General features: G+C 40.6%; 4 protein-coding genes across 15 annotated transcripts in view; all 4 read right to left on the reverse strand.

Annotated features, from left to right (window-relative positions):
• Window positions 1-299: 299 nt before the first annotated feature.
• LOC131701857 (forkhead-associated domain-containing protein 1-like) lies at window positions 300-40,479 on the reverse strand. Of its 5 annotated transcripts, none has more exons than XM_059002369.1 (30): window positions 40,305-40,478; window positions 38,743-38,850; window positions 36,463-36,669; window positions 35,447-35,714; window positions 34,595-34,689; window positions 33,878-34,090; window positions 33,240-33,363; window positions 32,788-32,918; window positions 31,388-31,465; window positions 30,212-30,316; window positions 28,822-28,929; window positions 26,219-26,371; window positions 25,664-25,859; window positions 24,967-25,037; window positions 24,368-24,505; window positions 23,144-23,239; window positions 22,052-22,141; window positions 21,695-21,878; window positions 20,582-20,717; window positions 17,546-17,652; window positions 15,589-15,748; window positions 15,335-15,458; window positions 12,235-12,376; window positions 10,777-10,910; window positions 10,047-10,142; window positions 9,067-9,287; window positions 8,727-8,892; window positions 5,578-5,658; window positions 4,181-4,321; window positions 300-1,571 (listed from the first exon to the last, which is right to left on the reverse strand). In XM_059002369.1, exons 2-30 carry the CDS (start codon window positions 38,836-38,838, stop codon window positions 1,560-1,562), a joined length of 3,873 nt encoding a protein of 1,290 aa, XP_058858352.1. In that variant the 5' UTR covers window positions 38,839-38,850; window positions 40,305-40,478; the 3' UTR covers window positions 300-1,559. The 5 variants fall into 5 exon arrangements, with proteins under 5 accessions (XP_058858352.1, XP_058858354.1, XP_058858353.1 ...); XM_059002371.1 differs by having other exon boundaries at window positions 300-1,714; XM_059002370.1 differs by having other exon boundaries at window positions 300-1,717.
• A 2,449-nt stretch (window positions 40,480-42,928) lies between these two features.
• On the reverse strand, window positions 42,929-47,900 carry LOC131701838 (chymotrypsin-like elastase family member 2A). The gene is made up of 8 exons (XM_059002184.1): window positions 47,852-47,900; window positions 47,271-47,359; window positions 46,377-46,474; window positions 45,566-45,688; window positions 44,424-44,560; window positions 44,028-44,173; window positions 43,359-43,511; window positions 42,929-43,113 (listed from the first exon to the last, which is right to left on the reverse strand). The coding sequence occupies exons 1-8, from the start codon at window positions 47,889-47,891 to the stop codon at window positions 43,096-43,098; spliced, it is 804 nt and encodes a 267-aa protein (XP_058858167.1). The 5' UTR covers window positions 47,892-47,900; the 3' UTR covers window positions 42,929-43,095.
• A 3,819-nt stretch (window positions 47,901-51,719) lies between these two features.
• On the reverse strand, window positions 51,720-71,695 carry LOC117432445 (transmembrane protein 51-like). The gene is made up of 3 exons (XM_059002185.1): window positions 71,391-71,695; window positions 54,867-55,344; window positions 51,720-54,260 (listed from the first exon to the last, which is right to left on the reverse strand). The coding sequence occupies exons 2-3, from the start codon at window positions 55,208-55,210 to the stop codon at window positions 53,834-53,836; spliced, it is 771 nt and encodes a 256-aa protein (XP_058858168.1). The 5' UTR covers window positions 55,211-55,344; window positions 71,391-71,695; the 3' UTR covers window positions 51,720-53,833.
• Window positions 71,696-73,456: 1,761 nt separating this feature from the next.
• The window catches only part of LOC117425525 (kazrin-like), a 321,926-nt gene continuing 251,203 nt past the window's right edge, over window positions 73,457-144,179 (reverse strand). For 5 of the 8 annotated variants that reach the window (XM_059002565.1, XM_059002563.1, XM_059002567.1 and 2 more), the window contains 14 exons: window positions 133,949-134,140; window positions 113,702-113,838; window positions 111,925-112,095; window positions 109,946-110,029; window positions 107,603-107,795; window positions 103,733-103,863; window positions 99,892-100,015; window positions 85,827-86,032; window positions 84,794-84,912; window positions 83,525-83,756; window positions 82,573-82,674; window positions 81,803-81,969; window positions 79,957-80,089; window positions 73,457-78,513 (listed from right to left, as the gene is read on the reverse strand). In XM_059002565.1, coding sequence (XP_058858548.1) covers window positions 78,367-78,513; window positions 79,957-80,089; window positions 81,803-81,969; window positions 82,573-82,674; window positions 83,525-83,756; window positions 84,794-84,912; window positions 85,827-86,032; window positions 99,892-100,015; window positions 103,733-103,863; window positions 107,603-107,795; window positions 109,946-110,029; window positions 111,925-112,095; window positions 113,702-113,838; window positions 133,949-134,140 — 2,138 coding nt within the window. In that variant the 3' untranslated portion in view covers window positions 73,457-78,366. Of the gene's footprint in view, window positions 78,514-79,956; window positions 80,090-81,802; window positions 81,970-82,572; window positions 82,675-83,524; window positions 83,757-84,793; window positions 84,913-85,826; window positions 86,033-99,791; window positions 100,016-103,732; window positions 103,864-107,602; window positions 107,796-109,945; window positions 110,030-111,924; window positions 112,096-113,701; window positions 113,839-133,948; window positions 134,141-144,179 lie in introns of those variants that run through there. The other 3 variants (XM_059002564.1, XM_059002566.1, XM_059002570.1) reach the window with 3 other exon arrangements.

The following is a 144,179-nucleotide window of genomic DNA, read 5'->3' on the forward strand; positions in this document are numbered from 1 at the left end:
TTTCACATTATACAGATATCACATTATTTTTACATACAATTACCCATTTATACAGTTGGGTTTTTACTGGAGCAATCTAGGTAAAGTACCTTGCTCAAGGGTACAACAGCAGTGTCCCCCACTGGGGATTGAACCCACAACCCTCCGGTCAAGAGTCCGGAGCCCTAACCACTACTCCACACTGCTGCCCCAAGTCAAATTGAATGTGTTTTCTTCACAGCGTTTGGAATTTAAACACAATACACAAGCACAGCATGAGAAAGTATACACACCGATTACTTTAAGCCACACGCATAAAATGCAAAAAATGAACTTTTATTGACTTTTTATCATGCCAAACAAAGACAATGTGTGGTTCTGTTTAGGCTCTGCTGCCAATGGAAAATAATGGGATCCCTTTCAAATTACTTTAAACAAATGGACACAAGGCTTTTGAAAATCTAGTAGTCAAATAACATACCATATCTATCTATCTATCTATCTATCTATCTATCTATATATATATAACTCATTCAATTATGTCTATGCATTGAAGCAATTGCCCATAGATACACAATTAAACGATTAGGAACAGCTTTATGAATGAGATCAGGAAGGTTACAGCACAACATATATCAATGGATACCCAACACTGTCATGATCAATATTGCAATTCGATTATTTTCAGATTTTTTTGTGTGCTATATATATATACCACTGTAGATTGTGGAACTACAGTAGAAACCCAGAGTTACGAACACCAAACTTTCATACTGACCAGTGAAGTATGCAATCCCTCAACCAATGCGTGATAGGCACTCCTATAAGCTGTGTGCTGGTCATGAAGGCGGCAAAATTACTGGACCAACAAATGTATCCAGACAAAGGTGAGGCAGATTTCAAAGCAAGTGCGGGCAATTTTACTTGAAACATTTTAGTTTTAAACAAAGCACAGTTTTTCAAGCCAAAGGAGTCTGAATGACTGAACAATATTTAAAATAAAATACAGACAAGAACTAAGGTAACCCAGGTTTTCCTGGACATTTAAATCTGTGTTTCCGCGACAGTTAAAATTTAAATGGTAAGTTGAATTTGTACAGTCCCATGCATAGTACAGTTTTAAAGCCTATCAAACCATAACAATGAGTACTGCATTACTGTGCTATATCCTTGTATTATTTGCCAGATTGAGAGTGTAGATAACAGGTGTACACATTTATTAAAACCATTGAAAACTCATTTTCAGAGTTACGGTTTGTAACTCTGAGATTCTACTGTACCAGCATGGTGGCCTCACAGTTTGTGCATCAGGTCTGATGTTTGCAGCATGCTGTTTCAGGATGGGTGTCACAGCACAGTTTGTGCATCAGGTCTGATGTTTGCAGCATGCTGTTTCAGGATGGGTGTCACAGCACAGTTTGTGCATCAGGTCTGATGTTTGCAGTATGCTGTTTCAGGATGGGTGTGTCACAGCACAGTTTGTGCATCAGGTCTGATGTTTGCAGTGTGCCGTTTCAGGTGTCACAGTCTCAGAGCCCAGCTGTCCGAAGTTCAATAGGTCTTTCCTCCAGCTATCTTCTCTACTTTACACCCTGCAGGCAGGGAAATTACAGGAGGTAATCGTTTGATACTGCCTGCCAAAAAAACTAGCTGTGAAAGACATGCATCACCTCCTCACGGCCCCTGTTGAGAGTCCTCCTTTTCACTGTGCCCATCATGAGAAACCTGCCTTTTACTGCTAAAGAGAAAGGTCAAAGCAGGATGTAAGGAACAAATAATCCATTCTGAGGCACACTCGAGCATCACTGAGTTTCCTGGGTTTGATCTCATTGGCGACTGTAATCTTATGGGTTATCATAATTTTTACAATAAGCATTTAGAAGTCAGGCATGGAATAACCTTTTCATATTCGGTGGTCCTGAGTGAATATTTTTTTCTTACTGGATCTCATTTTGGAATCTATCTTGTATGCATTCAAATCCAGCGACAGAATGAGCGGGCGAATCACACTGCTCTGACACCATGCTAACGACAGAATGAGCAAGCGAATCACACTGCTCAGACACAATGCTCTGCTAAGCAGATGCAGAGCTTGATCTAAGGAAAGTCATTCTCCGATATCAGCTCTTAAATATAGGTTTGAACATTTCCAAATCTTTCCCAGGCATTGTACTTGTTATATATATATAAACCGAATACTCCATGAAGGTTCGTAGAGTCCTGTGGTTATTTCACTCATGAGAACAGCTGTACAACCCACTCAGCCGCTGTCAGGCTAGTGGTTATTCAGCTATCCTCATGGGCTGAAAACCTACAGTACTGCTTGAATGTTCAAGGAGTATGCATAGGGCTTCTGTTTTTTGGTTTTTATTAATTGTATTTTTCGGTGCTTATTTTTAGCTATTTTCGAGTTTTATGTAAATCGTTTTTTTTTCGGGGCTTTCATTTTTGATATACTGTATGAAATTAGTGTTTTCGGTTACTTTCCAAAATGCTTGAGCGGTTTTTTTTTCTGTCAAAATATGTATAGTAGTAACTCGACAGTACTTGCACACTTAAGTTGTACCTTCTTTCCTTTGCTGTCTTCCACAATGAAATCCCTATGGTCACGGGCACTGTTCTTCTGGGGTTTTTGTGTGGAGGCATTTTTGTACATTTCGCCACAATTTTGTTTTAAATCCTCCGTATCTTAACTGTAATACAGCTTTAAATCCCGCTAACAAGCCTCCATTCCTGATTGCAATCTCGTTTTTAATCTTGCAAGCAGAGTCCCCAATAGAAATGTAGGAATGTGCTGTCACTCAGTAGTTGGGGTGGGTTTAAAGTATTCATAATGAATCAATGATAGATACAAGTCAGGAAGGCGGGACATTGCCCAGCAGCACTGGGAAATGTATTTATTATTATTTTTGTAGTAGGTTTTATTTTTTAATGGGAAATGGGTAACATCAACGTGAATTGATTAACCATTTCCACAGTTTTCCCGGTGTTTTCTGGTGTTTATTGGCTATCCACAATGATTTTTCTTTTTGTATCGGGGGTGTTTATTGGGTTTTATCGGTTAAAACTGAAAATCAGAAGCCCCAAGTATGCTCTATTCATGCAGATACACCAACAAAAAGCTGGTTTAAAATGGGCATCCCTTTTATTTATTTTTATTTTGCACAGTATCCAGGATACAACCCATTCTGAACAAATCCCTAACTCCACCTTCACCTGTGTCCAGGGTAGAATTAGTTAAAGAGAATGCTGTTGGTTTCCACAAATCTCTTAATAGAAAATCATCTCTCCACAGTGTTGCTTCAGCTTCTAATGAACTCCCCCCTTTTCTATACTCATGATCCTTCTGTAGAGTACAGCCTCCAGCTGTACATCCTCCACAGTGACTAAAGATCTAATGAAGCAAGATTCTCATGTCCTGCAGGTTCACCTTCATACGTGAATACTGGTGCTGCACTAGCTCCTTCATCCATGCTGTACTCTCTATGCATAACAGGGCAATCGTGCTCTTTTATCATCACATTCAAGATCTTTTTCATTAATCAAATTGGGGGTTTGTAACTGGTAACATCTAAGCTAATTCTATGATGAAAAATACTTTTTCTAAAGGATGTTTTAAAAAATAATTTAAATTGAGCAGGTCATTGAGCTAATGGTTCAAGTGCAGAGAACATTTTAAAAGGACATTTTAAAATATTCCCTGAATTTGGTATGTTGAAAATTGAGTGGTTAATTTTCAGTCTATTGACTGGAGCCTGGGATCGAACACATCAGATACATTTTACCTTTGTTTTTCTAATCAATTTTAAATGCCCAATTGGAATGCCACCTCATCGCTGCAGATCTTCAGGATGGATGGTTCCAAGCTTCTGAACCCTGGAGACTTCCTGGACTTGTCAGACCAGCAGAGGTCACTGAAGCCTGATTAGGTGAACCATGCTGAGACAATTTCCTTCCCTAACCCTGCTTGAGCCAATTCAGTGCTCCCTGTGGCCCCCAGCCAAGATCTGCAACTCACCCTGCACTCAAAGCGGCAGTGCTTTGACTAGGTGATGAACCCAGTCAAACACATCAGATTTAACTGCTTTACACAAGTGCTGTAGATTATCCAGGACTATTAATAGACGTAACTGATTCAGATCTCAGAGTATAACGCTTATGAGTCCTCTACGTGTGTATATGAGTGAGCAGGTTGGGTTACCAGTGCGTTCTGCAGGTTGATCAGCTTAGTGGTGGTGCTGCACAGTTCCTGGTCTTGTTTGCAAAGCTGCTTCTTCAGGGTTTCAATCTCGTAGCCCTTCTTCTTCAGCTTTCCCTGCAGGGCTGCCTTCTTTGCTTCTGCCTGCAGAGGAGAAGGATAATGTTGCGAGAACAGGGCCACAGATCACAGTCCTGGGGGTTTGATTTTTGCTCCTAGCTTGCACTGTGATTCTCATCTGTGCTGTTACTCAAATACTTTTGGGCAATACCTGAAAGAACCACTCAATTCAATTGAAGAGTTGGAATTTTCAACATGTTGCAACCTTAAAATCATGAAAACGATTCAACTGTATCAAGGCAGAGCACCTTCAAAATAAAGTGTTGTCCGAATAGCAATCTTGAATGAATAGTCCAAACAGCCTGACATCGTTGCTGGGTCTGCAATTATAGGACAACTGCATGCAGTCAAGTAGAGAACTGGTTGAGGACAGCAAATGACATTTAAAAGCAGTACAGAAACCCACTGTAATCAAAGACCCCTTGTCTCCTTTCATTTAAACTCATTCTTTACTTAGCTCTGACAAGCAGTGACAAAACCTGGGCTTGGGTGATGTGAAATATTACCTTCATATCTCTCATTTATCCTCCAATAACCTCTGCTTTCTAGTGGGGCTGTCCCAGTCAATCTCATCACCCTTGAACAGGGATATCGAGCCAGAATGGGGGTGACAGCAAAGCCTCGTTCAGGCTTATTAATGTCAGCTCTGGGGACATTTACTTAGAAAGGTCAGAGAAGGGGGTGAACCTAAATATAGTGACTCTGTGGTATGAGCGATGGGAATTTATATATGTATACTGTGAAATCTTGCTATTAAGTCCAGGTTGACCAGGGGTGGCCTTAGTGCTGAAGGTTCACAGCATTCCTTGTAACAAATTAATACCAGGATTAGTTTACCATATTATTCCCCAGCATGTTGTTTTTCTGATTCTTTTGTAAACGATGGGCAGATTCCTCAATTTTCCTAAATTCAGCCTGAAGTAATATTGTTATGAGAAACCCTGATTAAGTATGTAAATTGGTTGCAGAGCAAATGAAGAGATCGCTGTCTATGTCAGAAGTGGAAGCTGGGTCTACTATGTTTAGCATTACCATATAAATGTGCAAATTGTGGATGAGCTTATGTAATGCTTATAAAACTATCCAAAATCCATTTAATGTGGTATTTATCAGTATCACAATTTGCCATGCTGGTGCACAGTGTATAAAAGTTTCATATATGTGAAACCAAAGGATTAACTGCATTCTCTCAAGCGTGTACCCCAGTGTAAGCCCCTGTTCTTATTTGCATGATTATACAGTAAAGTGGCGATACTGAGTCCCTCTGGTAGCTGCCTCACCTTTCCACGCATGTCCTCCTGCACACAGCTGTGAGAAGGAGTCTTCACACTCCTCTTCTCAAGCTGCTCCAAGTGGAAAGTCTACAAGAGAATCAACAAAACCAGATTGAACAGCTACTTTGCAGTTTTATTCTCCTTCTAAACTGTTGCTTGTGAATGTAGTGCTCATGAAAAGTTGAGGGACAATGGCACTGGCTACAGACATCATGAGAGCTTCTCTTCACAGCTCTGCAAGCGAGAGAGCACCTCAATCCAGACAAGAACACCCCCTGCTTGCCAATCAGTCCTGGGGCTCTCTCAAGCAGCCATGCTGAATTGTGTGGTGGTTTTGTGATGTGGCTGCATGGATGTATGAATTTAAAAGGTTTTCTTCACAGTGAAAGGGGGGATAATAAGGTTGCTTATGCTATGAAGAGAAGGGTCTTTCTCTCTCTCAAACTTGACAATGATGAAGCCTTGAATGCGCATCATTCTTTTACCAACTTGCAGAGCAGCGCTGATGAAAGAAAACAGGCACCGGGAGCAGTGTAGATGTTAGGCACAGTTAATCAATCTCAAGTGATCATTCAATTCATTTGCCTAATAACATGAGCATAGCGGTAATTGCAACGCTTGCCAGTCCGTCTCAGCAGTGCACCTCTTCCTTGGCAGCACTTGCAAGATTTTAGCTGAGAACAGCACTGACAGATCTTCCATTGCTAGTGTTGTGCTGGGACAGCAAAGTGTCCCTTTTAAATATTTAATTGACCACAAGGAAAAAAATAGACAGAGTCCCACAAACCGGCACTCTGCTTTAATTACACTGATGAATACAGATTTAGTTTCAGTAACCTAATGAGGCCTGGAAGAATGTACGTGGTAACAGCAATTCTAATTAAGACAAACAGTAGACGACTGGAGGCCTGAACAAAGGCTGCAAACATATAAAAAAAGGTAAGGGCACAGTAAAGCAGGGAAGCTACATTCTATTTTAATGTCTGCTAAAAAAAAAAAAAAAGAATATTTACTTCCATATAGCAACTACTGGACCAGCTGGACCAAATTGTTTGAAGGCGTTTCCTCCATTTATGGTTGATGATACATGAACCACATGTGATGGAGAAAATGGTGCTTTGTGAGACGGTTTTCCCATTAAAATCCTTTGCATGTATTCATGTACTATTCAGAGATACTGAGATAATTAGTGAACAAACCAGAAACGATCAGGGTGGTCCAGGACAGACCGCAGTGTACACCTGACCCCCCCAACCCCCTTCTCACACCCCATTAATCTGAATTTGACACTGATTAAATAGTTGTCTTTACATTTCAAACATATTGATTGTCTTAAGTTGCCTCTGATGCTCTGTGCTTGTTTATAATGAGAAACTGTTCATGCTCCAGTTGCTGAATATTGGAGTCCTGCTGGCACTGCGCATGTGTCAAAGACATTTTCCCAGGCTTTTCTCTTCCAAGGGGAACATTTAGGAAACAAAAGAATAGAAATGCTAATTAAAAATGAGTGTTTGTGTGAACAAAGGTAAAGACTTTGCTGTAAGTAATATGTTTGAACATTTCCAAAACATTCATAGACGAAAAGAAAACTCTTGTCAATATTATTAAAGACACTAACCAGTACACATGCATACATTGGGTCCTCATAATCTGTAATAATCACACAGTACTGGATTATAGCCCAACGCAATCTGAAACGTCTATAAGAGGCTAGGAGTGTATGATACAAGTTCAGTAAAGACTGGTGGAATCAAGGCATTTATCATGTTCACGATGTAGAGAGACACAGATGGACGGACGGACAAGAACAGCGCATAAGGGTCCCCAATTTGTGAAGCAGGACACTGTCGACTTTTGTTTTTGCTCAGGTTTAAAGAGCAACTTGGTATGGATATGAAATACCTTGTTAGGTTCACTTTGCATATGATTTTCACTGGATTCATCCTGTAATGATTTACCCATCCTGGGATTGCCCCTAAAAAAAAGTGGTTGATGCAATCCAGGGGATTCCCTGGTGCTGTAAAACGCTCTAAAACATGCAGGGTACAGGTGGATCAAATCATCCCCAAAGTGGAGTGGAACAACACACAGGCTAGTGCCCTCACAAGACAAGCACACAGGTTAGTGCCCTCACAAGACAAACACACAGGCTAGTGCCCTCACAAGACAAGCACACAGGCCAGTGCCCTCACAAGACAAACACACAGGCTAGTGCCCTCACAAGACAAGCACACAGGCTAGTGCCCTCACAAATGAACCGAATTAAAACTGTATGTGCTGGTACTAATGTATCAACTGGGAAAGGACCTAGGAGAGCTATGTATAATTCATCATTATGATTAATCTGTTAATAGGGAGTAAGTACAGGAGTGGAAAGGTATCAATCAAACACATAGCAATTTTGAGTAATGCACTGATGCACAGTATTACAGAGATGTGCTTGCAGTACACACACACAGACAGTTTTAATGCTACATAGACTTGAAGTACAAAAAGAAGCAATCAAATAAATAATTGAAAATTCTAACAGAAACTGTTTCCCATGTGGGCAGATTGCTATCTCTTTAAAAGAGGTCAACTCAAGCTTACGTAACTGGAATAGCCTTTCAGTTGTACTTTCTTTCATTTTTTTTCACAGCTACAAATCTAAATGTAGCCTCTCCCCCTAGGGCACCTGTGCTTAATTAGCACTCTGTATGGGTTATTCTGTTTATGTAACAGGCAAAATGTATGGAAAATGAAAAGAAAGTATTCAGAGAATTACTGTATTGAGTAATTGCAATAAGCACCACGATTGTAAGGGGACAGTCAAAGAAAAACTGAACTTACTTCTAGAAGATATCAAAATGTAAGTGTGACATCATACAGGGCTTCTCCATACAACCTCAGATTCTGAGTCACTCAATAACTTGTGCCAAAGGACATCCTTAGCAGGTTTCATCATATCTGGATAAGCAGTTCTCTAGACACATGTAAAAATGTAGTGTGACCTGAAGACAGTCAGGAAGCCCCCATGGACCCCCAGATGAAGTTGCGTTCAATTACCTGTGCTAAAAGAGTGTTCTTTCAGGTTTCATCAAAATTGGATAATCGATACTCTAGATACATCCAAGTGTGACTGCAGTATATTAAACTAAAAAAAATTCAACTGAAACCTTGCGCTCCTTGATGGCCTTGTTGAGCCTCTTCTCCTGGTCAAGTCTCTGCTGGGCCCGGTTCAGGGCCTCTCGAAGCAGGGCGCTTTCCTGGCTCTGTTCTTGGAACTCCTCCCTCAGCCGGTCCACCTCTACTTGCTGCCTGTGCACCAAATCCTGGCTCTGCCTGTGAGACCAACAGAGACAGCGAGAGCTCAACAGCTAGCAGGTAAGAAACTCAGAGTGTCTACCAACTCAGGAGGTAAGAAAATGGATTTTAAAAAGCTGGGTGTAGCACTCTTTTAAATCTAAGTTGACCATGTATTTCTGTGAAGCGCTTTGCAGTTGGCTGTTGCTGTACCTGAGCTGCTCCAGGTCTCTCTGGTATCCTCTGAGCAGCTCCTCCTTGCGCTCCAGCTGGCTGTGCAGGAGGCGGAGGCGCGTGTGGAGCAGCTCCAGGTCTGTGTGCCTCTGGGAGATGAGACGCTCCCTCTCGTCAGGCGGAGCGTGCTTCAGAGACGAGGAGCCCGGCAGTTCTCCTACATTCAGAAGGCTGGCCAGGGCTCGCACCAGGTCCAGGTACTGCAACACAACACAACGTGAAGGGATCATCCACCCTGATTAACCTTGCACTACCAAATGATACCTGTCCAAAATGAGTGCTAATGGGGGTCTGTGAACCAAGCCGAATCTCTGTTTTCCTAATACAGTACTCCCTCTATATTTAATCATTCAATAATTGGGTAATCGCGTTTAGTCCTTGTTGACAGTAAATTGTATACAGTAAGTCCGAAAGGCCCCTTCACTAATTCACTGTTTTCAATATGTTTCTTTATGTGTAAGTCAGATGGCCAAATAACAAGGGAGCACTGTATTTCATTTATTTGCAATTTAATATCCTATTCTGTGTTTTCAGTTTGATTTGCTATTATTGTTTTGGTTTAGATCATTATCCTTATTATAATTTTTCTAAACAGGGAAGCATATTAGTGTTGCACAGGCTTCAGTGCACAATGATTCACCTATAGGCTGTAGTGCACAGTGCAACACTAATGACCCGTGGTTAAAGAAAGTTCTATTTACATGCCTTACTTTCAGGCAGACTGGAGAGTGTCCCCACCCCCTTGATGCCTGTCATTAACCAATCAGCTGCTTCCCCTGATGACTGACAGAGCTTTCTTTAAGACAGTATGGAACCAGATATTAAAAAGATTTAAAATACTTGCTGGCTGTAGTGTATGCTTCTTTCAAACATATCGATCTATGGAAGTGCACTGCAGACAACAACTACAGAAACATTTCATTATCTAGACCGCCCCAGTGGATTTTATTTCCCCTTACCGTTCTCTCACTCAGGTCCAAAGCTTCTGACAAGTCCAGCCTGGAGGTTCTCTCCACAGCAGCCTCAGACATTCCTCCAGAGGAATGGCCTTCAGACTGCAGCACACATTGCATTGATGTTAGTCCAATATGTTTTTATGCTATTTCTGGTTCTGTGATGATCAGATTCAGTTAAACAATTTTTTTTTTTTTTTTTTGTAATCAATTTTGAATGCTTTATTATATTCCCTTACAACTCCCCACAACTACTCAAGAGCATTGATAGTTAGTGGACGTCCTCTGATCCTATGACCAAGCCAATCGCCTCTTTACACCCAGGAGCTCAACAGTGGATGCTGGCGAGCTGCCTGCTGGTGTCCTCTCAAGCACACAGGGGCCCTGGCCAATAATGGCTGCTGGAGCATAGGGAGGTGCCACAGTCCCTGCCGGAGCAAGGGTAGGTGATGCAGTACCTGCTGATTTTACCCAGGCCAAAGTGACACTCCCAATCGGATCCCAAGCCAAGATGCAAGCCTGCACACCCGACTGCATGACACCCTGCACACCACACGGCTGCTGATCTTAAGTGCTGTGGATCTAAATACTGCCACCCTTGAAGTCTATATTAAACCTACTGGCATCCTATACTAATTAACAACTCGAAACACAAAAGACCGCCTGTTGGAGTAGGATTAGTAGTTTAAGCACATTTAGCTCATTAAAAAAGACCCTCTATGTTTTCCTAGTTTACCGTTTTTGTCAGCCAGTTGCTCCCGAAAACAGTGTCCTGGTTGTGATTGTCTGAAATGGCCTGCTGTGACCTCAGCTCCGCCAGCTCCCTCCTCATGATCGCCACCTGCTGGACAGCCTGCTCCTGACTGGACACTGTGAAGACAGACAGGATTAGAGATGGGGAGTGGGAGAACACTTGGTAAACATTACAGATCGCTCGTTCCAGATATTTCAATACTGAAAATGCAATGCATCCCTGCATTCGACTTCAATAGGTCGCGTGAAGGAACTCAGAGACTGAAAACACATGAGTCATTAGAAGCTGCTGGTTACAGAGATGTAAAGTCAAAGCGTGAGGCTTCTGGGAGTTTGAGTTCTTGTGAAACTTCCAATGTCGTTCTGTTCCTTCAAGTGACCTCTTGAAGTACTATGCAGGGACCTGGCGGAAGTGCATTGGAATTCCTGGAAGGAATGATCAGTTAACTAAGCTAAAAAAAGCTTTTCGCCCTCTATATCCCCACTCTAAGACTTTTGAAACAACCCCGTCCGTGAGACAGCAAGCAGTGCACTGAAGAAAGTGAAGTTACTGCAACTTTCGATCTGCATTCTGCACAGAGCAAAAGGGCCTTCTCAGCAAGAAACAAGCAGGCCAAGTCTACAGAGGCTGATCTTGCACCAGTAGGGGTCACCGCACTGCCTGGGAAGACTTCCAAAGGTTTGTTTTTCATGTTATATATAGAACAAGGATAAAACAAAAAATGCATTTTCTGCTGTTTCAAAACACCAAAGCCAGCCAGCCAGCCTCCTTCCGTTTACTACTGGCAAAGAGCCTGAGAAATTAAATTGTGTTCAGCGGCGGGGAGAGCCAGTCAGCAAGATAAGACTGTACGTGCTATTCAAGAACCACGCCTAGCAAACCACAACACAGCACAGCTATGCAAGAAGCTTGTGTGTCTGCTTTTACAATGCTGCTGCATCACCGTCTACAAACAGACAACACATTAAACATGACAAAACTTTAAGACTTATGGAACGAAGTTTCTAAATGATGTGTTGTGGCAGCCTCCACAAAAAAGCATGATGTTGTTATGATGGTGCATTGAGGAACATGGTCCAGAAACTCTTTAAAAAATGAAAAAAATGTTCACTTGAGTTGATTTTTCACATTGAGAGCGTTAAGGGAGCATGAACACTCATGTGTTTCTGAATACGGCAATTTGTGTCAGTTTTCTGGTTAGCACGGATGAAAGATAAGCAAGGTTACTGGTTGAGTACTGATTATATGATATAAAGCTAATAGCCATTATTGAATTCAGAGGGTGTTCAGGTCAGGACTGAGGTGCGCTCTCCTGCTTGCAGAGCTGTGAGGAGACATGCAAGACAATGCCGCTGTCCCTCTTTTTTCAGTACAAATCCCCAACATTTCAAATGAAAAAAGAACTCCACCACCCAAGAGCAAGGGATTTCAGTTCCTTACACAGGGGTCTCGTCTGCTCCAATGCCTTGATCCTCACTCTCAGTTCTGCCAAAGCTGCCCTCTGCCGCTGGATCACTTCCTCGTGCCGGTGACCTCTGCACTTTGCCCCTTGGTCTGCAAGATCAGTCGTAACCATCCTCTCCTTTAACAACAGACATGTCAGAAATACTGAATAAATACATACAGAAATAAATATAACAGACAATCACTATCAACAGTGGATCCTGTAGGGGATATCCAATGGCCCTGTTGCAAATATTGGATTTATTTTAAGTTAGTCGAATCCTTATGAACCCATCATCAAAAACAACATAATTACAATACAAAATAATATAGTAGTGCAGTGGAGGCATCAAGGTTATAGCCCATAATATCTCCAGTTCTGATTCCAATAGGTGAAGCTTATGGTGAAGCTTCCCCCTCTCCATAAGCAGCCCTTAAGAGTCTTTCAGAAGCAATGCTTAATGGAATAGTTAGTAAGCATGGCAACTAATGACCTAAACAGAAACAGCAGTAGAAAATAATACTGAATGCATGATATTTTACATGTAAGATATTAAATATTAGAAAGTGGGGAGATGGTGATGTTTAAAGATTTCTACTGCTATAGTTATAGTGACACGGTCCCTGGTATTGAATCAGTCCCTCCCGCTGCTTCAGTCCAGGACACAGCCGTTCAGAGTGCAGTGTGACAGAGGTAATTAGTGGGATCTGAGGGCTGATCGAAGCAGGCTAGAAGAAGGGATTAATGCCCCAGACAAGCATGTCACAGCAGGGAGGCTGCCGCTCTGCCTGTGAATGAAGAGCTGGTCCCGGAGGAGAGCCTGATCGACAGTGTATGCCTAGAATGCCTCTTTACACAAGGGCGCTGGCTGCTAACTCCTGAGACCCGGGGGAGGCAGCAGCAGATGTTATCTGATGTGCTGGAATGGCAGGCTGCTGACTGCTTGAAAGCATGCTTTGTTTTACATTACAATACATTCAAATAGAATAGTTAACAACACATCCTGCCCCTTGAAACACATGTGACTAAAAAGATATAAATAAATATGCTGTGCCTCGGCTTCAAGTTTGCTTAGTTGTTTCATGAACCATTTTCTTGTGGTTAGTTGAATCAATCTCGAGCAAGCGGTTTACGAGATATAGCCCTCGATAAGTTCAGGTAGCCTACATTATATTAATATTGACAGAAATTACCCATTAGTGTCTCCATTTAAGTTTAAAATAGTATGCTTATATGTAGTTTTGATTTTAGTTTTTAAAATGAAACCGCTTTATATATAACAAACTACAGATGTGGTGTTTCTGCATATCTGTAAAATGGCAACATCCGAAATTAAAACGTGGCGACATTTTTTTAATTGTTATTCAAAATGCAAGGTTCACTGAAATAAGGTACAGCTAGAGGCCAGGAAATGACTGCATGTGTCCTATATATCAGAATAGAGGGGGGTTATCCTCCAGGGGCCAGTCTTGAGCCTGCACGTCGAGCCCCTGGGTGTAAAGCTTCACGAAATTGCTCTCCATCATGCTTAGAGCAACCCCACTGGCTTAAAGGTTCATTGCAAAATTCAGATTGAAAATCTTGGTTGTGTTTGCCTTGGGGTTGTCAGCCTAATTCCTTCATCACAATGCACAACAAAATATCACTTTTCAGATGCTGATTTATTACAGAAAAATGACCTAATCAGTTCGGTTTTCGTATGAAATGCTAAAAAATAAATTCCTGCTTGGCAAGAAGTGTATTGACATTGATGTTTATAGCACTGAAAACGCAAACACACACACAGGCACAGGCACACGCTCACGCACACACAGGAACACGCGCACACGCACACAGGCACAGGCACAGGACTGAATCAGGTCAGGACTGAGGTGCACTACAGCTACTGACATTCTCACCCATCACTAAAATTCAGGAACATACATGTATAGAAAAGTGAAGTGACAATGCCAAGGCACCAGTATCTGCTGCCTGACATACTGTGCTACAATAAGGCTGTCTGTATTGTTGTACATGCTCCAGGGATGTGCCAAGTACAATGGGGTTTTCATAGGCTGTTTCTAGGTCAATAGAAAAGAATACCCCCCACTGTCATTTGATCTTGTACTATATTTAGTGCACATCCAGTTATGTAGCTGGACTGGTGCTTGAAAAGGGAGAGGGGGAAGGTCCTAAGAAACGCCATATAAAATGCATGGAAGTCACTCAAGAGTTTTGTGAAAATGAATTCTTATGTATGACTGGCCAACAAAATATACATCATTGAGCAACTATGGCAAAATGGCCTTTGCACACTGCATTGAAATATAAAGGTAGTTTAAAAAAAGGTGACAGGCAGAAATGTATGAGCTAGTGTCTTTATCGTTGTTAACAGTCTACTTGACCTCTGGCTCTTGACCCTATCACAAATGGATTTTATTAGACAGCACAGGAGAATCTCATCAACCACCTATTTGCACTCCTGGTGCATTTCAGGGTGATTCCCTGATGCTGTAAAATGCACTAATAAAATCCAGCTGTGGGTGATCAAATCAAACCCCTGATTTCCTTCAAGTCTGTGATAGGATTGAGCGATGGAAAACGTGTGATGGATGTGCTTCTGCTTTTCATGCTTCATATTTTATAATGCTTAAGTATACAAATTCTAATATGTCAAAGTCAAGTGAAAAATATTTCATGCATTCATCTGTTAATGCTGTCTTGACTCCTGGTCTCATCATATGGTAACACGTGACAAATGAAGATGGATTGGCTGTAGAGTGCTCTGCTTGATGGATAGTGCACCGACTCTGTAATTTAAACCTGAAATGTAAAGTGCTGAACATCCTGTCTGTGTTTCATTTTGTATATGTAATCTGGGAAGCCTCCTGGGGACTGGTTTAAAAGGGTCTGTAAATATAGAAATATGATTTCAATCAACTCCTGTGCTTGTGAAAGCGGAGGGAGATGGTGGAAGATGGAGAGCAGAAACAAAGGGAAAATCGGAAAACTTCTGAGGTTTGCCACATTTGGAAAAAGCACTGACACGAGTTTTTCTTGGCCAGGGCCAGCCCCGCACTGGAAATGAGGTATTAGTTTGTCACTTGTGGCTGTTACCTCTGTGTGTTCGGGTGTCTGGCTGTCTCTCCCCTCTCCTTTGGGTTCCTCCTCAAGCTTCTCGCACTGAGATTCCTTCTCATTCAATATGCTCCGCTGCCTCTCCAGATCAGCCTTACACTGCCTGTCAGGAAGCGGAGAGCACTCTGAATCAGGAGGGAGGAGGCAACTGCAAACTTACAACTGGCTGAGTCACCCACTTGTGATTCCCACACTCTCATCACAGACACCGGTAATGGTGTGCAATGTCCTACCGGAGTTCCTCCACTGCGCTCTGCAGCTCTGCTTTCTTCTTCTCCACCAGCTCAGACATCCCTGCCAGCTGCTTTCTGAGCGTGCTCAGCTCAGTCCTCTGGTCCCTCACGATGGCTCGGTTCTGCTCCAGTTCCATCTTCTGTTTCTCACTCAGCTCTCCTAAAACCACAGAGGGAGAGAGCAATGGATTGGGAGACCTCATTTGTGCATATGCAGTCAACATTAATCACGTCAGGGAAAGCAGCAAATGGTTACTGACAGTGCAAAAAGAATCAGAATGCGTTGTAAAAGACTTACTGTAACTATTCCCAACTCCTTTGCGATTTCACTCACCTTCCTAGTAACCAGTCGTTACTTTTCCTATGACAGCTGTGTTTTCAATGCTGACTATGTTACTTCATGGACTACTTGAAGTTCAAGTGACACATTGAAATATATGCAAAGTGCGAGCGATATACTTGACTAATAGCATTGAAAATATAAAAACATGTTTTCTATAATTCTTTCATCTAGGAGACGTACAGAGTGTTGGTATTATTCTACATACATGAAATGTTTATAGGATAAGTCTCCAGATTGCCTATCTGTATTACCTGTCTGCCATGTACTCAGTTTATGCAATCAAATAAACAACGGGTTCACTTTGAGCGGTCTTAACCAATTTAATAAAACAAAGCGAAAACACACATTGCCGAAATGGTTTTGTTTCAACCTCAGCTACTGCAATGCAAATCTAATGATGTTTTCCTACGGATTTTGAAATAGTAAAGCTGGTCTCTGCCTGGCTGTAAGTTTGTTCAATCGTCTCCAGTCAATATCACTGCACACAAGTCGGATGAACTCATCAGCGACCCCTTGACATTAGAGAGGCGTTGTGAATAAGTTAACATTCTGAAAAGGTTATTTTGTGCTGATTTATCTCTCCAACAGCGAAGGCAATAACCGAGGGACACTAATATGCTGTAAATCTTCACAGTGCAGTAAGGGTCCTTGTTTCTTGTGCCCTATACTTGCATGACATTAACAAACAACTTACTGGTGCTGAATCCTGAGCAAAAAATTCACTTTGACAATATTATTTGGAAAATAATAATTTCATGCTAATTGTCTCTTTTGTGTAACATTTTACTTAAAACATGGCAAAGCAACCTGTTATTAATAGTATCATTTTAAGTTGAGATATATCCTCCACAGATTGGCTTGTTCTAACAGACAGACACAAACAATCATCTGTGTGATCTATTCAATTGATCTAAATGATGTTTAGAGCATTATAATAGGGCCTGGCTGTCAAAATCCCATTCAGTATGGGGGTTTTCTTAGAGGGAAGCCCTCTCAAACACATAATGGAACTTTGTTATTTGAAAATTAAAGACATTGATAAAGACTTCTGTTCTAAAAGTTTGCCTAGTTTAATTGATTTTTGGATCACTTTCTAATTCAACTGTCACCTCACTGCTGCCACCTACAGGAGGACTGAAGCTCAACGGTAGACCTTGGTGCACGCTAACAAGCCAATTGCCACTTTACTCCTGCTGACCCTGAGCAATGGATGTTACCAAGCTTCTGAATCCTGGAGGGAAGGACCGGTCTGGGAAGTCTCTGGGAACTATCCACAGACAACTTTCCTACCTAACTTTGAGCGCACCCTTTAAGACACCCAGCCAACATCAGCAACTTGGCAGGACCAGGGTTCAAACCCTGCTCATATGACTCACCCTGCACTCCAAGCGGCAGCTTCATTTTATAACTCAAGTATAACTGCATTCTCACTACGAGTTTAAGACAGGGCAATGCACTCTGTACTGTACATTGTTCTACTTCTTTTAAACTGAAAGGCATTTGATTTGAAAGCACAGATCTCTGGCTATTTGGGGATCATTTATTAGGAGATTTTGCACTAGCTGAGTAACATTGGTGTTTAATAGAAATACTGAATATGAATGTATGTTAAACCTGTCATGTCTGACATCCTGGCATTCGCCCCCGCCAGGTCGTTGCTGAGTCCCACGATGACGTCTCTCTGCGACAGGATCTCTCGCTGGGCCTCCACTAACCCTGCCCTGGAGAGAAGCACACACAGGGAGGCAGCTCTGAGTCCATGTGGATGGGAGCAGGGGCTGTACCTGCTGAGCTCATTCTCAAAGCTGGTTCGCTAGTCTGGAAAATGTTCTTATTTGTTAAACAGAATCTAAAAGTGTTACTACTTAACTGCAACAGAATAGGTAACAGCAGGGTAGTGGAATTGAGTAGCTTAGTGCTGGGCTGCAGTGTGGAAGACTGCGAGTCTGAACACCTTAGTTTTTGGTAACTTGTACATCAGTTAGGAGTGTTATGGTAAAGAGCCATTGAAAGAATCTCAAATGACAACATGTTTTAAAATGAGAAATTCCAATACAAATACTTCTTTCCTGCCATTAAATATGTCCCAGTAACAAGAAAGGTCATTTAAAATGAAAAATGTAAGTGAAACCCGAACTGTGGAAGGCAGAGGGCTTCAGTAGCTTAGTGGTTAAAGTGTTGGGGCTGCATTGTGAAAGGTGGGTTTCAGTAGCTCAGTGGTTAGAGAAAGTGCTGGGCTGCTGTGTGGAAGACAGTGTGTTTGAGTAGCTCAATGGTTAGAGAAAGTGCTGGGCTGCACTGTAGAAGGTGGTAGATTTTAGTATCTCAGTAGCCAGTATCATGTACATCAACAAAGAGTGCTAGAGTAATGAGCCATTAAAATCTGCTTTATAATGAGAAAATCTTTCTAGCCATTAGATACGTTCCAATAAGGGAAAATACTATTTTATGAAATGTATTAAATATTAAGAGTATAAGGCCACATGGCACAGTGTACTACTAACTACCCAGCCTGCCTCTCAGTCGCTCACTTGCAATGAAATTATTGCTCTTGATTAATGAGACAAAGTATTGTGTTGTAAAAATACATTTCAGCAGATGCAGACAGCATGAGACAGTACTGCTTTCCCTGTTAAGTAAGTATAAATTACTAAGTAATAACTGGGAGCTGCATTATGCATGTCTTCATGAATGGAGGATTTTTTGGTATACATTATTTATCAGGAAATCTCCTTCAAAGACACCTGCATGTGCAGTCTTAGTGGTAATGGGCTGCATCAATCTACAAGGAATACAGCTGCAAGTCTGAATACAAGGGCATCAGTGTGTCAGTCTACAAGTCTGGGATCTAATGGAGATCACCTCCTCATTACAACAAAGGCTCCGACAGCAGTCTCACAGCTCTGAGCTCTAATGCTCTCTGCAGTATCTTCTTTGACAAGTTGATATGAATGTAAAGCACCACTGTGGTCTCAATACAGCTCTTAGAATCACGTCTAACCTCTTACTTACAAATGGTACACCACAGTGTAACGTACACGTTGTACTGCATGATTCTGAGAACTCTGCTGATGCCCCAGGGGTGCTAGAAACATGTTCACCATGTGAAAACTGACACAAATAATACAGTGAATCAAAGCAACAAGAATACATTAGTTAAGGAAACTGTGATATTTCATACCTGTACAAAGTTGTACTTTGAAATAGTCCTTTTCAGATTTTATATGCACTGAAAAAACATCTTACAGTCAACCCTTTTGATATCACTTCCAAGGGTCTGAACACCAGTAAAGATGAGTTGACTTCAATCAGGAGTTCACCAATAAACTGGCAAATTAAAGCATTAAACCACAAAGTTTTGATGCAACAAACATGCCTGTTTTTATGTGGACTTTAAAATATACTGAAGACATTGCACTGATTACAATCATGTTCATTAATAATGGCCAAAGCTTGTTTCAGTATCCCAGTGCGTGCAGCTGTACATCTATTATAGTGGCCATGAATTGTGTAACTGTGCAGCGCTCTCATCACACATGCAATAGGCCATTACTTCATCTCGTTAGCGCATGACAGTGCTGGCAGGGGTCGATGCAGAAATCAAAGCAAAAAAGTAGACATCATATATCAAGGGGGCCCTTACAGTCAATGGCCTTCAAAGAACGAACGCAGGGCTGTTCAACAATGGCTCCTCAGCCATATGTGTCTCATTGAGCTCCACACAGTATCTCATTTAAGGTGTTTAATTTGGAAAGATCAATCTACAGTCTATAGCAGGGGTCTCCAACCCTGGTCCTGAAGAGCCCCAAATCCTCAGGTTTTATAGGTGTGTCTAGTCACCAATGGCTATAGATAGAAATACAGTCAAAATGCAGCTAGTGCCTACTTCAGTCTCTGACAGTACGTTTCTTTTATAAGGATCTATAAGAACTCCTTGGTAATTGGTATGGCAAAAAGGTTGGAGAGCTCTGGTTCAGACTCAATTATACTTCAAATTACAATTACAGCCCCATTGTTTGCTGAAATTACAATTACAATTACATTTTGTTCAATTACAGTTCCAGTTACAACTATGCCTGCAGTAAATTTAATTATACAAAAAAATAACATAAACCTCTACGCACATTAACATGTTACGCACTTTTTGTAATCAATCATATACTACATTATATTTTTGAAAAAATGTAATAAAAATATTTAAAAAACAAACATGCTATATAACTAAAAGTCACTAAACGTGTTTGAAAGTATGAAAACAATGACTGCTCAATGTAAAACACAACCTGGATTAAGCTTGGTAAGGGGTGTCCTTGTATAGAACTCATAACTCACTGATATATTTGAATTTAAGTATATTTAATGTGGACTGGTGGTCCCTCATCAAGCTACTGTATCGTTCTTTGTTTGCTAAACGCAATTAGATTTGATTTGCTTAAGCTGCTTCAAGCTAACAATATCAAGCTAACAATGCTGCTGTAATTGTAATTGAGGATAATTATAGGGCGTAATTACAATTGCAATTACGCAGGTGTGCCAAAGTCCAGGTTCAATACAATGATATTGTCATTGCAATTAATTACAAATTACAGTGTTACACTGTAATCGACCTCAGGTGTGCTCTGGTCTGATGCAGATCGTGTTGTTACTGACCTGAGGGCAACAAGCTGTGGGCAGACTGCTGGGGCTGAGGGATTCGGGGGGGCTGAGGGAGTCGGGGGGGCTGAGGGAGTCGGGGGGGCTGGGGGAGCAGGGGCAGGCTGTCTGCTCTCCAGCTTCTTCTCAGCTTCTACAACACATTGAAGAAAAAAAAACACACACACTCAGTGATACTGTAGCAGGCCAGGGACACACAGGAGGATACTTTCAAAAAGCTTGGTAAATCTCGGTTAATAAAGCTCTCAAGTTAAAAATAACTTTTGTTACAAACTAACTAGCAACAAGTAACTACCTTAATAATTTAAGAAACAGGTCTAAGGAACTGTACGTTTTGTAACTTTAGTACATTTGTTTTCCTAAAAAGATTGGTGCAAATTACATTTTGGTGTAGCGACTGTGATAAATATAGCCCATAGTGTTCAGGAAATGCAATGTCTGGAAAACAACCAACAGCAAAATAAGAAGGGATTTATGTTCACTATATATTCTAGAATATATTATTGACTATAATATACAGTATAATAATTTACTCCATTAAGTGCAGTTTACACATGTTGTTGGGTAGTCATTCAGGAGGCCTTGACATGGTTTATCCTCTATAGTGACTTGAAGGGGAGCACAGTGATCCCATTGCTGTTAAGGCAATCCACAGCAAACAACCACTGCTCTGCATGTAGAACTGAAGTGACCTGTACTTTGCAACAACAGAACCATAGTGAAAGAGTAGGATCGCCCCCTTGTGGTTAACATTGAGAATACAAGTTTGTACAATTACTATTGTGCTGTCTATGTATAGATGTTTCATCTGAATGCAGGAGCTGCTCTTTGGTTCTAGTTACCTGACATAAATATATGTAACCTAAACAAGATCAATCAAATTGTCTTTCTAGAAGCAAGAGCCAGCGCCATCTAGTGACCTAACAAGTTTCCTTTGGTTTTGCAGGCAATACACTGCTGATCTAGCCTACATTCCATAAGTCTATGGCAGGCAAACAGAACGGAAAAGCAGATGTGAAACTCCTAGTCAAGGTACTAATAGCATACCTTTAAAACAACAATTAAAATAAAAAATTGCAATAAGAACCACTAAGAATGGTTGAGCCTTACCTCTGAGTCTGGCTCGCAGTGCTGTCCTCTCCTCCTCCAGCACCCCCTGCTTGTGGCTAAGCTTGAGCAGCCTGTCCTCCAGAGCCACGATGGTGCGGGAGTGCTGTCGGACCTGCTCCCTGTACTGGGCCGTCTCCTCTCGCTGCTTCTCCCTCTCCTCCTCCACTTCCGCCCGCATCGCCGCCTGTCCAGACACACAGCTCCCAGTCACACTGCGTTCTCATTGGCAATGCACAGCTGGCAGTTTGAGGACACTGCTCCCTCGTTAGTTCACTGACTTGTACAGGTACTATACGGTGTACGGACCCACTGTCTCCTGCTGAGACACTTAGCAAGCATTCTGTACAGTCCACTCACCTCTGTTTTCCTGGCTGACTCCAGTGCTTGAGTGAGCTCATTCTGTCGTGATTTCAAAGTCTCCTCTTCTTGTGATTTTGCTTCCATCAACTGCGAGCAGAAAAGACTTTTTAAACTGGTTCAAATATGGTGACACACAGTGAATACCTTCAGCATCCATAACGTCCGATTCAACTGTGATGCAAAATCCAGGGAAAACACGTGCTCCTTAACACCAGCAACAGAGTAAGCCCCTCACAACAAGCAACACAGAACTTTAGAACTCCGGCAGGAAAAGAATGCTCACCAGAGATTCTAAAAAATGTGTGTGTAGAATTGAATGCCCATCCTCAGGGGGGGATGCTTGGATGTAGCATTCCACCACTCAGGTGGGCATTACATTCTCATATCACACCCTGCCTCATGCATTATTCTCTATATAATTCCACGTTTATCAGTATAACTGCATTGTTGTAGGATGTATGATTGCATTTCTGCTGTTGCTGCAGCATGACCCACTTCTCGGCTTCACCTTGTACTGAAAAGAGTTAATGAAAGGGTTATAAGTACAAAACCAAGATTGAGGGTGCAGCTGTATGTGGGTAGTGTAATGCTGCCAGAATGTTTTATTGACTGAGAAAGGGGCAATTAACAGTTGTCAGGTCAAGATATTACTGGCACACAGAGATAAGCCAGCAACTAAGCTTTGCACGCAAGGAGTGCAGAGACTGTATAAAACAGCAGCACTTCGAGATGCATTTGAGAAGCATCAAGATCCTCTGTGAACACACACCAGCACTGTGTCCGAAGCTTCTTCCAGAGATTGGTAACTGATATCATTGCTTCATTTCTGTTAATAACTAGTGACCTCATTATTATGTATAATGACAATGATTAAGCTGTAAAAGTGTGACTTGATTATTGAATCAATAAAGGAAACTTGTTAAATTCAAATTAAATCATTATTGCGTGCACTCCTTCAGAGAAATACATAAATAATTAAGTTTCCCTACAGCACCTCACAATGCACCCAAGGCGTGGGGCGGCTACACCACAACGACACACACCCTGTCGTGCAATATTGCTTCAATAGCAGGCAGGTGTGTTCAATACCTCTCTCAGCTCTCTGTACTGACTCTCCATCACCTCCAGTTTCCTGCGCTCCTCTGCCATGTGCTCTCGCTCCACCCTCAGGGACTCTTCAAGACACTGCCAGGGAGACAGAGCACACTGCTCAGTTACCAGAGCTCGGACAGTCTTATTTGCTTTCCATAATTCCTCCTAAGTAGCATTTTGGTGCTTTCTTGTACCCCGATAACCACTACACATGTAATGACACCTGGGACAGGACCCCAGAGAAGCTGCCAGGCAGATGAATTACTAAAACACTGCACTCACTGGCCGATGCCGTCTCCTCTACACAGAGAGGTATTCTTTCCTAGCAGGGCTGTTACTGCACTACAGTGACATACTGCAATATTCTGCACCAGCAAAGAGAATAGCATTTTGGGTGATTCTGCAAGAAATTGCATGAACCAGCCAACATGTTTTATTTTAAATGAGCTTATTATAGAATTTGCACACTAGAGACTTTCCCATATCCCAGTGTCAGCTGTTGGTCACACCACTTCAAAAGGAACTGTATTTGCAGCAGCTGTGTGTTCTGAAGGAAATTCAAAGACTCCCCAGGGAGATTAATTCCCAGCCTCCAACTTGATGCCCCCTCTCGACCTCAATGGCAGTACGATTCGATAATTCACAAACTTAGTTAAAAGGCAAAAACTAAACTTTCAGGGAAAGACTAAACTAAAACAGGTGGGGTCTCCATGTTATTAATCCAACAAAAATTCCAATGCATTCCAATGAGATGAATAACTTTGTTCTATCATTTTCTTCCAAATGAGCATACTGACAGTACATAGAGTAATACTGAAAACACTAAAATTAAAAAGGGGGGATTCACCAGGTACGATTGGCCACTATGCTCCTTCTGTTTCTAGGGTACATAGAAAACCGTGCGTTTTTTAATGGAAAATGGAATAATGTATATGCTTCATTCCTGGTTTTATTAAGAGTTAAATAAGACTCATCCGTGCTTGTTACCTATACACTGTACAGCTCAAATTAAAACCTGGAATAGGTGAAGCTGCTATGCAATAGGAGTCTTATTTCCATCTATGTGCTTTTTGAGTTGAAATTACATTATATCAAAAATGCAGTCCAGACAGGTTAAGAATTCAATAGTCGACAACAAAAATGTGTCTGGGAGCTACTGTATGAACAGGCTCTCTGAGTATGTTAGAGGTTACAACTGATAAGCAGCTCTCTCAAACAGACCTGCTGGCTTTGCTCCTCTGCTGCTTCCTTCAAGCGTTTCAGTTCGTCCTGCTGCTGGTTCTCATGCTCTTTCTTCAGCATCTCCTCCCTTTCCTGCAGCAAAGCATCCTGGGAACCCTGCAGCTCCTCCAGACGGGCCTGGGCAGACAGTGGTTCAGACTCACTCTCATTCAAACATTTTTACTGAGGTTTAAACTCTAGATAGACCAGCAGGCTGGTTCACTAACTTCATTTGATAAGGGAAAGGATTTTGATGGTCTCAACCTAGCCTTCAATCCTAATAGGCATCGGTCTTCATCACAGTCCACACAATTCAGCACAGATGTCTGCTTGAGAGAGGCCCAGGACTGAATGGCAGGCAGGCAGGCAGGGGATATTCAGGTCTGAGCTGAGGTGTACTCTCGCATGCAGAGTTGTGAGGGGAAGCTCTCATGGTGTCTACAGGCAATGTGCCAATAATGTGCCAAGGACTTTACAAAATGGATCACGTCTGTAATTTAGGGCCATGCCAAATCCAATATTGCAGACAGGTCCTAATAAAGAGACCAAGGAGGCAGATAGGTAGATAGATTAATCTGGAAAGCAGACTGTTTGCTCACCTGTAAAGCGCTGCTCTTATCCTCTGCCTCTTGGTGGCGCTGCCACAAGTTCTTGATACAGCCTGGGATTCCTGCAACCCAGTGTATTTAAATCAAGACAGGAGCAAATGCTTAGTGAATCTAGACCACAGAAGCTCCAGTAAATCATACATGCTAGTGACATTCCACTTGGTATGGGTGTGAAATATCACAGTTAACTATTATGGATTTTACTTTTTGTTTAGGTAAAATGTATTAAATCTGTTTCAGTCATCACATCCTGGGGACTTTAAAAAAAGTTTCAAACACCCTGAAAGACCTATCTAACATGTCTTCTCTTTTGATAACAAGCGGTAGAGTGTAAGCATTAAGCTGTCCCCCTGCACGTTGTGGATGTAAGAGACAGACAGAACAAATGTGACATTCCTGACATCCACTGGGGCAGGGTGTTGCAGGGAGGGAGCTCAATGGTTACACTCTGATATACCAGCTGAACTCGGGGTAGTTTATTGTTCTGAAACATATTTTCTGAGAGGAACCACTCAATTGTAAAGAATAAAACCAGGAAGAGCTTCAGAAAGAATCAGATACTGATTGTTCTGGGAATTATTTCTTCTAGTGATTTTATTATTTATTATTATTTTTTGAAAATGTGCCTGTGTACTTTCTTTAAAATATGTTTTGTTTGACAGGCAGACTAAAGTTCTGTCCTACTCACCTTCCGTGTTGCTGGACACATCAATCCCAGCATCCCGCAGGGCCTGCTCCACCTCCTGTTGCAATGATAACTCCCGGAGCAGCATCTCCACAGCCACTCTCTGGACCCAGCTCAGGGACGGGTCGACACACAGCTGCTGCAGAGCTTCCACCTCTCTTTTCAGAGCAGGTGCCGAACGGGCTTCCTTCAGACGGGGCTTGGCAAAAAAGACAGGGACCAAATGTTAGGGGATAGCTTACAAGAGAAAACACCTGGTAGCTATTATGGAGTACACAAATAGCCATGGACTTGCCAAGTGCACAACAATAATTAATTTCCAGTGATAACTGGCAGGAATAATTGCTGGCAAGTTTTGCCGAGTGTAAAACGGCCTCTGGACAAACCAACCATTCTGTTAAATCTGGTTTCGCCAAATGTTGAATCTGAAAAATCATACAGGGCTCTGACAGTGTTTTCTGTGTTAAAAATACCCCAGTTAGAAGGGACTCTGTCCACTACAATTGCACAAACAGGCCGGGACCTGGACAGGTCAGTGTGTGTGTGAATGCTTGTTACCTGGCATTCCTCTAGTGTGTTTTTCAACTTGTCTGCGTTGGCCGCTCTCTCGTCCAGTTCAGAGGTCTTCCCCTCCAGCTGCTTCTGTAGCTCCCCCACCTTCTCTTTAAGCTGTTCTCTCTCCTCAATGATCTCCTTCATCTGTTCAATAACCTGGAGGGGACACAGAGCAGAGACGTCCTGAACAGCAATCTCAACAGGCTTCCTGAGGACTCAGCAACACTTCCTAGATTCTCCTACTTAAGGGTAGAGTAAAACAGCCCTGCCTTGTGGTTGTTCAAGTCACTTCAAGATTACTGTAAAGTTGCAGCTAGTGAACTTTCAAAAAAGCCTCTATCACTCCCCTCCTCAAAAAACCTACCCTCGACCCCACCTCCCTCCAGAGCTACCGTCCTGTCTCCCTCCTACCCTTCCTCTCCAAAACCCTCGAGCGGACTGTACACCGCCAGCTCTCTGCTTTCCTGTCCAACCACTCTCTGCTTGACCCTCTCCAATCTGGCTTCCGCTCTGCTCACTCCACTGAAACCGCCCTCCTGTCTGTCACCAACTCACTTAAGTGTGCCCGAGCTGCCTCTCTCTCCTCTGTCCTAATTCTCCTCGACCTCTCTGCTGCCTTTGACACTGTTGATCACTCTATTCTACTATCATCTCTTGCTGACCTGGGGATCTCTGGCACTGCTCTGGCCTGGTTCTCCTCCTACCTCTCCAACCGCACTTACCAGGTAACCTGGCGTGGAGCAACCTCCACACCTCACCCTCTCTTGACTGGAGTCCCCCAAGGGTCAGTCTTGGGTCCTCTCCTGTTCTCTCTCTACACCCGCTCCCTGGGCCCCCTCATCGCATCCTATGGTTTCTCATACCATTTCTATGCTGATGATGCTCAGATTTTCCTCTCCTTCCCCACCTCTGACTCCACCATCTCCTCCCGTATCTCTACCTGTCTGTCTGCTATTTCCTCCTGGATGCACTCGCATCACCTCAAACTCAACCTCTCTAAATCTGACCTCCTTTTCTTTCCCTCCTCCTCCCCCTCCTCTGATCTCTCTATCTCTGTTCCTCTGGAATCTACCACACTCTCTCCCTCTTCCTCAGCTAAGAACCTTGGAGTCACCCTGGACCCCTGCCTCTCTTATTCCCAGCACATCTCCACTCTGGCACGCACTTGCAGATTCTTCCTGAGCAACATCCGAAGAATCCGACCCTTCCTCACCAACTATGCTACCCAGCTCCTGGTCCAGGCCCTGGTACTCTCCCGCCTAGACTACTGCAACTCCCTCCTGGCTGGCCTCCCTGCGTCCGCCACCCGTCCGCTCCAGCTCATCCAGAACTCTGCTGCTCGCCTGGTGTTCTCTCTACCTCGCTTCGCCCACGCTACTCCACTACTCCGCTCGCTCCACTGGCTCCCGATCACCGCTCGCATCCAGTTCAAGACTCTTGTACTAGCCTACAGATGCCTTGATCAGACTGCACCCAGCTACCTCCAGACCCTCATCTCTCCCTACACCCCCACTCGACCTCTCCGCTCCGCCTGCACTAGAAGACTGGCTCTACCTCCGCTACGCTCCCCTGCCTCCCGAGCCCGCTCCTTCTCCACCCTTGCTCCGCAGTGGTGGAACGACCTTCCTACAGATGTCAGGACTGCCCAGTCCCTGACCACATTCCGGCGCCTCCTTAAGACTCACCTCTTCAAACAGCACCTGTAGAACTCCTCTGTTGTATCCTGGGACACTATCACCCTTCATTTAAATATGCTTTATTTTGCTCTTATCTGCCCCCTATTTTACTGCATTTAATCCTGTACCTCAGAATATTGTAATCTGCCAAGTGTTTAATCTGTAGTATTTTGTACTTAATCATATCCTGATGTAACTATCACTACTTAATCATATCCTGATGTAACTTTCACTATTATCTGCTGTATTATTAAATTGTGGTTTGTCACACTTGAGAATTATTGTATTTCTTGTTCTTATTGTATGACTTATATTGTAACACTTGAATGTATTTGTATTTGCTTGCGATTGTAAGTCGCCCTGGATAAGGGCGTCTGCTAAGAAATAAATAATAATAATAATAAAGTGTAGGTGGTCTGAATGATCCGACTGCGGAACCGCTCCAACTGGAGAGAAACAGGGCTGCTTCATCCATCACACACATATGAACATTGTAAGGGCTACTGGCACTGGCTGCAGTCAGGCACCATGAGTGTTTCCTCTCACAGCTCTGAAAGCCAGACAGACTCAATCCTGACCTGAACACTGGTTCAAACAGAATGCTCCTCAATCTTGACCTGAACACTGGTGCTCAGAATGCTCCTCAATCCTGCCCTGAACACTGGTTCTCAGAATGCTCCTCAATCCTGACCCGAACACTGGTTCTCAGAATGCTTCTCAATCCTGACCCGAACACTGGTTCTCAGAATGCTCCTCAATCCTGACCCGAACACTGGTTCTCAGAATGCTCCTCAATCCTGACCCGAACACTGGTTCTCAGAATGCTCCTCAATCCTGATCTTAACACTGGTTCAAATAGAATGAGAATTGGGGCCCACTAGGTCACCATGATTCCCTGTACCTGTACAATTTACAATGAACAGTTCTCACCCGGGCTTGTGTCTGCTCCAGGTGTACCCTGGCGAGCTGCTCCCGGAGCCCCGTCTCCTGCAGCTGATGCCTGCCTCTCTCCAGCTCCTCCTGCAGCCGGGCCTGGGCCTGTAATGATGACAGGACAGCAGAGCTGATGAATGGGACTTAGTGTTCATGCATACAAGGCATGGCAAAGTGCTCCGAGTGCTGCAGAGGCCTTCCATGGAAAGCAACCTCAAGCAGGTGGGCAGATTTCCAGAGTGGAAAACTGGGACATTTTCTTATCTTCAATTGAACTCCGAAGCAGTTAAACTCAAAGTATATAATAACACATCATTAAAAAATTAAACATTTCTGAAAATGGCTGTGTTAAGCCAAACACAATAAGGACTAACTTAAAAGGCTAACTTGGCTGATGGTAGTTACAAGATTACTGGGAAAGTCTGATTTTTTTGGTGCATTTTGTGGCCACATAGATACAGGGTTTGATACTGTCACCAAAATTGTGAATTCACCAACCCCAAATAAAATAACATTTAGAATTTTTTGTACAGAACCTTCCATTATTCTGCGCTGTGCCTACTGTCCACCTGAGAAGTTAAAACAGGTGATCGTTCGCCAACACATTTGACACGACAAGCTTATATATATATAGGAGCAATACCTTTCCAAATTCAAGGTGTTAACTAAATTACTGGAAAACATGTATTCAGTAATAAGCGCTTGGTATGCCGTAAAACACAGTAAATATAGTACATTTAGGAAACACCATTATTAAGGAATACAAGGAAATAACAAGAAATTCAGACAATAAATAAAATGAAAACAATTATGAAAAAAATGTAACTGAGCTTCAGTCATATGATATTCTTAACTTAACAAAAAAGGGAAGTATAAATGACTGGTATAAAATATATATTGCATGTTAAATGTTTTGTATATATACATGTATATTTAGCGTTCTGGTGCCAAAGTGGCAAGAAATATTGAAAACTAATTTACTACATTTGACTGCCGTAACTGAGATTTGAAGGTAGCAGCAGGCTAGTTTGTTGCCGAGCAACCTAATCCAGTTGTAAGGGCTGAGTATGCCTGGAAAGACTGTCGCCTAGCAACCCCTGCAGGTGTTCAGGTACTGTACATTAATTAGTTAACAGATAATGGGGTAGATTTAGCTTCCCCCCCAGTGTAAAGTTACTCCAAAACTACAAAGAAACAACTGAGGTGTAGGTAAAACCCCAGAAAAAGTGTTTATTTCTACAGACAAAACTCTGAAAAACTGAAGCCTGGCTGTGTCTGACTGTGCTGCTTCATCTCATTAGGCCCAAGTACTGCAGGTAATGTAAAGTAGAGACACAATTGCCTGCTCCACATGAGCTTGTGTTTAAGAAGGTCCCGCGGAGCCTACCTGTCTGTCCTCAGCCAGCCTGCCTTTCATGCCTTCCTGCTCGGAGTGATGCTTCTCAGTGTCAGCCTCCAGCTCCTTCACTTGTTGCTCCATCTGCTTCAAGCGCTGAACGAGAATCAACCACAATCAATCAATCCAGATGACTCAATTGAGAACAGATTCTCATTTACCACGACAACCTGGCGAGTCTGAATGGGTGTATGGTACGTATGGGTGCATGCATGGATGTTTGCACCGGTGTATGTCTGGGTGTATGCACGGATTTTGACGGGGTGAACAATGCGAGAAACGCTAAAAGTTAGACAAGTCAACTTTTAATGTTTGACTTGCTCGTTTAGACTATAATAATAATAATAATAATAATAATAATAATAATAATAATAATAATTCTATTAATAATTAATTATTATTTGCAGTTGTTTTTATTTTTATTTTTTAGACCAGATCCAGTGTACAGCAAGCAACTATTTCTGCTGTTTGTAGCGTACTACTGCTTTCTTACAGGATTCCACTGTGGTGGTCTGGGTAGAGCATAGCAACAAGACCTACAAACAATGCAATAGGTCATTTCTCTAGAAAGTTAGCTGAACCTGTTTTGACAGTACTTTAGTTCAACCTACTTCCATTTTCTTTATTTATTTATTTTTTATATGGAAAACCACAAACTGAAATCCCAGACTGGGCTGCTGGCGGTGTGTCTACTTGACCTGATGACCTGAGAGAAAATAAAAACACAGCAGGGAAGCGTTTTCAGGTAGAGTATCTGTAATAAGAACAGGGCGCTTGCACAACACAACATAGTGGAAATCGTGATGCTGGGTCTTTACTAACAAGTTTCATCACAATTCAATAAGCGGTTTAGAGGCGAGAAGTACACAGTACCACTGCCTCAACTATATCCCAATCGTCAAGGATTTCATCTCCTGCAGGGGATGATACAACATTATTAATGAGATAAAACACACATGAGACTATGACAATGTTCCTAGATCTATTAATAGCTGTGGGTGGGCAATCTGGGTTTTGGGGGAACGCTTGTAACAACCTGCAATTGGCATAGACATATATTCAAATCAAACCAACAAGTCACTCTAAGTTATAAGAGACACAAGCAAACAACCAAGCATCCATCCAAGACAACATACAATAATAATGTTAAGGATGGGAGATACTCACTTTTTTGAGAGCGACCACTTCAGTTTCTCGGGCCACCAGCTCCTCTTCGTGTTTCTTGGTCTCCCTCCTATTTGAAAACTGAGAAATAAACCATAGCTTACCAGCAGTGTCAGGTTGTACACAAGTGTCCCTTCCGATCTCTTTCTCAAATAAGAACACAAACTAAAAACAGTAATGTTTTCAACAGCAGCACAGACTCTATTGGTCAGCTATAATGTGCACTGTGAAATCAATTTATCAGTACAGAATTAGATTAATAAGTAGCTTTAGATGTAATTTGATTTATTTGTTCCACTTTGGAGAACTGTAACTTGCTTGAACAGTTCCTAATAAACCCTGGAACTCACTGCTGTGCAATAGGAGTCAATCCCTGTGACGTCTTCATTCCATTCAAATCATGTGACAATGTGACCTTTCAATTCTGATGACCCCGCCTCTTATACATAGAGTTTATGGGGCCAGCCAAGTTTAAAAGGCCATTTTGTTACATGATTTACAGTAAGCGATTCAGGAGACAAATTCACAGCAACGAAGTTCAAAGACAGTTAAAAAACGATAACTCAATCTCCAGCAACAGAACCCAGAACCACTGAACATAATTGCAAACATCACAAACAGCAACATTCCCTTTAAGACACATTGCCTTTCATTGGATGATTTCAGGTCATCATTTCTTATCTACTGTTCTTCATTATTTTGACTTGGAATATCCTTGACAGTGAGGCACTGTCACAAAGACGGCCGGAGTGGGTGGCGTCAGACCAGAAGCAGGAAATAAACAGACAGAGAGGTGTGGTTTGGTGGAGCTGAGCGAATGCTTTCGCTCAGCATTTAATAAACAGAACAGAAAATAAAAGGTTTGAACACAAAACACGGGACACGGCACTATACGCCAAAATAAAAAGACAAACAAAACGTACTACACTTAAACAGACAGACGAACAAACACGGTGAGTGAAAACACTTCTAATTACTTTACTTTGTTTTATTTTCTCCTTCTCTCTCTCCCGTTCTCCACTCACCGAACACCCAACCCCGAGTGAAAGCTACGTGTCTCTATATATACTGTTGTGCTGGGATTCAATTACTAATTAATTATTCACTTGAATCCCAGCACGTGAATTCATTACGTGCAACCCCGTGCTCACATATTACATTTAACCAGCACGTGAAGTGATCTGTGCCCTCCTCGTGCCTAAATACAAATCTATATTTTAAATCACACGTGAAACACAGACCCGTTTATATCCCGTGTACCAATGACTATACACCGACATTAACACACGCACGCACCATACAACACATAATATGCACACAGGGGCGGGGCACATTGCCACAGGCACACACAGGTGGTGCTGGAAGAATCCCACAGGTGCACGAGAGAGGCACGGTTTCCATACCTTGGCGGTCATGGATGCCAGCTGAATGTCCTTCTCACGGATTTGCTTGTGCAGCTTCTCCACCTCGCCGCCCAGCCGCATGACCTGCTGTTCCCGGGCAGAGACATCCCGCTGCAGACTGGTCACCAGCCCTGAGGGGAGGGGGGCGCAGACTTATTCTACTTTGTGATCGGATGCTCATTTTCCCCAAACAACAGGAATTTTCTGTGTTCAATGACTAGAGATAACCCAAGCCTGAAGTTCGGGTATGTGTGTAAAACATGTCAAATAATCCAACAGCACTATTATTTCATGCTGCCACAGATGAGAGAATTGTACATTGAACAGGTTCTTATTTTGAGTGTAGACCTGGGATTTTCCATTGTAAATATTATCTCACTCACTATTCCAGTGCAACTTGTGCTCATGTTTATACTGGCTTTAACAGTGGGATATCCTCTCATTCCCAGTACCTGCAGACATGGAGCTGTCTCTGCGGAGCCTCTCGTTCTCGGTCTTCAGGCTGCTGATCTCCAGGTCTCTCTCACTGAAGGCGTGCCTCAGGACTTCACTTGAGCCTGTCTTGAGCTTGATCATCTCACAGGGGACAGAAAAATGAATCACTCATTTAAATATGAACACTTGCATAATACTTTCCTTTTTAAATGGAGTTAACATAGAGGACTGTACCTGGTCAATTGGCATTATAAAATACTGCAGATTATATTACTGCTAAACATGGCAGAGAAAACAGGCACAATAACAGCTACTATTCCCAGCCCATGCGGTTTTCTGTCTTTTACTTTCTTGCTCATTTTGGATTTAAAAAAAGCGTGAGGTCCTGCACAAATTCCGGTCCTGGTATTAGCAGATCAAGATTGTATTTTCTGGGACGTCCCCAGGAAACGACAGCATCTTGGAATGTCCTATAGCAGGGTTAGAAACTCACACGGCAACCAGCCCTGGATATAACTACATGAAGAACTCCTAACAGTTTCATGCTGTAATAAATGCAAAGCATATACAGTACATTTAGCTCAAATTCCTGGCACCTACTCAATGTATGAATATACCTGGGTGCAGGACTGTGAGTTTCTGGTCTCTCCAGTACCTGTTCCTTGAGCTCCTGGATCTCCTCTTTCTTGCTCTCCAGTGTCTTCAGTGTGTGGATGATCTCTGTGTCTCCACGGCCCTGTGCCAGCTGCTGCTTCAGAGCAGCGATCTCGTCCCGGAGGCTGGCGATAACCGCGTCCTTGCGCCGCGACTCCCCTTCGAACACCTGCAGCCTGCTCACCTCGTCCCCCTGCCGCAAGAGCCTCTGCTCCTGTGTGCCGCAATCTTAAATGTTATTTCAACTGAAATATTATTTCCCATTGATAGCACAATCAATCGATCTTACAGTATTTCTTCTCTTTGAATATGAAGAGAAACTTGATGTCTACTCTTCACGTGCATCTGGAACACCAGCTTGGAACCATTAACCCAGCCCCCTTCTACACTCCTTGTGGATATAAGAAATACTATGTTCTATGTAGTATTTCTTACTGTGTACTGTGTTGCAGGGGGGCAGGTTCATGGTTACACTGTGGTGTACCAGATGTACTTGGAGGGTAACAAAGGGATAACAAGCAGGGGCAATGTGGGAAAACTCACTTGCCCTAGACTGGAGGGACCACCCTTTCTCTTAGCAGGTCAGTATCAAAGCCTATCCAATCCTTGCTTCTCCTGGTCACTGTAGGTTAAGGTGTCCTGTGGTGATTTTATGAGGTGGTCCTGTGTCTATGTTGTTGTCACCAAACTCACCAAATAAAGTAATAAAAATGATTACCTTCTCCTGAAGCAAGAGCTCGAGGGCCTGAGGTGAGAGAGACCGGGGCCCGTTTGTGAATGAGCGCCCCACTCCAGCACTGCCCGTCCAGTTTCCTAAAACATACTTGTATTAAGATTCTGTAGTACTTGTTCAACTCACAATGTTACACATAAGGAGGTCTATTTTAATGATCTTGGAAGATCTTAAAACTCTTTATTAATCCTGTCATTATTTTCTAAACAGGATTCATGCTAAGAAAATATTTCCGTAAACGTGGCCTGTCATGCACTTCCGTTCACTATGGAGGTCTCAGATGTGCCGTTTTGAAAGAAACACGTGTTTTAGCAAATTTGCATGTGCTGTTTATTAAAACATGCTTTCAACTGCACTTCCGTGTCCAACACCTCCTGTCATTAATCAACCACCTGACTCCCCTATTGACTGATATCCTTATCAGCCAGTAGCAGGCTTCGAGCCTGAGGTGAAATGGGCTGATGTGAAGCAAGTGAGAACTTTCTTTAAACTAGTGTGTGGCCAGTCACTGCAATTCCAATGCTCCTGGTGTGGAGCAGACCCTGCTACACCCTGCACCCCTTGATTACTCTGGAAGACTGAATCAATCCTCTAGCATTGTGACGAATCAACAAGGCTGCACTTGTATTCTGATGGCAAGGGCTACTTTCAAGGCGATAATGCACCCATCCACCGTGCCTGAAAGCCATGTTGTGTCAAGGCTGGATAAAGAGTGGCCAAATCCAATGTAAGGTACGGATCCCAATAAAGTTGCAGTGTATATGGCAAAAGGAAAAGGATTTATGGAATAATTGTGGCTGCTAAAACTGCTTTAAACCAAGCCGAGTCCTGCTGTACCTGTTCTGAGTGAGGGTGCTCCATACTCTACAGAGTTCATGGGGCCCCCACCTCTCCTGTTTCCCGCGCTAGCAGGCCGGGTCCTGATGGGCGGGTGAGGGATGGCCCCGGGGGCCCCCCCCTGGGTCCAGGGAGTCGGAGAGGAGGGCTGGGGCTGCAGGGAGGGCAGCTGAGAGAGGGGTGCTGGGGAAGGGGGCGGTCTGGGGTCCTTAATGATCTGGAGGTGTCCCTGCCAAGCTGTGCGCTGAGACACTGGGGGGCAGGAGAGCTGCAGCAAAGACAGGAATACATACTATTAGTGTGGCAGTAAGGGCATTGCAGTTTCTATGATTTATCACCATCATTAAAAAGCTCAATTCAAGTTAGGATTCAATTTACTTAATTTCCTATACAAACTAAATAAGTTATATACATAACATAGACCCCTGTTAGCACTCATTTTGGACTACCTAAGGTGACGTACTGTAAGGTAGAATAAGATTTGTGCTAATCAGGCTCTGTTAGCTGAAAGTTTTGGATAAACAGACTTCATCTGAGCCAAAGTGAAAATAAATTCTTGAAAACAAAAAGAAAAGCAGCAAAACTATAGGTGCCATGTGAGGATAATGCTATGTGAAAGAGAAGTAAGAAACAAGAGTCCTGTTTTGGGGAAGCTTGATGAAGCAGCAGAACGGAGAAATATGTGCGTCAGAAAGAGGCACAGGAAGACGTATTACCATATTATTTTTCATTTCCATTTTTAGTTGAAAACCTTTGACTTTTCGTCAAATTCCTAAGGTTTCTTAAAAGCTTGGCAGTATAAACCACAAATCATACAGTACGTACCCACACTAATTAACTACAGACAAAAAAAAACACGCTATTTGTAGGAGTATTCACACATGATTTAGTCTGCCATATAAAAGGGTTATTTTACAGTACAACTGTTGATGCTTCTCGGAGGCATGTCAGAACAGCCTCTTCAGAGTGACTGGAATGCTTGCAGTGGTCTGTATCTGATTCAAAGCCAGCAGTACCGAGGGTGTGTTCTCCACCGCCAGCTCGTAGCAGGGCCCCCCGAGGCCGAAGCGGAGCACGTCTCCCGGGGCCAGGCGCACCGCAGCGTTCTGGATCCGGCAGTCATTGACGAAGGAGCCGTGGTAGGAGTTGAAGTCTCGGAGCACAAAGCTGCCCTCCAAATCACTGAACTCGATCAGGGCATGGCGCTCCTCCATTCCCGCTGTCTGGAGAACAGAGGAAACCAAAATCATGAGCGTGGACAACCCACACTGTGATGAAAGAGAGGCAGAAAGAAAGAAAGAAAGACATTAATAAGTTCAATAACAAACATTTCCACCATAAGTCTATCCCAATGTTAATTATTGAATGTATTAAGTTTATTTTAGTATTTCTAAATTGAGCACTGTTGAGTGTTTAATAGTTATGAAAGAAAGAAAGTAATTTAGTTTTTTAAAACATTTACACTGTATATGACTAAGTTCAAAGAAATAGAACAATGGTCATACATTTTATTGCAAATATACACATAGGTCCCCATATCACGTCAACGGTTATTTACTTTCATTATAAAAAAAAAACATAGCTATGTGACAGAGATCGAATGATTCTTGGTGTTAGATCTCCCTCTCGACCTGTGAGGGCACGGTGTAAGAGGAACAGAGTACCCTTAATTAAATGGCACGACAATTTATTCCGTAGGGTAGGTGGAAGTCGGTCATTTAGGAGAGGAATGGAGCTACGGTATCCAAACTCAATGACCCCGATGGTAAACGGTGTGGCATCCGAGGATTGGAGGAGCAGATGCGCTCGTTAACTTAGGGGTCATGAGCGAGGATATAAATAGGGGGGTAGCGTACGTGATCTGTTCCTTTTGTGAATGGTTAGAAAGAACCAAAAGGAAACCCTGCAATTTGTGAGAACCGTGAGTGTTGTATTTGTTAGTCTGTCTTGTAAAATTGTTCTGTTTGTGTCGTTTTAAGACTACTAACAGTATCCGGAACTGCAGCCGCAGGCAAGCAACAAATCCGGACACCAGGACTTCCCTGTTTCACAACGTACTGTCTTTTCACCACAAGCACTTAAATCAGGCACCGTAGGAACTGTGTCTGTGTCTTTGTGTTTTGTGTGGGTGATAAAACTGGACATTTTATGGTTGCAGGTCAAACCCGTGGGAGTTTACAAAAACTGAAGTGATACACGCCGCTGTAATCACTTCCATTATTATTTACAGGTATTTGCATTTAAGGTTCTGGACATTGTAATTTATCAATAAACACCCTTGCACCTGTTAGTAATTGTCTGTGTGATTCGTACCTGCACTGCACTCACCTGTATCCACTCACCACTTTGCCACAAGCCTATATAACTAAATGAATTTAGATGGCTTGTATCACATGACTTGCATCAAATACTTTGCATCAGATAGTGATGATGTCACAGTAAGATTAAGACGCATTCAGTGCTATAACTATTATATACTGATTTATTCTTAATCTTTTAAAAATCCAGTTCTGATTCTTTCTATCAATGACCCATCTTCATATAGTCCATTGTAATTTTCATTGAAAAGACGGAAAAAGTTGCTGAAGAGAATACCGCTAAGTGGCTGAGGTACCCGGCCAATTGTGATGTCACCGTTTTGACTTTGCAGCTGAATGGAATTCCCAGAGGTGAGAATATTGAGGTCATAAATTGATGTCATTGATTGTGTTTCTTTGTGATGTGTTGTTGCATACACCAGGCGAAAGGTGTACTCTGATTGGTTGACAGAGCCTCAACAGTTTTCAATCTATACTGTGACAGTTTAGAAGGTAACCATGACACACTGTAGTAATCTAAGGCAGGTTCCAGAGAGGAGACTTTGTTTTTACACAACTTAACCTAAAGTTTAGCTAACTATCTATATTATATAAAACGTATGGTAATCGACTGAATACATTTTGGTGTCAAATATGAAAACTCTTTAATAATAATAATATATTTATTATATATAGCGCCTTTCATAGTGGACCACCATCACAAAGCGCTTTCCAGAGACAGGCTTTGAACTGTGCATTATATGCAGAGTCACTTACAATAGGACATTGATTTAACATCTCATCCATAGGATGGAGCACAAGGAGGTTAAGTGACTTGCTCAGGGTGACACAATGAGTCAGTGGCAGAGGTGGGATTTGAACCGGTGACCTTCTGGTTACATGCCCTGGACTTTAACCACTAGACCACTGGCTTTTTGAAGCATCATTTAAAATGTGTCTACTAGTTGTCCATGCTAGTCTTGCGATTACACCTCTTACCTGCAAACACAGATCACTGTCTTCATGCCTCCCCACTGTGGTGCTCTTGGGTCGTAACATGAAAGTCCCCTCGGAGGTTTTCAGATAACCCTTCATTCTCCACTTTATCTGCAAAACACAATTTCACAATTTAGTACAGGCAACATGGCTTAGTCGTTAAAACCAGAACACGTATCACATGTGATAATAACTTACTGTACAAAGATAGGAATAAAAAGTAATCCTGAAATGAGTGAACCCCTTTCTCTCGTGGTGCAATCTACATGGACAGCATGTTGAAAATCTAATTGTAACATTCAAGTTTCATCAAATGATTCTCAAGATGTAGCCTTGATTAGCACAACCAACCACAAGAGAGAAATTAAGAATGGTCTCCAGAAGCAAATGAATAATATACAACAGATACTGATAAACCAAAGCCTGACCTCTTGAACAAGTGGGTCACCATGACCTCTCAACTCTCAGGAGCCAAGTGCAAATCATTGGATCTCCAGACAGACCTGACAGATGGGACTCTATGACTGCCTCTGCTCTTACCATTCACTATAGGCATCCCTCATAAAGAGAACAATGGTTCACTTCAAACATAAATAAAATATACTTATTGGAATAAAGCAATTAGTCCAATTAATTTACTTCTGAAAGATCTCAGAGGCAATTATTCATCAATAAAAATGCATTTGTGTTTTTTCAGCAAAGACCATCCAACACACATAGTAGAATACCACACAAAACACATTTAATTGGACCCTGTAATAATATTAACATGAACTTTATTTAAAAACAAACAAACATCCTAACCTGCCACTTTTAATGGTTTGTCACAAGCCAGGTGTGAAAAAAAGAATGGCTCAAACTGCTGTGTAATTGGGAGTCTTCAAGCTCTGTCTCGGTAATATCTGCCATGCTTTCTTCATTTGTTTGTATATTTAAAAATATATATATATATATTTTAATTCCTAATCATGAAACACACACCCACACGTACAGTATCGTTATAGGAGTCCCAGGGGGTAGGAGAATCGAATAATGGAAACTGTAAAAACGTCAGATACACAGTAGTTATAATATCATATGCAAATGTGGTAGATTTGTTCAATACTTTCACTCCTTTTCATTGCAGAAATGCTGAAAGTAAATATAAATACACACATACATAAATAAACGCATTAATAAATGGGCAGCAGTGTGGAGTAGTGGTTAGGGCTCTGGACTCTTGACCAGAGGGTCGTGGGTTCAATCCCCAGTGGGGGACACTGCTGCTGTACCCTTGAGCAAGGTACTTTACCTAGATTGCTCCAGTAAAAACCCAACTGTATAAATGGGTAATTGTATGTAAAAATAATGTGATATCTTGTAACAACTGTAAGTCGCCCTGGATAAGGGCGTCTGCTGAAATACATAATAACGCTGCAAGGGTTGACGTAGAACGGGCCTTTTTAACTATTAAATAACGACCTGTGCTACCAACAGTTCCATTGTGATTTTAAGCGATTTAGTTGAATTGCACAGCCCTATTAAAGTAAATTGCGGTATAGAAACGTGGGAAGTACAGTACTCACTGGAGTGCAGAGTCTGGAACATTCGGAGATGCAAAATAATTGAAATCTCAAATTCAAGGAGGTTTTCCGTGCACCCTCAGTCTGTTCCGCTGCTTCTCTTTGCTGGGAAGTTTGTCATGTATGGTTTGGTAGGATTGTGTATCGGCGCCATGGAAACAACAGCTAAAACTCCGCCTTGAGGGAGGGCTGCGGTTTGGTTTCCAGGAGTAGTTGATAATGGGGAAAGTGGTCGCCGTTCGTTCATTTTGTACACTTTATTTTATCCTGACCAACTGCTTTTTTCGATAGTATTTAAAAATAAAATGAAAGCCTACATTCTATTGGTCTGACAATGTATTTAGAGGAAATATATGCAAATAGATTCACTCATCTGATACAGGCTAAATTAGCCCCTAAGGAAGTATTATGGTAAACTATTCCATTACTGTATGAGTACCAATGTTCCAAGATGTCACGACGCGTTGCTAGGCAGCATTGGAAGATAGAGGGCTGAGTGTGTGCCTGCTACCTGGGAACTGCATAAACATTTACTGTTCAAGGGGTAAAGAGATAAAGGACTTGCACAGCATTCCAATACAACACACACCAATAGATACTGAAAAACACAAACCCATTCCAATCAAATACAGATACACTTACAAATAGACTGGCATTATGAGGGACTCTGATTGTGATAAGTAGTAAATGGCGACACTATTCACCAAACTGTATTTTGACTAGTTTTTGGAGTCTGCTAAATCCAGCTGAATGCTATATAATAAAATACATTGATAATAAATACATTAAAATAAATGAACAGGTTTAACTTGTAATCATTTAGACTAGCCAAGCTGATTTCTGTACACATATAACATTCTGTCCTGTGGTATTGCTTTGTGTATAGTCATTTGTAATTTTTAGTAAAGATACATTTTTAGAAATCTACCGTTATCAAAATATTAGTACTGCTGCATTGTTTTCTAAGGGGTGTGTGGTTGATACACAATTAAAATCACAATTAATCATAATTAAAATAGCACTATATAGAGGACAGCAGCACATCCTGCTGAGCTTGCTATGGAAAAATAGCAACCTCAGAAGGGCTGAATAACCAAGCAGGCATGTAGTTCAGTAGGATGTGCTGTTTTATTTATACAACAAAGGCAGAAACTGAAATTCACTGAAATATAAACAGAATCTACTGAAAACAGTAAATATATATTTTTTAAAAAGTGTTTGTGCGCATTGATACCACCCTCAACTCTGCAGCAATGCTGCCAGTTAGAATTCTGCAGTGCGTTTTAAATGAGTTCAGAGGACATTGTGGGGTCTACTTTGCATTGCTTCACAGCTTAATTACAACGAATTATTCAATAAACAAAAATAAATAAATCAGCATTTGTTTTCATTCTTGCTGGGTTTGTAAAAAAACAAAACTGAGACAGATATCAACACCATAAGGGCCTGTGTACGATCCAAATGTAATGATGAGGAAGAATATCAGACGTCACCTGCACAATGTTCTTCTGATCTTGGCTACAATGACATGGTCTCGCCGCTCTGTTGTGCCTCTCTTCCTCTCTCTATTTTTATTTGTGCCTCTGTAATGTAGAGTGCACTGTCTGCTGTGGTATTTTCAGTTTACTTCCTATTTCTCTTTGGCTGTAACCTTCATTAGATGTTTTCAAATGTTTAATAATGATATAATAAGACATTTCTGGAAGTGGGATTTGAACCCTGTTTTTTTTAAGGAAGATTACAATCTGAAAGTTGGGTCTTAGAAAAGGGAAATATTAAACAAAACTGCAAACTCGCCAGTTTTATACACATTAAAGTTGCTTTTTTAAATATGACTCCTCCGCCAAGATCACCTGTTGTCTTGTGTGAATGTGAATGGATTTTAAGTACTGGCTGGTCATCTCATAGGGGAAATATGTGGTGTTCATATGAGTGTACTGTAAAGTTCCTATACGATAAACAATTAACAATAATATATAATATGATTAACAATAATATATAATAATTTATACTTCTTTTAGAATTTCTGTGTAATTCCTATAAGAATTATATAGTGCAAATTGCAACCGGGTTTCACACAGAAGTTGAAAGATCACCTGTATGTATAACATTTTTGTAGTCAGATAAGTATTACAAACCAGCCCCTCGCGTCCTTTGCATTGGACGCTCATTAGGTAGCTGGAGAGATTCTGCCAGGCAGCAATCCTAACTGGGGCAGACTGACAGGGCCATTCGAAATGGATTTGATCTCACTGCTGTTGCTGATGGAGATGAACTGACTTCTACATCGCTTTCAAGCTAAACCCAGTGGCAGATGGAAATGTAGCATATGCTTGGGGGGCACAGTTTGCTCAATTTATCTGCATCACGAAACTACCACACAATTCAGTACAACTGTCAGTCTGTGATTGAGAGATTAAAAACATAGGTGTTAAACTTCAGATCAGAGTGAACTATGCAGGGCTCGCAACGCACTGTATCCAGTGCCATTGTCCTTCCTCTGTCACACTAAACTCCCCAGCACCAAAACATTTCATTAATAGAGAACTTTTTTTCATTCTTAATTTCAAAAGGATACCAATAAAGGTTATGCAATTAAAAGAACGTTTTGGACGAGTCCTGATTTTGATTCCATTTTATTAGTGTTTATTCCTTGCACAGTTTCCTCTGTGATTAGCAGGTATTATACAGGCAGTGGCGTTGCTCTTTCATCCCATTTTATTAGTGTTTATTTATTGCACAGTTTCCTCTGTGATTAGTAGGTATTATACAGGCAGTGGGGTTGCTCTTCTCTTCAGTTGTTAACCATGTTCTGCAAATGAAACAGAGACACGTTTTACAAAATGCATTGCTGTTATCAGAACTCAATTATTGCGCTATTAAGCATGTTTTTAAATAGGCTTTATTATTCAATCTACAGCAAATGAAGGGACTTAATACCCTATTCATCTTTAAAAATAACATATATCCAAACTCCTCTAGTGAAACACATTTTGTTGAACTAATCAATATTATTCTCAACATTACAATGTTAGAATACTGAAGGCCTGTGCTCACCGTGTTGATCCAGTCAGTGTAAGCAGAGACGCGGGTGAAGACCGTAGGTTTCTTGGGGTAGTTGCAGCTCAAGCCAGACCCGAAGCTGACTATTCCATGGACCACCCAAGCATCATCAGCGCGCTGGCAGTTCAGGGGTCCGCCAGAGTCACCCTATTGAACAAGGGACTGGGGTTCAGAACCAATTCAAAGAACCACAGAGACAGCAACAAACAAAAAAAGAAAGCTGGACCTGAAAGTTCCTTTGGGTAGCCTGTACATTTTTTTTATTTATATATATATATATATATATATATATATATATATATATATATATAACATACTATCCCACAGTACTTGTGCTCATTGTCAGACTGCATCAGGAAGTCATTGTTTTCTTTTAATTTTCCAAGCCTGTTGATTGATGCAATAGAATGCCATCCCACACGAAGACCTTTGCCACTGTGGGCTAGCGTTATATTGCTGAACACTAGCTGGAAGTGCTAACCCACATTTTACTGCGTGTGAACATTAAAAGTGTCTGTGTATGTTACTTTGCCTTGTAGCGAAGTTCCTTTCATACTAGTTTTATACCATTCCAATAGTTCATTCATTGTAGCTGCTTCAACACTAGGGACCTCAGCCTCTTTCCAACTCTAATCAGGGAAGATATCCAGCACTGAGACCCACCTGGCAACCGGACAGCTCTCCGTCTCCTCCAGCGCACAGCATCTTCTCTTTCACCATCCCGCCCCACCAGTCAGGCAGAGTGCAGGTCGCGTGGTCCACCACGGGCAGAAGAGCCTGCTGCAGGTTATCAGCCAGGGGTCCGTTAGCTGTGAAAGCACAAATAGCAGGTATGATACATACAGTACATGGACTGCAGTGTTGAAACTGAACGTTCCCGTCCCCATTGCCAGCCAGAATCCCCCCTTTTGCAGACCCGTTTCCAGATTTATAATTCATTTAAAATAATTCAGGTTTCCTTGGGTAACAAAATAAAAGTACATATTACCTCCATTTTAAAGTATTTATATGGAATAGAAATATCTATTTTTTTTTTTTTTTAAGTAGTAGGGTGCTTACTATAGAGGCGTCCCCAGCCGGTGATGTAGCAGGGGTTGTTATGGGCGAGCAGCTGGCCCTCAGTGGGAAGACAAGCGGGCTGGATTGAATCACTCAGGGCAACATGTTCCTGGAGCTTCACCAGGGCAATGTCATTCCTGGGAACAGGCAGCACAAGAGAGGAGCCAGCTTTAGAATGCAGCAGGTTGCACAATTTCTCCACTGGCCTTACCATGCCAATGGAAGTCATTATTCACTACATAGGTCTCAAATGTGCAGTTTTTAAATAAACACATTTCATAGCAAACATTTTCATTTTAAAACATCACACCTGGTACTAATCTAGGTTAAAGAAATCTCTCTTTGCAAGCCATATCATCCAGGAAGTCTGTTACTGCTTTACTTCCTTGGTTAGTTCACCCCAGCAGTGCCCTCTGGGTCAAAGCATGTGGCTGAAAGCATGTCAGTCACTAAGAAAAGCAGCTGATTGGCTCTCAACAGGAAAGAAGCCACTGAAGTGGAAGGGACAATGTCACCCTAGAGATAAAATGACCCAGGAAGTGCAAGACAGTCTAAAGGCATGGCTTGCAAACAGAGTTTTATTTAACCTGAGTAGTAAACCTGCACATTTGAGACCTAGTAATACCGTATGGAATTGCATTGTGAAAATATATTGAATGATTTTGTTTGCTACAATTACATTACCGTATAGTCATTCATTAAATTCGTAGATATAAGTCACTTCATTTTCATACTTTCTCTATGGCTTGCTAAATGGTGCTTTATGGAGCTTAATCAGAACACTTCAAAATATTTTGGACACAAACTGCCTAAGAGTAAACAGTAGGATTACCAATATTTGTAAACATAGAAGCTTGGATACTGTAATAAAACACCCTGACACTAAGGAAGGCATTTGCTAGTATGTATTACATTTATGGATACAACATTTGATTGATTATTGATCTCCATGTCTTCTCAATGCATTGATTTGTGTTGATTATTACCAGTTGGATATTCGAGAAGGGCATTGTTTGCTGATTGCATCTAATTGAAATCCTAACACTGAGGAAGGCATTAGCAGTTATGTCCATCAGCTTCACTTAATATCCCACAGTGTATATAACATTCACTCCACACCAGCTGGAATACAGAGCACTTACAGGATGAATAGGGAGTTCCATTTCTCGTGAACAATGATTTGAGCAGCTGGGACAGCGATGGAGCCGGCTTCAGCCTCCTTGAGGTTGTACTTGCCAAGTTCCACTCTGTAGGTTCTGCTTTTGCTGAGGGAGGAAAAACAACAAAACCCCAAAAGTGTTTATTAATTAGGAATTCCATGTCTAGTTTTATTCCAGGGTACAGCATAAAACACCACAGTGATCACACAGCTAGTAAGATACAACATAGAGGACTTCAGTGTCCTGAAACGCAACATTCAGGGTTTCAGCATTTATTATAGGATTTATTTTCACAAAAAATACGCTGTGACTTTGAGACAAGCCCCCACCAGGCCTCCAATAACAATAACATGTCAAACCTTCATCATTGGAATAGGGCTGGTAACCCCATATTAGGTTTCCTGTTCTCCAAAAAAATATATACAGTACAATAAACATTGGATAAAAAAGTCCATAGTTCAAGTCCATATCTTTGTCCTGTATTCATTTAACTAATTGTGTAAGGACTTTATAAGCCCCGTTTTTTGTTAACATGTTCCTATTCGTGCTCAATATAATGCCCAAACATCACATTTTGAAAACATGATTGGGAATTAAGGGAATTACAATCGTGTGGTCACGTGACCGTTCCCTGCAGCCTCTGTAACGGGCAGTGCTGTGTGATACACTGGATTCCGTTGTCCCCTGTTGGTTAGATGAGGTTAAAAGCTTGTTGCAGTGCGCGGGTCGCCGGTTGGTGCCCAGCCTCCGCCCTGTTACACCTGGTACTAATCTAGGTTAAATGTTAGGTTACCTGATGCAATGGGCAGCAGTCAGGACCCAGTTGGTGGCGATCAGAGTTCCTCCACAGGTGTGATACCAGTTTCCATCCTTGGTGTACTGGAGAGAGATCTGAGGAGCAGATTAAAAAGGAAGTATTGTGAGACTTCAGCTTTGTTAAATGAAATATTTCACAAGACGCCCGCCATGCTTCGCTCATCGTAATACTTTACATGATACTGTACGTTGTATTGTGATAGAGGTATGTATCGGGATACAGTCTACCCAATTATTCTTGAAGGGGATTTATCAGACCTCATTCACACAGCTCTATCACATGTGCGTGTTTTTATGAATAAAAAGCATTCATTCAATTCTCCTAGACTGTTGTTAAAAAAGTCAACATCCAGCCTATTATGAATATGAAATTGCATTCATACATTTTTTTAAATTACTGGCTCACAAGCTTTGATGCAAATATGTCTCAATCCTAACTTGAATCCCCTGCCTGCCACTTAAATGTCAAATTCTAATTAATTTATTTAACTGGGACAGAACCCTGAAGATATGCATCTCATTGACGAGAGGGTCCTGACGAGAAATAACATTCTAGAATCAATGGCAAAAAGAACCAAATCGTTTAAAGAGAACAACAATAATTAATACAATCACAAAAAAAAAAACCGTAACACAAAATAAAAAACATAGGAAAGCAAATGTTATTTGCTTTTCAGTTCTAGGCCTCTTTCAAGCAAAGACTGACAAGCACATTGTGTGGTTGTTTTGGGAGCCAGAATTGAATTGAAGCCTTCAGAAGTGAAAGACTAGAGGTATTACTTAAAAAAGCATCCGGGAGGCCTAAACGTAAATGCCAATTTGAAGTCTTGTTTTATTAGAAATATGGACCCAGCGAAGCTCTCGTTCTTACCTGCCATGGCCAGCTGTTTGGACGGGCGTCAACACCCCCGACCACTCTTGAGATGTCTGGGGCACTGGCAGGCACCCCACAGCTGTAAGCTTCAACAGAGAACACAACATGGTATTGGTAACAGTGAGGAGAGTGCTGAGTAAAACGAAGGTGCTGTCAGGAATAGCTGGTGCCAGCACTGCAGGAACATTGTATGCCATCTTAATTACAGAGGTCCTTCAACAAAGTGTCTAAACTTCAAGTTTCATGTGTCTAGGTGTGTTATAATCTTATGCCAAGCATTCAACTCAAATTACTATAAATTACATAGAAATGTATTTCATAAAAAAGTATAGGTCCAAACTTTCCTTTAGTATTTCTACCTGTTTTACCTTCATTGAAAAATACTTCTGGTGTAAATATTGGTTATTTACATTCAACATGTTTGAAGTTAGATTTGTTTTCTACACTCATGTATCTAAATGTTGACTATTTTCACATCGAAAATATATTGAAATCTACAGTAATGGTCTCAGTAAGTTGCAGCTATACCTAAACTAACAGACATAACAATAACATACTCCAGAAAATCTACTACTTACCACCAGCCACCAGAAAAGCGAGGACCACAAACCTCAGCATTGCAGTGTCTTCATGCTGACTGGGGAGAGCTCCTCTTTTATACACGCTGAAGAGGTGTGTCTTTTATTTTCTGTGAGAAGTATTTCATAATCCCTGTCTGACCAAATGGAACATTTATTTGACCTTGCAGATAACTGCCCTAAAAATAATATACCCCAGTGCTGATGTGGATGTATAGCATTCATCTTATTACTTATTAACTGGTATTTTTGATATTGGTAAGTCACCATACTAATGTGAGCCTTATTTTCCCATCTCTTTACTGATACAGAGCAGTACTTACCCCTAAAAAATGTTTAAAGAAACATCCCATTGTAATGCCAGTGCATTACCTAAACAAGCTATCCAACCTTGTTGGCCAAAATGAGCCATACTAAAACACCACATCGATATGCTGAATCAAGACTGCGCTTCTACTCCAGACTACAGAATGGCCTTGCAGTCTTTTCAAACCCATTCAAATACTGAAATGGGATTCTTTAAAAGAGCCGTAGTGTGGAGCTGAGGAGCCATTCACAGAGCTGTAGTGTGGAGCTGAGGAGCCATTTGCAGAGCTGTAGTGTGGTGCTGAGGAGCCATTCGTAGAACCGCAGTGTGGAGCTGAGGAGCCATTCGTAGAACCGCAGTGTGGAGCTGAGGAGCCATTTGCAGAACCGCAGTGTGGAGCTGAGGAGCCATTCGCAGAGCTGTAGTGTGGAGCTGAGGAGCGATTCGCAGAGCTGTAGTGTGGAGCGGAGGAGCCATTTGCAGAGCTGTAGTGTGGAGCTGAGGAGCCATTCGTAGAACCGCAGTGTGGAGCTGAGGAGCCATTTGCAGAACCGCAGTGTGGAGCTGAGGAGCCATTCGCAGAGCTGTAGTGTGGAGCTGAGGAGCGATTCGCAGAGCTGTAGTGTGGAGCGGAGGAGCCATTTGCAGAGCTGTAGTGTGGAGCTGAGGAGCCATTCGTAGAACTGCAGGGTGGAGCTGAGGAGCCATTTGCAGAACCGCAGTGTGGAGCTGAGGAGCCATTCGCAGAGCTGTAGTGTGGAGCTGAGGAGCGATTCGCAGAGCTGTAGTGTGGAGCGGAGGAGCCATTCGTAGAACCGCAGTGTGGAGCTGAGGAGCCATTCGTAGAACCGCAGTGTGGAGCTGAGGAGCCATTTGCAGAACAGCAGTGTGGAGCTGAGGAGCCATTCGCAGAGCTGTAGTGTGGAGCGGAGGAGCTATTCATAGAACCGCAGTGTGGAGCTGAGGAGCCATTTGCAGAGCTGTAGTGTGGAGCTGAGGAGCCATTCACAGAACTGCAGGGTGGAGCTGAGGAGCCATTTGCAGAGCTGTAGTGTGGAGCTGAGGAGTCATTTGCAGAACCGCAGTGTAGAGCGGAGGAGCCATTCGTAGAGCTGTAGCGAGGAGCTGAGGAGCTATTCGCAGAGCTATAGTGTGGAGCTGAGGAGCCATTTGCAGAACCGCAGTGTGGAGCGGAGGAGCCATTCGCAGAACTGCAGTGTGGAGCGGAGGAGCGGCCCTGAAACAATAGGTTACTGCAATGGATTACCAGTCTGTAATACTAAAAACAAACAGAACTAGGAGTAACTTGGCCCTAGTTCAGCTGTTAGGGTCAGTAAATATTGAATACTAAATAATGACTGCATATTACTTTTAATCAATCTGTTCAATCATGCAATGAACGGTTGGATATTTAATTAAAAAGTTAGCTCTGCGGTACCATTCTACCAATGGCAGCCTTATACCATTGCAGCAACCCTTGGGCTACCATTGTCTTAGTGAGTACAGAACCATTGACCCTGACCCTGACACTAAACCTAACCCTGGACAATTGGATAATTCCCCAATTCTCTTCATTTATCTGTTTTTGTGATATTAGAGCACTGATCTAAATTACATTTTATTTTTTAAATAGGTTTGAACCGTGACCACTCACTATCTGTCCTGTGTTCGTCTGGGAGCAGTTACTTTATATTCAACACATGGGATTTTCTCACCATCTAGTTTATCTCTGATCTACACAGCAAAAAAAACCCTCAAAAAAACAACATTTATTTGCCTCACTTGAGAGCTTATCAACTGAAGGATTTGAGGTAAAACTTGCTAAGGACATTCTTTGTATGTTTCATTTTCACATCTAGAGAACCGCAGACAGGGCTCATCCCTAATAAAAGGGTCCTGTAGCAAAGGCATAGGGAAAGCATGGTAGAATGGCTAGGTATGCTAAAGCATATTAACAAATACATGGCAAACCAGGGTATACGATGGTAAATGCATAGTACAGTATAAGAATGGGAAAAGCATGGGAAAAGTACAAAAATACCATGAAAATATACAGTGGTAAACTTTTAAAAGGGATCGGTCTTAAAAAGGGCTCTTTTGATTTTGACGTGAAACATTCTGTTCGGTACCAAATTGATTGTCAGACTTGTACTAAAGCAGTGTCATAGTCATCATAGTCTTGTAATTATATATACACTGCTGTGCAAAAGTCTTAGACATTTTGAATGTGAATGTGTCTAAGACTTTTGCACAGCAGTGTGTGTATATATACACATATGTAAAATGTCTTTGCTACTAAAAGATTGAAATGGTTCCTGCAAAGTGGTAAAGATAAGGCTGCCAAGTATTGAAGTCTTTTTAAAAGACTGTCCAACAGTACCACATGGTGGGACCTGAAGGTACTGTAGAGGTACAAAGGTCAAGCTGCACAGCCCTATATTGCTATAAATGATTTACTGGATAAGCAGATAAAGTGTCACCTGGCTGGCTACATTCAGGTTATTTCCCATGGTTGGTGGTAAACCTAAATCGCTGTCAGAATTAACAAGTATCTCAGTAATATACATCCTCCTCTATAGCTGCAAATACAAAGTTTGAGCCATCAGTAACATCCTCTGTATGCAGTATTTTATGTAAAACTAATAATGAAATATAGTGACAGACCTATGTCACCATATACCCCTCATTTGAGCTAAATGATGTCATTAGCAAATTTCATTAGAATGAAGTGGTTCTTTAGAAATACAAATAATAATAATAATATGTATGACACTGACAGATGGTCAGAGAGAAGATCTACTGGTATAACTATTAAAGTATTAAAAAAGCCCCTTGGTAAGGTTTATTACAATTGGACAAATGATATGATATAAATATGAAAAGTGTGACATAAACAGATGTTCAGACAGACAGCCTCCATGTGCCCCTAAAGAAGGACTGAATTGCTTGTGCTAAAATTGGACAAGCAATGTTCTAGATACTGTATATGGTAAACTGTGTGTATGCCATCCTCCACGATATCACTGTCGCAGGGGAGATGAAGCCTTTAGCAGTGGTTTTAATAAGTGTGCCAGGAATTCTCCTTTGTATGGCACTTTAACTTCCTCTACTGGGCCCTTTAAAATACCAACATACCTTCTCAACCTGTCCTTCAATCAAATCGTCAATGATGATGACTTACCTGAAAGTGCCAGTACTGAAACCCAGTGCTGTGTCTTCATTACATCACAGAAACAAATAACAATGTATCACCATAAACTGGATATTTATAAAAGAAGAAGATCCACTTTTCTCATTCTGGAATTTCTTATGCTGGACTGTCAAAACAGCTGCTTTCTGATAACGACTGGGAAGGAAGATTGTAGTAAAAGACACAAAGGAATTCTATTTCAGTCCAGTGGACTGTGGCACACAGTAGTTTTTACTTTCAATGGCTATGAAAACAGTGGTTTCCCCATTGCTCGGTTAAACTAACATGATGTAGCCAACTTCTTGATGCAGTCATGCGGGAATCTAGAGTTGTTTTCAATGCACCATACTGATGAAAAAGACAGACAGCAATGGTAATAAATACAATCCTTTATTTCTCTTGAAAGACTGAGAGACATTAATTTTTAAAAAAATGTAAAGTCATTAAAAAATAAATACATGTTTGTGTTCAATATTGATTTCAATCATAAAACAAAAACTAAACAATAATCGCCATAATAATACGCTCAGGTGCGTTTGGGAAGTGCCATCAATGTTTGTTGTAACACAAGCCCCATAGTCACCATAGTTAGCCACCACTATTGTATAGATGTTTCTTTTTGTATAAGCACATTTTATAAACCACACGTCTGAAAATAAGCTACCTGACGTTTAAGAAAGTGAAAGATGCTGTTCGTCAGGGATCATCAAGATAAAGCAGGTAACCAGGCGTGCCAATCAGATGTGAGTGTTTGTATCAGTGTGCGAGACACTGCAGTAAAGTTTAGAACACTGTAATGCAGCACCCCATGTGCTGCCCTGGCGTGTGTATTAGGAATTCCAAACACCATCCCCTTTTCCATCTCGCTACAGAATGTCTCACTGGCACCACTTCACACCAGCTCCCCTCACATGTCCTTGTGCCTGCAGGCAAGGGAATGCCACACTACAGAAAGGGGCCAGGCAGCAGATCGATTCCTTTTAATTACTGTAAGATGGCTTGTTCAATTTAAAACAGTTTGGGTACCGTTTAAAAATCGAGTAAAACTAAAGAAACTTAGTCGACATACGTTTCAAGAAGAGTGTCATTTTCATCGTGTTTTATGATTCAGCAGGGGCAATATATATAGGACCCTGTTTCGATAATTAAAATGATGCTCTTTGTGCACCAAAGTTATGAAAACATCTAACAGTGCATGCTGTGAATCTCTCTAGTGCATTTCTCTCTCAATGTATGTAAAACAACAAGGAGGGTTGTGTTTTAATGACAGGGTTTAGATCAACTGAATTGACCCTACAGTGTTTAGTCTGAAATACACACATATAATTTGTGCTTAAAATTCATCAATGATCTGTAAATAATAATTTAAGAACTATGGTTGCCTTGGTGCAAAGTTTTGTGGTAGCTGGCACCTCACCAGGGATTGCAGTTCTGACTGACGCTGTCAAAAATGAAATTCCTTCTTTTAACATACTAACGGATTATAAACATTTCTCTCTCTCATTTCCTCAAAAAAACCAAACTGCCTTTGTTAATACAGTCAATCTTCTATATTTACACATCAACGTCAGTGCTCATTAATGTACTTTATTAGAAATTCATATTGCAAGAGTCACAGGGTGTAACACCTTCATGTACAGCTGCCGTTAGCGAATACAAATTGAACTAGTTCTAACAGGCATGAGCTTGGCAATATTACATGTCATAGTATGTTAATCTTCTAAGGGGTTCAATATATTATTAAAAAATGCACAGAAATCTCAGTGTACAAAAAGAAAAGAAACAAAACAAGACGACAGGCATTTTTTGGTTGAAGTTTTGTGCCCAGGTGACAGATCCTTCATAGTCAGATCCAAATAAAAACACAGGAACCATTGATTGAATTAAAATGCCAATTTGTATAATAAATACTACTACTAATAATAATAATAATAATAATAATAATAATAAAAAAGGTAGAGTTATCAAGATCTGTGACTGTTTGGATTGTTAAACTAGATCCACTGCTTTATCCTTTGTAGTGTACGTTCAATTCCTTCCACAGGTCTTTAGCTTCTTGAACTCCCAAGATATGTCCTTGCCATCAGAGCTTCCACCCCCCTCCCCCCAACAAAACAACTTTCAAAGAAACAAACAAACTAGGTTATTCTACAGTAGGAACATCAGGCCCAAAATGCGCAAGACAGAATTTATCGCTAAATCACTTTATCAAAGTAGACTGCCTGTAATCACATTCCCCCACTCCTCCTATTTGATAAAAATCTAACTTGGCTCTTCGTACACAATATTAGCGTCCCTGTGAACACAAACTGGCCGAAGGTCCCCAACATCTATTAAAGATCCAAGCACATTCGTTTCAGTAAAAAAACGTTTAAAAAACACCTTTTAAAAAAAGGTCAGGGTCCTGGGTTGGCCGGTTGGCACTGCAGTGGTTTTTCAGAATGGGACAGTGGCTCCCCCCTGTGGCAAGCCTGTCAGGTCGGGTTTACACAGCCAGGTTTTTATCTTGAATCTCTTCGTCATACATTGGTGGTGGGGTCAGGGGCTCAATGGTGACCAGTCCGCTGTTGTTCGAGTTTTGGATTTTAAGCCTGAAGTCCTTCAAGTGCGATTTGTCAGACTTGATCCTGCGGACCTTTAACGGTTTGAACTTCTTGCTGGAGCGTGCGTTTTGGCGACCAGCCTGTTGCTGTGGTGGCTGCTGCGTGGTGGCGATGGCGTCGGGAGGGGTCCGCCCGTCTGTGTTGGTAGCAGCTTCCGCAGAGGCTTCTATCTCCAGTGCATCCGCTAGCGACTCGTAGGAGGGGAGGGAGAGGCTGTTGTGGAGGTTGCTCTGCCTGACTGGGTACTCGCTGCTCCCCACCACTTCTTCATAGCTGGGAACGTTATATGCCGGGACGTGCCCCTCTGGCCTGCGTTTAAACAAAAAAAGTACATGCAGTTATTCTTTGTATGGTAGTCTCAGTTAACAGATCTGGTCAAGAAGACAGTATTGCAGCATACAATAATGAAACGCAGTCATTAAATGATTTACTGTAAAACATATGATGTGAAGATAAACTTTACTGTGCAATTTATTATTGTTTAGATTTTTTGCTTACAGATAAACACCAAAACGTGGCTCCGTTCCAGAATCAGTTTCTTATTTCTTGATTACTAAGTGCGTTACCTGCTGCACAATGCTCATCCATTTTCTTTTTTTTCCGTGCTACCTTTTAACTTCTGAATACCTTGCTGGATTGATCTGAAATTTTGCATATGCACCGATAACGTAGGGAGATTGAAAGTTACAGATTTTGATTGAAAGGGTTCCCCCCCCAAAAAACAAACAAACAAACAAACAAAAACACTAAACTAAACATAAAACCCCCACGAAGGCCATTAACATAATTACGAGCTCATTGCTGGGATTTTCCATGCTAGGCAGACACCCTTCCAGTTTAATTTGCCCTTTGATATGTAATTATTCTGCCATCTACTAATGGATAACAGTGGAATTAAAGCCGAGCGGGACTCACACTTCCTGCCTCTCATCTGGAGACTCGCTGTCCTCGTATTCCACGTCGGTGGCCTCAGCCTCATGTCGATTTTGCCGATGTTTGTTGCGAATAGTCAGGCAGATGGAAAGCAGCAGCATAGCCACTCCGCTGCCCACCAGAACGAACGCCACAGACGAGGTCTTCCCCTTGGTGGAGTCTGTCTCTGGACCCAACTCTGGCTTGCTGCTGTTCCCAGAAGGCACTGCGTTCCCTGGCACCACGCTCCACACGATCATCACCACGCCCAGAGCGATCAGGCCCACCCCCAGAGCACACAGAGCATACTGAGACCCACTGGAGCTGGAGTGTGAATTCTGAGCCATCCTTCAGTCTTTAAGTCTTTGGCCCCGGGGTGATAAACAAGCCCTGGTTGTGTGCCGGCTAGAGTGTCTGAACTGAATAAAGTATTTTTATTTATAAAATAAAACAGCTCTTCTGTTCTATGATTTGCTGCGTTCTGAAATGAGAAAATGAACAGAATTAGAGCCTTTATAAAAATAAAAAAAAGATGCTAATTACACTGGCAATGCATCTTCATCCTGGATCTATTCAGATCTCGCCAAATAAATGATCATCTGCTTCTTCCAAGTTCCTGGGCCCATTCTAAAGCCAATTTTCTGAGAGGTATAAAACTAACAGGAAGTAGCAGTTCGATCTTCCAAAGTACTTTCCTGTGACTGTTATACCACTAAAATGATTATATTCCTCTCTGAATATTTATCATGGCCTAGGCACTTGCTTCAACGTATATTCCACCAAGTAAGATTCGTTAGGTATTCTTTGCAAGAAAAGGACGTGAACACATTTGAACAAGCAAACTTGCTGAGCTGCTATTTCTGTTTGGAGCACGGGAGACCAACAAGACTGAACGTAGACCTGACCTGAACGGAGACGCGTGGCTGAAACCCTGCATCCTAATTGCATCCGGGGAGCCTTGTCGCTAAGGTGGGGGCAAACACTGCTCAAAATACATCCAAGAAATCTTTTGATCTAAGAGGGACTGGTAAAGAGCAAGCACCCTTTTATCAGTATACGGGAGCCTGGGGTGCAGGGTTGAGAAAAATACCAGTAAATCAAGTAGACCCAACTTTTTAGCTAAAGCCTTTGTCATTAAACATGGATCAAAATACACTTAGTGTAATTGGGGGCTTGCTTCCATGTGAGTTTCCTAGACTTGATTAGCTTTCAGCCTTTTGAGTCGATTAGCAGTGATCTAAATTTGGCCCCCAATAAATCCTCCTGGTGTTTTCTGCAAAGGGTGATTTATTGCTCTCTCAATGAAATGCAATGGGAAGAGGTCTGCGATCGAGAGGGTTTACAGATACACAGCTGCTGTTTAGACTATTAAAATAGATTATTTCAATGCTGCTCATGCAGTGCGCGGTCCAGTCTGTGTGTATTTATATGTGGCTCTGGATAATGTACTGTACACTTCTACTATATCCCTTGAGATGATCCATCTCTTTTTGGAACACCATTATCGAAAATAATTGCATAACTTTCCACTTCTTAAACCATTAAGGATGTCTCTGTGAACATGTTTCTTGTATCTAATAAGTAAAAAATAAACGACACAAAGACCAACAGCACATTCTTTTCACGTATTGTTCTGTACCAATTACCACAATACCATGCCCTTATTGAAAATCCTAACGCACATATTGTGGTGTTCATTTGTGAATAAAAAAAACCAAGGAATACCCCCAAGTACTATAGCTACTACACCACAGTCCATCTGCTTATAGAAATGATTGGTCTAAATGTCCCTGAAACAGCTTAAAACAACCAGAAGAGGGAGCATTCAGCTCAAAGTCTTAGACCACAACATTCAACTTCATTCCCAGTGAAGTTTTACATTTTAAAATTGGTCCTTTTGGCACCAGCAAACCCTGGAGGAACTGAGATAGGATAAAAACCCCAGAAACATAAAAGGTTTACAGCAGGTCCTAACCAGACTGAAGAAGTCATTGCACATTATGTTTCACAAGAGCCCAGTAAAACAACTATAACCCATCCATACACAGCATACCAGTTCAAGACCTACAGTACAGTAGTTTCTCAACATAGCGATCAATCTAAACAGTGGCAGAGGTCCTGTTTATTGATTTAAATGACAGTAGTATTTAATTCTGTAACTGATCAATTGAAGTCAATACTGTATATATATATATATATATATATATATATATATATATATTATATATATATATATATATATGACACCTTTACTTGTTCTACAGCAAAACAAGGACACTAGAACACTACTTCGGCATTAAACTTACTGTAATGGTTATAACACATGATCTCTAGGCCAAAGACAATAATTGGCAGTGGTTTGAAGGATGAGTGACTTTCAGATTTTGCATCGCAGACACAGACACGTTTAATGAAACTTTGTGACATGTAGCGTGGATTTGACTGGGTGTGCACACATGGCGGATTCTGACCAACGTATGCATCTGGAAACATCTCCGATTGCTGATCACTGGGTTGCGCAGCCACTCAAAAGATCTGAATCCAATCTATAACGTGCCCTGTATAAAAGCTGTGGCTCATCCCCCAACATCTCCTTCCCTTGAACCACGTTCTCTCTTCAGAAGTCTCCTCTATACTGATCTCATCAACCTGCCTCAGCTTTCCTGTCCATTCCCATGAGTACTCTCACCTGCTTCAGTTACCTTGACAACAAAGCCTCTGTGGCTGCAGCAGCACTGTGCCTTACACACGTTTTTATTACTGTGCCCCGTTCTTCCTGCCTAAAAACAAAACGGACCCTGACCAAGCGGTTTTCTTCCCAGGAGGAGTGGAATGAGGTTAGTGTGTGAATAAATGAGGGCTGCATCTGAATGGCAAACACTCAGTCTTCCTCATTGTTTAAGAGCAAATACATGAGTCACACACCACAGGTGGACAAACTGAGTTAGAGTATTGGGAGGGTGCATGGTGGCGCAGCTAGCAAATTTACTTCTTAATGTCTTACCTCCAGGGAGGACTGAGATTGAATCTGGCTCAAGTTACAGGTGAAAAGGGTTTGGTGGTGTCTTGTAAAATCTGGAATGTCTGAAATGGCCAGTTTGCACCAATTGTCCAACATAATAAATACAATACTTTTGAAAGAGGACTGTCTTAGTGCAGCAGAATTATCCCTAGAATAAAATCGCCCCCACCCATCACATTCTTGGTTCCTCACAGATTCATACATTACATCTGACAAGGCAGGACAATGCATTGTATCATTATAACAAAGGTTCTTATCAGCATCTGCAAACCCTACTTTCAAGGGCCAAACTACAGCAGAGCTGCCATCCTTCAAATGAGATCAAGCTGGGAATGTGGCAGAGATGACCTTTGTCAAAAAAAACTGCACATTAAGAAGATAAAAACAGGAAACACTATTGTGCAGATTTCTGGACAGAGGACTGGGGAGCAAAGCTGCTCATTTAGCACAGCAGTAGAATGGTATTTTTCAATGCCAAGTAGAGAAATGTTTTGGCTAGTGTCTTCATTAGTGTAACCAGCTAACCCATTGCCCCACAGATTTTGTGGTGGTGCTTCACCTCTTGACAGCTGGCATCCAGTTTGCTAGGTTGACCACGGCCACAAACAAAGTAACTTGAAAAAAATCAACCCACGGTGCAGAATGCTTCTTACCCCAAAGAAAAGCTTTTTGTCTCAAAGCGACACAAACTGCACCAATAGAGGTCAAGTAATATTTGACTCGCTATTTGCACTGTGGCAACATCAGCAGGGGTATATTGAAGGCGGGTCACAATGGATGTGGATAATGTTGCAGTGTGGAATGTAGATCTGTTCAACTTACTGTGACAAGCAACAGACTGGCTCCTGTTAAATCACTAACATCTCAATAAAAGCCTTTACCTTTAACAAGCTCTCTGAGCAGAAACGGGAACACAAGTACATGCCACCTGTTGGGCTTCTTGTTAAGCAATATCTGTTATGAAACATGGCCTTTGTTACATCAGAAACTGTACCCAGATCTTTGAAACAGTACATTCATAGTGGAAGGGTACAACAGATGTATACTTATTTCAAGATTTTTTTTAAACTTTTAAATTGCACTCCCTGCCTCAAGATGGCTTCTCATGTACACACATGGACCTCTCAGAACCACATTTCCCATCATCCTCCTGCTCACTGGTTAATCCATCTCAGTTACATACGTGAGCAGGAGGATGACTGGGAAATGTAGTTCTGAGAGGTCCATGCAGGTACATGGGAAGCCATCTTGAGGCAGGGAGTGCAATTTAAAAGTTTAAAAAAATTAAAACAATACACACAGCTTATGTAAACAGTTGTAGCAACACATGGGAACATGTAACACAATAAAATAAAATAAAGTTCCTTATGTGCCCTTTAAATAAATATGGCAATGGACTAGCAAACAAACTCATTCCACATTTAAGAAAATCTAACTGCCAAACTGATTACTTAGATTAATAATTAATTCAACGGCAATCTCTCTCGAATAAAGTTACAGTTTTTACCGTAACACAAAGAAGCACTTTATTTGACAAGACCAGGAACCAGTAAATGCAGGCTTTTTATTAAGTTTGTTTTATTAACATCTATCGAGTTTTACAGTTGAAGCGCACAGAAATGTGTATTGTGAAACCGGACCCGAGGCATTTACAACTGGACGAAACAGCATACAGTAAACAATCTATAAAACACCTATCGAAATGGTAACAGGCAAGCGTTCATTTGTAAACAAAAAGGTACCGGATCTCATAATTAAAGGAAGCATTTTTGTATCCAGATTACAGGCCTAATTTTTGCACCGCTTTATTCATTTTCAAATACGGTTCATCATTTGAATACTGTTTAATTCTCGTAGGTACCGGATCTGGGATCCAGTGGGATCCAGCACAAATGAACCCCAGTAAATGGTGTGTCTAGTCCAGTGTTGAAGGTTTCAGTGATTTGGACCACTGTAGCACTGTCTGTATCCTGTCACCATACACTGCGCATGGAGCCAGAGGTGTCCACCAAACCGCTGACAGAAAACCAGCTGCTCTGCCATGCTTACCCAGAACTACAAACATGGTACTGGGAAATGTGCAGCAATAGCACCGTTTGTGACTCAGTAAATGCTACAGTGTCTTTGCACTGACATTGTGTGCAGAGCATACTACTACTGTAGGTGTCATGTTAACATTTAAATGGTATAGGGTTAACACACATCTAAAAAGGGATTACATTGAGAATCTCTTTGTGCTGATTTCATTAATAAAAACATTTACAAAACAATCAATAAACTGAGCTTTTCCAACCCTGGGTAACTGCAAAATATTTTACTTAACATTGAAGGAATATTCTATACTATTTGTGTTTTAATGTTACAGAAGGGGGCTTTATCCTAGTTTGCGCTTTGTGTCATTTGTTTTCTGGGTTTGAAATGTGTAACCTCTTGACATTGGTGTAACCACAGTAGGATGACCCCCCCCCCCCTTGAACATTTTGCATTGGTATGTTCTATAAAACATGGCTCTAATACAGACACAGTCAGACAAAAAGCCCCATTATACTCTGGGATTATGATACATTACAGAGTATAACTAAAGAATGTCCTAGTAAGTATTGTGCCAATTGGACAATGTTTCAAAGTGCGACATACAGTACGTAAGCCCGCCTCCCCAATATAATATGTAACAAACGTTAAATCGACGCAGCACACTCTTATAGCAGTGAAGCATTTGAATAAAAAGCTCCTGGTAGGGAGGGTTTCTACATCAAGATAGTACCTACAAATTCTCCCACAGGCCAAAATATATAGCTGCTTTTTGCTGACAGAACAGGAAGTCTTCATCTTGCTATATTACAACAGCCATGCATGCATGTGTACAGCTAAAATCGGTCTCTGTGAGCCACACAGCATGGGGCTTGAATTATAAGTGTAGCTGCAAGTCAATCCTGTGAATACAAGGCTTAAAATTCCAGTATTTTTCCTTTTACTGTATATGGGGAGGGGAAGAGAATAGCTTCATACTGTATGACTCATCACAACGGTATTGTAGTACAGTATCATTTAAATAGCTTGACTGCTTACTCTAGCTACTGTACCTTTTAAAATAGGTTTTACTTTACCTATTTCAAACCAGTAGTGAAGTCAACAGAAACTATACATAACATAGAAAGTGACCTATACTATAGTCCATTGATACAGACCTCTGAAGTTTCCTGGTATTGGGTACTGCCTGAAATCTTGCGATGTATCAGTTTTATGCCACGAATGCCACTGCCAGTCAAAAGGTGCTCAGTGATTTAGTAAATTCAACATGTTAAAGGAGACTGAAACCAGTAGGCTTCATTCTTTATAAATTCCCTAACTATCACTGTTTTTAGTTCAATAAAGGGTGTATGGTTAAATATGCTAATTTAGTACCAAAAAAAAAAAAAAAAAAAAAAAAAAAGACAAATTCTACAAAAACAAGGCGTCCCCAACATCAGGGTGTTGAGCAAATCGGAAATGCCGACGACTCGCCCACAGTTTCCTGTTCATCGGCTTGTATTATTGTATCCTGGATTTTCAGAATGGTTGAGAAAGTGTTGGCGGGAATGTGGAAATCTGCAGCAACATCTTTCTTGTATGCTGGTGCATTCACTATCAACACCTCCACTTTTGTCTGCAAGGATAATGCAACGGTCACTCGTTTCAATCCTTCATGGAAATGGCGTTGATGAGGGAACACTATGGCAACACGACAACCGTGTCTACGGCAACTCGAAATGCATCACAGGGTCAACACATGTCAGTGTAGGCTAAAAAACAAGAGAAAAATCAACCTAAACTACTTTTTATGAAGGCGACATTGATTTCTGTGGTAGTCTACTAAGCAAGTTGTAGTTCCACAGTACATTTAAGGATGTTGGAAATGGTGGTTTGTGAACAATTACATACCAAACAATTACTCAATCTTAAATAAATTCATAAATAAAGCAAAGTATTTATCATTGTGGCATCCTCTAAATGTGAACTACAAGAATTTAGCGATGGAGTACGTCAGAGAAAAATCCCCCTTCTCTCATCCCAGTCATTCTTTTATTTTACTTTTCTTTCTTTGATTTCTGTGTCAGTCCAAACACACACAGTTGTTACTTAGGACTACTTTGCTTTTTATCGTGTGTTCAATTGTTAAACTTCCTGATTGCACCACTAAATAAACCTGGTTTCAGTGGGTCTTAATACAGAGCTCAATTGTCTATTTGGGACCCCATTGTATCAGAATCGCTTCAGGAATATGTTAACGATGGGGTAGGCGCTCTCTAACGGGCCAAGACAGGTCTTCAGAATACCATTTCACTGCAGTATTTTTTTGCACTCACATTTGCGCTGTGATCAGAATACACCCCTAAGAGATTTAGTTTATAGACAGTAAGAGTTTAAGATGTTTGTGTTAATAAAAGGTTTTTAAAACACACTTTTCCTTGAGAAACTATATCAAATAGGTAGTAAATGAAAATTATTTAAAAATCAATGATTTTTAATTTTTTTTTTTTTAAATCGACTTGATTTATATCAGCCAACCCTGATATATAGATAAGGAAACATGTTTTATCAGGCTTACTTCAAGCTGGCAACACCAACTCTGGGGTCGCTAGAGTCAGATATACAATACGTTTAAGTTTTGTTTCACAGCTTCAGTTACACAGGGTTTTGTGTGCAAAGATAAACACAAATTCAGCACATCCCTACAGACCGCTTCAGCACTGAGTCACTCATTTGACTAGTCATGCGATTACCTAGCTCATTAACGCTCAGAAACAATGGCTAGAACCTCAAGGCTTGTTCCAGAACCCTTTAAGTGAACTATAAAAGCAGGGACCTTCCACAATGGTTGTGTGCAGTGAAAAGGTTTCCCAGTGCAAACTAAGAAGGTGTGCATCTTATGCTATGATCTGTGAATTGAAATGAGGAGGAGTTTCGTAGTACTGTACTTAGGGTGGGGGTATTCAATTTAACCATTATATGGCTGGATTCACAGACCCCGATTAATACTAATTTTCAACTACTGTATCTAATGTTACCTTAGTTAAGGTAGTCCAAGTAGTGTTATCCAGGTTCGAACGATAATGAACTATTAATTATCGATTATTGGCAAAAAATGATCACAATATTCACGATTATCTTAAATCACATTTTAACTCTTCTGTATTAAAGATTCACACTAGTTATTAAAAAAATAAAATATTGCATACAGTATGTCAACTGATTTAGTCTCGAAGACAGTAAGAGAACAAACAAAGAAATAATCCTTGTGATGAATGATCAAATTAATGCATTGGTATTGCTTCAATGAAGTAACATGCTCTGCCCAATGAAATAACGTTTATAGCCTGAGGCAGCCTGTCACTGAGGAAAGGTCAATACAGAGAGCCAAACAGGATTGCTAGACCTCACAATTCAGTGCCTCTCAGGACTATTGCAAATATTTACAGTGCAAGTCACAGGGTTAGTGATAAGGGGCACCAATGCACAGCCCTCAGCGTTGCTCGTATTGTTGTGTTTGTCAGTCAGAAGCGAGAAGTACAAAGTTTATGCAAACACTTCCAGACAACCCCATTTTTTTTTATTACAGAAACATGAATCTGCAAGTTTTGAAGAACATGTATAGAATTAGGATTACAGTACTTACCTGTTCCTGGGGCTGGTTTGTTACAGAAAGATTTAGAAACTTCTAAATTCTAAAGTCTAGAATTATGCCTACACATTTAACCGTTGTGAAACATATGCAAGTTTAGTAGGAGGTGTACTGTGTGTGAAAATTTATATTCAATATTCTTTCAGGTTCAATCAATGGTTTGAGGGATGACTTACTCTACAGCAATGGATACTGGTCTATTACTAGGAAACTTCTCACTAGAAGGATGTCCACCAGTGTCACCTAACGCTTGGTTCTTAATTTCAATACTGTTATATCGACATTGTACAACTACTGTACATGAAGCCTAAAAATGCAACACATTGAGCACAGGAATGTCCCAGTAGTGAATTAATTCCCGGTTGCATTTTGCTTTGTCCATCATTCTATTCTGAATCTGTTCTTCCTTTCCCCGCAGTACATTAACTCTACAGAGATACGGTTACTGTATTTGGGCATCTGATGTACTGTTAACTTGGAATATCTGTGTGACAGGGTAGTGTCACGGACCAGGCAAGAAAGAGACCCAGAGACAGAAAGCTGCAGGTTAAGTGCTGGTGAGCATGTTTATTAATAAAACAAACCCAAAAACAGGAACAAAATAAACTGGCACGAGGGCCAAAATAAAAGGTTTAAACAAAATAACTACATGTAGACTGGGCATTAACCTTCACTACTACTTTGAAAACCAATACAAAAACTCATAGATGCATGTGGTACATGAGCCACCGAACAATTTCCAAATGTTAGTGAGAATGAAAGTATAGTGTGCAAGTAAAATAATATTTGATGGCAGGATGTGCTTTATTATCATAACGATGCCAGTCGGAACACGGCTGCAGCACAGGGCAGTGGCCAGAGCAGCAGGCGGTCATGGGGCTCTGCCACGCAGTGCATGTTGGTAGTTACAGTCGTAGAAACGAGAAGAAAACAAGCCAAGCAGAACACAATCAGTTAATGACTTCATCGGTTTCTTATACAGTCAAAAAGGTGCTCAGCGAAAATGGTAACAATAAGCAAAGTGGACTTTAACATAAGGGTTATAACACAGTAAACAGCTGCCTTACTGTGGAACTTAGACTAGGTATTACAGTACATTACAACAGTGTTCATTAATATAATGTTTTTTTTTTTCAATATGCAGTATTACACTGTACATGTTCAACACCTTGTAATAATTAAAAACATAACATGCAAACACATTGCAGTGTTCTGCAAGCTATATTGTGCAACCATATGTGACAACCATGATATTAAGTGAACAAGAAATCAGTTGTGTGGCTAATAAGTGTGAGAGATATAACCTGTAGTGTGACAATAACCTAATTATCAGGAGCTTGCCCCCATGGACTCGCATTATATTCTCACCCATGTGGTGACAATAGCAGTTTTTTCATAGATTTAGTGACAGCAGTTATGAAGGCTGTCACAAAACTCTGTTTGCAAATGCGTTAATTATTCATTCACCTCACTACAGAGCCTCAGCAGAGGAGTTAATGACTTACAGTATCAGTTGAACTTTATGAGCTCACGTTTAGCCCTGCTATGTAAAGTGGCAGATCTGCAAATGTTGATTTAAGACTGGTTTAAATCTTCTACTGTCATTCTTTCCACTTTATTGTAAGGTAGTTGCAAGGGAATCGCATTGTTACAGTATGTAGGCGGCTGAACCCTATGTAAATTATACTGCGCAATAAATGGCTTTAAATGTAACAAATAGGGAATTAACTGTTTCCCATAAACTGTTTTGTTTTAATGAAGTAGTTTTATGGAGCACTGACCTTACACAGAGCGTTTATTAATGGTTTACAGATTTATACAGGGGGCGTAGCTGAAGTTTAGCGAAACAAGGCTTTGATTTACCCCCCCCTTTCCCCCCATACAAATGACTACTTTGTACCAGGTTTCAAAAGCTTTAGAACAAAGAAAAGTAACTTTAATTTTAATGCCCCCCCCCCCCCCCGCCTCCCCGCCCCGCCTCCCCGCCCCGCCCCCCCGCCTCCCCGCCTCCCCGCCCCGCCCCCCCGCCTCCCCGCCTCCCCGCCCCGCCCCGCCCCCCCGCCTCCCCGCCCCGCCCCGCCGCCTCTTTTTTATAAGTCTGTGTTAAGGTGCTTTCATCCATGTTCAGGAACTTCTCTTTAGTTTCCTGCCATAGATATAAATAACAAAGGCCCCAGATATGAAGGGTTTTTAAAAAATAAGCCATCTGGTGATGTGACATTTTGGAGCATGTTTCCCTTTGTTTTCGCTGGCAATTTAAATGTTGTGCACTCCATGTTGCTGGCACTGACAAACTACAGTAAAACTGAAAATCTGCTCATAAACCTGTAGTTAAAAAGCAAATAGCAGGGTTCAGGAAAATAGTATTACACACCCCCACATGTTACTACAACTGTTTAAACAACATACTTGTGATCTGTATTTTCATTGTGAACATCCTGACAACTTTTTAAACTTATAACTTTAAACTCTGTTTCAAAGCATTTTTCAAAATGGCCGCTCTAGTGCACTGGGGTTTGGGATAAGAACATAAGAAAGTTTACAAACGAGGAGGCCATTCAGCCCATCTTGCTCGTTTGGTTGTCAGTAGCTTATTGATCCCAGAATCTCATCAAGCAGCTTCTTGAAGGATCCCAGGGAACACAATATTCTAGATGAGGTCTTACTAATGCATTGTAAAGTTAATCTGTCCTCTAAATCAGTGGTTCTCAACCTTTCAGACTACTCTACGCCTTTTGGAAAGTTGGGTTTGTTGTGTATCCCCAGTCTTGAGAAATTGATTACTTTCAGAATGATTTGTCATGTATACAAAACAAAACAAAACAAAAAACACATTAGCACAAATTAAGTACTAACATTTCAGTGCAACATTTTAGCCTGTTTTCCACTTAAGAGTTTTGAAATTCTGGGAGGAAGTGAAGACAAAGCAACAAATGAAGACTTTCTCTACATTGTGAATGTTGGGGAAGTATGACTGGAACAGAGACGACGCGTGTGCCAAATGGTCTGCTATTGTTGTTTTCATTTCATTCTGCTCAGTTTCCCCTGGATAAACTTCAGTGAGAAATGTGTGAGGCAGCGGAAATCTGGTAAAGTCTCCATCTCCACATTTGGACTTCCAGAATTTGATTATTTATTTTTATAAAAGCATTAACTTTGTCATACAGATTCAATATGTTAGTAAATATATCTGCAACGTAGGCCAGCTAACCACACGGTATTCTCAAAACACAGAGGCAAGTGTGGACGAACGATCAAAAAGATCGCAGTTCAGACAGGCTTTGAAGTGCTTTCTCTCTTGAAAGCCAGTGAACCTCTGTGTGTAACAACAGTTGCTGATGTTTAGCCCCCAGCTCTTCACAAACAAATCGAAACAGACGAGCATTGAGTGGCCTGGACTTGATAAAGCCGACTGCTTGACAGATTCATTTTAAACTTCAAGCAGCTCAGAACTCATCTTTTTTTAAGCAAGCGCATCTCTGTGAATTAAACAATGCACCCATTGCACTGAAAGCCCATTCATTCTCCCCATCACTGCTACTGCCCCATCAGTGCAGATAAATATGCAAAAGTTCCAACACAGTTCACGTTCACAAAAACGACTTTGTCAATAAGCTTGAAAATTCTCTCCAGTTGAGTAAGCCTGTATACTTTTGCAAATGTGCTCACTGATGTCATCAGATTCCGGGTATCGAACATAAGCAATTAGCGGAGCTCCTCCACCAATATCCGTGGATTCATCAGGCTGAAGCTCACATTTTTGTGTCTCAACAACTCACACCAAGCATGCACCTTACCGTATCCTAATGTTCACAACAGTACAAACAAGCAATGATCTGCAGTAAAAACATTTAATTTAAAAAACTAATAATTAGCTGGTGCTTCAGTAGTGCTTCTTTTAATAGTTAAGTTCTGGGGAAATATCTATGGACTGTGCAAGACGTCACGTGCAAGATCAATGACAGAGCTGAACACTGTATTACGTACCCCCTGGATCAATGACAGAGCTGAACACTGTATTACATACCCCCTGGATCAGTGACAGAGCTGAACACTGTATTACGTATCCCCTGGATCAGTGACAGAGCTGAACACTGTATTACGTACCCCCTGGATCAGTGACAGAGCTGAACACTGTATTACGTATCCCCTGGATCAGTGACAGAGCTGAACACTGTATTACGTACCCCCTGGATCAGTGACAGAGCTGAACACTGTATTACGTACCCCCTGGATCAGTGACAGAGCTGAACACTGTATTACGTACCCCCTGGATCAGTGACAGAGCTGAACACTGTATTACGTACCCCCTGGATCAGTGACAGAGCTGAACACTGTATTACGTACCCCCTCTGCGTACTCCATGTTGAGAACCGCTGCTCTAAATCACTGCAGGAAGAACAATTAAAAAAAACAGAACAAGTGCTCTGGCTTTTCTGTTCCATACCACATTAGGGATCGCCATTGCTGTGTTACCTGTTTGACAATGTGGGCAGTAATCCTTACACTATCAGTGCACAAGAGCGGACATTTTGAAAAAAGCTTTGAAACTGAGTTTCAAGTTATAAATGTAAAAAGCTGTCAGATGTTAACAATGAAAAGAAAAATTACAGGCATGTTATTTAAACAGTTGTAGCAACACGTGGGGGTGTACAACGCTATATATTTTGTGAAACCCCGCTACTTACTCTTTAAAAGCACCTGAACACAAAGAACGGACCTTGTTGAAAGTCCAGTTTATATTTCCCAAAATGTAGTTGTAGCGTCTTGGCTCTTGCTACAACTTGCAGCAGAAGGAAGTTATGATAAAACTACATCTTTAAAAATCAATTTTAAAACGGGAATACTTAGGGAACACCTTGCTGTCAGACACATGGGCTAAACGGTACTGTGTCTTCTTGAAATGTAAAACACTAATTTAACACTGTATGGGGCACTGCACCTTGGGTTATTACCACTGGAAGGTATTTACTTAACTGCACTAAGTGGCTGATTTGAGAAGCCACAGATGGATTTTACAGCATCAAAGAATTCCCCTGGATTTCATCGTTGACATATTTTTTGACATAATCCTGCAATATACCACGGTCAGGGGGTTAATGCAATCCGTCTTGATTCCCCAGTGCTGCAAAATGCTCTAAATTATTCCAGCTATGTCTTATCAGGGTATACTGTATCATGGTATCAAATCAACCCCCTAACTGCTGTTTGACCAAGAGTTTCAAAGTATTAACGCTCAGAGAACATCGACTGCAGGATAATGATCGCCTCAGAACAGGATCGGCAAAGAAGATCATTGAGGTTTACAGACTATTAATGTTTTCCTTTAAACTACTGTTGCATTGTCTGCAACTGTCTTACAAATACCACATTTCATTTTTTTTTTTTTTTTATTTTACCCAAAACAATCAGTAATCAGTACTGTTTCTGTCTGTTCTGGTTTTTCCCTGTTTCATTATCGTTTTGAGGTAGGTGCCTCTGGATTTCAGTATGAATTCTAGGTTTTAATCATGCTACGCGTGGCATGACACTGCACATGGGTTCAATTCAAACACGTCAGAGAGCTGCAGCTGGACAGATCATGCAGCAACAAAACAATGACAAACAAACATCCTACAATAAAGAAAAGTCAATGGTTTTGTTCAAGGTCCTAACAGTAACTTGTCTTTTCTCTCCTTTTAATTAGACATTCTCTGACTAGTAATCGGACATCCTTGTTGAATCAGCCTCTCACTGACTGTTCATTACTGGCTTTGTACAGGCATTTGAAGCTGGCTGCCGTCCACTGTAGGGTGTGTATGTTAAGAGCTTAGCAGTATTGTGAAATTGTCAAAACGTAATCAGAGCCTAGTGCCAGACTCTAAGGCTATCCCTCCATCTGACTGGGTTTAATGATCCAACACTGGCGGATCTAAATACAGACGCTCTTTACCGATGTGCCAGGGAGGACGCAAATAGGCTTGCTCGGTACCCACCACTACTATCTCATTTTATGTGGGCGAAAGCAGAGTCCAATATTAGCATGAAGTAGATAACAGCTACTGATGTAATTTAACAAAATGAAACATTTGGTATAAAATATGAAAACAACATTTTTTGTTAAATGTTTATTAAAATATTATGCTGTTTAGGATATAAACCTTTAGGCCTTTACACTATTAGCTAAAATACAACCACACCAAAATGGCAAACGATTATTGCTGTTTTTGCATCTGCATCATATTTTCATGCATACATGGTTTCTGAGGCTGGGAAGCAACCAATACTTCCCCCAAGGGGAACCTACTAGAGGCGAGAAAATGGGAAGATGATAGAGATAGATTTCTCGCTGAGAACATTCCTGGAGGAGGACAAAGCCAGCGCCGACTCGGCTCCTAAGGTTGGGAGGTGAGTTTCACTTTACCACCAGCGGGAGAAAAACTCAAGACAGAGAGCAAGCGTTAGATGTTAATGCCCCCCCCCCCCCCCCCCCCCCCCCCCCCCCCCCCCCCCCCATCATCACACACACACGGTTACAATAGGCTAACCAAGGCATTAACATCCATTTTCATACCTCTTCTTAGCACTATACAGCTTCAGGTGAAATGCAGGGTTGTCTTAACTGACTGGTTAAATCTGCAGTGCCCCATAATTGTGTTCAGTTTTATACCAGCATACAGCTCTATGATATATAGACTATTAGAATCTTTGATAGCGCTCCCTTCTATACACTCTACTTGACCTGAAACCTGATATTACCAGTTTGTTTACGTTCCCTAAACTAAACGGCTCTGTCACTCTGCTGTGAAGCAGGGACGACCGTTCTGCTCCCTGCAGCAGTGGCGGGTTAAGTGTACCCTGCAAGCTCTTTAGGAGGCGCAAGGAAGCAAAACAAAAATTTAAACAAATAGATGTTCCTTTAACCCTCACCAAAGCTGTGTTTGTTACTAGAGTCAATACAGCCTGGGGTTGTATAACTTTTTTTTTTTTAACCACATTTTAATAATGTGTTAATTACGTCAATTTTAATATTCACCTAAACTAAAAACAAACACACACAAATAATCTTGAAAATTGTACCTTACAAACCTAACGACACGTCACGAGGTTTGTTACAGTTCACCTTTTTTAAAATGAAACCTAAAACAGATCAATTAAATTTGCCTTGTTTAAATATATCAAACTGTTGCAAATATTATTAGTAGAAAAAATCTGCATACGAGATTTTCGCACCAGAATATGAACAAGAAACATAAGTGGATACAATATTGTCATTCAAAAATATTGTACCGTAGCTGAGCGTCACATACGCAACTCTGTGATCTTATCGTCGCTTACTTTTCAGCCATTTCGACCTACAGTTTAATAACGTCGTAAACATTAACTTACAAAGCTGATAAATTGAAACGAAACCAACAAACAGTGACGCGACAAAGTATTAGCTAGTGGTACAGCGAACAAAAGTACTGTAGGTGTTTCGTGTTGCGCCAGGTAAAATCTCAAATTAACTATCACTTTGCTAAACCTCTTTTTTCTGAATGTAACCTTTGCAGAGCCGGTTTATTCCGAATGCACCCTTTGTTCAGATCAATCTTTCGTTGTTATTAATTATTTCAAATTGATTAAATGCTGTATGCGTGTAATCGGGGACATCTCGTATTTTCTTCAAACTCTTTTTTAAAAAAGTCTTCTCTCGTACCCCGAATTCCCCTCTTGTTAACAGGGTGATACAAAAAGGAACTATGTCAAAATTCCACCTATCACGCAACAAAACCAGTTTCTTAACCCTCCAGATAAAGTCGTAACACTTGTGTCCAGGGTCTGAAGAGCCCACACGTTCCAGCTCACACTGTTCATGTCTTACCTCACACAGTCTATCGGTAGGTACTTCCAGAGATTCTCCCACAGACTCGAGCCTCCATTTAAGTTTCTTTCCAGGTGGAAGGAGGGAGTGGGCAAGTTAGGCAACTGCCGAGACCGACAAATCCGAGTATCTCTTATCCCGCCCAGTTTTCTTTAATGAAACGAAAACTACGCAGAGACGTCAAATCAACAAGTTTTACAAAAAATATTTTTGCTCCAATTCTTCTAGTGCCAACTGACACTTTCTGTGAGGAAATAGTAATCATGTACCCAAGAAAATGAGCCTCGCGTTGTGTCTCAGTTGGGTGGGATGGCAGCAAATAGTATAATTACGTCACAGAAGAGGATATCACAAGGTTAATATGATGCTCAGTATGAAGCATATGGGTGTCGGTGACAGCTGGCTTCATTCAAGTGAGTACTTTCTTGCAATGACTTCTCAGTATGACAGACGTTTTAACTAATTTCAAGTTCAACTTTAGCTAGCAGCTGCCTGTTTGGAAGAGGTACTACATTTTTTTAGCCAATTGACAGCATTTTTATTTTCAAGACACATGTAGAAATGTCTATGTGACATGAGTTATCCTGTCATAACTGGATAAGCAGATCTCAATCCCATTGAGCACGTCTGGGATGAACTTGAATGTTGCATTCATTATCAGGGTGCTCTGCCTACCTCTCTGCACCAATTGGGCGAGATACTATTGACTGAAAGTATTAACAGCCCTTGACATGTCCTAAGAGTGCCCTTCCAATAATATACTTTGAGAGGGTATGGTAGCACTCTTTTTGTCCAAGGCAAATTTTGTCTGGAAAAGTCATGTGTAGATTCAATAAGCACCAGTTTCAAATGTTGTTAGAGCGAATCACATGATGTATCATAGATCTCAAAGCTGTATTACTAAAGCAAGTCTATATGTGTATAGTACCTTATCTGTTTTTATCAGTACAGGGTTAATATATAATAATCTGAAATAAATATATATTTTCAAAAAATATTTTTGTACCATAATTGAACATGAGTTATTATTTATATTTTTATACTGTATTCAATTTGTATCATCATTAAATGTGCTGATATATGACCTTTTTTCCATAACAGGTATCTTTCATGAAAGAAAAAAAAAACAATTGTTGTTACACATGTATCGAATGTCCAGTTTTGAGAGAACATATTAAACATGGATTTGTATTTTAAACATGATATCTGGTGCAACACTGTTAAATAAATCTATGTTTACAAGCCCTGCTTTCAGATAGTGTTGCACTTGATTGGTCATTTCACCTGGAGGTTGGTATTGTCCCCGCCCCTTCAATGGTTCTTTCTTGTCACTAACCAATCAGCTGCTGACAGTAACAAGCTTTGACCCAGAAGACATTGCTGAAGTGAAATGACCCAGAGCTTTCTTTAGCCTAGTGTAGTACCAGATATCATGTTGTAAAATGAAAATACACGTGTGCTGTGACACAAATGAACGTTTGAGACCAAAGTAGCTAACAGAGGTGCAAAACACAGGAGATTTATGGAATAAATGTATTCAATGAAACAGGATATTACATTCAATCTAGATATTCAGACTTATGCAAACAAACAGTTCCATGTCTTTATTGTTCTGCGTATTTAATAAATGAATTACATTCACTTTGAATCCGCTAGAAATCCACCTGTCAAACAATTTACAACAAAAAATGACCAGGCTTTAAACATACCCGTATCTGTACAGATCTCACTATATACATTAATACATGTTTAACATAATTACATGGCAAAATATACTGTTTTAATATGTTAACACCACAAATACAAATACTGCTAACGACAGCTAAGGTAACCCAAGGAGATATGATGCTCTGTTCCTTGTTTTTAGATCATTGTTAGATGATTAAAAGGTTATTTTAAATAAATGTCGTTACATTTAAAAGCTGCGGCATGTACAGTTTGGGACATTTCAATTCAATTAAAAAATATAGCGCCTGTGTTATTTTCCTGTTTTATAGTGAAATTCAATCAAATCTCCCCCATCATTACAAGCTTGCCCCCCCCCCCCCCACCCCATTACAAAGGTAATATAATTTATTATTGGCATACAAAAGTAACTACTACAAGACAAAACATTATGACAACATTTGATGTTTTAAATATCAATAATGTAATGTTACTTTTGTCAACAATTTTTCTAAGCAGCTTGAAGCTGATTAAATAGTTTATTTGTATCCATGTCAGTACAAATCCCTTTATGGCAAGGAGCAGGGGTTGGTGGGGAAACAGTTATTGTAACAGTTAGGGTTACAACAAGGATTACAGTATACATTTTTCTCTTTCATTCCTTACAGAAAAAAATAGTTAACTTTTCTTAATTATTCAATTTTTGATGTCAAAATGTGGATCCAGTCATCAGAGCCTTGATTCTTACTACTCATCGGCCGTCACCATGGTAACATCCCCTCCAGTGATGACATAATACTTCAACATCCCCATAAAATAGGAAAATATATTAGAAAGGACAGTGCATCTACCATGTAGCTGAACTGTGTAATGACAGAAACAAAGGACACTGTCATTACAAACACAGAAGCTATGAAGTCCAACACAAATACAGAGAGTGTTTAAAAAAAAAAAAAAAAAAGGTACCGGCTCTTATAATTATGAAAGAGGGATAGCATTTTTGTTTCTAGACCTAATGTCCTGACCTTGATTACAGTACCTGCCATATATGCTTGAAGTTCTCATCTGTGTGTGGGTTCCGTACCTTATTGTTGGTGCTGGTAGCTGCATGCTGACCTCTGCCTATTCGTGTTTTAACATAATCTTCGGGTTTGCACAATACTAGTGGTGGGCTGACTAATCTGATGAACAGAGCAACAAGTGCTAGTTTTGTGGTGTTTTGCCATTTGGGTTGTAAACTGGATCTGGGATCCAGTGCAATCAAAGCACCTTAACATCTTATACAAATATATATATATATATATATATACAGTGCCTTGCATAAGTATTCACCAGCCTTGGACTTTTCCACATTTTGTAGTGTTACAACCTGGAATTAAAATGGATTTAATTAAGATTTTTTGTCACTGATCTACACAAAATAGTCCATAATGTCGAAGTGGGGAAAAAAATCTACATATTTTTCAAAATTATTTACAAATAAAAAACTGAAAAGTCTTGATTGCATAAGTATTCACCCCCTTTGCTGTGACACCCCTAAATAAACTCTGGTTCAACCAATTGCCTTCAGAAGTCACATAATTAGTTGAATGGAGTCCACCTGTGTGCAATTAAAGTGTCACATGATCTTAGATTAAATACACCTGTTTCTGGAAGGCCCCAGAGTTTGTTAGAGAGCATATCTAAACAAACAGCATCATGAAGACCAAGGAGCTATCAAAACAAGTCCGACATAGAGTTCTGGAGAAGCACCAATCAGGTTTGGGTTATAAAAAAATATCCTAAACTCTGAACATCCCCCGGAGCACCGTTAAATCCATTATTAAAAAATAGAAAGAATATGGCACAACCGCGACTCTGCCTAGAGAAGGCTGTCCACCAAAACTCAGTGACCAGGTAAGGAGGGCATTAGTCAGAGAAGTAACCAAGAGGCCAATGGTAACTCTGAAGGAGCTGGAGAGATCCACAGCTGAGATGGGAGAAACCATCCATGGGAGAACTATAATCCGGACGCTCCACAAAGCTGGGCTTTATGGAAGAGTGGCGAGAAGAAAGCCATTGCTGAAAAAAACCCATATCAAATCCTGTTTGGATTTTGCCAAAAGGCATGTGGGAGACACAGCAAACATGTGGAAAAAGGTTCTCTGGTCTGATGAGGCCAAAATTGAACTTTTTGGCCTTAGCGCAAAACGCTATGTGTGGCGCAAAGCCAACATTGCTCATCACCCTGAGAACACCATCCCCACGGTGAAGCATGGTGGTGGCAGCATCATGTTATGGGGATGCTTTTCATCGGCAGGGACTGGGAAACTGGTCAGGATTGAGGGCAAGATGGATGGAGCCAAATACATGGAAATTCTAGAGGAAAACCTGTTTCAGTCTGCAAGAGACCTGGGACTGGGGCAGAGGTTCACCTTCCAGCAGGACAATGACCCTAAACACACAGCCAAAGCTACACTGGAGTGGTTTAAAAATAAGAACCTGAATGTCTTAGAATGGCCCAGTCAAAGCCCAGACCTCGATCCGATTGAGAATCTGTAGCAAGACTTGAAAATTGCTGTTCACCAACGGTCTCCATCCAACTTGACAGAGCTTGAGCAATTTTGCCAATAAGAATGGGCAAAAATTGCAGGATCCAGATGTGCAAAGCTGGTAGAGACTGACCCAAAAAGACTCACAGCTGTAATTGCTGCCAAAGATGCAGTTAAAAAATATATATAAGTTGAAGCTACTTACACCTGAAACTAGCCCTAGAAATGGTACTGTGCAACCTCTCCTAAACCAAGTATTCAGAATACTAGTTCTGAATACAACAGTTTTTACAATTGTCTGTCTAGCACGGAAGAGTCCCTCTTCTGCAGATGATTGCCTATGGTCTGAAGAACTGTGTCTCTGCTTGGGGGTATGCACAGTATAGGGAGTGGCAACTGTCAAACCCATAAATGATCCTGTTTACCAAAACATTGACTTAACTGTAAAGTTTGCACTAACTGTGAAAGGTCAAACAAACTAACATTGTTACAAAATACAGAAGTAAACAAGGGTTTTGGCTCAAGCCTTCATCAGTGATATGTGTGTTGTTCTGATATGCCTTTACCAAATGATTTCCAATGACAATGCTGTGGTTATGTGCTAAGGGGCCAATGATAACCAGTATGTATTGGTTCATGAAGCCTCTCTACTAAGGCCAATGAAGAATCCAACAAAATGGCCTTAATACAAGGGTGTCCCTATTACTGAAGATACATTGAATTTCTTGCAATAAATTAACGATTTTCACTATTTAAAAAGTAGTTTGCTTGTTTCAGTGTCAGTTTTGTTATTTACCAAAGCAAATGTACAAATGAGTCCCATGATGCACCCAAGTTTTTAAAGGGTTTACAACAAGATGGTTGGTAGTTTTTAGCACGTCTTGATCAACCCCTCTTACTATGCACTCGACTAGCCTGACCTACGCACCATGTTACTGGATCCTCAGCTGATACACTGTCCTTGCACTATTGCACTGCTAATATGTCATTGTAGATATAACTTGTAATCCTAACTTGTTGCATCCTATTTCATATTGTATTTTAGTAGTATTATTTGTACTTACTGTAAACTACACTGTATTTAAATATTAAACTTGCATCGTAACCCTGTACTGCCCTGTAACACCTGTAAGTCGCCTTGGATAAAGGCATCTGCCAAATAAATAAATGAAAATATATAAATAATTTTGTGCTTATTAGAGAGGTAACTTAACATAGACTTGATACAGCAATGGGTAGACCTAACACTGAATATAGGGGTGGTCTTAATATTTAAGATGACTTTACATTGCCATCAATAGGAGCAAATTGGGCCTGGGCCTTAATTGTGAACTGGTATTTTAACAGAGGTGGCTTTAAATCAAGTTTGCATTAAGATACCATTGGCTTGTCCAAATGTGAAAATGTAACATCCACCATTGTCGCTTCTCTTGTGCTGCCATTGCCCATTGCAGAATATTTGGTAAGTGCTTATATACACAGTAATACAGGTATGTCTCTGATCAAAGTGGCATATTAAATAAAGCCAAGTTCCCATGCCCTTCCAAAACACTCCTACCAGCTGCCTGAGGGCTTAACATGACATGATGGGAAGCTAATATACAGCAATACTGGAGACAAGTCAGAACACTGTGCCTGCCCTGCTGATTACCCTTGTTATTATTTATTTATTTATTTATTTATTTATTTATTTATTTCTTAGCAGATGCCCTTATCCAGGGCGACTTACAATTGTTACAAGATATCACATTATTTTTACATACAATTACCCATTTATACAGTTGAGTTTTTACTGGAACAATCTAGGTAAAGTACTTTGCTCAAGGGTACAGCAGCAGTGTCCCCCACCTGGGATTGAACACACGACCCTCAGGTCAAGAGTCCAGAGCCCTAACCACTACTCCACACTGCTGTGTGTAGAGACTGTCCCCTGGTAAAGGTTTGGTGGAAATGCAGGTTTTTCAAAGTTATTAATTAACTAAATTCCTCTTTAATGTTTATTTTTGGGAAGGGTCTTAATCTCAAGTGGCTTCCTGGTAAAATAAAGGTCAAATAAAATAATAATAAGAAGGACTTCATTACTGCACTTCCAGCACGTCTGTGCACAGAGGCCCCAAGTTCCCAGCAGTAAATCCTCGCTACTCAAGCAATGATTGTCAATGGCATCTGTGTTTATTCTTCAAGTGGAATGCGGGGAATTACTTACAAGAAATTACCTACATTCCACACACCCCTCATTTTTTCAATGTAAAGGCAGTATATTATAGTGATGTATCTTGCAATAGTATTGGAAGATGCAGTTAAACATTGTGTCTTTATTCTCAATACAGGAAGGTGACGGAATAATAATGGAGCACATTGATGTATGTGGCACTGAATGGCACTGTTTTAAACAGAGATACTGTAAATGTCCTATTGATTAACTTCAGAGAGGTCCTAGTGCTTTAAGACACATTTCCCATATGAATGACCTCTGCTGTCACCTTGTTGCTACCTAAATTTAAATACTAATTCCACAGTTTAGCAGTGTGAAATAACTTTTTTTTCATTTTGTCATAAAAGTGCAGTAAAAGCTCTCCATTTCTAAGCCACTTCTTGAAATATTCAGACAGCGCTAGCCTGGGATTCTGCAGGTTTCCATGGTGACAGAACATCCAGTTAACATAGCCTTGTGGGCCTGTAAACAACATCAGCCTGTGGAACTCCTTTGTACAGACTGTAATCCCTCTCCATCCTGGTTCCTGACACACAGTGGTTCAATTTTCTCCTCAAGTGGTGTTTTACACATTGGTGACTTCTATCTCTGTGAAACTGTGCTTGGGGCTCCCTTCAGGCTTGTGCGGCCTGCCCCCTCCATGGCCCTCTCTCGGGAGGGAGTTGTAACGTCCATCGAGCTCCTTCCCACTGAACGCTTTGGACAGAGGAGGCTGTAACAGAGGAAGAGACAGGTCAGGTATGAAAAAAAATAGAACGTACACACTTAATCTCAGGCTACATTATTCTACAATTGTTATGTTTTCCCTTTATGCATTTACTGCCATTTACCATGGTTTACAATGGTTTTTAATTTGCTTTACCACACCTCTATGGGCATTACAATGCTATGCTTTATTACACCTTGTTATGGTTTTACTATGGTAAACTTCTAAGAGCCATATCTATGATCAAAATGTTCTTAAAGAGCCATAAAAACAATTTGTATTAGACTGTTTTTAATTGAATGGTTTAATTGTTCTTTGTGTGTGTGTGTGTGTGTGTGTGAAGCACTTTGGGATCCTTGTGATGAATGGCGCTATAGACATGTGCATTGCTGTTGTTTATCCAGACTACTCGCTGATTCACTTTATACACATGTAACATTATTCTGACTTGCTCTTCCCGAAAACTCTAGATGCAGCCTTCTCTAAACCAAAAGAGCCATCTCCTAGACAGTCTTGAATGAATTAACTCATGAGATCTTGCGCACATGGATCCACTGCGTTCCCCCTCTTTCATTTGTTTGGTCTGCTGGTAAGCTGTGGAATCAGTTTCTTTGCACTGATTGACATACAACATACTTGAGTTTTCAAGTTGTAGGAATTCATTTCTTAACTGCATTTACTAGGATTAAGTAAGTTAAAAGAGCAAGTAGCTTCAGCTTCAAATTCCTTTTTTTGTTTTTTTGCTGTTTGCAGTCAGTCTGCTGGATTCCTATCCAATTACTTACTTTATTAGAAGTGCCTTTGTGTTAGCCGGCCACCCAAGTGACCCGCAAATTGACATTAAAACCTGCAGACCCGCGGCAGTCACAGTCCAAATAAAACTTATTTGTAAGATCACTGCTTGGGTGTAGGCCTAAAACTGAAGTTAGTCTTTATCAGCATATGATTGTATGTACACCCCATTCACTGATGGGGTCTTAATTCAAGTAAATGAACCAATATAGTTGATTTCCTTTTTTTTATTGATTCTAAATGCAATTTTAATAATTTAGGTCAGATCATTGTCCTAAGTTATCTTGAGGAATGGGGATACCCTGAACACCCCCCCTCGCTCGATTGGTCTAGACCAGTATTCCAGTTGATGAAACTTGGGACCTATGTGTTGGTGACAGCACTACTGTACAGTATCTAGTGCACAGTGGTCGATTGCCAGAAAAACAAAAGGACACTTGATCCAAAGTGGCAGATCACTAGATGGTACTGGCTCTTACAGTACTTCTAAAGAGACTTTGGCTGGTCTAATCTATATTTCAAATACAGCATGTATGCCAGACAACATAAACTGAAGAGCAGTTTCTTTTGTCTTATTTGTTAGTCAGCCAAACAACAGAAACACAAAGCCTTGTAATCACGTTGGCAGTTGAAGTGGTGGAGCAGGTTGTTACCCACCTTGCCTGTCCTGCCCTTCAGGCTGTGCTCGTCTGCATTCGGCCTGTGCATGGAGCTGGACAGGCGCCCCAGTGAGCCCTGCAGTATGACAGTGGGGGGGATGGACCTCTCATAACCCTGCTGTAAACCCACTCTGCAAAAACAGGGAGAGCAGTCTGGTGTCAGGGGGAAATTCACAAAACATTCACACAACATTTTCAGACAGTTATCAGTTTAATGGTATATTTAGTCTCTGGGTGAAAAACGCCCTTGGCGACTTGACTGGAGTTTTTAAAATCATAAAAGGGGCTGAGAAACCCTAGCCAATACTTGAGGTGCAGTACAGAAACCCTGTTGGAAACGAGGACAGTGGGTAGCAGACATTTATTTACACAGAGAATGGTGGGGTTAGGGAATAGGTTACCTAGCCATATTGTTAGTGATGGCGTTCTCTTCGCTGCTGGATGGTGAGAGACTGCTGCATGCTTCTATAACATCTAGGATTGATTATTGCTCTTTTCTCTGGTAATTCAAGTTGTTTTATCTTGATTGCAGCTTGTGCAAAATGCAGCTGCAATAGTTTTAATAAGAACAAAAAAGCACAAACACATAACCCCTGCGTTAGCAGCCTTACACTGGCTTCTTGTACAGTTTAGGACTGATTTTAAGGTCCTGCTTCTAACTTATAAAGCATTAAATGGCCATGCACCCCTATATCTAAAAGATTTACTCAGGGCGAAGGTTTACTCAGCATTCCATGGTTCCAGAGAAAGAAGGCAGGTGGCAAAGTTGTGAAATGATCTGCCCCGATTTGTAATGGAGGCATCATCTCTTGCTGCTTTTAAAGTAAGATTACAAGTTCAATGCAACTATGAAACCTTTTATTATATTGTACAGTCACATTATATGCGTACATATTTAGAAAATTGCTTATACAGTTGTGCTACAATTGTGCAAGTACCAGAATCTATAGATACTGTATGAAGAGGCACCTGTCTATCCAGGACCTATATCACATTTACAGTTGTATGCATTTCTATAGATCCATGAGGTTGGAAAGCTGTTGCAAGCCTGTCTCCAGCTTTAGCTCACACTCCCAGCCCATCCCTATTACAGATTGTCTTTATCTTCACAAGGCGTAACAGTGACACCCACTGGTCAGTCAGCTTTAAACTATTTCCATTTTCTATTTAGACATTTTGCCAATACTGTAATTATTCCATTGTGACATCCTGAGACCTCAGCTAAAACCAAATAACAGTACAGACAGGGTTCACAGTGTGTGTTGTACCTCTATCGAAAGAAATAAAGTAAATGACTTGTGTATTTATTGGGTGAAGTGAACGCAAAATAGGTTAGAATAAAAACTGGATAACCCCCCCCCCCATAGCGATATAGTGCCTGTACATAGGAATGCACGGCACTATATCCTGCTCACTAGGGATAATTAGGGTAAAATGTTGCAAAGAAAACAAAGCACTGGTTTAGTGTGTATGATGTAACAGTTTCTGCACAAAATAAGTTGGTCTAAAGGAACGGTCACTGAGCTAACATGGATGTCAGATGAAAGTGTAGAGGAGTGCTGAGCGAACATGGATGTCAGATATAAGTGTGGAGGAGTGCTGGGCTAACATGGATGTCAGATATAAGTGTGGAGGAGTGCTGGGCGAACATGGATGTTAGATATAAGTGTGGAGGAGTGCTGGGCTAACATGGATGTCAGATATAAGTGTGGAGGAGTGCTGAGCTAACATGGATGTCAGATATAAGTGTGGAGGAGTGCTGAGCTAACATGGATGTCAGATATAAGTGTGGAGGAGTGCTGAGTGAACATGGATGTCAGATATAAGTGTGGAGGAGAGCTCACCTGGCAGAGCTTATCAGGGCCCTCATCTCCTCCATGAGGTGTCTGCGGACGATGTGCTTGCTGCTGGGGATGCCCAGGGTGTTTGCCATGGCCTCTGTGTGGAAGGCAGGCTCCAGCACCAAAACTGCTCCATGGACCCCACTGTTCTGCAGACTGTCCACATACTCCTGATGATGTGGGAAATCAAGATAGCGGTCAACAAGACTGCTCCAGCTGTTAGTGTGCTCATCTGAAGATAGTACAGCAGTGCCTGGTTCAGACAGACACATTCCATGCATTTAGTATAGACCGTCGAATGGAAAATGTAGACCTTGGGGAACAGTGGGCTAACTCTCTAGCCCAGGGCTTCTCAAACTCGGGCCTGGGGACCCCCTCTGCGTGCTGGTTTTCATTCCAACCGAGCTCTCAATTACTTAACTATACCCTTAATTCAACTAATAATTTGCTTAATTATACATTTTTACTTGTTTTCAGCCCTTAAACCGTCTCGTCTCTAAATGATAACTGTTTATTATTGTTATTATTAAGTTTGTGTTTAAGAACTGATGAGGTACATTTCCAAAGTGATCACTGCAAATAATTCATATTTTTTTTGAAAGGGGAGACAAATCTTTTTAATTTATGAAACTAGCACAAATATTTAAGCAATCTATTTACTCTCAATGTCTCTCTTTGTCACATTCTGATGGAATCCTTTAAAAAGAATAGGAGTTATTTAAACAGTGGAGTAAACAGCGAGAGAATGTGTCCCAGTCTTTGTAATAGCTCACCTTGAGGTCGATGTCTCTGATCCACTTCATCACTCGCTGGCTCGTCCACACAATGGGGTCAGTGTTTTGATTCTCACAGTGCGATCTCCTTTCCTGCAGGACCTGCAGATGATAAGCACAAGAAAGAAACAAAAATGAGGAATTCGAATCATTTTTGCTAGACTGGGAAACCCTGTAAGACCTTGGTGTTGGGCAATAATGAAAATGACGACGATAACTGCGGTTATATGAACTTGTGTTTTAACTCCCGTTAATTGAGACTTACTCCCTAGTTCTCTCTCCCAGGCTCTTTTTTTCCGTCTGCTTTTTAGCTTGCCGTCTTGATAAAATAAAGCCAAACAACTGCTGAATTAAAGACATTTACTAATGCCCAGTTTAACTTATAAATAAATACATCTATATTTTCCAATGCTCTGTTTAACAATATGGCACTTACCACCCATCTTTTTATTCACAAACGGGATGTCTACAGGAAGAGAGAGGAACAAAACATCTTGCTAGCAGTGGTGCTGATCCTTTTAGCTTTACATCACAGTCAGAAGCAAGATTAGCACTTCTAATACTCTAATAATATGTCAATACATTAAATAATCAAGACTAGACAAATTATCAATAATACTACCCCAATAATCAATTTTTGGTCCATCCCTACCCTTATAAACGTCTAACACTGTAAATCTGCATGGTAATTTTCGTTTTCCCATGGTTATACTATCCATTTCCCATAATTTATCATACTTTTATTACTATGCTTTACCATATGTCTTTGGGCTTTACAATGCTTACCTATACTTTAGCATGCGGTTTCTATGCTTTATTACATGCCTCTGAGTTAACTATTGGGTAGTGGAGAGGTTGCAAGTGTAGATTCTCTCACCTCCTTCATCAGTAACTGAACAATGGAAAAGGCTTGAATGTGTTTAGTTTCTTGCATCATGTCTGAGTGGCTCACCTCCTTGTCGAAGCTGAGCAGGTGCAGCAGCTCGATCGCCAGCATTATGCTGACCTGGTGCAGTTTCTTGGACACGCTCAGGTACTTTTCCAGGTCTCGGCGGCCGAGCGAGCTCAGCATGCGCCCGTCCACCAGGTGGTTCTGAAAGGCCTGGGAGTACTGGGGCAGCCCGATGTCACTCAGCCAGGCCTTGGCCACCCAGTGATGATCCATATCAGCTGCTTTTGACAGCCTGGGGAAAGACAGGGTTCCATTCTGGGCAAACGCTTTACACTCACATCAACTGATAGTTGACAATATGCCCTTCATAGAAAATAACCATCTGATGTTTGTCTAAAGCAGGGCTTCTCAAACTGGGGACCCCTGTGTGTGCTGGTTTTCATTCCAACCAAGCTCTCAATTACATAACTAGACCCTTAATTGAACTGATAATTTGCTTAATTAGACATGTTTACTTGTTTTCAGATCTTAAACAGTTGGAGTTCAAGTTACTTATAAAATGTTATAGCTAACTTGAAATATGCAACTGTTCAAGAGCTGAAAATAAGTAAAAATGTCTAATTAAGCAGATTATTAGTTGAATTAAGGGTCTAGTTAAGTAATTGAGAGGCAGGGCAGCACCAGTGTGGGTAGCTCGGAGGGTATGCCTTGCAACCCACTTCAAAACCAAACACGACTGACAAACTAAATGAAACTGGAATAAAAACAAGATCAGATACTACGGAAGTGCCCAGACACCTGGTACTCACAGCTCCTGGTTCCAATTTGAAAAGACTGGAATCGTACTTGCGACAATGTGCCAAATAGAAATTTTCACCCTTATGGAAATTCCAGCAATTGCTGGTGAACTGGAGATCAGTTTTTGTGTAATCTTTTCCACAGTAGTTAAGACATACATTGACACATTATTTCACATTAAAAAATGTTTTGGCTTCAATCGTCATTAAGTCTCTTGAACCAGCAAGACCAGTTTGCAAGCCAGATAACTACCAGCTTTGACCAGTCCAGTGCTGGTCATTGTATGGATTTCTAGTTGGGTACAGGGTCAAACACTAGCTTGTATTTAGTGTGATGTTGATACAAAATTATTAAACAAAAATACAAAATTTAAAGTGATTACTTAAAACAATGTAATTAATAATTAATAATAATAAGTACAACAAAAATAATTATTGGTCAAAATCCTAACATCATGCTGTAAGTTGCAAAGGCTCCCTGGAGTCCACAGGCACTGCTATCCTGACAGTAAGGATGAACTGGTTCATTTACCCCTTGCCTGTCTCTGCTTCCCGGTAATCTTCAATGGCCAGTCGCAGCTTCCTCCTGTGCATTGAGCTTGTAACACCCAGCCCCAGCTCCAGGTCTTCATCCGTCAAACCCAGCAGCACCTGACAGACACACAGGGCTCCGTTTAAATTGGGTGAATCGCTTTTTAAAGCAAAAAAAAAAAAAAAAAAAAAAAGCCGACAGCACAGATTAAGAAAAAAGCAAAACAGCAATAACAATTTTTTGTTATAATAATTAATGAAGGGAGAACAAAAACAAAAAAGTAATGAGTTGCTGTCATCTATCAGATAGCGCTACATCCCACATGACCAGTGCACAAGGCATACGTGCGAGGTCTCCCGATTTCGTCAGGAGACTCCCTACTCCCGGTGAGACCCAAGAAACTCCCAATAATTTAGATTGCTAATTGTAATGCATCATGTGCTACAGGTAACAAGAACCCTCCTGACTCATGTAGTTTCCTGAGCCTCTGTGTGAACTGTACTGTGTGCAGCATAGCACCTCTGTGTGAACTGTACTGTGTGCAGCATAGCGCCTCTGTGTGAACTGTACTGTGTGCAGCATAGCGCCTCTGTGTGAACTGTACTGTGTGCAGCATAGCGCCTCTGTGTGAACTGTACTGTGTGCAGCATAGCGCCTCTGTGTGAACTGTACTGTGTGCAGCATAGCGCCTCTGTGTGAACTGTACTGTGTGAAGCATAGCGCCTCTGTGTGAACTGTACTGTGTGCAGCATAGCGCCTCTGTGTGAACTGTACTGTGTGCAGCATAGCGCCTCTGTGTGAACTGTACTGTTGTTACAACAAAAATGCTAAAATACAGTTGGCTGTTTTAACCACATTTGCCAAGGGACGAGGGTCTAAGATGAGATTTTTACCTGACCTAAGCACCATGTTCTGGACCCTCACCTTTGTGCATCCTCCATCCTTGCTTTCCACCATCTTCAAAATGCCAAATACCCCACAGTGCAACATCAATGGAGAGGAGGCAGCTGGAGGGAGTAATTTCATTCCTTACCTTGCCACTCTTGACGTTGTCTGTGCAGGCTCTGATATACATAGGCATGGCCATGATGACCTCCAGCCAGGCTTGCACAGTCCCCGCCTTCCAGTGAGACATGGGCGTGGCTCGGGCAAGCTCTACCTGCTGGAGGCGGTCCATCTGATCCTCACCATCTGATAGGCTTAGACTCAGGTGGGTGGGGCTGGAGAGGCTGTCTGAATCTGAAACATCATGGCGGGGGGCATAGTGTTAAAAGTGTAATTAAAATGTTTTCCTCTCATTATCTAAAACAGAATCCTCTCACAAGTCCCCTATTGTTTTCAAGATTTTTTCAGACACATGTCTGCAAATACACCCCATGGTAGTTCCATTAAAGGTGAAACAACTTCCATAGTAAATATTTCATTTTGGCCGCAACTTGTATGTAAAATTCCCCAACAGCAAAACAGGGTTAAAGCGCAGCTGTGTGGTGTGCAGGGTGAGTCATACAGCACAGGGTTAAAGCGCAGCTGTGTGGTGTGCAGGGTGAGTCATACAGCACAGGGTTAAAGCGCAGCTGTGTGGTGTGCAGGGTGAGTCATACAGCACAGGGTTAAAGTGCAGCTACGTGGTGTGCAGGGTGAGTCATACAGCACAGTGTTAAAGTGCAGCTTAATAGTGTTTAAAGACAATGGAAGCTCAATTACTTTGACATCCATTCACACACATCAATGAGATGCTGTTTTATTTCATGTGGTTTACGTTTGATTTTATAAGTACAAACAATTGCTAACATTGTTGTGTTGTGTCAGTTGCCTCATTTATAACAGACTAAATGGCAATAAAATAGGATGAGGGAGCTAAGGGAAAATATTTCCAGAATGTTTGATAGAAATTAAATAGAATGTAGAATGTGGCTAACCTGTTTATTGGCTGTGTCTGTTCAACTGTCGTATTTTCAAGTTTATTACTGAATCTGGCCCACACTAAATAAGGATATTTACTGTACATGAACCACAGTGAAATGCTGTAATGTTTTAACATTTGAATACACTGAACTGCTTGGGTTTTGACCAGATATAACAACACACAAGAACGGGATTTTAATTTGTACAACACTGGGTCGAAAATGACAATTCTAAACATTGACAAAAAAGACATAATTGTTTGCAAAATATAATGTTTAATAAGTTCCCTTATAAAAGTTTACCATGGCATTTTTGCAGTGTATTTTACCTTGCTTTTCCCATGGTTACGCATTACGTTATGGTTTGACATGTTTTTAGTGTGCTTTATACCATACCTCACTCTTCAATGCTTACCTTTTATTATATTATATACAGACGTGCTCAAATTTGTTGGTACCCCTCCACAAAAAACGAAGAATGCACAATTTTCTCTAAAATAACTTGAAACTGACAAAAGTAATTGGCATCCACCATTGTTTATTCCATATTTAATAGAAATCAGAATTTGCTTTTGATTTTTTATTCAACATAATATTGTAAATAATAAAACAAATGAACCTAATATTTTGTTGCACAACCTTTAGAGGCAATCACTGCAATCAAACGTTTTCTGTAGCTCTCAATGAGACTTCTGCACCTATTAACAGGTAGTTTGGCCCACTCTTCCTGAGCAAACTGCTCCAGCTGTCTTAGGTTTGATGGGTGCCTTCTCCAGACTGCAAGTTTCAGCTCTTTCCATAGGTGTTCGATAGGATTCAGGACTCATAGAAGGCCACTTCAGAATAGTCCAATGTTTTGTTCTTATCCATTCTTGGGTGCTTTTAGCTGTGTGTTTTGGGTCATTATCCTGTTGGAGGACCCATGACCTGCGACTGAGACAGAGCTTTCTGACACTGGGCAGTACGTTTCGCTCCAGAATGCCTTGATAGTCTTGAGATTTCATTGTGCCCTGCACAGATTCAAGGCACCCTGTGCCAGGCGCAGCAAAGCAGCCCCAAAACATAACCGAGCCTCCTCCATGTTTCACTGTAGGTATGGTGTTCTTTTCTTTGAAAGCTTCATTTTTTCGTCTGTGAACATAGAGCTGATGTGACTTGCCAAAAAGCTCCAGTTTTGACTCATCTGTCCAAAGGACATTCTCCCAGAAGGATTGTGGCTTGTCAATATGCATTTTAGCAAATTCCAGTCTGACTTTTTTTATGTTTTTCTGTCAAAAGTGGAGTCCTCCTGGGTCTTCTTCCATGGAGCCCACTTTCGCTCAAAAAGCAACGGATGGTGCGATCAGAAACTGACGTACCTTCACCTTGGAGTTCAGCTTATATCTCTTTGGCAGTTATCCTTGGTTCTTTTTCTACCATTCGCACTATCCTTCTGTTCAATCTGGGGTCTATTTTCCTCTTGCGGTCGCGCCCAGGGAGGTTGGCTACAGTTCCATGGACCTTAAACTTCTTAATAATATTTGCAACTGTTGTCACAGGAACATCAAGCTGCTTGGAGATGGTCTTGTAGCCTTTACCTTTACCATGCTTGTCTATTATTTTCTTTCTGATCTCCTCAGACAACTCTCTCCTTTGCTTTCTCAAAAACATTCTTAAAAGTTTTGAAATTTGTACTTTCAGATCTAATTTATAAATATTAAAATCGCAAACTCAGCATTAAAATCAATATGACAATTAAATCTAGAAAAAAAAGCTTCATTCTTTAAATCTTTTTTCTTTTTTTTTTTTTTTTTTACACCCGGCGAGTTAACATTTAGCTGACATGTTAAAGCTGGAGATCTAAAAAATAAATCAGCGAAAAAATGACTTGGAACTTAAATCATTTTCTTACACTTGGCATCAACAGTTAGCTAACAGATCAATCCGAAATACGTCTTTATCGTTAGCAATTCAATCTGGAAAAATAAATCTGTTTTTTCAAAATAAATAATTATTTTCCGAGCTAAATCTGAAGCTCACATGCAAATGAGCCCATTTAAGCTTTTGACGTAGGCATTCTACTCATAAAGGAGGCGGGGAAGCAGTGCAAATGAATATCCACTAGAGACTGTCATCAGGACAGGACAGGTAATCCTTAAAAATGATAAAAGATGATCCTTATAGAGGTAAATCTTATGCAAACCTACAGTACCAACCAAACACACCATTACCAATATTCTAAGTGAGATACATTACCATGGGTTAACATTAACATAATAAGCTACCAAAGTTTGACATACTAACAGGGGGAGATGCCCCTAGACATCTCAATAATGTGTCTACAGAATGCCCTTAACAGGTGTAGGCGGAGCAGCAGTTCTGTGAAAATCAAAGAGTGTGCGAGTACTTGTTAAAATCACAGTACTGTGTATTTCTTTCATCCCTCAGTAGAGGGCAGCAACACTTCTATTGAACACTGGAGCATATGCTAATCTAAATCTACATTATACCCCTGCTGTATATGCGTGTGGCTGTGGTGTGTTGTAGGGTCTATATTAAACCAACGAGACCCTTACAAATACTGGGGCAAATAGAACTTCTTGATTTAGTGTTATTTGCTATATATTAATTCATGCCTATGCATTTTAAAATGACAGAAAATACCATTTGCCTGAGACATTCAGTATTGATACAAATCCTGTGCTTGTGTTCTATGCATATTCTTAAGCACTGTGTGAAAAGGATGCACAGCTAGTTAATAGACGGTGATATGCCTTGTATTTCATTACCTCATGTCACCTGAAGGGCCCATCATAATCTGTAACAGGAGTGTATCTACAAACATGGCATAACCTGTTACACTGGTATGGCACTTGGTAGCTTAGCAGCATAAACAAGTCAAATAGCAGATTAAAACAAATAAGTACACAATAAATATACCTGCTTTGCTACAGAACTGGTGTACTATTGTGCACACGAACTTCATTCTTAAAGATGACCACACAGACATGGAAACTGTTCATAGCAACTATAGTGCTATAGTACACTCACTTTTTTAAACTCAAGGAAAGTCGATGGACTTTGAAAAACAAGCCTTTGATCTGTTTACAGTGTCGGCAGAACAAACACTAACGCGTGTGATTAAAAGATTCAAATACTCCTTCTAGATAGACCGTAACATCCCAAATCACAAAAAAAATGATTAGCCCTCATGGCAAGCTGTGCATTATCATCTGAGGCTGTGTCATGCATGACTGGCTGTCAATGTGCCAAACACTCCTAATATATGAGTAACAGATTAGGTAAGGACTAAGCTTCACATTTCAGAGTGCTGCTCTAATCTTATTGTGCATTAGTGTCGCTGCCACAGTCTGTCAACAGGAAGGGCTCTGATTAACAAACACTAAAAATATCAGCACCATTGAAGGGTGATGATGGCAATTCCTAAAGGCAGGATAGGGGTTGCAACAAAGTGGTGCATCCAGAATTTTCTGTTGGATACAACAAAGGTCAATACATCCCCATACTGTTCTGTGAAAGATACCCCCAGCACTGAAAACCCCAGATAACCTTTATTGAAGAATTCTTCCTCTTGCAGTGTTCCATTTCAGTGGTATACAATAATACTTGTCATTTTAGGGTTAGTTTGATATCTTAAGTAAGTGCGAAGTCAATGAAAATGTGGTTTTTTTTCCTACTCCCTGACGACTATATATCACAATTATTGATTATTGTGATATTACTGATCCTTTTTGTAGTCTTGATTACTTATTGTACTGAAAAAATTAGAGATAACTGTATTAATGACAATAACTGTCATCTTAAGCTACCAAGATGTTTTGTTCCTGTCTCTTTCTGTAGACAACCCAATAAAGAGACACTGGAGAGGGGAGGGAAGGGGGCGGTGAAGTTCAGTACGGCATGTATGTGGGAGACAGGGTCTAGACTTGACTTCTGTAGGGCTGGAGACTATGGTTTGCTTAAGATTCGAATTGTTGCAAAGACTCCATTAAGGCTGCAAGGTGTCTCTGATGATCACATACTGGTGATTTATGAACCTCGGCAAACGGCAGCCTAAAAAATCAGCATTACTTCAAGAAAACAGTGTAAAGATTTGTAACAGCGCGTAAACTACAATACACTGCCTCTTTGTGGTCACACTCGGTCCTGCTTTGATCTTGTTGGGAAGTGTGTGAGATGTACCAGCAGATCAAGTTAATATCCAGGCTGGCATTATATCTATCTGTCTCTCCGTCCAAATGGTTTTACATCTAGAGAAGAGCGTATTCATGTGTGGTGAAACCTGGTCTGGACATACTGTAGCACAAGCTATTGACAGTATATGAATGCATCTGTATGATGTCAAACATTTTTACATGTGCACATACTGTAGTGGATATAGATGATGCTGTTTTTAATGTACAGCTGTGGTGGGAGATGCAAGTCAGTGAAGGCTTGTTGTAAAGCAGGGGTCACCAATCCTGGTCCTGGAGGGCCGGTGTCCCTCCTGGTTTTTGTTCCAAATGTGCCCTAATTTAATTAATTGGACCCACTAGGCTTCTAATAAGCACTTAATTGGTCCAATTAAGTAATTTAGGGTACAGCTGGAACAAAAACCAGGAGGTACACCAGCCCTTTAGGACCAGGATTGGAGACCCCTGTTGTAAAGGTTTAGTCAGAGGGGCTCGGTCAGTACTTTTAGGATTCAGATCTTTTGAGATCTTGCAAGCTAGGTCTGGAGATCTCACAAGCTAAGGGCTAGGTCTGGAGATCTCACAAGCTAATGGCTAGGTCTGGAAATCTCATAAGCTAAGGGCTAGGTCTGGAGATCTCACAAGCTAAGGGCTAGGTCTGGAGATCTCACAAGCTAAGGGCTAGGTCTGGAGATCTCATAAGCTACGGGCTAGGTCTGGAGATCTCACAAGCTAAGGGCTAGGTCTGGATATCTCATAAGCTAAGGGCTAGGTCTGGAGATCTCACAAGCTAACGGCTAGGTCTGGTGATGGTGACTCAGGAGTGGTTATCTATTAGTGTCCCGAGCAGAGTGTTTAGTGAGAGGGGTCGGTCAGTACTTTTAGGATTCAGATCTTTTGAGATCTTGCAAGGTAGGTCTGGAGATCTCACAAGCTAAGGGCTAGGTCTGGAGATCTCACAAGCTAAGGGCTAGGTTACAACAAAGCATGCATTTTAAGATTCGTAGCACAGTTCTCAGTGCAGTCTGCCGAATGCAGCTTGGTATAATAAGATTGTATGAACAAGGCTACCTGTTAGCTTCTCATGGTAGTATTGATTTACACTGTACAGGATTTTGATGGTCTGCTACAGTAAAACTATTCCATACGGCCAAAACCAGGCATTATTTATTTATTAATTTATTTTTTGGGGAAAGTTTACCATGGCAACAGGTTGGGATACCCAATCCAACAAATGCTCAAACCAAACGTTCACATGTTTGAATGTTTGGGAAATAAATAGTTGAAGAAGCAGGCTCCTTCTTGTCCCAGGGTCCCAAGCCTGCAATGGAATAGTTTAACAAATTAATTCTGGCACGGAATTAACCATGGAAGCTATTAAACAAAATGATATCTAAGCAGAAACAGATCAGCACAGCTGCTTAAAGGAATCTTTAGACTCTCTTTAACCGAGATTTCAGGAAGCGTTTAATAAAAAACAGCTGACGGAAAAACAGATCAACTGCCCTTTTCCAGCTAACAGCCATTTAATTTCTTCCACTGCGATGATGAGAACAGGGGCTGATTAAAACACTTGACTTAATTAAGATGGTGAGGCACTGCTGACAGCAGGCTCAATTCCAAAAGCTTTATCTGGTGAGTTATTTAAAGATTATTTTTTTATGAATAAAATACAGTTTAATGCTCCCCAAACTTTGAGCTGTGTTATAAAACTGCTTCAAGAATATCAAACATTATGGTTTTGATAAAAAAAAAAAATCTATTAAAAAACAACTTTGAAACAGACTCTATTTACCCCCAAATATTCTTATTCAATAAAAGCGAAACACGAAAGTAGTATTCTGAGTCCAGCCGCAGAACATCTTCCTATCAGTCCGCATAAACAAACGCTCAACCAGATCTATGAGCCTTGTACCATGCCTGGATATTGCTAATTTAACTGCTTCCACACTTTGCTCCACTATCAACTCTCTTCCCCTTGACTGACTCCACAGGTCCAGCAGCCTGTAGCGATCAGTCCTGAACCAAGCCACGCTCGTTACTGACTCCCAAGGAACACAGCAAATCCCCCTCCATAATCAAGATCCAAAGAAGACTCCAAGCCCATCGCTTTCAGCCCTCCAAACAACAGGAAACTGGTTCCCAAGAGAAGGGGCACAGCACAGCCAATCAATACCACTAAATCAGTTGTGCAATTCTACAGGTGCTTCCTACCAGGACCACTACACTACCGACAGCACTGGTACCTGTATCGTAGTTTTAAATAGATTGAAATATGTATGTTTTTTTGACCCAGAAAATACCTAAACTGTTTTTCAAAAGATTTTTGTTGTTGGTTTATTTGACTTGCAATCCAATTTCATACAGAACTAAAGACCAGCTTTCCTGGTTAGAGACCAGATGAATGTTTTTTTATACAATTAGATACAAAAACCTGGTTCGTTTAAAAAATAATCTTACTGTCACAATTTCACAATCTGAAATAACTCAGATATCTAATAAACACATTTTTTTGTGTGTTTTTTTTAAAGTTGTTTTGCATTATTCTTCGAAATCAAAACTGTCTTTACATTTTACTAGCTGCATTGTTTCCCTGGTGGTGGTGTTGTATTTTAGCAGACTGGACTGACTACAGAGTAATGTATGTGGTTCAGCTGTTTGAGACGCCATAAAAATCATCAACTAGGGCTTAAAAGAGCTGCTACTGGAATCATCTTTTTTCCCATTGAATAGATGAAGCTGAGCTGGGGGTCCCTAAGATAATGGTACTGATGTCTGAAAGCTTCAGCATGAAACCAAAAGCCTTCTGATTTATATTGAAAAATGCTGTACCAGCGCTATATAAAAACGTGTTTCAATTAGTCTCTTGTTGCTATGGGTATGTGAGGGCCAAAGCTATTCGGCTGGAGAATTCAAAGGGAATTATTTGCTTATTTAAAATGAATTTGACAGTTTTCAAATCTATAAGACTGTAAAGAAGGGTGGAGGTAGAAGGTAGGACCCGAATAGCAGCTATCATCCCTCTATAGAAGCCTGTCAGATCTGATATCTGTTCGACCTCTCTCCCCCTGTACAGCCGAGCCGAGCCAGCCCCACTGAAGCTTAGGAGGAGCCTGCTGGTGTTTCCACTGCAGAGCCCAGGCCCAAGCTGTGTAACTGACGTCACACGCAATGAACGTGTCGAGTCGCATGCAGATGATGCGGTATTAAGAGGCGCTTGAGAATGGCGGATCCAGACGTTATGGTTTTTCTTTGTTTACATTCTTCGTATATTACTGAATAAAATGACAGGCTGATTACACAAAGAGGAGAAGAATGCTTTTCAACAAGAGCAGTAATTTGGATCGGATAGATACTCGGTCTCAGACGCTGTGTGGTGAAAAAGGTGTACTGACTAACGCAACAGAATGACAAAAATCATGAGCCCCGGCCTAGTCTCTGGTCAGCTCCGAACCAGATTCAGATGTATATATATTAAAAGTAAATAAATAAAGAGTTTCCTGCTGCATCCTGATTCAGTATCCACTGGGCTGGATGCAATATTGCATTAGGGTCAACTTTTCTCTCAGTGGTCAAGTTTCTTTTAAAACCCCCCCCCAAAAAACCCCATTGTTTTCAAAATTTGCTTACCATATCGATTTAGTCGTTTTTACTCATTGTAGAAAGTTCTGATGACCCCTTTTGCCCATGACTGGAACTTTCCTCCTGTGTCTTTTGGTGTTAGCACAGACAAACATCAAGTGAACGTTTTATTGTTAGTAATGCTACAGTTTTCCATCAACTTAATTACTTGTTTACATTTTTTTTTTTAAATTCACATGAGAATTTGGTCATTTTTGTACATGTCAGAATAAGAAGTCAGATTATAAATGAGTAATTGCCCTGCCTGTGATAGCCGACACATTGTGTTTTTTACAGATACTGGTGCACTCAGAATACAAACCATAATTGTAGTGATATGTTAAATGTCTTGAAAAAAGGCCCAGCACTCATTCCTGATTGGTTTGATCCATTCCAGGTATTACCATCAGCTTTAACAGACATTCCCAGAAGTTTTGGTAGCAGTCACTTAACACCAAAACATAGTAAAACCTGGAATATCTCAAATATGAAAGCTATATTGAGTCAACGTACTTGCCATGACAGACGTGCACATTAAACAAGCCTTGAGGAGCACCTCAACAGAATGCCATTAAGCTACGTTTGAACTACTACAAGGGGGGGCAAATGTTAGTCTTATCCCTTCCACTACATGTCCTACCCTGGGCTCTTAAGCTCAGCATACAGGAAAACCTGACGATTGAGCAGGTTTTAGCAAGGTGCTGTGCATTTAGTAAATGTAATGCTTAGCTAGGCCTCTAATGGCTTCTCCTGGGGCTTCAACTCCGTCCCTCATTCACATTGATAAAGGAACACTCCAGGAACTTTGAGGCAGGCTTGCTGCTGTGTTTCTACTCCAAGAAAGCAGCAACTGTACCGGAATTCTGAAGAAAAAAAAAAAAAACCCTGCTAAAGACAGAACTCACTCTTACTAGTGTCATAATGATCCTTTTGTACTGTCTTGCACAATGTACACTGGAAACGGAAGGGAGGCTGCCACGCCTGTGTATTTTTAAAAGACATACATGATCTCAGTATTCAGAGAACAGGGACAGACATCTACAGCATTTCCTGGAGGGTTCTTTTAGAATTCTCTTTATTGAACCAAAAATACAAACAAACAGAGCAGAACAGTAAGCTTGTTCCTGACTTGTTGCACAGAATAGCATTGCTTTTCAATCAGTGAATTGATAGGTTGACCTCTATTCTACACCTGGCCGGTCCACGTGCTATGATATCTTTGCTGGGGTAAACAAGTTGGACAGATGAACCAATCAAAACAGTGCTAGCCGATACCGCCTCTTCAGTGCAACAAGACATAGGCAGGAGTCCTTGAACCCCAACTGTCTACTGCCTTCTCATTCAGTTCAAGATTTCCAATTGGTATGCCTTGATGTCAAAAGTGTTTAACCTGTAGTACTTTGTATTTAATCACATCCTGATGTAACTATCACTATTTAATCATATCCTGATGTAACTATCACTATTATCTGCTGTATTATTGAATTGTGGTTTGTCACACTTGTACTTTGCTTGAACAAAAGTTATTGTATTTCTTGCTCTTATTGTATTACTTGTATTGTAACACTTGAAATGTATTTGCTTATGATTGTAAGTCGCCCTGGATAAGGGCGTCTGCTAAGAAATAAATAATAAAATAATAATAATAAAATGTGCCTCATATAGGTTTAAAAATATATTTTTTACATACATTTAGGAAGCTTGCTGCCTCTCAAGACCAGGTTGAGAAGTAAGGAATTGAGAATTTATACCTCCCTGCAGATGCAGGTGGGAGTAGGAGGAAGGCTGTGTAGGAGTAACCAAGCCAGAGAACTTCAAGGAGGGAGGAAGCTTGTGTGCCTGCAGTTAAAACTACCTTGGAGAATGCAAAGACACAGGTAAGCCATCCATGTCTGGTTTCTGATGTGAAAATAAGGCTGAATTATATAACATTTAGTCTCCAGTAATAATATTTTTGTGTAAAATTTAGTATGCTTGTGGGCATTGAATTGGCACAACTGACAAGAAGAGGGCCAAAGAAGTCAGCCGTTTACATGGTTTGGGTTAAAAGGAAATATACTGGCAACAGTGAGTGGGGGCATTAATGGAAGGTAAGATTCAGATTAGGAAGCCATGTTATTTACACCATGAAGCTAAACATACTTCTGGCAGCCACAGAATGTTTGGGAGTTGCCATTGACAGGTACTGTCAAGATGGCGGCCCCCACACCAGAGTTAGAAGTAAGCCATAGCACAACAACGAAAACACAGAAACAATAAAGCCACATAAAAATTCAGTGTTATTTATTTTATTTTAAAATAAGTTTTTATTTAGATTTTTCATATTTGTATCCATGCCATTAAACCTTTTCAATATTCTCTCCCCAACACTTTGGGGAAAAAGAGTAAAATCTAAAAGATAGCCATTATTCATCTTCTATTTAACTTATTTTTTAAATAAATTCTTTAGTAAATTTTAGCATTATTTCCTAATTTACAAAACTTAAAAAAAATATTTAAATAAAAAAAAATGAAATGAGAAGCAGAATTTCTATGGAACTGGTAGTTCCGTAAAAATAAAAATTAAAAACAATAACAATTATAAAAATAAAATAATAATAATGCAAAAATATCAGTTGGAAGGAAGTGATGTCACAAATAAAAACACTTCCTGCCATTTCTGACAGCTCCCTTTGCAAAGCAGTGTGGGTAAGTATTTGCAATTTAAATACACATTCCCTTAACTCCCCACACTGCAGCCAGTTAGTGGGACAGAAAGGCAACAGTTTTTTTCAGATACAGGATGAAGAGATAGTATTCCTTTAAGGCAAGGCAGAGTTGGGTATAATCTGTTAAATTAGCTTCTACTGAAATTGATGAAGCTTTTATCTGCCTTGTGTTTTTCACGCCGAAAGAATATTAACATTTGCTTCTGCTTTAATTACTTTTAGGCAGCTCTAGCATCCACATCCTAATTCATTTTAGGTTATAGCTTTAACTAAAGATTAAAAAGTATAATTTTTAAGAGGCAAATCCTAGTTGTGAATTAAATTCAGGTGCTCTGTTGAATTGCCGTTTTCCCTTTTCTAAATGCAAGTGGGAGGACACACCTGATGGTTCCATGGTAACATACAGTAGTAACAAAGCAAAACATGTCTGAAATGAACCTTTCCTGTATCAACCAAAGAGGTCTAAACTTGACCAGTGAGACCTTCCCCCTTCAACATTCAAATTAAATTGACATTGATTTTGTGGACTTCTGTTTTTCAAATGGGTCGCTCTGTGCTGTGGGGTTCTGATACAACATACAAGCCTATTTTAAAAATGTTCTCTGAACAGTGTAAAAGTCTTAGAAAATAGTTAACAATGTAAGATTAGTTTGTTTAAACTGGTATCTTATGTTGTCTCATTGTTGACGGTATATTTTAATTTAAAATTGGAAATTAAAAGTTAGACATTTGGTCACTGGTAAGCTACTATTACAGCTACCTGAAAACTGCCTCAAGTCTAATTACCCTTCGGTTGTATTATTCAGGAAATCTCCATGGTGGCCGAATACTGGAATTATCATTACTACAAAATAAAAAAAGTACAAAATCATGCAAAGATAAAGTCAGATCTATTAAGTCTTCTACCTGTATTTGAAGCATTAGTTTGTTTGGTTTCATCATCGCAGTCCGGATTTTACCATATTCCCCATTATCTTTTTGGAAGTGGATCTTGACTCTGTGTCTATAGGGAGAGGCAGGGCTGTGGTAGCTACAGGCTCCTTAGGGGGGGACGGGCACACCTCACTGTCTGCCAATGTCCCCTCCTTATCAGCAGCCACACACCAGCTTCCTGCAACTCTTCTTTTCTTTCAACCCATTTCCCTCTAGGCCAGCCCTGCTGTTAAATGCTAGCTTGCATTTCAGAAACTCTTCCAAAAGTAACTTTGCAAACTAATACTAACAGTCATATCCAACGGCTTGCCGTGGCATCCTCAGTTATATCAGCTCAGGCCAGTTTTCTTTTAATGTGTTTATGAACGCTGTTTAAGTGCAGGGTGCCTTGCTTTGCCCTGTGGGACTCTCATTCAGTGAGTGGCAGGATTTAAACTGTCACTGCCAGATTAGATGCCACTGTCCAGGCTTTACCAATAAGATGGAGCAGCTGTGATCCTTGTGCCCACAAGCACTATCTGTATATGCTAGCTGCATATAGGTTGCCAGAGGCTTGGTTCCCCTTTATATTAAGGATGTTTGGCAATATTACAGACCCCTTTCTCAGACTGAATAGGAAGTGCAGCCCCTCCCCACCTCCAGCAGAACAACCTCCAGGCAGGCAGTGATCTACAATGACCCAGAGAGGCAGGCAGTGACCTACAGAGACCCAGAGAGGCAGGCAGTTATTTACAGCGAGCCCCAGAAAGCATCTGCTCCTCTGCAGCAGGAACAGGCTGCCAACTCCAGCCCTCAAGAGCCACACACAATACAGAGTTTTATTCCAGCCATGTCCTACAAACAAGTTTAGATAAAAAAAAAAAAAAAAAAAGTAGCCTGCCATTAAATAAGTAGCCCATCTAGGGTGCCGATAGTTTTAAGAACTGGCTTTTATGGGTAGTGCACGTGAAAGCAACGTATAACTAAAAGTAATATTCAGGGCCTGATTAGATCCGCACTCGGAATTGAGTTTCACATCTATGTTCTATAAGTTATTTTCTATAACAGATATTTGAAGCAGTTTCTCAGAATGATCTTGTATTAAAAGGATGGTAATGAACAGTAGACAGTTGATATGGTCTATACTTAAAATGATTATTGTCGTGCATAGCTGGTAAGTGGAATTGCAGTTTTTCCCCCCTCGTCCTACCTTTCCAGTGTTAGAGTTTGAGACTGGGGTCCCTAAAGTCTACATCTGTCCCGTTGCCTTGCGTGAGGAATACTGTCTCTTCAAAAGCCGTTTTAATTAATTTATTTTTTGTACAAAAACATAACAAATACAGAAAATGCACCAAAACCTTGGATTTCAAGAAAAAAAAAAAAAACACTCACTAACAAAAAATAAACGCAATCAGGACAAGACGTTTACAAGCACAAAGTGAACAATGGCTGTTATTTACAAATACACAGCAGTCCTTCAAGTTTCCAGTTGTCAAATAAAAACCAAAGCAAAAAATATTTAAAAAGGAAAAGATTTAAAACACAGCGCATTGCTCTGAGGACGACAGTTAACACATTCACACATAATATATATATTTATATATCTTTGTTTCGTTTTGCTTTTAATATGTACATCGATTACAGGGAGGCAGAGATGCAGCGAAAAAAAGGGCTCACTTAATTTTCTTTTTTTTTTTTCCTTTAAGACACACGCACACACACAGGGCAGCCCCATCACCAGTCTGCATCCTCCTCTATGTAATAATCAGGTGGAGAAGTACCATCAAACAGGCCTGGATCCATGGACTTGCGCTGCTTTCCCCTGGCAAAGACCCGTGACAAGGAACCCAGACCCATCTTCTCCTTCTTTTTCTTGCGCTTCTGGTCTTCCAGATCCTCCAGTGACTGCACAGGGGGAAAGACAGGCATGTAAGAAACAAACGATATGGAAGCTGACCAACATTGTGACGAATCACCATCACGTGCTGTACCGACACATGGAATGTAACTTTCATCACAAGAATCTCAAAGCGCACGGCACAGCGTACAACTGTTGAGCAATCACTGAAGTACATCCACCTCTGGGTTTGAATGCAGCAGCCACCTGGATCTGCCCGCCACACATTAGCTCTGATTTTGTTTGGTCTCGAAATATTTTTGTTGGTGTTTTTTTTTTTCCTTTTTCTACAAAGTGGATTGGAGTAGAAAGCTAGTTATCAGCAGGCACTGTGGGCAGCAACATTTCAAATAGTGTCCCTCATCTCAGAAGGTGGTGGCAAGCGTTCTAACCACGGGCTTGTTTCCAAGTTTAGACTTTGGACTGGGAAGGAGGGCAGTGTAAACTATTCACCTCTTTCCTCACCCATCTGTTAAACCTGGATGCCACTGGAACATTTCAGTTGGGCAGTGTATGTTAGTAGCAATACAACAATCGATCAGGTATTGGTTACCATTGCTTTTATATTGCCAGCCTCAATGAAACATTCATCAATTGATTTGTCGTCCTATTTACAGCGTCATGTATCTATCTACCCAGCTTTCCTTGTGCATTTCTCAACTAAAGCTCTTCCGTTTGGATTTCATTTGTGATGAGAAATGGCTTTATTGTTTTTAGTAATAAATTCTCAATGTATGTTTTTGTGGTGAAGAGCCTACACACATTTAGTTTGCTTCATACTTTTGTATGATAGCGTTATCAATTAATCGATTATTGGTGATATCTGAATAGGAATTTGGTTGCTGCGCAAGTGAGGAATATCCATTACTCTTGGCCAAAGACTAAAGTAACATTACAGAAGAGTGCCCTGACTATATCATCGTTGTCGGAACTAATAATTTGGCACACAAGACAGTACGCTACACATTTCAGATTAGCACCAGGTAAATGATTCTGCTGCTGGTGCCATGCAAAAACAATTATAATGGTTCCTGTAATTCTGGGTATGCAGTTACTGATCATAAACCTCTATTTCCAAAGCTTGTTTTTGTGCAGTGAAGAGTGACGGCAGTTTTATTCTGAAATAAATTGTTTTAGGCTGGGAGGGAGGAGGAGCTCAGTGGTTAGAGCTGTTTGTTTTTTTTTTAAAACTTACTTTCTAGCTTTTATTACATACTTTAATAGGATCAATGTTTTACTGGCCTCAGTGGGACATGAAAATACAATCCTCTTTAAATTTCTAACCTGGCTACACTCATCCAGAAACTCATCTTTCTTAAACCTTACAGTACAAGCATTTCACTGCTCCCTGTGGATTAGGGAAATGAGGTCCAGCCCACTCTGACAAATAAACCTGATTCATTAAATCAAAATACATGGAATTAGTTTCAGATATGCAAATCCTGTGCCGTTCACTGTGTGCCAGACTGTGACACATCCACAATGGTAATATAAAATAATTTGTTGGGTATCACTAATAGGTGTGCTTCCCAGGGGTTTCAGGTCTAGTTCCGTTGCATCGAATTTACACTAGCAATTTTACTACTGCATGCTTAAGCTAAGCATGGCTGAACCCACTCAGATGCAAGTGCAATCTTATTATACCACATAACATTCCTGGGAACAGATTTATAAAAGGAGCAGTAACTGGAGGATTTTTGGGGTACCATGCTGCCCATTAAGGAAGCAGGAGCAAAGGCTGGCACTACACACCAGACGCAATGCGATTTTTCATCGGGCGACAAAATACTTTCACAGTGACATATTCATACACACCTGAAGTGTCACAGATGCGATCTATAAAACAAACAAAAAAAAATTGCTGTTGACAAAACTATGATCAAGACTACGATTGTCATAAAGCTCTGGGTATTTTTACACAAGTATTATTTTTCTCTCCGTCATTCTGGATACTGCTTCACCCTGGTGGAATGTGCATTGAAGCTGTTCTCTTATTACTCAATGCCCTAGTCGTAGTGCGAAAAAAAAAATCCTATTTATTTCGCATCGCTCCAGTGTCCCTGGGGTGGAAAGATACTTATCAAAAGTATAGGTTCTATTAATTTTGTCGCATCGCTGCACATTTTCACTTGTTGCATCGCGTCTGGTGTGTAGAGGGTTTAGGGTTGCTTTACAAATTACCAATTTAGAAAACAATGTTCTACTTGTAATGTCTGTATACCCTTGTCTGTGCTGAATGGCGTGAGCCACCATTTGAGCAACTTAAAATGTTACAACTGAACATTTGTATTACACTTTCTCAACCCCCAGGAAATGAAATGTTCAATCTCTGTGGATTTCTTGTTAAGGAATACTGCACAATGCTGATTGTGTTTTATGTACTTACTTATTTATTTTAAAATTGCTCATGCAGATCTGTGTGCACTTTCTATTTCAGCAGATTGCATTGGCTTGCGTAAATATTGAAGCTGTAATTAATGCTACAGGCAATACCCCAAAGTATTAATGGCTGATCCCTACAAACAGGAGAGGTTACCATCAGCTGCTCATTTCTAATGAACAGTGTCTTGTACACGTTTGTACCAGATCATGTACTACTTGCAATTAGAAAATGGATCGGAGATCCATTTGCTAAAGGATCTTTAAGGGTATCTTTCAAACTATGTTTAATCACTGTTCCAAATCAATGTGCCAGAAAATACTAAATACAGTATTCATTTATGTATTTTACCTTTTTTTCTGCTTGATGAAAGAAAATCTCTGTTCTAGTACATGGCTTCTGAATGTTGTCTGTCAACTGCTTCTTCGCTGTCCTATACGTTCAATTTAAATTTAGTACAGCAAATAAAGTGATAAAAAAACTGAGAATAGTGTTTGCTGTTAGTGGCAATACAGTAACCACAATAGGAATTGGTCTCCGGTTTGAATGGTGACTTGAAGAAATCAACCAACTGGATGCAGTCTGATTACTTTCAGCAACGCTATTTCAGCATATCACAGTAACAATACAGGACGGTGCTCTCTTCTCTACAAACCCAGGAAGGAGGTTTTGAATAAACTTTATGGACACACTAAAAAAGTTACCTGTACTTTTATTATTTTCCATGTTTTACAATAAGTTCAAAACCATGTTAGCTTTTGTGTACGAGGTACCTGAACTGAAGATTATTTTCTTTTAGTACTGAGGTATTATTTAGGCTGTCGGAAATACCAACGATGCAACATAGACCTTCACTGAGATAATAAAAACCAAATGGAATTCTGAGCAAACCGCATTACTCATGGAATATTGAGAAAAACTTTGTATTCATCAGCAACAAAAACTAGTGCTGCATAAAATCCAGAAAAAAACTAACAGAAAAACTTTAAATTATATATATATATATATATATATATATATATATATATATATATATATAACGTATCAATTTTCTAATAGCAACAGAACCCTCATAAGAGGGCTTTACCATCTGGTAAGGCCTTTCTCATTATGTTAAACGTCCTTGCCTTTGGCTTGGGGCATTTAACGGCATGAGGTGGGCTTTACCAGATGGTAAAGCCCTCTTCTTTGGGTTCTATTACTTAAGTAGTCTAATAATGTTGACTTCCCAAGTAACAAGTGTTGTGTTTTCATGGAATGGCCCACACACATTTGAGGTAATCTGTATTCCACTTTAGAGAACATGGCTCCTGGTGTCCAAACTCCTGCAAAGTAAGGGCCTTACGTTGCACAGGGAGTGCGTCCGATGGCGGGGCGAGTTGATGTCACTGGGCGTGGACGAGCGGTCTCCCTCGATGGCAGAGGCGTCGGAGATGGTGGAGGGCTGCCGCGAGTGGCAGGGGCTCACTCTCACTGCTGTAGACAAACACAAACACAGCAGCTTAAGCCAGGGGTTCAGACCACTTCAAACAGGATTGTAAATCAGAACGGTACAGAAGTATACACTGTACAGTAGTTCAAATCAATCCGACAACAGTTATAGAAATATCTAATTGTAGCATAATTAGAATACATTTTATTTTAATCTAAATATTTTTGGTAATTCTGATTTATATGCCAATTGACCCTGGGATTAAAATAGGGGACCAAAAAAAAAAAAAACCTGCTTGTCAATTCTGCAAGTAAAAAAATGGACAAGGTGCTGTGTGTGGGAAAGGCAATTAAGAGAGGTGGTTTGGAGAACAAAGAAAATATCTGTGGGGGAAGCAAGGCTTTTTCCCTCTCTTTCTTTCTATGGTTAGTTTTTAGTTTTTTTTATTCCTTTTTTATTTATAACCAATACCAAGCATGTATTACTTTTTGAGTTTGAGGAAACTGTTTAGATGCAATCTTTCTGCATTAACTCCAGTACGTAGCCTGAAATGGTTTAGTTAACCAGTATACTTCTGTATGGACTCCACGCTCGATGAGCACTGCATACACTGCCGAGACGAAGAAACCTGTTTCTTCAGCTTTTAAAGAGGACTTTCTATTCAAGTGAAGGAGCTGGATTACAGGTTCCTCTTCCCTTTTATCAATCAACAAAGCAAGTTATGTTATTATAAAACATGAAAGGAGATATTGTGGAGTAATATATTTGCAAATAACATAGTTGACACCAGAGTAACATTGACAAAAAGTAACATAATTGGAGGCACAGACATTTCGCCCCAGTATTTCCGTTTCCTACCCTTCTCTCTTTCGCTAAGTGTTGACATTGACTTGACCTTCCCTGCTTCTTTCCTTTCTTTTCATATATCAGTACTGTTGTCTTTCTGATGGACCTGCATCCCAGCGTGCATGATAGTGCTGTTGTTTTTCTGCAGCAGAAAGTGCCATTTATCTAAAATCTACCTATAAAGAAAAGTTCACGTCTGATAATACACTCTGTGGCCCCTTTACCTGTCATCTTCTCTGCTGCTACAAGAGAACAAGCACCAGACTGCACTGCGAGGGGGTGACCTGCATTGAATTCTAACCCCATTGCCTCTTACCATGCTTAGTGGAGTCCTCTCATATACAAGAGAGTCTGTCAGCTGGCTTTGCTACATATGCACAGTGGGAGCCACGAATGCTCCATCACTTGGAAATTTTAAATCCAATTATTATGATTTTTACCATCTAAATATGACAGCTGAAGATTAATGAAATGCACATTAACCACCCCTCCCCAATACAATTCAAGGCACTCTATCCATAAAAAAATACAGTAAAGTGTAGCTTCAGATTTCATTTTGTAGTCCTTTTTACAGACAGGTGACTGAAACACTGGAAAATGTTAATCTACCAAACCTTAATTGGGAAAACGCCTGCTTACTTGTGTAGTTTACTGGAGCACTCTTCATCACTCTACAACTTAAGATCCACTCATTTCAGTTTGCAGCAGCCAATGACTGGAATGAGTTTCAACACAAGTTAAAATTAGAAAGGTTCATATGTGAGGTTGCTTTTAGCCGTAGGGTCGACTCATTGCTGACTGACATCTATACCTGCTAAGTTGCTGCTGAGTGTTTCTGTTTCATGATTGTGTTTTTTACTCCTCATTTATTGTGTTTGAAGTTGTTTGCTGTGGTGGTGGGAGCCTCTTGCCAGGTCGTCATTGGAAATGATAATTTGTTCTCAATTGACTCATCTGGATCAATGAAGGTTTTGATTGATTGGGTGGTTGACTGATGTATAATGCTTGCAATCCTTCCATTTGTTTTAAAGCTTTGCTTATTAACCATTTAAATATGCCATGGATAGCTTCAGTGAGTCTGGATTGGTTCTCTCTTGGCTACATCTGGCACCATGGATACCTTCTTTGCTAGTTCATCATGATTCATACCATGCCCAAAACAGACTCGGTGAATTACAAATGAAGAATTAGAAGTCATTTGCCAGGTATATGTCACATTTATATGACATGGAGCACTTTAAGTAATGATATAAGTAATACATTGTCTTGTGCAGATTACCAATTAATGAAATAATTAGAAAGGACATGAAAAATGATATATAGTTTCCCATTTAAAATGATGGATTATTTGAATCCCATTGCCTCTGCAAGAAGGAAACGGTTGTGTAACTTCTTATTACTGGCTACGACGACATCTTTTAAATTAAGTGAATGAATTTCTACTTGACCGGGCTCGGAGCAAGTGACGGCAATCACTCCACTTAAAAAGCAAATTCATATCCCTGAGATCCTTCTGAACTCTTCTATGAGGAAACTCTATGAAGGAAACCCAAAGGTAACCTGGGTAACTGGGTGTTGCTAATAATGACCTTTAATGCAAATGAGCACTGGAGCAGGCGTGTCACTTTAGAACTGAACTTTAGAACTGTTCTGGACTCTTGCAAACTGGTTACTTACAAACCTGCCTGAATATAATTACCTGTTATTCACTGTTCTGTGCTGGATGATGTCATAAACAACCTTGTATAACCCCCTCTGTGACCACAATAAGACCTTTAGCTAGCCGTCTGGAAGAAGGGCGGTCCGTCTAACCATGGATTCCCAGAGGTTTCATTTCCCATACTAACCTGGTTAGGGTTTTTTGTTTTTCCTCTCCTGAATGTTAACGGACCACGCTGGCATCAAAGTGAGCGAGCATAGGTTTGCCGAATGGCCTTTTCTTGTTCTTGAATTTCTTATGTTCTTATGAATGATAAAGGTAAACACTAGTGATGGGCACCAATATTGACATTTTGATATGATATCGAAATCGTTCGATATCGCGATATCGTGGGATTTAAGGTCTTTGAACTCGCCTCTCTAACCGCAAATGAATTGATTTTATTGAGCATGTAACGTGAGTGTAAATTGCATGTGCTGTCACTGAAGGAATGGAATTGTTTTGCTAACTATTACTAAAAGCACACACCTGTCGAGGGGCGGGAATTACTTCCTGTGAGGATCGTTTCCATCAATCAGACCTATATAGCTTGCTGATTTGCTGTATTGTGTGATTGGGGCGGGACAGTGCGAAGCAGAAATAAGTATTACATTAATATAAACTTCACCCCAAGGTTAAACAAGAAAGAGTGAGGGTGAGTGCATAATTCTCTATAATGACGGAACTACACTATTTTTATACATATTGTTTACCATATAACATTTCAAGCAATATGATTTTAATACATGTTATGATGCTGTCCGGATAGAATTGCCACCGCAGTTAAACACTTAACACATTTATTGAAGCCGCTCACGCAATCACACCCACTTTACTTGTTGATTTAACATCAATTCATTTGTGGTTTAGTAGCGAGTTAAAAAACCTGACCTGCCTTAAAGTGTCCGTAGATTCTGGAGCCACAATCATGATATTTATATCCGCATGTCCTGGGTCACACATCAACTGGGGGACTGCTCCTTAAAAATCAACTGGGGGATTTCTCCAACATAGAGAAAAGAAAAGGGTTTTTGGGAAGGACTTTACTAGTATTGCGCGCTGTAATACATTAAGGAGGAGAACTGGAAATGCAACCCCTACTTGACCTGAGACGCGGATAAAATAAAAAAAATGAAAATCGCAAAGTTGTTTAAAAAGTAATTTGCAGCAATATAGGAAGTACAGTCAACACTGGTGGTCTACTTGGAGAATGAGATGTGGGCTGCGTTTTTTCTCACCTGCCCTGTCCGCTGCGGGGTGTGGCTGGTGCACGTGGTACAGGCTCTGCTGGCTCTGGCGGATGGCTGCGGTCAGGGGCAGGTCGGCCTGCATCACCCACTCCTGGTTGCCGTTAAGCAGTGTCTCAGCGGGCATGGCCAGCGAGTGCCTCTTGGGAACATCCTTGGTCAACGTGGCTAGAGACTGCTTCGCCTGCAGAGGAGAAACAGAACCAGCAATCAGCCCTAGTCCAGATCCCAAAGGAATAGGCCTTCATGTTACAATAACTATTCATACCTTACAAGGTACAGACACTGCACTGGGCATGTAGGCTTCTCTGCAGTCATGTGACTACATCACCTTGGAAACAATGTTTGTTTCTACACTGACAGAAAAGGTACGTGTTAATCTTAGCGTCTACAATATATATTGTTCTGGTGGTGACTAAAGCCCCTTTCACACAGACAAGTTATTACGGCTTAAAGCCGGCATTGAGTGGCATGTTGGGCTGTGTGAACTGCCTATACCGGCACACAGCCAACATGTTTTATAACAGCACTGAACCACTTCACGAGGTAGTTCAGAGATGGCACAGACCGGTCTTAATGGCCTGTGTAAAGAGCTATGCCACACTGAAGTACTATAGTGAGCGTGGATTAAAAGGCAACATCCCATGTGACTGTATACCAGATGTACACATAATAATACATCACCGTGTTATAAAGCATCCTTTATATAAAGCAAATATCGACCGTATTTTTGCACTCTGCTGCTGTTGTCTGTACAGCAGGAATCTTTCTTTTAACGGTACTGTATCCTCTTCTTATAAAATGCGAGACCTACAGTGTGCCTGAAGCTCCTGCAATTTGGCACCAAACAGGTTGTTATACTGTATGACTGAAAATTAAAAGCAAAACAAAATGCAGCTACTCATGATCCCTTTAGCTGTGTGAAAGGGTTATGACAGAAAGTCAGCATCTAGTAAAATGATCTGTTAAATTATAAGGGAGGCTGGAGGTAATTCAGTGCCATCTTACAAGCACACGTTTTTGTTTGTGAAAATATAAAATACAATGTATCAGTCCACAGGGATTCTTACCAGGCTGTGTTCTACATGTTGGTACACTTTTAAAGACTAGAAGCAATCCAGTTGTTCTAAATTGATTGCGTTGCGTTCAGGGTGATAAAACAGCAACACAAGTAACTAATCAGCAGTGCCTTCCTGTAGCTGGATTGCAAATCCAATCAGGGCCCTGTATTCTTCATCAGTGATGGCTGTGATTGCCATGATGTCTTGGCTTATTTTATAACAAGCCTACTGCTTTCTCCCCAGTTTCGAATGTCCACAGCAGCAATTCCCCACAACAACTCTGAAGAAGTGAAGGTCTGTGGGCATCCTGTGATCCCACGACCAACCCAACTGCCTCTTTACACCCAGGAGGTCCAGAACGGGGTCAGTGAGCTACAGTACCTGGATCTCACCAGAGTGACCGTCCACAGTATCTTACATTTATTTATAACTTTCAATTTAGAAAACTATACAAGGAAATTGGTTTGAGGAACTAAGCTACCCATCTTAATAGAGCAGAGCACAGCAGGAACTGGAAATAAACAGCTTCCAGAGCAAAAAGGGATCATGGGAACTGTAGTTTTATTTAAATATAACTCTTCTATATGACCTACATTCCTTGGGACATCAGTTTTAATGTTCCCACACACAAACGTGCAGCAAGGTGCTAAGAGGGTAATACATGTGATTCATCCGCCAAACAGAAAGATAGCTCACATATTGATTAGTTAAAACACCAGCAATTAAACCAGACAGAGAATACAGTATGCAAGGCAAAGAAACATCACACCTTAAACACCGTAGACAGCAAGCAGTTCAAAACACATTGACCCTGTTATTATTATGATTGTGTTTGTCCACTTACACTCACAGTTGCCAACGTTAACCCTACTTCTGTCTGATCGCCTCTTTCCCTTTAAGCAGGGCTGCTACGGGGGTTTAAAGGCTGGAAACTAACTAGAGAAAAACACATTGCAAAACTGGGCGATAGGCGATTGCTTTCTGAAACACTTTCTGGAGGTAACTGGAGATGAACTATTTCACTAGAGGCTAACATTGGCAGCTATGGGTGTGCAAACAAATGTATCTCAGTTTTCCCATTCAGTGTTAATCATTGTGGGTTAGTAAACATGAAGACGTGCAAATTGTTCCCAAATTCCAACAAAGGATCAAAGAATCAGGATGAACATCACACAAAGGGCAGGTAGCGGTGGGTATGTGGTGCGGCTCAATCTCATTCCGAACACCCCTAAATTTCTACCCAGCAGTGCTGTGAGCAGGCTCTCTGTCTTACCGCCATCACCCTCGAGGGGGGCTCCTTCTCTGCGGAGCGATCAAACACACGATACTCCTTTTTCTGAGCCACACAGTTACTCATCTGGGGAGACAGGGCACACATACTGTAGGGCACTGAAGCGGTGGGTGGGGGGCCAAGCGAACTGCCAGGCGATCTGCTTCCACAAGACCAGTCACTGCCAGCAAACCCTGCCTCCTTTAGAGGGTCATCTAAGAACATGCTAACAATCTAGACACATTGAAGAGAAACTTTGTATGGATCTGAAATGCCAGTTATTAAACACCTGCATTATTCTTTTTCTTTCGATTCTGTGTTAGAACTTGGAGAGAAGACAAGTGTGGGAGCCCGTTTGAGGCAACAGGGATGCTTCAAACTTTTTAAAAAGTCACCAGGATGTGATGACTGAAACAAAAAATGATCTACAAATTCATTCCCAGCAAGATGAAGAATTCTGTAGTTAAGATAACTGATTTTTCCGACTCGTATCAAGTTTCTCTTTAAGTGCTTTTTGCCCCTATCAGGAGTATAATTGGTTACATTTCATTATTAATGACATGTTTGGCACAGAGAGCTATAGTGTTTCCAAGGTAATACAGTACCTGCTCCAAACAAAATGCTAGTTTACAGAAAACATGTTTGTGTTTTCTCAGTATGCAAGTGAAACTTCTCATCTTACGTTTGAATCTGTATTTAACCAACACTGCTGACAGCTTGTGTACTCACCCTGTCCCCAATGAGGTATTCAGGGGGAAGGGGGAAAAACAACAACTCTGCAAGAACAGACGTGGATCAGTCTTGTTCTTGGGTTTCCATTGAAACTGTGCATTATTGAGTCTGAAGTCTGCTAGGGGGAGGCATTATGTGAAACAAATCAATACCTCACTGCAGACAGCTCCTTTCTGTCTTACATGTAGTTGAGTGAGTAAATGTGTTTCTCTAGAGGGCCACATTGTTTTAAAAAAGGATCTACTGTACACGGCACGGATCAAGTCACTTCAACCAGTTCAAGGAAACCAATCTGGAAGATTTCTGTGAATTTTAAACCATCTTGCCAGTCCTTGACAAGGAGTAGAATGGCAATAAAAACAAACAGTTCTATAGGAAGGAGGAAGTTCCTGTATATCCCAGTACAGCTATGGCCAGAGGTTTAGTATCACCCTATAGAATTAACACATTTTCATAAAGTCAAATGAAACCTGCTGAATAATGTTAACATATTGAATTACATACCTCTTTGTAGTTTTCCATATACTTAACGGAAATCTAATACTGTACTACTATTTTGGCTCCGGTAGACATTTGCAATATCATTTTGTAGTTCCCTTGAAATAAAATATCTAAATAATGTTATATATATATTTATATATTAATTATGTCTCAATCCTTAAATTCTAGGTGATGCAAAACTTTTGGCCATAGCTGTAGTGTCATCCACTCTATAACTGGGGGTGATCAGCAAGAGCTGGAAATTGGCAACACATTTACTGGTTTCTAACTGCATAGCAAGCTGGCATATACATCTCCAGCACAGGTTTACAGCACTTCAGTTCATTAAAGCGTGTAAACAACCGTCACTGGGCTAGATTATCAAAACTCTAATCGAAATCCTTTTTCTTTTTTTTTTTTTATAGCATGTACAAAATACTGTAATGTCAAACATTGTAAAATAAAAAAAGGTAGAATCATGTTGTTACCACTTTTTGCCTGCAGCAATGCTAGAACTAAACTGAAGGTGGAATTCTACAATTCAAAATCCTGGCCTTCATATTGTATACTTTTGAACCTACAAAATGTATAATGACATACAAAAATAGTCCTACCAGACTAGCAGTATTGAAGGAGGACCTTTCTACTTTTAAATGGTTCCGTGGGAAGTCATAACGAGCAGGTGTTACTGTATAGATGGGTCCAGTGCCACACTCTGACTGCAGTATGCTTGTGTGAGGGTGTCCACAGAACAGGTCCGGCTCTCTTACCATGGCGAGCTCGGCCTCCAGCTCCTTGATCCTGTTCTCTTTCAGGTCGAGCTGCGAGCGAAGGGTGCTGGCGTGCTCCGTCGCCTCTTTGGCTTGCCGTCGGAGGTCCCACTTCTCTCGCTCCAGCAGGTCCTTCTCTTTTGCCAGGGCTTTCACTGCGTCTTCACTCTCCTGAGGGACAGAGAGAGAGAAATCAGCCAACAGCAGAAAACAGACACGTTCCATCAACGGCAACCCTGTACCTGCAATTAACTGCCGAGTCTGCTCTGTGATATAGAGTCAGGGCTGTTTGCTTCTGTGTTTGTTTTATAGGGGAGCACAGATTACCATAATATAGCAGTCTCTTTTTAGTATTTCTTGAAAGATCTTTAAAACCTGTTCATTGTGCAACAGTTTGGCATACATTGTACTACTTAATGCTGTCTTTAAAATATACTGGAAAACTGAGTTGAAGGTAATCACATCTACAGTAACACCTGCCTTGGTTCACTTTCTTACAGCAAATCAGAAAGACCTCTGAGATAAGAACCGCTTTTTGGAAAAAAATAAAAACAAATAATTCTGTTAGAAACATAACAGAATATGAAAACAGTACTACAACAAATACAGCGATACTTAAGAAACCTTTTTTGTACGTATCAAATAATATAATTACACAGAAACAATGCTTACATTTGGAAGTTTGATTGAAGGGCATTCAAACATCGAGTTCAAAGGTAAAAAGCATGAGAATTACCCTGATGCACCTATGATGCAAGTCCATCATAGATACTGTGTGTTTGAACTTCATACCTATACTGTGTGTAAGACAGGACAGCTTATTTATTAATTTGACAGACTGCTCCACCCCGTAAGGGCCACCAGATTTTGCTTCAGTAAAAAACGTCACCAATCTCAGCACAGCCGAGGAGAACAGATGGAAGCGGTAAGATGGAAGGTCTCTTCCGGAAACCACGCTCTGTCAGTAGCCTACTTCTGCAACATAACGAGCTGTCAATCAGAATACAACCCCATTAACAGGGGAGCCTAATGACAGTGCCTGCCATCTGATTTGATTTGGAGCTTGTCGCCTGCTGCTTCCCTTCGAACAGCCTCTCTCACAATGAAGAATTCCAACCTGCCAGATCACAGCTGGGTGTTCTGAGCAACCCAAAGCAATCGGTCATCTTGAGCTAGTGCAGACTCAACACTCCCACCAAGCTCTCCGTGCTCCATCTATCTTGCATCAGATGAAAAACTTTTCAGGTAATCAAAACATTGATGACACGGCAGATTACTGTGTCCCACAAAATCAAACGTTCAGGGTCGTATTGACAAAGCATTTACCATGTGCCAAGTTAACACAAGATTTTTTTCCTATCTGCACCCTTGTTTTCCAATGGTAGCACAGTGGGAAATGTTTTGTGAATATGGCCCTCCATGCCATACTAAAATGCATTTCTTTGAGCACTCTATGATAAATGTATCATACACAAGTATGCATACACACAAAAGGGTGCCTCAATTTCAAAATACATCTATAGGTATAAAATGTGTATAAAAATCAACAACTGTGTTACTGTAACCCAAAGAGGTATAGTCTGGAGAAGATACAGGGAAGTTACTCTGTTTACCATGTGAAGCGTAAGACAGACAGATACATTTTGAATGAAGACCCTAAAGAGCCACTGATTGCCTGTTCTTTGTTTAGACTCTGCAGATGTACATTTAGTACCGCAATAAAAAGTGTATGCGCAACATATCCCCCCTCATCGCACTTCTTTTTGCCAGCTCTTACTTTTCTGTGCTGCTCGTAGTTGCGTATAAAGTCCCGCAGCTGCTCCTCGCGGCTCTCCAGAGTGGCATACAGCTGCTGCATCTGGTTCACCAAGTCCGCTTTCTCTGCTTTCAAGCGCTTCCTGTCTGCCTTCATGGCTGTGAAGAGTAAAACAAGGTCCGCATTTCAGAACATGAAGGGAAATAAAGCAAGACGGAAGTTATACAGAATATACAGCCACTATAAAAAGATACATGGCCTTACTCACATACCGCAGAATGAGTTATTGCATTTCGTGAATAAAATAGATTGTAATGTTTATTAAACTATTCTAGACTGGTGTTGGCTGCTTCGGTTTTGCCTCAGAAGTGTGTGAGGTCATGGGTGAGTATCAAAGATTGCTGGGAGTCACGCAGTGACAGACACAAGATTCTTAGCAGCTTGAAAATCATATAGTATCATGAGGCAAGCTCAAAAAAATAATACTTGGTGAACAGCATTGCATTCAAGGTAAAATGGTAATACATTCATTTAAAATCTTTGTTTATATGTGCCTAAATGAGACGACTTCGTCAAGGAATCTATTAAATATGAGGAAAAAAAGTAATCACTAAATAGCAGAAAGCAGTCTTTGTCCTGGCATTTTAGATTGTATGTATGTATGTATGTATGTATGTATGTATGTATATATATATAATGATTTAATTCTAAATAAATACTAAAATAGTACGAATCAGGCTCCACAAAAAAAAGGTCCCAGACAGAGTACTCTATAAGTCTTTCTTGTCTTCAATAAATCAAGCAGTTGCAGTTTGGCTCATGCTCATTACTCAAATAAACCCCAGTAACTGAACGACATTCAGCACATACACTGGAATGCTCGCTCTAACTTGCAAATGAAACTGCGAGTGTACAAGGACACCTCGCTCTGCAGCATGGCAGCTCTCAATCCCAGCATCAAGGAGTGCACGATGAAGGCCAGGCCACATGGAGAATGGCCCCGGATTTGCAGAAGCAAATGCTGCACAGTTCACTGCTTACTGAAGCACAGCAGGTACACGAAAGCCCACGCCATTGCTAGTAACAGGCATGGTCAAAGGATTACGAGAACCATTTCATTGGATTTATTTTCACCAAAAAAAAAACAAAAAACACCCAACAATTTCAAATGCCAAAGAGTCAAAGATTATGCAGCGAGCTGTAGTGGAATCTTTAATCCAACAACACAGGCATCCAAACTGAAAGGAAACTAAGTATGTATGTTACAAACATTTAATCACAACTCTAAAGCGCAAATTTGCAGCAAACAGTATCACGAAACAGTTCACCAGAGCCACGGTATGCATATGTATATATAAATGTACACATATGGACAGAGTTTCCTACACATATGTCCAGATACTGATACTCTCAATGACCTGTAGTTAAGCCCTCACTCTTTTGCTGTTTACCAGATGTATACCTTATGTGCACAGACATAGAACTGAATCCATGACTGAGCTTTAAAACATTTTGTCGTGCACTCAACTGCCACATAACCTCCCAGTCTCTTAAGCTCTGACCATAACACCACACTGCCTCTCAGCTTCTCATCTTTAACTACTAGGCCACGCTGCCTCAGAGTGCTCAGCTCCAACCAGTGAGCTACAAAACTATCCAGTCTCTCAGCTACAACTCCAAGCAGGCCACACGCTGCATCCCAGCCTCTTAGCTGTAACTTTAAGGCCACACTGCTTCCAGTTCCACTTGGATGGTGTTTAATTTAATTGACAGATTAGCGCAGCCCGAGCATGGGTGGGACGTGAGCCTGTTGTTCTCGGAGGAAGCAGTTTGAAAATGTGTCTGTCCTAAAAACACAGCACTCAGACCTGGAAAAGAGTCCCTGGACAGCAGGTGATGACAGCTTTTAAGTGACAGACCTGTTACCATGCAGGCATTTAGGAGTGAAAAACAGGTGCTGAGAACAACACTTACTCATCTCCAGGGAGCTCTGTACATTACTGCACAGCGCACTCAATCGCTCAGTCCTCAGATTAGGACAACTTACAATTGTTACAAGATATCACATTATACATTATTTTTTACATACAATTACCCATTTATACAGTTGGGTTTTTTTTACTGGAGCAATCTAGGTAAAGTACCTTGCTCAAGGGTACAGCAGCCGTGTCCCCCACCTGGGATTGAACCCACGACCCTCTGGTCAAGAGTCCAGAGCCCTAACCACTACTCCACACTGCTGCCCCGTATCCGCAGCAATTCAGTATTAAAAACAACCATGGTAATACAGTCAGACAAAACATTGAAAGCTAGACGGCCCAGTAGGAAAACAAAGCAATATGAATTCCATATAAGGTGCCTTTCCTTGCTATCTCTGCTTAGCCCCTGCACTGCTGTCTTTATTGCTTGCCTCTGGGCCTGTCATAAAACACTAAGTGAGCTAAAAGTCACAACAGAGCTCTGGACGCGGTGCTGAAATGTGATATTGCATTATTTATTTATACGGTGAAAGACTGCTGTACATTACAGAGAAGAAACTATTTGTTTCCTTCAACAAGCTTAAGGAAGAGATTACTGAGCTTTGATACAGAGAAGAACCTCCTGCTACCGCAAAGGCCTAGTTCAGAGATGCGAATATAAATAATTTGTTTATTTTTATTACTGTAGCCCAACGAGGGCATGAAAAAGAAAATGAAATGTTTCTGCCCTGAGGCAATTCTATTGAATTGGAGATAACCAAAGCGTTATGACAAGATCCTGAGAACTACAAAGCCATTGTAACATTACTTTATAAGCTAAATGATCCACCATAGGATTATTATTTTATTTTTAAATGACTTTAATTAGTAAATGATTCATATGTAAATGAACCTACAGGGTCTGGTAATATAGTTTGGTTTATTAAACCATATATCGCTGTGTCCCTGGACTGATTTATTAGCCCTAGATTTGATACGAATATCTATGAAAATAATTGTTTTTGACTTCATAACACTACAGGGGTGGTGAATCCCAGCAGAGGACATATCGTTTCTCATAGTTATACCCCAATATTAGAAAGCAAGAATATATTCTGATGACATTCATGAACCAGTAATCTTAGCCAACAATGTGGAAATGAGGCCACGCTGCACATGGGAATAAGCCGAACAGTGAGACTGGAACACTGAAAAATAAAACCCTCAGCCCAGAAAAAAGTCACTAAAGCCCTTGGGGCCGTGCATGGAACTGTGATGAAAGAGACATTCTCTTTTTGGAATGCTCTGTTATCACTGCACTACTTGGTTTATTTGTTCTTGGCAATACACTAAGCCAGTGGTTCCGGACTGACTGTGAAGAGGATTACATGTGGACCCATGTGATCGTCTAATGAACATTAAGGAATTTAGGAAAATTGAAAGTGTTTTTTTTTTTTTTTTTATGGGCTCTGGACTAATTCTTCCACCTTCCTTTTCAATCTTCCCTGTATGCCACATCTGTAATGACAGTGCTTTGCTACAAATTAAATAGTGCGCCTGTCTTCTCCGGCTCACTGAAGCAATCTGGAAATATGAAATATGGAAATATGAACTTTGTTAATAATATCAGTTGTATTTTACTACATCACAAAGGTGTAAATAAATAAACATTAATATATACAGTTAATCCTGCCTCAACTGGAAGCACCAACTAACTCTACAGAAATAATTAAATCATTTCTGTGCCTTCTTAACAAAAAATACATACAAATTAATGACATCACAGACAAGATAATACTGATCTGTCTTCTGATTGAAATAGTTTACAGCAATACACTGCCAAAAGCGATTTTCTGATTAGGAAAAAGCTTCTTGTGTAGCTATGGCAGATGCTGTTTCTGCTTCAGATTTCTAGATGTTAAAAGGCTGTCTCTGAACAGTGTTTAGTAATTTAACAAAATCGCCTCATTTTTTCTACCTCAGAAAAAAATTAAAAATCTTTCAGGTTGAAGTTTGAAACGCTATTATTGAAATGGCCTCTAGGGGGAGCCCCAAGGTTGTGCTTGACTGCCCTTCCTCACCCATCCCCTTGGAAGAACAGTGGTTTGTGTTATACATTATAAAAAAATCCTAATAACTGAAAGTCAGGACTTTTTAGAGCCGAATTCACCAGATTAAAATGGCCTCTGATCACAACTTGAGGAAAGATCTGGTGGCAATATCTCAAAAAGAAGGGCAATATCCACTCTGGGACTAATCTGTCATTCCTGTCAGGCTGAATAACTGCTACCCATTATTTAACAACATACTGTACGCTCTCTAATTAGGATGTTTATACCCCATTTACAAGCCTGGAGAATTCCCTTCATCAGATAGGGGGGCTGCTCACATTACAGAACACAGCTAGAGGTGACATCAAAATATATAAGCTTGTAAATTGTGGGTTGCAAAAAAAGAACAACAAGAATACACACCTAAAACAAACATGTGTGAAGCAAGGTTCTCCATGTAAAAAAATAATACACCCCCCTGAATCTTCACAAAGTGATGGAGTCCTTGAAACCTCTATTCATTGTGAAAGAAAAAACAAATCTTACAAAACAACTCCACAGGGTAACTTAGTCTCAGGGATGTGGTTAAGAAGTCTTGTGGAAACGTGTTGATGAATTGATACAGGATGGAGAGGTGCCTTAAAGTAATCATTTGGGTTTAGTGTCTTTATGTAAGTCGCAAGAGGGGACTTCATAAGATCAAACTATAGATTTTTAAAGCAGAATGGTGTCTTTTATTAGGTGTCAACATCTCGCTCAGCATTAAACCGAACCTCCGCTACGACTGGAGTTCCTACAAGTCTAGACAATTTAACAACACCATTTTTTTTTTTTTTAAGTAAAATAGCTAGATGGCATTTAACAGTGCAATAACCTTTAAAACACATTAAACTTAAGTAGTTAAAATGAGTTGAAGTTATTGCATCCATAACTATTTAGCCATAACAAGCCATTTTTTCTTGGAATGTAATTTGTCAAATTGACTTAAATTGTATAAACTTGCTTGGTATTGGAGAATAGCATAGTTTTTTTAAACCAAGGTCTACAACTTCTAGAAATACTGATCAGCTGTAACAGACCTGTCTTGACAAGTCTAACTAATGCCTCCTCCTACCCTTATTTGCCCTTGGGTCTACAGGTCACCAGGTCAGCACCTGAGGGTTGAAGAGAGCTGAATCTCTGGGTGTACACGAAACAAGAGCTCTGTCCTCAACTGCCAAACTGTTGTTAACATTGTGAGTGTGCAGATTGTGTGCCTGTGAAACAAACGCAGGTGCACTAGATGGGAGTGTGGACACCAAACGCCAGCCACTCCAGGACAGCCTTCTCTCCATCTCCTCTGTGAAGCAAAGGCCCCTCTGGGATAACATTACTCTGGTAGTGCTGAGCAGCACCACAGCCACTGCAACAAACCACTTCCGCTGGGGCTCAGCGCTCTTGCTAGCTGAAGATACTCTTTCCTATTGGTTTTACCTGTCTGAAATTCCATCCACAATCCTGATGCCCGAGTTGTAACCAGGAGTACTGTGCAATGTCTGTAATGCCCAGTATCTTTTTTTGACACCTACGTGAGTTTAAAAACAAGAACATGTGTTTTCACCAACGGCAAGGAGCTGTAAACTCTATACCTGACGGAGTGTGCACTCAAGACTCTTGAGAGAGGAACCTGAGCTAGCACTCAAACACATGACATGGGAGCTTGGTTATCCATATACAGAAAGCCAGAGGAACAGGAGGATTAGGAGGAGTAACATTTGTTGCATTGTTGTTGATGATTTGATTATTTTATGGTAACGCTTTATTGAATTGGACACTAGCATTCAGAACACTTTTAGAAAGGCTAAAAACACAGTTTAACTATGTGCATAATCCTTTAGAAGAACTTTGAAAATAACTGACACAATGTACATAGAAGTATTCATAACATGTTGTCACAACATTTAACCATAATGCTGCAGAAATGTTATCAGGCAGATTTCAAGAATTACAGTATAAGTGTTGAGGGCTTTGAGTCACAGAATTGCCCTTAAGACATTAGTTACTCATACTTTTGTTTTGTAATACTTGTTACAAATGCCTAATATGAATACCTTCATGAATGTTGTGTTTGACCGATAACAAACTATTTAGCTGAAATGTTTGTTTACTCAACTAAGAAGTTTCATTAAGTTTCCTTCTGCTATTAATATTGAGTTTTCAAAGCTATGGAATTTGTATTCATTTTTCAATTCCTCTACTGTTTTATTATTATTATTTTATTATTTGTTTATTTAGCAGACGCCTTTATCCAAGGCGACATACAGAGACTAGGGTGTGTGAACTGTGCATCAGCTGCAGAGTCACTTACAACTACGTCTCACCCGAAAGATGGAGCACAAGGAGGTTAAGTGACTTGCTCAGGGTCACACAGTGAGTCAGTGGCTGAGGTGGGATTTGAACCAGGGACCTCATGATTACAAGTCCTTTTCTTTAACCACTGGACCACACAGTGCAGGTTAGTTTTTAAAGAGTTTCAAACCAGATGATGTAATTGCTGAAGATTTTCCCAGCATTGTTATTACCAGGACAGTCTGGATCACAATTTTCAGGCATCTGCAAGTTGAAGGAAAGGTCAACTTCTCGATTTACCTCTCACTGTACCTCACCTCTCACTGTACCTCACCTCTTGCCATACCTCACCTCTCGCTCTACCTCACCTCTCACTGTACCTCATCTCTCGCTCTACCTCACCTCTCACTGTACCTCATCTCTCGCTCTACCTCACCTCTCAATGTACCTCATCTCTCGCTCTACCTCACCTCTCACTGTACCCCACTTCTCACTGTACCTCACCTCTTGCCATACCTCACCTCTCGCTCTACCTCACCTCTCACTGTACCTCATCTCTCGCTCTACCTCACCTCTCACTGTACCTCATCTCTCGCCGTACCTTACCTCTCGCTCTACCCTATCTCTCACTGTACCTCATCTCTCGCCGTACCTCACCTCTCGCTCTACCCTACCTCTCACTGTACCTCATCTCTCGCCGTACCTCACCTCTCGCTCTGCCCAACCTCTCACTTTACCCCACCTCTCACTGTACCTGCCTGCTGGTGCTGATGAGTGAATATGCTGATGAGTGGCAGCAGTGTTCGGGGTAAAAGACATTCTCAGACAGTTCAGCACCTGCTGTGCTATTGACACAGAATTGTTGAAAGCACTTTGTCTTTTTTTTTTTGCTTGTTATCAAAGCTACAATGGCACTATATATATATATATATATATATATATATATATATATATATATATAGCAAATATAGGTGTCTTTGTCTTGATTCGAGTCAGACAGTAGTTATTACTTTCCGTTCTGCCTACTTTTCATTGATATATTTGCTTTGAAATGTGCAATATATTTAACCACAGACGACTCAAAGGTAGAAGCATTTAAAATCATCAAAACGTATACACTAAATGTATGCGTAATACGAGTACAGTATTAATAATAATTAGCACAAATTCGTAGGTCATTATATTTCAATGTAATATTTTTCAGTTAGCTTTTTTAAAGATATACAGTGTTTTCCTACCTTTTTGATGGATTTTTTCCCCCTGGTCACTCCAATGCCCCTCCAATTAAAACCAGGGATGAGACTATGTCATCTGCCATTGCTAGTACTGAACTGTATGTGGTTATAGAAGATAAGAGTTTGTAACAGAGGCTCATCTCCTCTAAGGGAAAAAAAAAAAACTCTGGGCTCCTCTAATTAAAACCTGTGCTCAGACCACATCGTCTGCTACTGCTAGTACTGTGCTTAATAGCAGATAGGAGTTTATAATGGAGCATTGCCTCCTCTGAGGAGACAGAACTGACGTTAAAATAGGAATGTTGAATCTAGGGATTCGTTTAAAATGTATTTCTTTCTTGCATTTTAGACAATATTGTTGTTTTACTGAACATTATTATATCATAATGATGCACAAATATATATATATATATATATATATATATATATATATATATATATATATATATATATATATATATATATATATATGAATCAGTCCTTAGAAATTCTGGCATGTGATTGGTTAAACAGACTTTAAAGTTATAAGTGTAAAAACTTGTCAGGATGTCAACAATGAAAAGAACAATTACAGGATACATTATTTAAACAGTTGTAGCAATTCATGGGGACGTATAACGCTATATTTTTTAGAACCCTGCTAATTATTCTAAGTGTATCAACTAAAAATTGAGTACATTTTTATCATGTTGAATAACTATGCAAGCACAGATGACTCAATGAATACCAATGATTTTCTCAACCTTTACTCAGCATAGAGGCACTTCTCTGCAGGAAAATCTATAGGAAACCTGGATTTACTTTTCTAATGATGTTATTTAAGACATGAAGATAAGCCATTCTGCCAAGCAGAAGCCACACTCAAGCACCACATGTAGATAATTGCCTGTGGAAGCAGTGCTGAGTTATCAAATCACCACATCACACCCATTGCATGTATAACCCTACTGTACAGGCACAACTGTTTTCCATTCGAAATGAAGACACAGTGGTGGTTGCAAATACAGTGGGAATGGGGCACAGGTAAAAACCTCTTTTGCAGTTTGATTTGCACAGATTTACATTCATTTCTTTAGAAAAAGGCCGCTTCTATAAACATGCCATAAAACTGAGGTTCTGTAAGTAATGTCTGGGAGGGGATCTAATTACTAGGCACAGGCTGGTGGGAACAGCTTTCTCTAATTAGCAGAGTCTCCAGGGGGGTCTGGATTTATTAAGAGTATTTCTCAGTCGTGCACTGCCTGGGACTCCTCAGCTCAGAACAATTAAACTGCCAGCTCAATGACAGCAGGTAAATCCTATGACGAGTCAAAAAACCCTTGCGCTCCTACCCTGATCGATCTCTCTGTGCTCCCGCCAGTTCTGACCCCTGCAGATACCTGTCCCGTCCCGTTTCAGTTCTCATGAAGGGCAGTCAAGCTCTGAAGGAATCAGGTTAGCTGCATCATTTTCTAAGTTCAGTTGGGTTATCTACTATCCTAACAAGAAGCTTGCCAGTTGTAAACAGCAATCCTATAAAACCCGACACAATGTTTTTTTAAAAATCATCAAAATTTTGTTCCATTAGAATTTACCCAGTGAAGTCATTCTTGGGTGAAGTTGATATCTGTATCAATTTTTTTTTTTCCCAGGTGTCAGGTTCATTTGTGAGTTCAATTGATGGCGTTGTGGATTTTTAAATCTGGTCTGGTCTCTAAAATTGAGGGGCCGCCATGTTTGGCTTTATATGTGTTGTGAAATGCAGTGGTCTCAAATTGTCTCATAATGACAACTTGATTGTTAAATACAATATAAACCCCCATCAACCGGTGACAGACCAGCAGCAATGCACTGCTAGTTCATGACCTGATAACTGGAGTTTGGGACATTCATCTTACTGGGATATTATCTGCTTTAGAACAAAATATTGGCCTACGTATCAGCTGACACATTTAAATGGTTTAGATCTGTGACAGGAACGCCGGCAGAAACTGAAAACAGTTAGCAGCCTGAATACATGTTCTATTAAAAGAAACAGTAATTGTATTATTTGACCACCTCATGCCACTGTGCAGTAAAACAAAAATAACATCTTAAACTTGGAGTACCGTAGTAACAAAAAATCAAACGCCTACTTGATATGTATATGTATGCAAATTGAACCATTAGTTATTAAAATTATGCTTTCTGATCATGCTGTGCAAAACTGATTGTAATATGCCATCACAGATTGTAATTGATCTAAAAAGACATGGATATAACAACACAACCATCATTTAAAAGGTAAACATTGGGTGTATATATTGCAGATCATAACAATATATATGGCTTAATCAAGACACAATTGGGATTAATCCTAATCTCAATGTACAGCTATGGCCAAATGTTTTGCATCACCTAGACCTAGAATATGGGGACTGAGACATCATTTTAAAATAAACAACGATATGAACATAATTTAGATCTTTTATTTAACATCTTATAATCAAAGAAACTACAAAATTATATTGCAAAAGTCTACCGGAAGCCATAATAGTAGTACAGCATTTCATGTATCACAATGTCACATTTTTCAATTTTTGACAATTTTTCGTTCACTATATGGAAAACTACAAAGCGCGGTATGTCATTCTATATGTTAACGTAACATTATTCAGCAGGTTTCATATGACTTTATGAAGCAAAATTTGTTACTTCTATAGGGTGATAGGGCTAAACTTTTGGCCACAGCTGTAAAATACGATTCCAAATAGAATTAAAGGAGATCTTCAAATTAGCACCACAGCACGCTTAGTATATATACTGCAGTATTGTGGACACAATGATGTCGTTCATATGCACAATCTGATTCAAGCTATCCGTTCAGGAATAGCTTGGAATTCCCAATTACCAAATGCATTCAGCATGCAAACCTGCTGAAATCGGGCCAGGGTTTTAACAGGATTCAAGGGCACACGGGTTCAGAAGCATTCATTCCTCCAAACCCCAGAGTTTGGGGTGTCAACTGTGTACAGTTGTCTTCAAAACAATCAATTACAAAAGGATTGATTCCTTGTTAAAGTAAGCACAGTAAATGACTGCAGTAGTACTGTACTGAAGCAATACAGAATGCATTTTGTGTTACTTCATTGTAACTGCATTATAAAGTATACATTCTGGGTTAATACTATTAATACTAATACTAACTAGTCCACTCATAAAATACTGCACCAGTAGAGATTTCCTCAAGAAGTTTTACCTCATTGAGACAGAAGTTCTGGAGGGGACAGCACCTCTAAACTGCCCCCGATGGAGAGAGGCAGCCTTTCTTTCTAAGAGAAAAACTGTCTCTCTGAATCGCAACTTTCACTGTTCTCCAAACACTTGGCAATTCACCTGATCAGATCATTAAAGTCATGAATCCACCAGAAGCGCTTCACTTTGGACCAAGATAAAAGGTTTAGCACTTGTGAGGACTGTAAACCTGCATTAAAAACAGCCTTCATGAAGAACGTGTGGCACTGCAAACTGCAAAACCATTGATAACTGCTTTCCCTGGGGAAGAGTCAGGGGACTGCTCTGTTATGGATACTGGGTAACTACTAATTTATGTCCCAATATGTGAGCCTGCTGTACACAATACAGGCTGCAGTTATCAGTTGCACAACACATGCAAATTACAGTTTATGCATCAGCAACGTAGCCATAATTATCATTGTTACAAAATGCTACTTTCCAGAAAACATTAATTTCCTCAAGTATGCGATCCAAACAAATAATAAAAAAAAGCCACATGCCTTATCTTAATTTTGGAACAGCAGATATCGAAATACATTTTTGTTGAAATGTTTGTGCTAGAGTATCATGGTTCTTTAACTTTTCTCTCATTTTAGATCGATTGCTGAGTTTTTGTACCGATTCATTAACACAATATTTAGAACACAAACTTGGCATGAATGGACCAAATATCTGTTATTACAGGCCTTCAGAGCCGACATGTGGTTCTGATGGGCTAAGCAGGTCTATCCAGTCCTAGAGTGTTCCAGTCTATCTCCTAAATGATGGAACTGAACCTCCACCCAATCCAGGTCCTAAAGGAGTTTCATTATACCTGTAGAATCTGGAGAGGAATGCACTTCCAGGAACACAGCTGTACGCCCCAAATATATTGCAGTTACAAAAGGATATATTCCTTGTGCATGTCAATGCAGTAAAGCAGCAATCTACAAAAAAAAGGGTAAACTTGGTGCTCCTTTGGTACAGAAAATGACGTACAGTTATTGCGATTATTCAATAACCTAAAATAGTGCTTCTCGGAGCTGCAATGTGAAAAGCAATAGGGTGCACTCCGAGCTCTGCTCTCTCAAGAGAACTGCGATGACTCACTTCAACATATTAAAACCAATCTTTGCGGCTTTGAATCAACAACTACAGTATGACACATACCGGCTCCTGAAAATCAACACATTTTTTAATAGTAATACGGCACCAGTAATTGTACAGCTGCTCAATGTGTGTGTTGTGTTGTTGCTTTGCCACCCAGTTAGACCATTGTATATTTGCTGGTCCATCGCTCATGAATCATGCCTTTCCTTGTCACATGCTGAGCTGAGAATTGTGTAACCTGTAATTATAGGCAGGCTGTAATTATTTGGTGTTGTCGCTGCAGTCCTGGCATGATGCTGTGAAAGAGAAGCAGTTATTATTTATCTGAATACATCTGTGTGTTAGACCGGCTGTGGTCTTCCTTTCAGGGATCTTCCATTGGGGGAATGAATGACTTTTGGAAATTAAATTAGCCAGAGCAGGTGGATTTATATTGATCATTATCAAAATGTAACCAGGATATCTGCTATTTGGATTTTAAATGTAAAAGGTACACCTCAGTTTGATGGCTCATTCAAAAAAATGGCTCTAAAGTTTGCTAACCACAGACTTGTATTACTAAGCTACTGGACCTTGTGCTGTTGAATGTGACTTGTGAAAGCAGGGCCTCATGATCCTAACCTTCCCCTGTTTAGTCTTCTTATAGGCGTCGGTACGAAAACATATCTACTCACTTTATTATATAAATGATACCTGACACAAAGATATGCCAAGTCATGTTGCTACAAAAGAGCATATAAAGAACATTTTCTCCTCTGTGTCTTCTTGGTCACAGTTAATAAATCATTTTTTCATTTCTTTCTGCCATGCTGAGCCGAGTAGCTGCAGACAGTGGTTGTATCATTAAAGCGAATTTCAAATATTGTGGTTTTAATTTCAGCGACAGGGGTTGGTTGCCTAGTTACTATGCAGCAGAGTAGCACACATAACGAAACAAGGGAAAACCATGACAGGCAGGGGTCGGGATCATGTCAAGTGGTGACAGACATTAAAAAAAACAATATCATCATCATCTTGGCCATGGACACTGACACTGATAACTCTTGACACATTACGATTCCTTAATACGATTCTGAAATCCCTGGATTCTCTTCTATAAATGTCTGGAGCTGAATTAGCATACCGGATGCAGGGATCAGGATTGTACCCTCTAGTCCTGCAGCTATGCTGTTTCTTCATAGTTTTATACCATTGTAATTATAGTAATACACTCAGAAGCTGCTAGCTTTCTAAAGGCTGCTACCCACCAGACGCGATGCGGCAAGCGGAACTGTGCAGTGATGCGTTAAAATGAATAGAACCTGTACTTCTGATAAGTATCTTTCACACCAGAGGCAACGCGATAGGCGACGCAGGAGCAGCACCAGGGCATCACTGGAGCAACGCGAAATAAATATGAATCCTATTTTTTGTGATTTGACATGTGTCAACTATTTGCATTGAGCAATCACAGAACAGCTTCAATGCACGCGGTCCAGCAGGGTGAAGCAGTATCCAAAATGACAGAGGAAACAATAATACTTGAAAAAATACCCAGAGCTTTATGACAAAGGGCATCACAATTATAAAGATACAGATCTGAAAGATAATATATGGGAGTTCATTTCGAAGGAACTGGATAAGCCTGGTATGTATGATTTATTGCTATATATGTTGAAATACCGTCAGAGAAGACACTCATAATTTCCACATCATGTTGATGAGTATGTACCAGTCTTGATCACAATTTTGTCAATAGGAATTTTTAACAGTTATATAGATCTGGCAGTTTTCAAACCTGTCGCATCGCCTCTGTGTCGCTTCTGGTGTGTATGGTCATGTTGCTGCGAAAATATCTCGACGCCAATTTTAAAAATCGCATCGCGTCTGGTGTGTGGAGACCTTAAAGTCGAAAACATTGGATCATATATACATTTCATTGAACCATATATACATATCCTTGGATCATATATACATATCATTCTGGCCTCACTACACTACCAGTGGAAGTGAACGGTTTGTTTTCACCAGACTACAAGGCCTTGCTCCTCAGTATTTGTTTTCTCATGTTCCAAGCTGCAACCTGCACTCCCCTCATCTGTTTCAATCTCCTCTTCACGGCTCAAGACACATTTGTTTTTATAAGCATTTCTTATTTTACAATTAAACTGGGTACAAACTGAATTTTTCAGTAGCTGAACTGTGTGAATCTTTGTTTTAGCATTTATTTAAATATTTGTATTTGTCGTAACGGTGTAACGTTTTTGTAGTATGGCTTCAGGCCTAATCTGACGAGAGAGTCAAGTAAGCGGTGTTATGGCACTAAAACTCATTGAAGACCGATGTAGGTATCCCAGGTCAAGTCCTCTATGCCAAGGGAAGCCGATAACAGGAGGAGACAACACAAGAAAAAAGAGAGGAGGTCATGAAAAAATTAGCAATGATTCACAAGGACGCTACAGACAGGGCATAGTTAACTGCAGCTGAGTGAAACATGCAAAGGACAGATGCAGTATGACGCTGATTCTGTATGGGCCTACATTTAGGGTGGGTCTGCAAATCAGTGGACAATTATGACGTTACTAGAAATAATTACGAACAGAACTCCCTTTGGAAACAGTATGCATCATCTTGAAGGAATGTCCTGTCATTTTTTTTAATTAAAAAGAGCAGGGAGGTCTACGTCTGACCGCCCAAGGTCTTCAAAAGAAGCCTTTTCCATTTTGTTCTGCTAAATAAAACAACCAGCTCCAGGAGGGAGACTGCCTGGAAGTCAATAATATAAGGCTGGGCTTCCTTGTAGCGCCACTTGTCATGTTTACGCACGTTCGGAAAATCGAGTGTGCCAGGCTCTACACTAGGACAACAACTCAAAGAAGGCCCTGTCAGTGTGATTTACTTCAAGTAGACACGGGAGAAAATGGGAGGAGATTGGAGCTTTATCTGCTCCCAAACAGAAATCCAGAGAGAAGGACGCTTCATTATTTATAATTCTGAAAGACAAATTAATTAACTTCTTGGCTTCACTAGAGAGCTGTCTTTCTTACAGAGAGCAGTGTCATGGTGTTAAAGCAATGCCCTCTAATTAACAAGTAGCTCAGTGGGGAAAGCACAGCAACAGTTTAAAGATCAGAGGTCGGATCCCTAAACTTGCCCTTTGTAAAAACCACCACCCTTGACTTGGGTATTTCTTTTCAACCCAGGTTTGAATTACCATATTTTTTTCACAACCTATTATAGAATTGTCATCTTTCTGTCTTTACATTACTGCTGGGGACTTTTCTATTAAAAAGACATCCACAAGTAATTCCAGACAATATAATCTCAGCCTAATGACCATTTCACTGTGGTAGATAGTGACAGAGCAACAACACTCAATAGCTTTCTTGCAGCCAAGTAACACTGCCACAGTTTGCCATTATTCCGCCAACATTCCACTAACTTCAAATGGTCATCTAGGAAACGGTCAAAAGCTGAGCTGAAGACACAAATGGACATCTGTATAGAACTACAAACTGCAAATAAATTTTTTTATAAACATGGAAGAGTGACATTCGTTGAAACCCCTGCACAGACACCACAATAATACAGCCAAGACAAGGCCGTTCTGAATGTCACCCAATGTAACTAATGTATTCAAATGTAATACACAATTCATTCAATCCAAACCCAACCCTTTTGCCTCTGTGCCAAGGACTTGTGTCCGGTAGTGAGCCGGGCCAATCTTTTTGCATTTTTAACACTGGATTTCATACATTTGGCACATCATAAAGCAAATATATTGAATGGTATTGGATTTAATACTCAGTTCTAGCTATTCTTTATTCCCAGATGGCTAAACAATGTAAAATGATTCATCCACCACTGCTTATCTGCATACTTTAAAATACAGAAAAGTAACAACTGCTGGACAACATACATACATCATGAAAAGGATCGCCAGGGACAGAAAAAACAGAATTCAAAACTTTTAAAATATGTATTATTTAACGGTATTATTAGCAAAAAAATGGTCTTCTATTGCTATGAGAGATTGCAAGCAGTTTGTTTTACATTTATGAGTTGATACATATATCAACATATTTTCCCAATATATGGCAATTATTTCAAAAGATACTGGAACTTTGACAAACCCTTAATGATTGATTTCTGGTACAGGATTTAAAATCGTAACAAAACCAACAGAATGGAATCGATAGGAACATCTGTGTGTTCTGTATGCTATGAAAGAACCAACAAAAAGAGCCTGCAAACCATTCATTATGCTGTCACTTGCCATGAGGTGCAGCACTTCCTGTTGTTATGCCCTTACTGTGACTCAAGATGCCACCCATATCACCCCCTTCCCCTTGATGCCTTCTGAGGAGGTGGGGAAAGCAGCTTCAATTTCTCCAGAGTGCTCTGGATCCTCTCAAGGAAGACACACATATCCCTGCGCAAATAAATCCAGCTCTCACGAGCACCACTAACATGGGAAGCTAGTAGAGAGCCGTTAATAAGAAACATTGCATTTAGTATGGAATTAAAAACAAAAACACAACAGGAACCCATCAATTTGATTGGGCTCTGTATTATGCAACAATACTCGAACAAAGATGCCATTCCAAAATATCCCTCTTGCAACAAAACAAATCGCCTTTTCAATTTCTTTAAAATCAATAAAAGAGCAAGAACAAAAATAAAATAACCGGTAACTGCCGCTGGGAACTGTGTTGTGCAGCAGAATGCTAATGCTTGCAAATTCTATTCAGAATAAAAAAAGGTCCAATAAATTACTCTCAAGTCAATAAAAAGTAGCTCCTGGCCCTAAATGAAGGCAAACATATTGGATTGTCTCCAACTGCTCCCTGTACATCACAGTGTAGTCCTTTAATCTTCTGTAGAACACAGAGCTACACACACATGCATGCACACTGCATGAGGAAAGTGCTGACAGAGGCACCACAGTAAAGCACAGTGCTTTTTAAAAATATAAACAAATGTATTTGTGATAGGGGTGTTAGTCTCCCTTAATTGCTTAAACTGTTTGGGCATGTTTGTACAGCAGTTAATCAGAAAAACCATCACAAAGCCCTCTATGACTGTTTTAAAGGTTACTGCAACATGTGTTTGATTATAAGACTGCATGTGTACAGCATTTAATTTAATCTTACAGTTAGGCACTGAGAGCTTCCCCTCACAGCTCTGCAAGTGAGAGAGCACCTCAATCCAGACTGGAATACCCCCTGCCTGCCTGCCATTCAGTCCTGGGCCTCTCTCAAGCAGAGACCGACAACCGTGTTGAATTGTGTGGTGGTTTTATAATGTGGATTAGAATAATGCCCACCCTTTCACTTCTAACCAAACTGAATTTGAACCCAGGCCTTCAAGGCAGTGAAAGGCTAGTGAACTAGCCCCCTGTAGGGGGAGGCAGTGATGTATTTTGTAGCAGACAGGTTAGTTATATATCAGAGGCCTTGTTTTTCTACCCTGCTGCTCAGTATTGTGGGGGACAATTAAACAAGGAGATTCAATGGTGATGTTGGCAGTAGGCTCTGTAGAAGAATTTAAACTGGCCAGGTTAGTCCCAGAATGCAGCCAGCATCACTGTCTCTCAACGTTTCACCTTGTGATCAACAAACACACATACAACAGAAAGGTGATTGAAAAACAATCAAATACATGGCTTTACACAGTGTGTAGTAGCATAAAGACAATGCTGCACACATATTCAAGTCTGTTTGTTTTAAACCAGGTTTGTTTAGTTTCCAGGGCAGTCGTGCCAGATTATTATTATTTTTTTTTTTTTTAAGGTAGGTTTTCATGCAACAGAAATGCTATGAACTACTTCAGCTAAACCGTTCACATGATAAATATACGGACATCTACATGAATACATTTTACCTGTCTTATACAAGTCAAACTCTCTGTTTTGGTCTAACCTGTAAATTCCAATAGAATGTAAACTGGCATTCATACAAATGCAAACCCTGTTCAGGTTTGTGGGGCTGGGAAGTGAGGTATTTGCTGCACATTTTAGCCAAAATACTCAAGACTGTTGCTTAGTAAATATCATGGTATCCCCTAAATAGATAATCGCTTCCTGTTCAAGTATTTGCATGTGGTTTTAATGTTGGCGTCAAGTACTGTGAGAAAATGTTATCCACTTATGACATGGGAGACTAGTATTTGCTCACAATTGCAGATTGTGTATTTTTGAAAGCAGGGAGGTCTGATTATCCAGGAAAAGCAATGAAAAAAATAAATTAATAAAAGGGGAAAAACTGAATCAAGACACAACTGGGGCAAACTTGGCCCTTGTTTTTATTGCAGTAGGACAACGTGAATAAAAAATTGGTCACACTTGTGTGTTATTAGTGTCTCTCCTCAGTGGGAGAATAAGAGACTGGTCAGGATGCTATGCTAATGAGAGATTAGAAAATGTTTTTTCAAAGCCTGTGGATCCGCAGTGCGAAAAATGACGGATTGGCAGGAACGCGTTTCGGAGGACACGTGTTTCAACCTCCGTTTCACGAATCACCGGGGGGTTACAGCGGTGAACCGGGAAAAAATAATAATTGGGCATTCCAAATTGGGGAGAAAACCGGGATAAAAAGCTACATTAAAAAAAAAACATAGCTTGCAAACAGAGATATAGTCAACCTAGTGTAGTACCAGATATCATGTTTTAAAATGAAAATACATGGATGTGCTTTGAGGAACTATTTTGTTAGCTACAATTAATTTAAATGAAACAAACAATCATGCATTAGTGTGAATAGGTCCAAGTCCTCTAGTTTCTACAAAACTATGCTTCTGTACAATGGGCTAATACTCAGTGATTTGCTTTCCCTCATCAAACAAATCGTTTATTTTCACGTGCCTGGACTCGTAGCAGGTGTGACTGTTAGCGGTAGCTGATGCGTGATGAGGTGAACGAGCCCCGGGGGAGTTTGCAGCGCCTCCTGGTGGTCCTCAGTGAGAGTCAGGGGTAGTGCTTTTACTAGGCAAGCCCCTGGGGACCCAATAATAAACAGCTACATTATACATGTGTTTATTCATTCTTTAACCAGGAATAAACCCATTGAGACAGTGGCCTATTTTACAAGTGTCCCTGCAAGACTGAAAAAGAGATACGTACAGCTTAAGAGGGTAGAGGGTATTCAGCAACAGTTACTTACTGATATCAACCTAATGCGTGTGTGTATGTTCTTCTAGTCATGGTCCCACTGTTGTATGTTTGTACTGTCTTGTGAAAAATGTGTGTTTGCCTTCCTGATATAAAACCAGGACTTAGGGAAGTAGTTATGACAGGAATATCACATACACAGACAATTCATAATAATTAACCTCTCACACCCATACAAAATGTACAGATTCTCAGGTATAACATAAGAAATTCCAGTAGACAAACAAATACTGACATAGGCATTGGAACTGATGCTTGAGTTTTGAAAAGGCATGTATTTTTATACTCGCAGCAATGGCAGCCATTGAAAGAGTACTTGGGGCACAACTAAAATCCCCCAGAGATCCATTGTTTCATATTGTTTAAATAACAAAAGAACAGTGATTTATGACAGCGCTTGTTATTTCAATACGGTTATATGTTCCATGAGGACCATAAAACAAGTTTACCAAACAGCTAAACTGCACACAATAATTACAGATTTCACTTTGCAACAGATGACTTAAAACCTTGAAGACTATACCACTAGGATCCTTGGACTAAGACATCTCATGAGCTACAGAGAACGAGAAGACTTCCAAATAACCAAGACGATAAAGTAAAAAAATAAAAACAGCTTCAAGCTGCACATGGATAGCTACCTTTCAATGTGCACAGCAATGCAAAACAGTGCCTACTTCATTACAGGACAAGGAGGTGACTTTTAGTAGTGAAGTTGAAAAAGAAACACATGATTCAGTCCAACACCCAGAAATTAGATTTAGTGTAAAATGACACAATCTTACCCTTAACACACCATTCCCAACCTCCCAACCAAACAAAGGCAGTACATAGCAGAGAAGCAGCATGTCTAAACTTCAGTGTTGTGCAATTCCAACTAATGACAATTGGTGGTCAATTTGTATGTGAAATTTGTCCGCTTTTACCTTGACCAGCACTGGTGTAGTAATTATTTTTTCAAGACTATGAATCGCTAATCCAGGGACTGGACTCTGTTCAGATAAAGTACTGATCGTATTCTGTATCAAAAATCCACTGACTATTATTTGCTTTATGTACATATTTAAATTCACATTTTAGGAAATGAAAGCTGCCATTAGAAAGCATTTCATGATAACAACATGGTTTGGGTTATAGGACAGTTTGGGGTATCGGGGTCCAGATTCGCAGTAGTGTATTTTAAAGTGCTATTGAAAGCCTCCCACCTTGTAAGGCCTCCTTGGCTCGTGCCAGCTCCTGCTCTTTCTGTGCCAGCTGCACCTTGAGCTCGGTGGCAGAGAGCACCTCGGCAGACTTGCCCCCGTGAGACTCCTCCAGGTCCTTGGTCAGCATCTCCTTCATCTGACGGAGCAGCTGGACTTCCTCCTGGAGCTGCGCCACCTCCTCCCGCAACATCACTGCCAGAGAGAGAGAGAGAGAGAGACGACAGTGAGACTGGAGCTACATTACCTCCTTCTGCAACAGCACTGCCAGAGAGAGAGAGAGAGAGCGAGAGAGACACTGGGCTAAAATACCTCCTCTTGCAGCAGCACTATCAGAGACAGAGAGAGAGAGACGAGACAATACTGGGGCTACACACCCCTTCCACCGACAGCACTAGAGGAGAGGACACTGGGGCTACAACACCCCTTCCTCCAACAGTACTAGGAGGAGGAGAGTAGATATTTCTCAGGGGTTAGGATTGCTGGTAAAATGTAGTGGTGGAGTGAGTCAACTAGTTAGTGTCTATAACTGTGGACGCCAGGGTAGGGTGTTTCATTTACTTCCACAAACGTAAAACTGTTTCAGAGTTAGATAAACTGATTACACACACACACAAATGAAATTTATATTTAAAGTTCGGGAGGAGGGTCAGACACCAATCTCCGCGTCACCAAATTGAATCATTCAATTTACACATTAGCTAATTAAGACTTCTCTGTAAAATCACATACTCTGCATTCTCCACAATAAATATTTGTAGTAAAACATTGTGATTTGTGTTTTTGTCCCAAACTACTGAAATACACTGACAGTGTACACAAACTTTCAGCACAAAAATAAACCACTTCAGAGTGGCTTTGAATTTAATGCTGATATCTTGATTTCATAACTTAAAATACTCAACTCGTAAAAGAGGAGTTAAACAAAAGAAATTTCCAGCAAAATACGTCTCTTTACAATATATCAACGTAGATGATTCCATAAACTGATGATTCGTATCGAGCTCTCTACAGAAATCATTCGTTTAACCACCATTATATGAAGCCATTAGACATTTCAGATCAATCCAACAAGGCATCCTCTGGGGCTATCGTACTGCAATTTGAGACTTGTGGATTAATCTGTGGATTAACTATCTATTATTACATTCACGGGAAATCAATGTAGTATCCTCTTTAGACTAATGGATTGCATTGTGTATTGTATGCTATTTATATTGTGCATCTAAAGGGAATAATCATTATATGTATGCTCCACCCTCAACAGCAGAGAAGAGTGAATCATTTCACTCAGCTTGCAACACCTTGGGTGGGGTCAAATATAAACTGAGTTGCTCCACTGCAAATTGCTAACTTAATCTCTACAAACACTTTACGTGCTTATTGAAAGACTCTTTCTTTTGCTATAGAAGTTACACTTTGACAATATAATGCTCTAGGTAGACCCCACCTAGAATACATTATGCAGTTATGGTCAGGTGACTACAGATAAACAGACTAGAAGAGGGCAACCAGACTCATCCCAGCACTGAGCTATGAGGACAGGTTAAATATGGTCTATATGTGAGAAGTATGACAACATTTTGGGTCCTTTCAAAAGAATCTGCCGAATAAGTATATAAAACACTTTCGAGCATGATGTGCTAGGATGATCTAAACTGCCTCTCGTCGTTCCCAGCATTCTTATTCTTATCTCTTGTTCACAGTTTGTAACGTGTTTGTATAGCAAAACACCGACAGATTCCTGCAGCCTTCACCACCCTTGTCAGAGCAGCCAACAACGTGGAAAAGACATTGTGCACAGCGTGGCACAGAGGAGCATCCAGGCAGCCCCCATCACCTGCACCAGGGCCGGCAGTCTTATGAGATGTTTCGACCGGGAGCCCTGTGCTGTGCTGTGCTTGCAGTGGAGAAGCGCGCTGCTCTGGTGCACAGGGAGCACTGTCTTTATCTCCTTGTGCTCGCCTTGGCAGTTCTCCGAGAGGAGCTCTCAGAATACTGATTTGTGTTGTGATGTTTTATGCAGTGAGATGAAGCAGAGGCAAGCAAAGCCTTTCTGTTGCAGTGCTGGGAGGGAGGAAAGAGATAAGGGGGCTCTGGGAGCACAATTTGATTTATTGCCATTGCAGGGTGCTTTCAGATTGCACAAGAATGGAAATAAAACTCCTACTGCATAGTACTGAAAAAAAAAGTGTTGCCAAGTGTGGTGGAAGAGGTGCTGGTTTTCACTTTTTAATTTACAGGTGTGGGCCTCTAGTTAAGCAATAAGACTTAACTATTCTCCGCTACCTCTCAAATTTAATCAATGTAACAATTAATGTAACATATATATAAAAAAAAATTAGTCGATTAATCATAAAGATTTGACTGCAGATTAATTTTTACAATTTAATCGTGCAGAATTAAAAAAATAATTTATATAAAATAAAATCAACCAATAGAAGATTTGCATTTTCTCTGCGGCAGTCCAATCATAAGGAGGCTGTGTGATCCAGTGGTTAAAGAAACGGGCTTGTAACCAGGAGGTCCCCGGTTCAAATCCCACCTCAGCCACTGACTCATTGTGTGACCCTGAGCAAGTCACTTAACCTCCTTGTGCTCCGTCTTTCGGGTGAAACGTAGTTGTAAGTGACTCTGCAGCTGATACATAGTTTACACACCCTAGTCTCTGTAAGTCGCCTTGGATAAAGGCGACTCCTAAATAAACAAATAATAAGAATAATAATAATAATAATCATAAGTGAGTGGAGGCAGGACATAAACAGTTGAAGGTATTCTCTGCATCGGCTGAAGGTCTTGAGTAAGTGTAACCAATGGGAGAGTCAAAGATCTACGTTGGGATATTGCTTATTATAGAGCGTTATTTAGAATTATATTGAGAACATAGAAAGTATGTTTCAAATTACTTTTTACAAATAAAAAAAAAAAAAATGTCAGACAGCGGAGGTCTCGTAGTCGATTTGGTTATGAACCAAGTTTCATAAAAAAACTGGCGATTGTTAAAAAAGGGAGGTATATACTACGAATTCCCGAACCGACACAGGAAGGGAAGGGATATACTTGCCACTTCCAAAATGTAAATTATCAAAGGTATCCGTGGCTTACCGGCAGCTGTCAATTAAAAAAAATAATATTGCTGGAACTGTCTTTTGTTCAGTACAGAAAAGGTGATATGGAACAGCACTAGCTACAGCAATCTAGGCTATAGAACAAAATCAGCACAAAAACCATGAGCATTCCCAAAGTCACTTGCGAGCCACTGTAACACGCAAAACATTTGGACAAACCCAGATTGATGTTCAACTGGATAAGCAGAAGTGTAGGAATGCAATACATCACAATGAGCAAGTAAGAACTGGCTTTCAGAGGCACGATGAAGGCACCAATTCCTCAAGTAGAGGTAATTATGAGGAATTACTTTCCCTGATACCTTCTATGACAGCATGTTAAGCAATCACTTGTCAATAGCCACAGTATTCTCGGGTACCTCTGACAAGATTCAGAACGGCTTCATCTCTTCGGTTTTGCTAGATGCAATAAAAAGGAGAAGTGACTGTGACCCAAATGAATGGTTGTTCTGGAAAATGTTTACTAAAAAAAAAAAAAAATGCTTTTTAAAAGACCAAATTCCCATTGGGCTTTTTTTTTTTTTTAGATTCTATTGATTTAGAAGTATGAGTATGCAGGCCAGCCGCTTTAAGATCATTACCTTTATTACAAATGTGGATGGAGTACTCTACCAATTAATCAAGTAATGCCCATAGATTAACCGATCAAAAATGTTAATCGGGTGACAGCCCTAATATATATATGTATATGTTATGGCTACTTTGTAAAACCAAATAGATATGTAAAATAACTGGTAAATGTATTAATAGTTCTTTTATTATTATTTTTTTTTAATTAAAAGCTTTATACTGTCAAAAAAAATATCAAATGCAATAGTTACTGACAAATAAAATCAAATGCAACAGTTAAAACTGACCAGATAATATCAATCTTATTTGGCAATTGAGCACATTATTATAGGAGTGTGCTACATGGCTCATGAAATTTCCACTTTAAATGCCTTTTAACCTGAGAAACTCTCAGAGATAAACTGAAACTGAAACGGAGCACAGGGTCTGCCTCAAGGGCTGTTGAGAGCGATCGCTGTCTCGAACGCTGGGATAATCACACGCTATGTGGACCCAGGACACAGAAAAAAAAAAAAAACCTTTGCCATGCTCTGATTTTACACAAATAGATGGTCCCCCGGCATGCTTGCTTCCAGTAATTTGAGCTCCCATTCAGAACACTGCTCAGCTGACACACTAAGAGATTGAGGAACCTAAAGCATAGATATGTGGTCTACATTCAAACAAGCTACACTAGAGGTGTAGATATGTGGTCTACATTTAAACAAGCTACACAAGAGGTGTAGATATGTGGTCTACATTTAAACAAGCTACACTAGAGGTGTAGATATGTGGTCTACATTTAAACAAGCTACACAGCATAGTCTGAGGATCTCAGGACATGTTTTGAAGCACTTATTTTGCAATGCATGTTCCTCTCTAGTTGGGAATATCTTTAGCGCACAATCAAGACTGCCATGGAGTACAGAACCACCCCATTACTGTTTCTTAAAGAAGTACTAACCAAGGTGCTGTCAACTTTCTTCACTGTCTTGAAGTACTAACCAAGGAGCTGTCCACTTTCTTCACTGTCTCTTGAAGAAGTACTAACCAAGGTGCTGTCCACTTTCTTCACTGTCTCTTGAAGAAGTACTAACCAAGGTGCTGTCCACTTTCTTCACTGTTTCTTGAAGTACCATCATATGACCTACAGCACAAGCACTAGGATGCAGTGGTATATCTAAAGCAATGCATATGAAATACATACATATCCTTAATTAACACTTTAGATTTGCGATCACCAGTTTTGTGCAGTTGAACGTCCTTTAAGGTGAACCAGCTACTGCTTGATCCCCTAGCAGGCATCTTGCTGGTACAACATGCAGTACTGTATTACTAATCAGCAGGTTTTGCAGAAACCCTTTTTTTTTTTTTTTAATCAAAAATATCCCACACAGTACTTATGCATTGCTTTTTAAATACAGTATTTGGGGTACCACAGCAACTAAACGGACAGATAGCTCTTTGCATAAAGAGGCTCTATTCAGGGGTACCAAGACATAGGCTACTGCAAGCAAGTGGAGGTAAATCATGTATTTTTATTTATTTATTTATTCATTTATTTATTTATTTAGCAGACACCTTTATCCAAAGCGACTTACAGAGACTAGGGTGCGTGAACTATGCATCAGCAAGATGCACAGGAAGGTTAAGTGACTTGCTCAGGGTCACACAATGAGTCAGTGGCTGAGGTGGGATTTGAACCGGGGATCTCCTGGTTACAAGCCCTTTTCTTTAACCACTGGACCACACAGCCTCCTGTAACAAATACGAAGGAATATCCAGATCGATATGCAGCTCAGTACATGTATGGGTGCTATGTGTGGGTGTTGCCACTATTATCCTCTATATATTCATCCCCCAAAGAAATAATAACCTCTGCAAGTCAATGAAGTTCAGGATTGGGTGGGGATAGTCCGTATTGAAGCCTGTGATGAATGCAGATTGCTGAAAGGTGAAAGGGAGATGGGTTAATCCCCAGCCAGGCGCTGTGGTTTTACACTGCTGCCTCTTTCACTGGGGGAGGAACAAAGACAGGAGGCTTGGCAGCCAGGCTGACTTCACTATTCATACCCTGGGGGAACAACAATCAAGTCTATAGCACGACGAAACACAGTTCAATAGAGGAGTTCTCAATTCAGAGGGCGCTAAACAAGTTCAAAAGCAGAGCTATCACAGTGTCAGTACCCATGATTTACATGCACTGTATGCACCTGTGAAAATGATGCATAGACTGATAGACTGACAGGTTCCTCTCTATATCCCCACATTCTGAGATTCTAACTTCTGGTGAAGAATTTCCCAAGTAAGTTTCATCATAATTGCATGACATTGCCTGGCCTTCAATTTGTTGTGCTTTATCTTAAGAAGCACTTTCTTAGATTTAATGATATCTATTATGACCTTCTTTTAAATGATACTGACACCCGTAATGTGTAATCCTTTCGCGTGGGATATGTACAGTATGTACAAACATACCTTACGTATATAAGAACATAAGAAAGTTTACAAGAGTTTACGAGAGGAGGCCATTCAGCCCATCTTGCTCGTTTGGTTGTTAGTAGCTTATTCATCCCAGAACCTCATCAAGCAGCTTCTTAAAGGATCCCAGGATGTCAGCTTCAACAACATCAGTGATAATGCCTTATCTTGGGTAACGTCACCCAAACCAATCTTCTGCACATTTCACAATGATGTGTAACACTGATCATAAAGAAGATTAAACCAACACCAAGGTACGAGACAAACAGACAATCTCAAGACACATCTGCACAATCCAGAATCTGAATAAAAAACGCCCTTTTCCTAACTTGCTGAGGAAATGCAGTTTTAATTTCGGTACCTACTGAAGATATCTGCTAAGAAATAAATAATAATAATAATAATATCTGTCTTAAGGTTTGTAGCAACAGGTTGAATAATTTGGAAGCGACAGGCTCATGTTTCAAGTGGAGTTTTTCACCTCCATTAGCTCTGAGTTTCCTGACGCTGCAGTTTTCAGAGCTGTGATTTATGGCTGTGCTGCTCACAGTTAAAGACAGTGACTCAGTCCCTCCTCTCGGAGACTGGCTGGCTCCCTGCACTGTGGCCCGGGTCTCTGCAGGTAATCCAGTGGTCACCCCCGATGGGAACAGAGCCCTTGTGTTCTAATTTAAAAAACAAAGCCGTACTGTAAGTGAGAGAGCACCTCAATCCTGACCTGAACACATTGCATGCTATTCAGTCTCGAGCCTCTACCTTGTCCGCTGGAGGCTAAGAGCCGAATGCAAAACCAGACTATCCATCTTTCATGTGAAATATCGGTTTTAAAAACAGATTTCTAGATTTGAAACACATTCAAAATGATTAATAAATAAAACTAAGTGCATGTAAGAAGCCCCTTCAGCTAGGTTAAAATAAATAATGAAATGCTGGTGGAGGTCCTAAAAGTACTACAGAGTGGATATGAAAAAATAAATGATAATTTGTCTGTGTCTACTTTTATACTCTGGGCAAATAAATAGCTACTGCACTGCACTACAGATGGCACCGTGACTTTCCTGAGAACAGTAATCTTTCAGCTTTGTCTTCAGGGTCATTTTTTTTTACCCAGGAGAGCACATCAGTAATCTTGATCACTGCAGAAGAGAACATAGAAAAAACTGTAGCACAGGAGCTACAGTATAACCATCAATATGATTAAACTATAAGCACTCATTTCATAATGACACACACCACCAGACTGTGAATTACAGGGTTTTTAATGGGCTACTGGGCTACAGATGCTAACCATCTGCAATTCAAAGCATTTGCCTTACCAAAAGGGGCAGAGACAGCGTTACTAGTCTAGTAAGAGTTAAAGACATTTCATCTAAAGCATTGCTTAGCTACAAAAGATCATCCATAAATCGATGAAATCAGGATTCAAGGGTACAACGACAAAGAACTCAGGTCGACACAGGTTGGGCTGGAGCCTTCCTCAGTGTACACTAGCTGCCCATACACTTGTCTACGAGTGCTATTGAGGCCGCAGAGGAGCTTTTAACAACCGTGTTTAAAAATGTCACCAGCAGATACAAAGTGAATCTAAACAACAAGAACACACCCATAAAACAAGAGAACACTGATATTCCATAGCCATATCAAGTAGCCCTTTAACCCCAACCATTCCACAGAGAATATCCTGGCAAGAAAATATACGATTATGTGTGTGTGTGTGTGTGTGTGTGTGTGTGTGTGTGTGTGTGTGTATGTATGTGTATATATATATATATATATATATATATATATATATATATATATATATATATATGTAAAAAGAAAGACGACAAATAAGCCTGTCGGAGTGCTCCCAGTACAGGAGCTGCTCTGTTACTCAAGACTACATCTATAACAAATCTGCAGTGTGAGAGTACACTGATCTGCCAGCAATGTGCCATCAGACACTGAAGCTGCTGAAGAGAATGTCATGTGTCATATTCTTTAGCTGTGGCAGGTTGAAAAAATAAATACAAAGAACATGCATTTGTTTTTGTGATTGAGAAAGACATAGCCGTTATAAAAAAACGATTGCTACAGTATTTTTGCAGTTTTCCTGTGCTTTTCCCATGATTATACTATGCATTTACCATACTCTACCTTGGTTTGCCATGGTTATTAATATGCTTTACCATATCTCACTCTTCTTTTAATTGCTTACTTATGCTTTACCGGGTACGTGTGTGAATGGCATTCTGTGTTGCATCCTTAGTGTGTATTAGCAGCGTGGTACATGAAAGCTGTCCAAGCTTTTTGGCAAAAAAAGCCACCCTGGGCTCTTAGAGAGACAAAAAATAAATTGAAAGAATGGACTGTAATCTTAAACAGACTAAAGCTAAAAAGCTGACAAACAAGTTAGTTTTGTTGCATCTTGACCATACCGTCTAACCTTGCATCCATTCCAAAGCTAGTAAATCTATATTTCACATGTATACTTCATCTCTAAATCAAAAAGGTTGCACTGCGGAGCTATACATATAATCGAGCCATATTTAACTCTGTGGTACTAGTAAAGCAGATTTTTTAAAATAAAATACAGGGGAAATATAAAATTCTTCAGTTGTTACATACTTATTAAAAACTTGTTCAACAATAATGACTGGTAAATAAAAAAAGTTGCTGTTTTTAATTTTGTGAAATTTGTGCACGTGACCTACACATCTTGGCAGCCTCTGTCTTTCATCAGGCCTTTCAATTAGACTGCTAATTGTGCTGAACAGTATGAAAAGCTAGTGCTTTAGCCTGCTGCTCCACTTTGCCCTCAAGCAGCTACAATGATTGTGTGGGCCGTGCCTAGTTTGTTCATACCCCGAAATATAGTGCTGCGTTAATACCCAAGCTAAGTTCATCAACATGGCAGCTTGCATGGCCAAAGAATTTGCAGAGAGAGTTGGAAAAGGAAGATTACACCTGCTAAAATATGGGCTGTCAGCGAAGACACATGTGTAGGGAGTAAGGGGTAAAGCAGCAGCACCTGCTTATCTCTGGCTTTACCAGTATGGGATACTGCAATGCCTAAACAAGGCTCTGGGGGGTAACCACACTCCTTATAAGAATGAACAAACTGACTCTGTTAAACCAGCCTGAATCTCTGCATCTCTCAGGGGTTTATACACCTTGACTGTACATACTGGATCTCTGCATCTCAGGGGTTTGTTCACCGCTACTGTACAGAGCACTGATGCTGTATTGTTTCTGCATCTTTTTAGAGGTATGGGAAAACAAATTGGCATAGCAATCAGTGTATCACTGCTTTTCTCGATTTAAACATCCCCGGCTGTATTATTGTGAAGAATATAATAATGCATTCAGGTCACTGAAATGACAATAAGCCACTTCAGAATTAGCTTGCTCTCCACACAGGCTTTAAGAAACATCTGGAAGTTCTATTGCTTTTTTTTTTAACATGTTTTATAAACATTTTATTATTTTACATTGAGTTATCTTCTATAACTCTTTAAATAAAGAGACTTGGTCAAACTATCTCGCAGTCCACAGTCCAACCACTAGGACACTTTTCTTAACTCCTCGTCCATCAGTGCTGACCACCAGGCCACACTGCCTCCCAGTCCCTCAGTTCTAAACGGCCACACTGCCTCCCAGTCCCTCAGCTCTAAACTAGGCCACACTGCCTCCCAGTCCCTCAGCTCTAAACTAGGCCACACTGCCTCCCAGTCCCTCAGCTCTAAACTAGGCCACACTGCCTCCCAGTCCCTCAGCTCTAAACTAGGCCACACTGCCTCCCAGCCCCTCAGCTCTAAACTAGGCCACACTGCCTCCCAGTCCCTCAGCTCTAAACTAGGCCACACTGCCTCCCAGTCCCTCAGCTCTAAACTAGGCCACACTGCCTCCCAGTCCCTCAGCTCTAAACTAGGCCACACTGCCTCCCAGCCCCTCAGCTCTAAACTAGGCCACACTGCCTCCCAGTCCCTCAGCTCTAAACTAGGCCACACTGCCTCCCAGTCCCTCAGCTCTAAACTAGGCCACACTGCCTCCCAGTCCTTCAGCTCTAAACTAGGCCACACTGCATCCCAGTCCCT

The sequence above is a fragment of the Acipenser ruthenus genome, chromosome 27 (assembly GCF_902713425.1).
Source record: "Acipenser ruthenus chromosome 27, fAciRut3.2 maternal haplotype, whole genome shotgun sequence".
Taxonomy (NCBI): domain Eukaryota; kingdom Metazoa; phylum Chordata; class Actinopteri; order Acipenseriformes; family Acipenseridae; genus Acipenser; species Acipenser ruthenus.

Excerpts from the sequence above, each read along its gene's own strand:
- LOC131701838 (XM_059002184.1), bottom strand. The coding sequence starts at position 47,891 with ATGCTGAGGTTTGTGGTCCTCGCTTTTCTGGTGGCTGGTG. Across the intron at positions 45,689-46,376 it reads ACTGCTGCCCATTGCATCAG|CAAAAGCAGAACCTACAGAG; the intron begins GTAACCTAACAT and ends TTCCTCCCTCAG. Across the intron at positions 44,174-44,423 it reads CGGCTGGGGACGCCTCTATA|CTAACGGACCCCTGGCTGAT; the intron begins GTAAGCACCCTA and ends GTGCTTTCACAG.
- LOC117432445 (XM_059002185.1), bottom strand. The coding sequence starts at position 55,210 with ATGGCTCAGAATTCACACTCCAGCTCCAGTGGGTCTCAGTATGCTCTG. Across the intron at positions 54,261-54,866 it reads CCAGATGAGAGGCAGGAAGT|GCCAGAGGGGCACGTCCCGG; the intron begins GTGAGTCCCGCT and ends GTTTAAACGCAG.
- LOC131701857 (XM_059002367.1), bottom strand. The coding sequence starts at position 38,838 with ATGAAGGGTTATCTGAAAACCTCCGAGGGGACTTTCATGTTACGACCC. Across the intron at positions 24,506-24,966 it reads ATAAGAGCAGCGCTTTACAG|GCCCGTCTGGAGGAGCTGCA; the intron begins GTGAGCAAACAG and ends CTGTCTGCCCAG. Across the intron at positions 5,659-8,726 it reads AGGCCATCAAGGAGCGCAAG|ACTTTCCACTTGGAGCAGCT; the intron begins GTTTCAGTTGAA and ends ATTCTCTTGTAG.